At 46.6% G+C, this 142,588-nt stretch overlaps 3 protein-coding genes across 8 annotated transcripts in view; all 3 read left to right on the top strand.

Annotated features, from left to right (window-relative positions):
• FAM117A (family with sequence similarity 117 member A) overlaps positions 1-13,057 on the top strand; it is a 57,803-nt gene extending 44,746 nt beyond the window's left edge. Inside the window, exons 5-8 of the mRNA XM_048518209.1 lie at positions 305-424; positions 2,528-2,756; positions 4,111-4,231; positions 11,541-13,057. Of these exons, the coding sequence (XP_048374166.1) occupies positions 305-424; positions 2,528-2,756; positions 4,111-4,231; positions 11,541-11,874 (804 nt within the window). The 3' untranslated portion in view covers positions 11,875-13,057. The remainder of the gene's footprint in view (positions 1-304; positions 425-2,527; positions 2,757-4,110; positions 4,232-11,540) is intronic.
• Positions 13,058-15,364: 2,307 nt separating this feature from the next.
• On the top strand, positions 15,365-36,890 carry SLC35B1 (solute carrier family 35 member B1). 2 transcript variants are annotated; one of them, XM_048518033.1, is made up of 9 exons: positions 15,365-15,606; positions 18,423-18,526; positions 19,358-19,488; positions 20,224-20,254; positions 21,594-21,754; positions 24,137-24,263; positions 30,743-30,849; positions 32,572-32,725; positions 36,480-36,890. In XM_048518033.1, the coding sequence occupies exons 1-9, from the start codon at positions 15,380-15,382 to the stop codon at positions 36,530-36,532; spliced, it is 1,095 nt and encodes a 364-aa protein (XP_048373990.1). In that variant the 5' UTR covers positions 15,365-15,379; the 3' UTR covers positions 36,533-36,890. The 2 variants fall into 2 exon arrangements, with proteins under 2 accessions (XP_048373990.1, XP_048373991.1); XM_048518034.1 differs by lacking the exon at positions 30,743-30,849.
• Positions 36,891-73,161: 36,271 nt separating this feature from the next.
• Positions 73,162-130,168, top strand: LOC125444841 (speckle type BTB/POZ protein). 5 transcript variants are annotated; one of them, XM_048517563.1, is made up of 10 exons: positions 73,162-73,284; positions 109,209-109,352; positions 112,033-112,154; positions 113,230-113,381; positions 113,464-113,591; positions 118,504-118,681; positions 120,566-120,621; positions 122,073-122,195; positions 125,804-125,946; positions 128,704-130,168. In XM_048517563.1, exons 2-10 carry the CDS (start codon positions 109,275-109,277, stop codon positions 128,846-128,848), a joined length of 1,125 nt encoding a protein of 374 aa, XP_048373520.1. In that variant the 5' UTR covers positions 73,162-73,284; positions 109,209-109,274; the 3' UTR covers positions 128,849-130,168. The 5 variants fall into 5 exon arrangements, with proteins under 5 accessions (XP_048373520.1, XP_048373523.1, XP_048373518.1 ...); XM_048517566.1 differs by lacking the exon at positions 73,162-73,284 and adding an exon at positions 73,570-73,793; XM_048517561.1 differs by lacking the exon at positions 73,162-73,284 and adding an exon at positions 73,570-73,800.
• Positions 130,169-142,588: the final 12,420 nt, after the last annotated feature.

The following is a 142,588-nucleotide window of genomic DNA, read 5'->3' as shown; positions in this document are numbered from 1 at the left end:
TGTTGGCACTTTGCGATAAATAAGCGGGGTTTGGGTTGCAATTTGGGCACTCGGTCTCAAAAAGGTTCACCATCACTGCATTAGGAGATACCTGCCAGTTGTAAGAAGGGGTCTTAGCTCATTGACAAGATTACACAGTTGACTTCCAGACAGTCTCAGGTTGAACCTTGGCATCTCCAAACAGAAGACCTTACTCGACTCAGTAGACAAAATTGTCAAAGTCACATGGTTGACCCCATCCACAGGAAGGACTTGCCATTTGTACAAAAGGAATTACCACAACGTTGGATGTTGTCGTTTTTAGGTCTCCCCTCCCATGGCCTCTGCCGTTTTGTTCAGCCAGTTGAACAACAGCCTTGATGGTCTCAGTCGGGAGTTGGAGGAGGCATTTGTGAAGGAGCAAGGAGATGAGGAACTTCTCAGGGTGAGTTATGCCTGGCTTTGAAAAGCCCCTTTTAGGAGGGGCTATGGATCAATGCTGCAGCATGTACTTTGGGTCCAGCCCCCAGGGTCTCCAGTGAAAAGGGCCAGGCATTAACTGATGTAGAAGACCTCCAACCGAGATTCTGACGAGCAGCTCCAAATCAGAATAGACAGTGCTGATCTCAATAGATGGAAGGTCTGGTCTAGGTAGCTACACATGATGGGGGAAACCAGACCGTCTTCTCTGGCTTGCTCGGTTTATCCTGAAAAAGTCAATCTTCTCCTTCGCGCTAGCGGTCCCAATATAGAACATCTCCGTGATACCGAGATGTGCATGTTGCGAACTTCGACTCATGCATATTCCAATCTAGACTGCCGACAAAGGCTCATTCGGCACATGCAGAATAATGCACTTTCAAACTGCTTTCAGTGCTCTTCGAAGCTGTGCGGAATAGCAAAATCCACTTGCAAACAGTTGTGAAAGTGGTTTGAAAACGCATTATTTTGTGTGTGGGGAAGGGGCCAAAGACAGACAGAATGTGGCACACCCAGAATGCCTTTCCACACCGATTGCATCTGTATGACAAATGGTGAGGCTTTCCTACCTGCTTTTCTGTAGGAGTGTCCTCTGAAGGTGTGATACCCAAGAGCCCTTTGCAAAGCACCTGTGGGTGAGGATGATTGACAGGGAAGGGATTTCATCACCCTTCCTTTGCCCTTTGGTTTTTGATTTTCCCCAGAAGATCCACACAGCCTCCGAGCTTCTCTTATCCCTGTATGCCTCAGAAGCTTAGTGGGGATGCTGGAGGTGGCCGGGGGTTGGGGGAGGCCAGGATCTCTTGCTTTCTCTTTTCCAAAGCACATCCACCTGGTATTGCCGCAAAGGGAAAAGGGAACCGTTGCAACTCCATCAGATGTGGCTGCTGTGTAATGTTGTAGCTTGACCCGGACTCCTTCAGGACGCTGAGAGGCAGCTCCTGATCTGGGCAATCCCCAGATTGGGCGAAGAGTCGTGGGTGTTCTCTGCTTTGCACGCAGAAGGTCCCAGGCTCCGTCCCTGGCATCTCCAGCTAAAAAAAGATCGAGTGAGGAATGACGTGAAAGATCTCTCCCTGAGACCTCGGAGAAGACCTTGCCGGTCTTGGGTGAACCGATGGTCTGACTTCGTATGAAGCAGGCACTTGTGCAATTGCATCCCACACATTTCATTCAGCTGCAGCCTCCAATTCCCTGCATTGTGTCACACTTGCGGCTCTTCCTCTCTGCCCCAATGCATAGCAGCTACACGCCTATCAGATTGCCCACTTGGCAAGTTATCTTTTGCCACTGTTAGAGTCCCACGGCCTTCTCTTGGTGTGGTGGTGGTGTAGTGGTTAAGGGCAGGTGGATTCTAATCTGGAGAACCAGGTTTCATTCCTTATTCCTCCACCTGAGTGGCAGAGGTTTATCTGGTGAACCAGATCTATTTCCGCACTCCAACCAAGCCAGCTGGGTGACCTTGGGCTAGTCACAGTTCTTTGGAACTCTCTCAGCCCCTCCTACCTCCCAAGGTGTCTATTGTGAGGAGAGGAAGGAGCTTATAAGCCACCTTGAGTCTCCTTACAGGAGAGGAAGGTGGGATATAAATTCAAACTCTCCTTCGTCCTTACAGAACTTAACAAAGCCACTGAGAAACTACACAGTGGCAGAAGAAGAAGGAGGAGGAGGAGGAGTTTGCAGGAGACTCAAAGGGGCTTACAATCTCCTTTCCCTTCCCCCCTCACAACAAACACCCTGTGAGGTGGGTGGGGCTGAGAGAGCTCCTTAGAGCTGTGACTAGCCCAAGGTCACCCAGCTGGCGAGTGTGGGAGTGCACAGGCTAATCTGAATTCCCCAGATAAGCCTCCTTTCAAATAACCAGAGCTGGGAATCAAGCTTTCCGATTCCTCCAGATTAGGCCTACACTTGAACTCTTAACACCTACGCCACTAAATAAGCGTCGAAAGATATGCCTTCTTGCCCCCTTGTCATCCTTGTCGATAAACAAAGCCCCCCATTATTCCCTTTGCTTTGCTGTACGCTCTCCTGTCTGCCTCGGTGTTCAAAACTGTCTTTCCTCCTCCAGATTCTGGATGTTCCCGATGGCCACAGGGCCCCGGCCCCTCTTCCAACGGGCCCTGGCGATTCTTTGCTGCCACAGCTGGAACATAGCAGTAGCAGCTGCAGCAGCCTATCTCTTTCCCCGTCCCCTTCCACTGCTCTGGGACGGTCCCCGCACACTCCTGCGCGCACAGCTACGGAAGAGCTTCTTTCTGGAACCTTGGAAACGCCCATGCTAGGAACCAAAGCAAAAGGTAAGGGTTGCCCGTGGTCTGCTCAGAGCTTGGTCCCTCCCTCTTGAGATCCCCCCCCCTCCCACCTCACAGCTCCAAATTGCTCATAGGTTCTTGCGCCACCAAGAATCGGTCTGGAAGGCAAAAGGCATTTCAGACTAATATGGGCAGATACCCCTGCCCCTCTTTGCCCCATAAAGGTCCCTTATACATATATATATATATATATATATCGGGAAAATATATATATATATATATATATGGGGGTGTGTGTGTGTGTGTGTGTGTGTGTGTGTGTGTGTGTGTGTGTGTGTGTGTGTGTGTGTGTGTGTGTGTGTGTGTGTGTGTGTGTGTGTGTGTGTGTGTGTGTGTGTGTGTGTGTATATAGATATATATATATTTGGGGAGGGTTTAAGCTGTGTTAGGAATTAACTGTTGTTTTAATTGTATTTATGGTAATAATTTTGTGACAATTTTATGTATGATGTTTTTATGCTGTACACCGCCCTGAGCCCCTCGGGGATAGGGCGGTATATTAAATTAAGTAGTAGTAGTAGTAGTAGTAGTAGTAGTAGTAGTAGTAGTAGTAGTAGTAGTAATAATAATAATAGGTAGAAGGCAGCAGAAAGCCAACAAAATGCTTCAGAGTGGGCAAGTCTTTTTCTTAAATAGTTTTAAATTGGTAATTCAATAAGTATTTATAAGCTCTTTTTTTAAAAAAAGAAATCAAAGCTCCCTTCCAGGGGTCATCTAACTTGGGGTATCCACAGCTCTATTTCCATTTGTACTCACTGCCCAGTACTGACAGCCAGCATGGTGCAGTGGTTAAGAGCAGGTGGATTCTAATCTGGAGAACCAGGTTTGATTCCCCACTGCTCCACCTGGATGCCAGAGGCTTGTCTGGTGAACCAGATGTGTTTCCGCACTCCTGCATTCCTGCTGGGTGACCTTGGGCTAGTCACAGTTTATTCAGAACTCAGCCCCACCTGCCCCACAAGGTGTCTGTTGTGGGGAGAAGAAGAGAAAGGAGCTTGTAAGCCACCTGGAGTCTCCTTACAGGAGAGAAAGGGTGGGGTATAAATCCAAACTCGTCGTCTTCTTCTTGAAAAGGGCATGCATACGGCGGAGGCACCTTGGGTAGTGCATGGTGGGAGTTGTGCAAGTGGATGGGAAGGAAGAGAGTTATAAGTAGGGGGTGGGGTTAGGCAGAGGGGGACCCTGGGTATTTTTTTTTTAATGACCTTGCCCCCAACTGTGGTCCTACAATAGATCTCCTTTCTGGAGTCTGTCTTGCTTAGTTATGTTTCGAAGTGGGTGTATTAGTCCTAGTTGCTTTCTCAACTTAAGCTGCCAAATTCTGTTTCCCTCCTGTTAGAAAACGGCAACAGTTCTCCAGTCCTTGCTTTTGCCTTGTCTCCTCGCCCCAACCACACGTACATGTTCAAGAGGGAACCTCCGGAGGGCTGCGAAAAAATCCGTGCTTACGAGGAAGTGGCGTGAGTAGAAGGAAGGCTGAGTCTTGTAACCCCAGGTGGTCCGGGGCTGACCTGGCTAACCCTAACCCTAATACACTCCTAAGTAACTTTTCTTAGAGGCAAGACACAGTGTTGGGTCAACAATATACACAAAAGCACCACCTGCGCTGTGAATCTAATGGCAAGATAGAGCAGTAAGAGAGATCAAGAATGGAGGAATGCTTTGGGGCAGCAGAGTTGAAGGAAATTAATTTCATCTCTTGGTTGCTAATATTTCCATTTTATGTACCATCTCTTTCCAAAATCTTCAGCAGAGTTTGCTATTACTTTTTTTAGGGTTAGCCCTATTGCTAGAAATGGTTGCTATTTTTTTTTTAAGCTCCCAGAATCATGAAGGTTATTGATCAACTTAATTATTGTACTGTCAAAGGCTTTCATGGCCAGAATTAAGAACATAAGAACAAGCCAGCTGGATCAGACCAGAGTCCATCTAGTCCAGCTCTCTGCTACTCGCAGTGGCCCACCAGGTGCCTTTGGGAGCTCACGTGCAGGATGTGAAAGCGATGGCCTTCTGCGGCTGTTGCTCCCGAGCACCTGGACTGTTAAGGCATTTGCAATCTCAGATCAAAGAGGATCAAGATTGGTAGCCATAAATCGACTTCTCCTCCATAAATCTGTCCAAGCCCCTTTGAAAGCTATCCAGGTTAGTGGCCACCACCACCTCCAGTGGCAGCATATTCCAAACACCAATCACACGTTGCGTGAATAAGTGTTTCCTTTTATTAGTCCTAATTCTTCCCCCCTGTAAGGGTTTCGATGGTGTTGATGGTAAAGTAACCTTGAGTGCATTCCAAAGCTGCTTCAGGTCTGGCGCGACGCAAGTGAGCTCACTGCAGCTTTTAAACGGGACGGTAACTGGCTAAATTGAACGAGAAAAGCTGCTCTTGCATTACGCGCATTCGCCAGGATGCATTGACCTCGCGAAGGCGAGTGGAGCTGGCTGCGCTGGAGAGGGAGCCAAGGAGGCAGCAGACCAGGAAGCCCCAAGTTGGAGTCTATGCTGTTACTGGCTAATGCCGTGCCAGGGGGCTAATGCATCTCCGGGTCCTGCCACCCAAAACGCCAGCCGTGCACAGCCAGCTCATTCTGTAGCCCCCTCCCCGCAGCAACAGCTGCCTGCCCAACCTGCTCAACCTCGCGAATCACTCTGCATGGAGCTAAGAGCCGCGGGAACGGGTTACTATAGGCCCTCGATACCGCCCGCCTTTGATGGGACTGGCTTCCAAAACTTCCCTACTTTATTTTCCTTCTGCAAACTCAATGCCTACTTCTAAAGACTTCAGCGATGACGAGTACCGGTCTGAGCGCGGAAAATAATGCGGACGTCGTCCAGTCCTGGATGGGGCAGCAGCCGCATCGTTCGCGACTCTTTGGATTTGCAAGATGATGACTCTTCTCGTGACGGTGCTCCGCGATCTCTCCAAGCTTTTTCCTTAAGAGCTACGCTTTCCAAGATCCAGGTACCGAGAATGAAGCTATCCGGCATTCATCAAAACTATCCAGCAAGGCAACCACCGCTTTTGGCAGAATTTGCCCGCGGAATTTGCATGTGGCGCGGCTGCTCGACTCCTCCTGAGTGCGGCCTGAACGCATGAAATGCTTAATACTTCGGATGCTGTGGATGGCAAGCCATGCTGAAACGGTGTTTTTAATTCGTGGGTTCCTCGCCAGATTATGTGGCGATTGATCCAGTTGGGATCCCAGGAAAGGCGCCTCCTCGCTTTGAATACTGCCGCGTCGAGGCCGCTTCCACGTTTCAAAACCTGCCACTGCGCCACCAAGTCGCTTCCAGTCACTCTCTAATGGGAAACCACCTTCTGAACGCCGGCTGCCGACTGATTGTGCCTTTACCGCGGAGGGCCAGGTCATCTAGCCAGCCAACTGTCCCAAGAAACAACAAACCAACCGCTTCCGCTACACGCACTCTATCTGCCAAGCCACCACGCAGAGATTGGGGCCACCTCCAGCCGACGGGCTCTCGCCGCTGGCCTTAAAGCTGTCATCGGCTTTACCCCTCGGTGGAGGGGAAGCAGCTGTTTGCCTTTCTTCAGGCCCCATGGACATGGGTCCGGACTCCCGACGCCGTGAGCGGAAGCTGCGTAGCTCCCATTACTGTCCGCTGCTTCTGGCCAACCCCGCTAAACACACTCCCCGCCGTGACATTATAGCCTCGCCCTTGTGGATTCTGGCTGCTCCCATTACTTAACGCGCCCCAGGTGGCAGAGGAGCTAGGTCTGATCACAAATCCCCTGGCTATTTTTCCATACTATTCACCCAAATGGACGGCAGCCCTCGAACGTAAGGATCGCCCAGTTCAAAACACAACCTAAGCCTCCGGCTACCGCAATAATTGGGAGAAAATTAGTTTTATTTTAGCTTCAGTGGCCAAACACTCCATAGTTTTGGGCATGCCATGGTTATTACAGCTATACGAACCAAAGTTCATTTGGAAAGAACGGATCCTAGAATTCACCGACTCTCCTATGTGAACACATGAATTGGGAAACCCAACTTGTCCTCCTGACACACCCCTCCCTCGGTTTCATCAGCGCCATTGTTCCCGATCTCTGTTGGCATCCCACCGCACTCATGCATCTATTGCCAGAGTTTTTCAGGGAGCAAGAATGCTATCAGTTGCCAAATCTTACAGAGACACTGACTACCGCAAAATCGTTATACAACCAGGCTGAATCGCCCAAAGGTGCAGAATCTACCGCGAGCGAGTCCCAATGAGGAGAAGGAACTTCGGTTTCTTGACAAGAATTACTACAAAGGGTTCATATACGGGCGGCTACCTTCGTAATACACACACACGCTGCTCAAGCCCCGCTTTGTTTTGTAGAAAGAAAGATGGGTCTTTGACGGGTTTTGCACAGATTATCGAGGTTTACCGCAGTCTCCCCTGTCCAATAAATACCCCTTTGCCTTTGATCAAGGACCTTTTAGGATGCACTGGGCAAAGGGCCGATTTTTACCAAATTGGACTCTTTGAGGAGAAGCTTAATACAGGGTCATGAATTGCTGAAGGCTGGCGAACACTTTGACTGCATTTACCACAAAGTTTGACAGTTTGAGCACTTGATAATGCCATTCGGGTATGGTAAATCGGGCTTTTATGGCCCTTATCAACTGCTCTCCATGATTTATTGTACAAGGGAGTTGTGGTATACTTAGATGACGCTTTTAATTTATTCACAAAACCATGGAAGAGCATGAAACATTGGTTCGGGAGGTATTGAAACGCTTTGCTCGATAACTCTCTTTGCCAAACTATCATCCAAACGCTGGTTTCTTTAGCCAATTGTGACCTCCATTGACTATTTCTCTGGGTTACCGGATCCGCCTCGCAGGGTCATGAAAATGGATCCCGCTAAAATTCGACGCCGTCCTCAATGGCTCAGTCTCACCAACCGCAAAGAACTCCAATCTTTTTTTTCTTGGTTTTGCTAATTTCTATCGATTCTTTATACCTCCAATTCGGGCTGAACTGGACTCTCCTCCTCATTGACCCTTCTTCTTTACCGCGACTAAGGGGTAAAAGATCCACTGTCCGCCAAGCCCGGGGCCCTCCCCCCTTTCCTGGTCTGAAGAATGCTGTCAAACAGCCTTTCAACTTTAAAGTCTGCTTTTACCACCGGAACCCATCTTAAAACACCCTGACCCAGATCTCCGCTTTGTGGTTCACGCGGATGACTTTAGACAATTTCTCCTGGGGCAGCCCCGCAGAAGAAAAAATAAAGATGGTAGGCTGGTTCCGCGGTGCTTATTTATCTAAGAAATTCTCTGGTGCTGAACTCAACTGGACTGTAGGGATAAAGAGACTGCAGCCATCAAAGTAGCATCTCTCCACTTGGCGCCACTGGCTGGAGGGGCTAAAACACTCCCTTTCAGGTTTGGTCGGATCACAAAAAACCTGGGTCACGCTTCTTTCCACCCTTCAAGATGTCCGCAAGATGTTCCGAAACAACTCATGGCCGCAATGTATTTCCATTTCTCGCCTCTTCTTTACAGTCCATTTTTCCCCCCGAAAAAACCACTAATAAACTGGCTGACGCTGGCTTCTCGCTACTTACCCGGGAGGGGGGGGTGGAGCTGCTCCTTTACGAGTGACATTCCACGCGACTGCAGCCCCCCTCCCCAGTTGGGGCTGGCTGTCACCCTCCGATCTCAAACGCCCACCCTCCTCCACCGCCTCATTCTCCTAGTCTCTTCGCCTTTCCCAAGTGGGAACTCTCGAGGAGGCGGGCTTGCACGAGCCTCTCCAGCGGAGGGAAAGTGACCCCACCGCGCTTTGAGAGATGGAGTTTGGCGGAGGGGGAATGCTGGCACGCGCTCTCCTCCGCTAGCAGGTTCTGGAAGCTCGCCACGATGCCCGGCCGGGCTGGACATTTTGGCTTCTGAAAATCCTGACGCATTTAGCCGCTGCCAGTTCTTGGTGGCGCTGCGAATGCGCTATGACATTGAGGCGATATTAAAGGTTGCTCAGGTTTGGCAGAAGCCAAAACCATTCTCCGTGGAAAGCTCCCATGGGCTGTTGAAACCTTCTCCCCGTGGCCTCCCGCCTCTGGGGAAGTCATCTCCATGGATTTTATTACAGATTTGTCCTCGACAGTCATGGCAACACGGGTTTTTGTGGGTGGTGGTGGACTTCTATTTTCTAACAACAAGCTTCCATTTTTATCTTCGCGGTGCTTCCCCATCCCTCCTCGGCTTCCTAAGTTGGCACGGCTGTTCATTCAACGTTATGTTTATCGCCTACGCTATTCCGCTAAGGTGTGGTCTTCCCATCACCGCCCCCAATTCATTTCTAAAGTTCTGGAAGGCGCTTTGGGTTAGAAATAAATGGGGCCGCGGCGTCACTTACCATCATCGCCTTCAAAGTGACGGGTGAGACGGAGAGAAGAACTTAACAGAACCCTAGAGCAGTATTTACGCTTGTTAAGCACCAACTACCACCAGGACAATTGGTGCGATGCCTATTCCTCATTATGGAGTACTCTTATAACAATGCGTGTTCATAGCAGTACAAAAAAACCCTTTGAACATTGTGTCTGGTCAGCCTTTCCTTCCTCACAAGCAGTTGGCCACAACTAATTCCGGCGATACAGCTTTGGACTCCTCCAGAGTTTCAACAATGGATTTCTATCCCCTAGCCGAGGGTGGAAATCGGTCCAGACCGCCTTTACAACAGGCTAAGGACTCCCAAAAGCTGTACGCGATAAACACCGCCGGATTTCCTCTGGCGCGGTGGGCTTTGGGTGTATTTGTCTACTAAAAAATCCTTCAGTGAGATGTGCATAAATTTTCCAAATCCTTGGCAAAAGATTCGTGGACCTTTTCAGATTTACTAAAGTGATTAATGATGTCACTGCCCGGATTGATTTTACCTAACTCTCTTTAGTAACATTCATCCTGTCTTCCATTCCAGCTTGCTCAAGCGAGGCCTCCGGCCCATGTCGCCTGCCTGCACGGTATCTTCACTGAGAGAGGCTCCCCCACCGATTATTATTGATGGGCCACAAGCACTACGCTTAAATTGACGCTTCATCCTGACTCTCATGACCGCAGAAACGCTTGCAAATATTTAGTCTCTTGGGTGTGATATTCCTCTGGGTATAATCAATGGGTTTATTCCGAAAATATTGACGCCTCCTTATTTTCTGCTTTCCACCGCTACTTTCCGATACAAACCTGGGGAGGGGTCTTCTTTAAGGCGCGAGGCAGAGTGTAAGGGTTCTCGATGGTGTTGGATGGTAAAGTAACCTTTGGAGTGCATTCCACTGCCCGGGCGATGACCAGTTTTTCATCGACGCGGAGACCTTATCTCTGCGCGGGAGATGAGGTCTCCGTTCCCATGGGAAGCAGGAAGGGGGATGGGATGAATAGAGTTATAACCTATGCTTCTGGCGGGAAGTGTCATTCCTGCCACTGCGTGTACTTGAGCTTTCTAAGATGTCTGAATAAACGATCTTTTTCACCAAAGAGCCTTTTATTTCTGCTTCTATGGAATTCCTTACACCCCCCCAGCATTTTCAATGTATGCCCCCCTGGTTCTAGTATTGTGAGAAAGAGAGAAAAATTTCTCTCTGTCAACATTTTCTAGCCCATGCATTGCTGGGGTGTTGTGTGGTTTCCAGGCTTCTCTGAAGATGCCAGCCACAGATGCAGGCGAAACGTCAGGAGAAAATGCTACTAGAGCACGGCCATGCAGCCCGGAAACCACACAACACCCCAACTTAATTATTATTCAAAAAGCCGCATCTGCCACTATAATAAAATAAGCCATGTCCATTTGCTGGCGAAAAATTGAAGAAACCTCAAGTACCTATGTTCAGCACATGTGGTTTCTTGTGTGGTTTCTAGATCTCCCATTGTATTTCTAAAGGTAAATGTAGTTGCCTCCACAAGCAGCGGGTCATTACTGACCCATGGAGTGACATCACGTCCCAACATTTAGTAGGCAGACTGTGTTTACGCCAGTTGCGTTCCCTTGTCAGCTACACTTTACCCCCGGAAAGCTGGGTACTTGTTTTACTGACCTTGGAAGGATGGAAGGCTAAGTCAACCTTGAGCCAGCTACCTAAAACAGACTTCCATCGGGATCGAACTCGAATTGTGAGCAGAGCTTTGACTGCATTCCTGCGATTTACCGTTCTGCGCCATGTTGCTCCGTGTGTCTAGGCACCCATTAATGCCAGCCACTGTACTTCAGCCCAGTCTTCCATATGAGTGCATCTGAGGCTGAAATAAGAATGTTACACTGAACAGAACTATTCTAGTCTGGCAGTCTTTGATGCTGATAGCCCAAAGCCACATACTTTGTTTTCCACCGCTCCTTTCACTATTGAAGTACCAAACCCAGAATCCCAATGTACCTGACTCTTGCAAATGTCTTCTTCGTAGACCATAAGGACATAAGAAAGAGCCTGCTGGATCAGACCACAGTCCATCTAGTCCAGCACTCTGCTACTTGCAGTGGCCCACCAGATGCCTTTGGGAGCTCACATGCAGTATGTGAAAGCAATGGCTTTCTGCTGCTGCTGCTGCTGCTGCTGAGCACCTGGTCTGCTAAGGCATTTGCAATCTCATATCTGGGAGGATCAAGATTGGTAGCCATAGATCGATTTCTCCTCCATAAATCTGTCCAAGCCCCTTTTAAAGCTATCCAGGTTAGTGGCCATCACCACCTCCTGTAGCAGCACATTCTTCCAAGAACAGTCAGAATTCACAAGCACTCATCCCGATTTTCTTCCACTCTGTTTCTTTCCAGGCCTCTCAGCCCCGAACAGACTTTCCTGCCTTCCTGTCCTGATAAGAACAAAGTCCACTTCAACCCAACCGGCTCTGCCTTTTGCCGGTTCAGCCTGGTGAAGCCTCTGATTCCCAGTGTGGATTTCCTTTTCACAGACTTCTCTTCCTCTCCCAGCCCTGTGCCACCGGCCACCTGTTCCCGCCAGCCAACATCCAACATCCCGCTCCTCACCTTGCGGAAAGACCCGAGGGGCGACGACTTCGGTGAGGCCTCTCAGTCCCTTCCGCTGGAATCGTGGAAGCGGAACCAGGCTGAAGATGGTATTCTCTTCCACAGTTCCCTGGTTGTCTGAAGCAAAGTGGGCAGGGCAGAGACAAAATAAGTTGTCGGTCCTTCAGCGCACTTTGTCCTGTGGAGACAGAGTGCCTTGAAACTGGGAAACTGAGCACCCCCAAGGTGCATGAACGTGCCCCCCCAGCAGCCTTAAAGGCACAGATTGTCAGCGGATGCTCACTAGCCACCGTAGGTTTTCTCCCCAACTCGTGGTACTTTAAAGCACTTCCTTTCCTTTCAAGTTAGTAGCAATTTCCTTCTGCTGTTTTGATGTCCAAAGAGCACAAACTGTTATCCACCGGGTTTGTTTTCTCCTCTGGTTCCCTTGTTGGGCGCTTTCTCACATGGTTATGAATACTCCCAAGGATGTTGCATTGGCTTCACACAGACAATGGAAAACAAAAAGTTCACGTCGCCAAAAGGGGCTGATGTCTACTGCTGAGGCAGATAACCACTGAGCAAGAGTCTAGCAGGGAATTCCAGGAAACGCAAGTCCTAAAAGTCTTCTTTAATGCTCTTCTACTGCTGCTGTACACAGGTAGAAGCTGAATATGCATGTGTTCAGATTGTGTGCCTTTCTGAGGGAGCATGTTTTCAGATGGTTTTGCATTTCAGGGAGGGAGAACAGGAAGTGTTCCCTCTACGTGGTTTCCAAGTAGATCTCTGAAGAGTCTTCATGCTCAGAAACTTGGAAAACCGTGTCTAAAGTTCTCTAAAGCGCAGCTGTTTGTGGTTTTGGCGTACCTGTCTCTTCCTTCTGATTGTAACTGACCAATCCAGACTGACACTATTACTATTCTAGCCAATGAGGTTGGAAAATCTGCACAGCTTTATCCCTACTCTTCACGCACAGAAGATGAACACTCCAAAGTTCCCAAGACGTCCTGTTCCACGACTACCCACCCCACAGAAGGCCTTAAACCTTGTGATGCCTTGATTCTAAAGTGCATTGAAAATGATTTGTTGTCTTGTTGCTAATCCTCAGGATTTCATTGGAAAGGTTTCTTCAGACCTGAGGCAGAAATTATATTTTCTTTGGAAGACAGTATTTTTGCAACTACTTTTGAAGTTTTATATATTATTGTATGTATCACAGAAGCTTATGGAAGAATGTTAGCCTGAGAGGTTCATTGATATGAGTTGTTCAGTGCAGATCTTGGTGGTTTTAAACCGATTCAGAAATAAAATTTCAGGCATTTAAAGGCTTCAGTATGTTTAATGGGGGTAGAGCATAAGGACATAGATTGGTGGGATAGGAGTCAGTTCTCGTGGCTATTGTATTGATTAAAACCCTCAGTCCAACAGATACCTCTCAAAAGTGAATGAGTTACTTTGAGTGCATGACCCAGTGGTCGTTCTGTATGTGCCTGTGGTCCCTTCACTTACAAGTACAAATATCTTTACTGGCATAGAATTAAAATACACATACAGTCAGAAAGATTGATAAGATTAAAATGGTAAAAGTTATGGTTAAAACTGATGTTATAAAAAGGTAACATTAGTGATTATGTCACATCCTTATTCATAATTCATACAGGTCTTCACTCTAAACTATGTTTATGATTTAATAATTACATTTTTGATTTTTAAAATCCATAAGAAGTACTAAGCAACTAAGTTTGTAAGTTGTGGATCTCTTATCAGACAAGAGGTCAGCAAGTTGTTTCTTTTTGCTTTGAGTTGTGTTGATCTAGGCCACTGGGGCAATAAGTTTCCCCCATAAGTCCCTAAAAGCTGGAATCAAAGAGTGTATGGGAGATAGAGTCTGGCATTTCTCCCCTGCATGCACCAAGTCACATAGTCTATGGCACACAGAGGAATCTCCCAGAAAGCACAGATGACAGGGAGGAGTTCAGCGTGGCCATCATAAAGCCACACCTGCCCTTCACTTTAGCCTTGGACTAGTCCTCTGATGTGGGTTCACCTCCCTTCTGATGCCAACTTCCCCACGTCCTTCCGTTCCCAATTAGCAACACTCTGAACTCTGCCCTTCCGTTTGCTCATGGGTTTTAGGACAAAGAAATCTGACTCAACTAAGTCTAATACACTGGAAACTATACATGCCGTCTTTCAAAAAGGAGGCTGTGCCATAACTTTAATGTCAAGACATCTGAATAAGAGCAAACATTCTCGAAAGAAGCACAAAGGAAAGTACTTGGGCTGAATTTGGGAATGCAGAAGGTGCATGTGAAGGCTACATAATTCATTGTAAGTATACATGGATCAAATAGAATTAAAACGAGGTAGGTGCGGTTACAAAAAAAAGTAGGTTCAGACCAGCTCAGCTAAAATGATAAAAGGGACTATCAAGGGATTTCATTGTCTACATCTTTGCAATCAGAAAAGCGACAAGCAAAAAATTCACACTAGTGGCTATTATAGCAGACTAATTGGTTGGGTTGGAAACAGGGTGAAGGGAGAGCACAGAATTGGTGATGCCTTTAGGCCATCTTTCCTCCACATTATGCTCACAACAACCCTGTGAGATAGGTCATTTAGAAAATGTTATGCCGCCTCTTACATTGTGGGAAGCCTTAAACAGGTCTCATTATAAAGTGACTGGGTTAAAAACAGTACGAAACCTTATGGGGAAATCACCCATATGGAGCACAACATCCCTGCAAAACCCATTCTACATAAGAGCAAATTGCAGACCTCAAACAGAAACCGCTTATTGCAACTTCAAAGTGCTTCCTTTAGATAGTGTCCAGACAGCTCCCCCCCTTCTTGCTGGGGATACCAACCTCCAGGTGGCACCAGGAGATCTGCTCCAACTGATATCCAGGCTGCAGAGCTGTTTTGGAAAGTGATATTATTTGCTATTGTATCCCACTGAGGTCCCTGCCCTTCCCAGACCCCATCCCCAAATCTCCAGGTGTCTCCCAACCTGGAACTGGCAACTTTACCCCCACTCCAACCCCTGCGAGTGGCCAAGGGTTACCTGGCAAGTCTATCCAAGATGCACAGAACAGGGTGCCTGAACTGGTTCTTTCCCACGTCCCTCTCCCAAGGTCCCAACCCCAAATCTCCAGTTATTCCCTAATCCTGAGCTAGCCACCTCACTTCCTGCTCTACCAAATTCAGCCTCCCACGTGGCTCTGCCTCCCTTCTGATGCCAACCTCCCGGCGTCCTTCCGTTTCCAATTGGCAACACCCTAAACTCCGCCCCTTCGTTTGCTGCACCAGCAATAAGAGCCCGACACGAGGAGTTCCTTGGGTCCGCAGCCCCCCCAATCAGCGCGCTCCACATCTGCCAGCGTCCAATCTCGTTGCCTTTCACTCTTTCAAGCCCCGGCGGTCAAGCTGCCCTGGCAATGCCTGCAGGGGCGTTTCTTGGCAGTAAAGCGAAGCCTAACAGAGCGGGGGATGAGAGGAAATCTCCACATGCCTCTGCTTCTTACCTAACAAGGCCTGCTTGCCTTAAGGCTCAGCCTATGTTTCTGAGGGGGTGAAAAAAAATCAGGCAACTTGTTAGCCACCATCACGGAAGGGGGTCCTGCAGGGCTGAAGTCGCAGCCGCTTCTATGAGGCCCCCTTTCACCTCGCCGGCTGCGCCGCTGCGGGATGTTTGTGTGGAGCTGCCGCCGCTGAGGCTGCCGGGGCCCGAAGGGGCTCCAGGGCCGGGAATGGGGACCGGCGCCGGGGTCAACGGTGGAGGGAACGCCTTTTTACCCGAGCGGCTGCGGCTCCCCGTTTGCTGCTTGGGCGTTTTCGTGTGTTACTTCTGGTACGGCGTCCTGCAAGAGTCAATGTAAGCCGCCCTAGGAGAAAACGCTTTTCCCTCCAAGGTTCCACCTGTCTGTCCATCAGGGCTGCGCGCTGCATCCTTTGCTGAAACAGTTGCAGAGGATGACTCTTGTTGATCTATATCTAGAGGTTCCAATAACACCTTAGATGCTTGGGGGGAATAAGCTATCTAGCGAAGGGAGGTTTGCGTGTCCAGCCACACTCACTGTGATTTGAGGTTTGCATCAAATCACAGCTGACTTATGGCAACCTTGTAAGGTTTTCAAGGCAAGAGACTTTCAGCGTTGTTTGGCCATTGCCTGCTTCTGCAGTTAAACCCTGGGATTTCTAGGTGGCCTCCCGTTCAAATACTTGATACTTATCCCCCAAAAATCTTGATGGTCTCTAAAATGCCCCTGGGCTCGATTCTCATCCCTTTGCAAGATAGTTTAATAGCCAGGGTGTTGTGTGGTTTCCGGGCTGTATGGCCATGTTCTAGTAGCATTTTCTCCTGACGTTTCGCCTGCATCTGACTGGCATCTTCAGAGAATCGCCAGCCACAGGTTCAGGAGAAACATCAGGAGAAAATGCTACTAGTACACGGCCATGCAGCCCAGAAACCATACAACACCCCAGTGATTCCGGCCGTGAAAGCCTTTGACAAGTTAAATGCCCCTTTGCATGTTCTCAGGGGTCCCTTTCGTCCCCTAAATTTTTTTCCTTGAGGCACTGGTTTCTCATTCTTCAGGGAAGTTCCCTGATTACACGTTGATAAGAAATCTCTCCCCCCCCCCTTTTGTCTTTTAATCTGTGTAATGATTGGGTAACAGGTGGAAACTCCACAGGTGAATCTTGGCCCAACCTCCATTACAACTGCAAAGTGCCAAGGAATTTGCCTGTGTTGGGTGTGTCTGTTTATCATGCAGTGGTTACAGGTGTAATGATTAGGTAACAGGTGGAAACTCCACAGGTGAATCTTGGCCCAACCTCCATTGCAGCTGCATAGTGGCACAGAATTTGCCTGTGTTGGGTTTTATCATGCAATGGTTACAGGTGCAGGAGAGGGAAAGGGTTAACAATTTAGTTTCTTACCTGTATGTATGTGTCTGTGTGTACCTCTTTAATTTACGTACTCGTTGGTTTTTAAAATGTATTTGCCAGATTTTCTAGTTATTTTTAGTCTATTTATGTTGTTGTAGTGTGCCTTCTAGGAACTTGTGTGTGCGTATGTTAAATCACTTGTGATAACATCTGTGAATCTTGCAAGGTATGGGGGAAAGCTAAACTGAGATCACTGTGATTTCAGTAAGTAGTCTACCCTAACCAGTAAGGCCCAGTTAATTATAGCTTTTCCTTGGTCTGCTTTCTGCCATGTGGTCAAAAGGGCACAGTTTAAGTAAACGCTTGAGTTTTCCTTTGAGACATCCAGATTTTTTTAAGGCAGTCGTTTCCCTGTTTCATAAAAAAATGTATGTACAACTTTTCCACCAGTTTTAAAAGTTGTAAATCCAAAGGCAACTCATTGTTCTGATCAGGTTTTAAAAAAAAACAACAATTGCAATTAAGGAGAAACAGGATCTACCAGTGCAGTAATTGGGGTAGTCAGTGTGTTCATGGGTCAAGTGCCATCAAGTGCCTGCCTCTGCGTAGTGACCCCGGGATTCCTTGGTGGTCTCCCATCCAGATATTAACCATCCTGACCCTGCTTAGCCTCTGAGATCCGACAAGATCAGATTAGCCTGGACTAGTCAGGTCAAGACAGTCAACGCAATCTACATCTAACAGTGGCTACTTCTGTCACTAAGATTTGCCGTCTTCCTTCCACCACTCAAAAAACAAACGTAGCTAGCAGCAACATTTAAGTATACAAGAAGTGTTTTACTCCTGGTAAAGAAAAAGGTGGATTCCAAAAGTTGCCAGTCGGAATGACTTAAGTTTTATTTTTGTTTCTTCTCCCTTTTGGGCAGGGAGGCTTCTCTGTATGATTTGTTGGCTCTTTGATAAGACTTTTTCCCTCTCTTTGTACTCCGCATTGTCTTGCGAGGTGGCTTGGTTTGCATGGCAGCCCCGTCACAATAACACAAAAGTGGCACTTTCCAGAGTAACAACATTTATTCCAGAATGAGCTGTCATGAGTCACCGCTCACCTTTTTAGACGGATTCTACACCGAGCAGCACCCTTCTAAACCTATTGACCAGGACAGTGTAACTGTGTAAGATGCCTCTGTTGAATTCTCAGTTTAATGGCCTTGTTCTTGACCCTCTCTGTGAGTGAGTCGTCTAAATTTTCCTCTTTTGTGTGAGTGTGGGATTTATGTATCCTCCCAAGCTTTTTCACGACATAATTTTTATATTTCTGTCCTTGCACCTCAAGTTTTGACTTTGGGGGCGGGGGGAGGGTTTTCTCACCCTTCCCCATCTGCCCTCTTTCCCTCTTCAACTGGTCTGTTTTGGTCCTTGCAGAAAATGGCACAGATTTGAGAAGATTTGTTGTGTCTCCTGGGAAGAGCAAAAAATGCCTTCCATCAAGTAGTTTTGAATAATTGGTTCCCCTTTGGTGCTCAAAATTGTTGCCAATGCCTGTGGTTGCAAGAAGAAACAAGCTTCCAGTAGCTCTTGGCTGTTCCTGGAGCACTTACTAAGAAACAAAATGTACCTTGCCGTGCTGTTTTCTGCCCACCCATGAAGCTATTTTATGCTTCATTAATGATCTGCATACGAGGTATGCATCAATGGGTGTCTCTTTTTTAAATATGATATACTGCCAAGCCATGCTTGTGTTTTTAAAGCGGCTCCACTTTTCACCTCTGACTCTCCTGCCTCAATTTCTCTTTCCTGCAGAACAAGAGGCAAATATGGGGAAGGAGCGAAGCAGGAGAAGTTCCGCTACGCCTTGTCTCTGGTCTTTATTCAGTGTGTGATCAATGCCATTTTTGCCAAGCTACGTAAGTATTCCCAAAGCAACCATAAGTCAGCCCACTGTAAGTTCGTAGGTTTTCCTTTTAAAAAAACTTTTCTGGAACAACTAAGGTACGAAAACATCTGTTCCAGGGCATGTGATAGGAAGGAGCCGCTAGGGAGGAAATGGGTTGGGTCCCACAGTCTGGCAGAGGCTTTTGTGCTGAAGGAAAGTGCTGCTATTGGAGGAACTGGACTGCAGCATTTCAACCAGGAAGTGCAATCAGATATTGCTGACCTGGTAAAATGCCTGATACCGTCCGGGTCAGATTGGCAATATCCAATTTTATGAACACACTCTTCTCTTGGAAGATTCCAGATGTTAATGTTTCTGCTCCCAATAATATTGGAATTGTGTCAGGGGGATAGCAAGAGGCGCTAGAGAGGATGGTGCATGCAGCATCTCATTGGCCCTTTAAAGCTTAAAGGGGTATCATTTGTATGAGCAAACTTTGTAACTCTCTCAGCCCCACCCACCTCACAATGTTTCTGTGTGGGGAGAGGAAGGGAAAGCAATTGTAAGCTGCTTTGGTTCACCTTAAAGGAGAGAAGGGTGGGGTATAAATCCAAACTTTTCTGCTCTTGTACTTTTGCCCCTGGTATTCTAATGTGCTGGCAGGCAGCACGAAAGGTGCGCCCACATGGTCCATCTGCCATGGTTGACTTCACCTCTGTTTGAAGTTCAGATGTGTCCTGGAGGTGAGGCACATTGTCTCTCTCCCTTAGGAGCAGTCCCGGTCACGCAGTTGGTCTTAAACCCCAGGGGTCCTTAACTGATACCCTAGCCAATGTACCTGTTGTGTGTTTTTCTTCCTCAGTGATCCAGTTTTTCGAGACCGTCAAGGTGGATAGGACGCGGAACTGGCTGTATGGCGCTTGTTCTCTCTCTTACCTGGGAGCCATGGTTTCCAGCAATTCAGCCTTGCAGTTTGTCAACTATCCAACACAGGTGAAGTGGGGCAGGTTGCTGGGGAAGGGGGCAATACGGGGAGGCTGTCAGAGATGGAAGAAGCTTCTTTTAGTTTAGAGAGTTCGGCAGCCTCTTGTACTGAAAGCAATGCAGAACGTGTAGCAAGAGCAGAGCACCTTGCTCAAGTGAATTTAACCTGTGTAGAAGAAGAAGAGTTTGGATTTATATTCCCCCTTTCTCTCTTGTAAGAAGACTCAAAGGGGCTTACAATCTCCTTTCCCTCCCCCACCCCAACAAAGACCATGTGAGGCTGAGAGAGCACCGAAGAACAGTGACTAGCCCAAGGTCACCCAGCTGGCATGTGTTGGGAGTGCACAAGCTACTCGGGTTCACCAGATAAACCTCCACAGCTCAAATGGCAGAGCAGGGAATCAAACCCGGTTCTCCAGATTAGAGGTCACCTCTCCTGTCACCCAAAACATTGTGGTGTGTCATTTTCGACGAGTGTCATAGGTTCACCATCTCGGCTACAGGCCAACATAAATGAGCCAACGTCCCCTTCTTCTCTCGGGCCCCTTGAACATGCAGCCAGAGATGAGGGCACATTGCCCCCGGAGCTCATCTGGGGTGCTGTTTTTTGCTTGTTTGAGTAGAGCATATTTGTTGGCGGCCTGTTCCTTAAATTTTAGGTTTGCTGCCTGGCATGTTAGTGTAATAGGAAGATGGTACAGGCATCTTCACAAGCGAAATAATTGAAACTGTCTTCATTCACAGGTCCTTGGGAAGTCCTGTAAACCAATCCCAGGTGAGCCACCTCTTAGCTTATCATTAACATTTTGCATAGGTCCTTGACTTTGGAATGCAGGTAGCTCCTTTGTGCTTCCCAGATGCAGGAATGAATGGGTTGGAGTGTCAGAGCACTGGGGGTGAGAAATGGCATTGGTGTGACGTAGGGTAAAGGGGACAGAGTGTTAGCATACATGCTGAATGTGCTCCTGCTGATGGAGCTTTTCCTACATTCTCTTTCCTACAGCCACCCTCTGCAGTGTCCTAGAACTGATATCTCTCCCTCCTTCCATATACACATACACTTCCTGGTTTTCAAATGTGATAAGAGACAGCAATTTTGCAGTGATTCTCTGTTTATATCAGTGATGGCGAACCTTTTCGAGACCGAGTGCCCAAATTGCAACCCAAAATCCACTTATTTATCGCAGAGTGCCAACACGGCAATTTAACCTAAATACTGAGGTTTTAGCTTAGAAAAAACGGTTGGCTCTGAGGCGTGCGTTACTCGGGGGTAAGCTTGATCATAGTCGGTGGCTTTGCTTTGAAGCAACCGTCCAACTCTTCCAATGGGTGAATCACGACCCTAGGAGGGTTTACTCAGAAGCAAGCCTCATTGCCAGCAACCAAGCTTACTCCCAGGAAAAGGATCGCACTTCAGTTCTTCGCATGAAAATCAGTGGGGTTTAACAGCGCTTAACTGGGTTACCTACACTGCTTCCCCAAAACTAGGTCTTAGGTTTAATGCTAATAATCGAGCCCAGCAGCCCTCGCCAGCCTAGGGGGGGTGGGGGGGGGGCTCTGTTGTGCGTGCCCACAGAGAGGCTCTGAGTGCCACCTCTGGCACCCATTCCATAGGTTCGCCACCACTGGTTCATATCAATATAACAAATGACAACAATTGAAGTAATAACAAATCTTTCAAAGAGAGAGGGAAGACACCCAGGGCAAAACTATGCTCACTGGCATATCTTCCCCCTGCTGGCAGCAAAGAAAATTAAAGTCAGGCTTAAAGTGGCATGGCTTGCCGCGGGGAGAATGGAAATGAAAAGCGTGGCTCAGGGAAATACATCCATACAAGACATTCGCACCCGCTTCGCAGCAGACACCTGATGCATAATGGGTCATGGTGTGCCATTGCCTTCTTCTGCATAAAAGCCATGATATTCCTTGGTGGTCTCCCATCCAAGCACTAACCAGGACCAACCCTACTTACCTTCTGAGCTCTGACAAAATCAAGCTGACCTGGGCCATTAACATTAATGGTTAATGTTAATAAATAGCTAACCTTTTGTAGCTGGGATCTGAGAGCAGCGTTTTCATTTGTGTTTTTCTCACAGCTGCTTTTCTCTCCATAGTCATGCTTCTCGGGGTGACAGTTTTGAGGAAGAAATACCCGGTGTCCAAATACCTGTGTGTCTTACTGATAGTCACGGGCGTGGCTCTTTTCATGTACAAGCCGAAGAAGGGAGGCAGCGTTGTGGACGAGCATCTCTTCGGGTATGGTGAGCTCCTGCTGGTAAGCATGGACCTCTCTGAAGCATTTGTTGGCAACTGGAGGGAGGTGCCGCTGCTTGCCACGAAAGGTTTGCAAGCACACAGATAGCCTATAGCCGCTGAAAGCGCGAGGCTTACCTAACTGGGTGCTGTTTTGTTTCTTAGCGCTCGTCTCGGTGCAAGGTGCAATGGGTCACTTTGGTGGCATGACAGCATTTGCAACTGTTGCTAGTTTACAGACAGGAGGGAAGTTGGCATACGCAGGGAAGTCCAGCGTGATTTTGAGGGCTCTGTGAGATGGAGGTTGCGCCATTTGTGTGGAGCACAGCCGTCTGTAAGAGTCTCCTCCTTTGGAGGTTTTTAAACAGAGGCTGGATGGCCATCTGTCTGGAGCGCTTTGATTGGGTGTTCCTGCATTGCAGGGGGTTGGACTTGATGGCCCTTGGGGTCTCTTCCAACTCTATGAGTCTGAAGTGTGTCCTGTTTTGTAAGCCCGATGTAAATGCAGCAGACAGAAGAGTAGGAAAAAACTTAACCTCAAATTAGCAGAATTTAAGTCCCCAAAGGTCAAGAGTAAATCTTAGGGACCGCTAGTGAAGAGCATGCATGCACATGGGTGTTAAACCCACTTGCTTAGTGGGTACCAGTTTCAGCATGTTCAAAAGAGGGTTTCTCATATCTTTGGGACCGCATCTCCCCATACTGCCCACAGAGGGCGCTTCATTCCTCCGATGGAAATCTGCTGACGGTCTCTGGCCCCAAGGACATTTGGTGGGTCTCAACCAGAGCCAGGGCTTTTTCAGTCCGAGCTCCAGCCTAGTGGAACACTCTCTCAGAGGACACCAGGACCCTGTGGGATCTTACCCAATTCCACAAGGCCTGTCAGACAGAGATGTTCCACTAGACTTTTGGTTGAGGCCATCCATTGTTTCTGTACCATCTTGCTGGCCTCCCGACATCTCACCAACAAGTGTGCCATTGACCATTGAGTCCCAAATACCATCAGGTGCTTGCTGTTGTATATTTAAATTGTATGTATCTCCCCCTTCTGTTGATACCTCGTTGATACTACCTGTTGATACCTCCCCCTGCTCATCTTTATGATGATGAAGAGAAGTAGGATGGTCTTATATCTCCATACAGGTCTCGCCAGCTGCATGGCTACAATTGGCCATCAGCTATGCCAGGGGCTGATGGGGAATTGTAGTCCATAACATCTGGAGTGCCAAAGGTTCGCCACCACTGATTTAGATAATGGAGGAACTTGACTTTGGGATTATTGTCGGCTGAATGAAATGTTATATTTATTTATTTATTGTTTATTTCTAAGTTTTATATACCTCCCTACCCCCAAAGGGCTCTGAGTGGTGAACAACATAATGTTACAACATATACAATTAAAGCCCATTAAAATAAACACAGCGGTAAATATAATAAAACAGCGTCAGCAATAAAACCATTATTAAAACCCTCCCAAAGAGGGGAGAAGGAAAAATGGCTCTAAATGGATAGTAAAGGGGCCCCAAGCACAGGAGAATAAGGGGGCACTTTATCAGTGGCTGGACACTCCAAAAGCCTGGTGGAACAACTCCATCTTACAAAGGCCCCAGCGGAATCCTCACCAAGATTCCGCGAGGGCCCGGCTGGAGGAAGAGTGTTCCACTGTATGGGGCTAGGCCAAAAAAGTCCTGGCCCGAGTGGGAGGCCAGCCGCGATCATTGGAGGGGCCAGGAACCACCAGCAGATTGACCTCTGCTAAACACAGAGGCCTAGTAGGGACATATGGGGTAATGCGGTCCCGAAGGTACGAGGGTCCCAGGCCGCTTAAGGCCTTAAACGTCAGCACCCATACCTTGAAGATATTGACCACCATCTGTGAATATATTTTAGATTTTAACCCTCCAGTTTTATTATAAGGTTAATGTCAGCATGTGCTTAATATCTGGGGCCTCTCTGGGTTACTGAATCTGTCCTTTCATGTCTTCTTTCTCACTGTGCTTGCAATGTAGATAACAGTGGTATCTCTGGACCTCTCTGCAAAGGGAGGGGTAGCCAGGTGGCTCTCTATCTTTCCCTAGATCTTGGGAAGGATTCTTGCTTTCCTCTCCCCTTTTTTTTTTAAACTCTGCACGAGATGGGGCAGCGAGTGATTGCGATTAACAGAGGTAATAAAGCTATGTGCATTTGGGGGGTGGGCTGGAACTGACTTGCAAAAGCCAGAGATTCAATGTTTGTTTCAATAAAGATTTCTAATGGAGTAATTTTAGAGCCTGTAACTGAATGAACCGTAGACCTGACAGTTATATTCTGAGTGATTTCATTTGTTTATAAGCCACCCTGAGCCTGGCTGAGGTCAGGGATTGGAGGGGTATAAATGAAAAAATAAATTTCCCCCTCTTTTCAGTTGCTGTCTTTAACATTGGACGGACTGACCGGAGTGTCTCAAGACCACATGAGAGCGCACTACCAGACCGGTTCCAATCAAATGATGCTGAATGTCAATCTGTGGTCCACGTTGTTCCTAGGAGCCGGTAAGAACTTTTCTTGCAGCACGAGGAAAGGGAAATGCATCACAGACGGGTCTGGGCTCAATGACTCTGGTCCCAGCCATCCTGGGGGCTGTGGAAGGTTGCCTGCACGCCTCTGTGTCCCCAATAGCCTAGAACATGATCTTTGTGCACGTCCTGACTCATGAAATGCAGTCTATCCGAGGAAGCACATTTCTGCACTTAGCAGTGCCAAACGCAAGGGGCAGGGGAAAGACTATCCCTTTTTAATCATTATTTGTTTCACACTGTTGTTTTTAACTGTGAGACGACTCAAGCAGGACTCTGCAGAATCCCTAAAATAATTCTGAATATGTTACTCAGTTAATGGGTTTACTTGGTTAGTATATTTTTATGCTGCCTGTTCGGAGGTTGCTAACAATTAAAAACACCAGTTGTTACAAAAAAGGATAGTCTTCCCCCCACCCCTTGCTTAGTGCTGTTCTCAGTGCAAAAATGGGTCCCCTTCTGCACATGCAGAATAGTGTAGTTCCAATCCACTTTCATAATGGTTTGCAAGTGGATTTTGCTATTCCACGTGGTAAAATCCAGCTGCAAAGTGCATTGAAAGTGGATTGAAAGTGGATTGAAAGGGGAGGAGATACACTTATGCTTCGCCCTTCGCCTCCGCCGCCTATATCCCGAGAGATGCGGCAGAGAGAGACTTCCAGGCATTCCCTCCTGCTTCGAAGCCTGGTAGTTGATAAATGCCAGGTCCATTACTTAATAAGATCGCTAACGCCTCGGTGATTTTCTCGCTGAAGAGTTGATGGACCTGGCCTGCACATTAATGGTGACCTGCGTGCGAGGGCGGTGACGGTCGCCTTTGAATGCGATCACTTCAGGTTTCCTGCTTTCAGTCCACCAGCCTCAAACACAGGGTTGGAGGAGGATGCTATGTTCATCCGAGATTCCATCGCCTGGCAGGGAACTCCCTGTTCTCAAATTCTTGGATCTGAAAGTGTACCGGATTGGAGTGGCTGTCTGGGGAGAGAGGTTGCTCGCTCTTCCTGGTGTGTACCGTCGTTTAGCGCATCGGGTTTAATTTACACCGGCCTGCCACGCTGCTGGATGGCGGTAACAGCTATGCTATGCATTCCCCTCGACTTTATTGTCTTGGGGATTTCAACGTCCATGTGACCATGCTTCATGTTAAGCAGTGGACCTGGTGTCATCCATGGCTTACGCTGGGACCCTCCTAAACACCGCCTACCATGAAGCTGGCCACACCTTTGGATCTGGTCTGGGGCAGGAGTGAATATGGTCAGATCCTCTGGTTAGCAGAGTGTCATGGTCCGACCATTTTGCCCCATGAAGGCACGGTGGACCTCGGCCGCCCCAATCCGTTCCATATGCGACGTGACTTATTTTGTCCGCCAAGACTTTATGGAACCGATGCGTTCCCTGAATGCTCTGGCGGATCCTGAGCTCTTCCTCCTGGCAACTCTCGATGAGCAGGTGTCAGACTGAATTCCAGGCTTCTTCCTCGATGCCATCGAGAACATTAATTATGCATTCCGCCTCGCTCTCACGATGCATTTGAAGCCCCTTGGTATACCGAGCCGACAAGCTCCAAAACGAAACGGGAACTCAGGACGGGCTAGAGCCGAGTGTGGAGGAAGTTCACATCGGCGGTGGCGCCTAACAACTTATGCGGACGCTTATGAAAGCCTATGGAGTTGGCTTAACACGGGAGGGCTAAGAATGCCTATTTCTCGCCCTCCTCGCATCTGCTAGCTCACCGCACAATACTATTTTTTTCTCGATAGTTCGATCCTCACCTCTTTGGTGGAGGTGGGCTCCTAAATTTCAATTCGGCTATTGGCTGTGAGGCATTCCAGGAGTTTTTTTGTAGATAAAGTCGCTGGCCATCTGACCTTCCTACCACAATTGGATACAGTAAAGGAACTCGAGGCTCCTTCGCCGCCTTTGGGTCCAAGTTTGGACCGTTTTCCCTACTCTATGGTCCCATGTTTACAGGGCCCCAGCTGCTGTTAGACCTACTACTCCGTCCTCTGACCCGCGTCCCTCCTGGCTGATAAAGCCATAAGTTTGCCGGGAGGAGTTACTTAACCCCACCTGTTGAATATATAGTCAACTGCTCCCTGAGCAAGGGAGTGTTTCCGGGTGGTTGAAGGAGGCAGTGGTCCTTCCACCTTAAAAAAGACCATCTTTAGATCCCAGGATCTGGCCAATTACCGGGCCTGCCGCTTTCAATCTTGTCGCTCCTGGGAAGGTAATTCGGAGAGTGGTGTTGGAGCAGCTTCTGTGGGTTTCCTGCTGGAGGATGCATACTGGTGCTCGATCCCTTCCAGTCCGGGTTTCCATGCTGGGCATGGGACGGATGACTGTCCTCATTGCCATCACAGATATGCGTCGCCGATGTATAGATCAGGGGACGGTGTTTTCCGATAGAATTCAATTCCTACATTCGTCAGCACATTGGCCACAATTGGCCATGCTGGTAGGGGCTGATGGGAATTGTAGTTCCTGAACATCTGGAGAGCCGCAGGTTCCCTACTCCCCTGAGCTTTCAGACCAAGGGGCGGATCGGGCGCTGCTTGTGTTACTTGATCTCACAGCAGTTGATGTGGTCGACACGACCTTTGATCCACCGCCTGGCAGCCTCCTGGAGTGCGGGCATTGTCCTTCGCAATGGATTGCCTCTGCTCCTCCAGGGTCGGGTCAGCAGGGTGTGGTGCAGATGAGGCCTCCCAAAGGCTCCACTTAGTTGTGGGGTTCCCCTGAAATCTTTAATACTTTCCCTCGCCACGTATTTAATACGCCATCTACATGCTGCACCCCTTTGCTCAGCTGGTGCGGAGCTTTGGGCTGGTTTCTATTGTCACCAATTGGCGCGCGGATGACACCCAGCCTCATTCTGTTGATGGAGGGGGCCGCCTCGCCCTGCTGCAGCTCTACAGCATTGTTTTGAGAGTCGCCGCTGGTTGGTTGAGGCAGAGTAGGTTAAAACTTAATCCAACAAAGACGGAGAGGTCCTCTGGCTGGGCCGGGGAGAGACCGGGGAATTTCAGTCAGCCTATTTTGAAGGGGCTGGCAACCTCGCCGACATCCTCGCTGGCTCCGCGAGCCTGGGGTCCCGCCACTCTGCCTTTGTCAATGGAGAGCCAGGTGCCCCATGTAACCCAGGTGGTTGCCATCTTCGCCAGGCGCCGCGTAAGTTGGCTTCCTATCTCTCCCGTCCGACCTGGCTACTGTGATCCATGCGACGGTCACCTCGAGCGTAAGGTTGGATTACTGTAACTTGCTTTACGCTGGCCTTCTCGCATTGATCCGAAGTTGAAGCTGGTCCAGTAATGCAGCTGCACGCCTTCTGACAGGTGGTGATTATTCAGATCAGTATCACCCCTGTGCTATGCCGCTCGCACTGGCTCCCAGTGCGGAGTTCCGGATCGCCTTTCAAGCGTGCTGGTAATAACTCCTTTAAGGCCTTTACGCATGGGGCCCTCATACCGTACGGACCGTGATCACCCCTCATGTCCCATAGGCCATCACTAATACGCTTCAGCGGTGGCTGAACTGCTGGTGACCCTAGCCCCCCGGCTGGGCGCGACAGCGCTGGTTTCGACCTCGTGGGCTAGGGCCTTTACGGCTCTGGCCTCCTGCCTGGGTGGAATGCTCTACCTATCAGTCCGCCCTGCGACCTGGTGAGTCTCCATGGGCCTCGTGCAAAACAGAGCTATTCCACCGGCCTTTGGAGAGGTTGGCTGCGTTTTACTGCCTCCCCCCATCTGAACACATCGAATCAAACGGAGGCTGCCATTTCATTTCAAATATCTCAGTCGGCCTCCATTGCTGATTTCCCATCTGGGCCCAACTTCTGTTCCCTCCTCCCTTCCTTTCTTCTATTATTTATTTTTCCCGCTCTTTAGCCTTGGGATTGGGCCTGTTTTACTGTTTACTGTTTTACTGTTTTACTGTTTAAATTGTATATGATTGCTGCTGGATTTTAATTGTGTTAAGTTATGTTATTGGAGTTGCTGTCAGAGAACAGCCATGTTGGGAGCCGCCTCGAGCCCCTCGGGGAAGAGGCGGCCTATAAGTTTGAAATATAAATAAATAAATAAATTATTCTGCATGTGCAGAAGGGGCTCGAGTTTCCCTGCATGAAATGCATTTCGTGAGTCAGGACACATTTTTCCTTGATGGGCAAACGCGATTACCACTAGGACAGGGTAAAACCAAGCTGGGTGATGCTTGTGTTCAGCCTAAGTTCAGCTCTACCCCGCCTGTTCTAATAAGCGGAAACTGCCAAGCTAGCATCTCCCATTCCTTCTGGACTGCAGCTGCTTTTCAGTTCTTGAAACACCCATGGAGTGGTGCTGCTGCTGCCGCCGCCCACTCACAAAGCCGTTCCTGCCTGTAATCCGGTTTTGCTCAGAGGCTGGCATCAGCTGGCAACAGCCTGGCATGAATCCAGCATTCATAGCCTGTCCCACCATTTGGGGTCCCCCTTGCTCCAGCAAACGGAGGGTGGGTCTGCCCGCTTCCCCTTTTCTGCTTAATTTGCAAGAGTCAAACCCTGGTAATTTATTTGCTGCGCGCCGTTGTTAAAACGTCTCCGTTGAGGCTGCCTTAGGAGAAAGGGTTGGATAATTAATGAAAAGGAGTGGTCCCTCGCAGCCAAAGTAATTTAAAGAATGGTTTTGTTTTTTTAAAGGCTGGCAAAGCTGAATTCCACTTGAAGCTGCAAAAAAGGCTTTTCTGCCGAGAGGCGCTCTGACTTTACAAGAGAACTCCCCAGAACAGGAGTGTGTCAGAGACTCTTCCTTCCCGTGAAGTTGTAGACAAACCTCTCCACACTATAAAGCTCCCCTGGTGGATATACCCTGCTTTTCACCCCGATAGGTGCTTAAAGCAACTTGCGGTGTTATTCTGTCCTCTTTTATCCTCACATAGACCCTGTGAGGTGGGTTAGTCTGCGAGAGTGCCTGACCCAAGGTCACCCAGTAAACTTACAGGGTTGTGAGGATAGTTGAACCTGTATCTCCCAGATCCTAGTTGGACAACCTAGCTGCTAGGGTGATCTGGGCTGGGACAGGTTCTTTCTGACCGCACACAGGATGTGTGAGATAAAGCTCGCTCCTTGAACCTTCGGGTCACTTCCAACTCTATGATTCTACCAGTCTAAGAGTTCTGATAGATGACATGGTAGTGCTGGTGGAAAATGCCATCAAGTTGCACCTGACGTATGGCTACCCCATAAGGTTTTCAAGGCAAGAGACATTCAGAGGGGGTTTGCCCTTGCCCTCCTCTGTATGGTGACCCTAGGATTCTTTGGTGGCCTCCCATCCAAATACTAACCAGAACCAACCCTTCTTAGCTTCCAGGATCGTACGACATCAGGCTAGTCTGGGCTATCCCAAGTCAGGGCAATTGATGGTGTGGGTAGCAAGAAAGAAATAATTGTAAGCAGCTTCCCCTGCCAGCATGGTGTAGTGATTCCCCACTCCTCCACCTGAGTGGCAGAGGCTTATCTGGTGAACCAAAAGTGTTTCTGCACTCCTAGATTCCTGCTGAGAGTCACAGTTCTCTCAGTACTCTCTCAGCCTCACCTACCTCACAAGGTGTCTGTTGTGGGGAGAGGAAGGGAAAGGAGCTTGTAAGCCACCTTGAGTCTCCTGACAGGAGGGAAAGGCGGGGTATAAATCCAAACTCTTCTTCTTCATTCCATTCATACCTATTTGGAAATGGCTTAGGGCTCTTGTGTGTGACTGAAGCACCATGTGTGCCAGAAGGAATGTGTCGAGCACAGAGCATGCCTACCTAATGTGTGTCTTTGGCCAGGCACAAGCTAGGAGTGGAGAGGATGCTGCGTCTCCTTCTGGGCTTCCCTGGCAAATAGCCTCTAGATTAAGCTGGATTAGGACCAGTTTGCCTGGTGGAACAGGATGTGGCCAAAGGTGAAAAAAATGAGGCGAGAGAGCAGGGGGAATAGAACTATTTGGGAGCGGTTCAGGTTGCTGGAGCAGGCTGGGGCAGTTGCTAAATCGGTGAGATGGAGAGAAGAGTCTGGTCTACGCTTTGCAAGCAGGATCACGGGCAAATGAGAGGATGTCCTAGAGCTCCCTATCCCTGGGAAGTGGGGAAGAGTCACGTTCACAGGATGAAAGTTTTTAGAGGTGCTCGCTAGCAAAAAAAGCCTCCATCTTGCTCTTTCGCACATGTCTTTGAGCAGAATAGGAGCTGTAGACTGCTGATTGTAGTGGGAAGTGTTGTCAAGTTGCAGCCGATTTACAGTGACCCCAGAGGACTTCTAACACATGAGACCAGAAGAAAAAGAAGAGTTTGGATTTATATCCCATCTTTCTCTCTTCTTCAGCTTTGGTGCCTTTTTTTTGCACTTAAGTGACAAATGCAGATTTGAGGGCTTAGTGCCTGCTGGTTGCACCGAAATAGCAAAGGTTCGCAAACGCTATTTATTACTTCCTCCCGCCTTGCAGGCATCGTATTCACAGGAGAGCTTTGGGAGTTCTTGAGCTTCACAGAACGGTATCCTAACATCATATACAACATCCTTCTCTTTGGCCTTACAAGTGCTCTGGGCCAGGTGAGCAGCCTGTTAACTTTTTGAGGGTTGCGTCAACCGCATTGCCGCTGTTTTAAGCCAGCAGGGAGGTTGTGTGTGTGGAGAAAAGTAGGTTTGCATGCAGTGAATGGAAGCAGGAGATTTTGGGTCTTGGAAAACAATGCTCTGCCTACTTTTGATTTTCTCAAGACATGCAGAATAATGCACTTTCAGTCAACTTTCACAATTGTTTGCAAGTGGATTTTGCTATTCTGCACAGTAAAATTCAGCTGCAAAGTGCATTGAAAGTGCATTATTCTGCATGTGCGGAAGGGGTCCAACTTGGACCAGGAGGAAGTGGACTTAATTTGTGCTCTGGAACCATCTGCCTTGTGCCTTTTAAACATCTTAGGTAGAAACTGTCAAGAACCCGTGAAGCAGTCTTCTACAGAGTTCCACTGATGGTCCATCTGGCTTGATATTTGCTCCTCTAAGACTGGTGGAAGTCCTTTAGGATCTCAGTAACTGCTATCTGAGGCCTTTTACCTGGAGAGAGGCCAGGGATTGAACCTGGAGTCTTCTGCACACAGAGCAGATGGCTGTGACCCATCTCCTCCTTGAAGGAACATATGAAGCTGCCTTGACAAACTGCTAGTCCCTCAGACTTCATACTTTGATTCAAAGTGGCTCCCTAGGCTTCTTCAGCCCCTCCAAGCATTTGGACATATAGAACTTACAGAACTGAATTTGGAGTTTCTGCACTGAAGTGATGTTATTTCTGTAGGGACGAGTATTTCCAGATAGTTATGGGATTATACCATCAGTTTTCCAAGTTGGTCACATTGGCCATGCTGGAAGGGGCTGATGGGAATTGTAGTCCATAACATCTGGAGTGCCAAAGGTTCGCCACCACTGCTCTACCTGGAAATCTAAATTTTCCACAATTGTGGAAACGCTGGATATTTCCCTACACTGAAACAAGGGGGATGACCTTCTTTTAAAAAAAGCAGTCCTTTCTTAAATTTCATTAGTATCTTAAATAAGACAGCTTTATATGCTAACAGAAGTTCCAAAATGATTGATTTTATGTTCTTAAAGCAGCACGATTAAGGTAGGCTTGAGAAGCAAGTGCTCGAGACCGAGTTTTGTTCAAATGAAATCACAAATAGTAGAGAGAAAGATGCAAACAGCTACCTGAGCGCCTAGGGGTTTTTTTGCCCTGTGGGATGTGGGGAAAAAAACTAGAAGCTGAAAATAAAAACAGTAAATTTTGGAGCAAACCAAAGGAGATACATTATTCGGACTTGAATAAGCTTAATATTTGGACTTGAATAGGCTTAATAGAGTCACTGTCTTAAAGACAACCTGCAGATTTGGACCAGGAAAAAAACTGACCTCTTCAATTAATGTATCTTCATTGCGCACAGTATCTACACATTGTGGGGAAAAAATAATCTCATTCAAACAATATATCCTGGTGACTGTATTGTACACAGTCTGTACAAGAATGACAATTCTGTAATGCTGTTGGTTTGACCTTAACATTCTCACGCACGCTGTTTTGAGTGAGTAAAATGTTGCTGTAAAGCGTTTTACTTATTCCAAACGAGAGAATATTTCATAGGAGGATTTTGTTGCCTCCTAACATTTCCTTTGTTTCACACCTTTAGCCCCACCATCTCCAGCCCCTCCCAGAACCTTGGTGATGGAGGTGTGTTCTTTCATTGCCAGTCCTTAACTGCCTATTTCTCCTTCGTATTCCAGAGTTTCATCTTCATGACTGTGGTCTCTTTCGGACCCCTGACCTGCTCGATCGTCACCACCACCCGCAAGTTCTTCACTATCTTGGCCTCGGTCATTTTATTTGCCAATCCGATTACCAACTTGCAGTGGGTGGGCACCATCCTGGTATTCTTGGGTAGGTTTCAGAACCCCAGCTAGCCTTCCCCTGTTCATTTTGTCTTTTGGGGTTTGTGTTTCACTTCGCAGAAAGTGTCTCTTGAGAAAGAAGTCTAATAGTCATGTTAGGGCTTCTAATTGTAGGGCAGCCTGGTTAGGACCTCTCTGCACCCTTCAGTGGGAAAGAATCATAGAGAGTTGGAAGAGACCACAAGGACTATCAAGTCCAATCCCCCTGCCATGCAGGAACACACAATCAAAGCACTCCCAACATATGTTCATCCAGCCTCTGATTAAGAACCTCCAAAGGCTGAGACTCCACCACACTCCAATGCGGTGAATTCCACTGTCGAACAGCCCTGACAGTTCTCTCTAACAATCTCTGCCCACAAAACAGAACGAGCATGCCAGTTCACTATGATCAGAAAGCAAGGGACTCCCCAGGCCAAATTTAAGACACAAAACTATTCTGTGTTCCACAGAACGATGTTAGTAGGGTTGTACATTCTTCTGCCACAGAACAAAGCATTCCAGAACTTCTTTGTTGTCGAATGTTTTGCCCGGGTCTTAGTGCCTACCTAGCTCTTCCCAGCCGTTTGAAAGTTTGTATTCAATAATGCACAAAATAATGGTTTTGACCAAGGCAGTGTGTAAAAATGAATGATAACTCTCATATTCATTTGGGACTATATTCTAATGCGGAAGCATACAACTTTATCAACTGCTGCACCTCAACTGACCGAACTACCATCTTTCTGCCGGACAGAATAAAGTTGCCCCTGTTTTTGACTGTTTCATAGGCAGTCATTGCTACCTCTGATCATAAAGGGGTTAGACCCTGACTCCAATCACAGAAGCAGTAAAACCAGTCACCCGTGGACAAGTTAGAGGTTTCTGCTTCCTTGGAGGACCCTCTGGGTCTGCTGAGAAATACAACTTTGTAAATTAGTTTGGTGAGGACTGAGCATGCTTCAAGAGACGCAGAGCAGCTGTGAAGTCACTTAAACGGGGGAGAAACAGAGATTGGAGAAATTAGCATGCTCAGGTTCTAGGGAGCTTGTACAATTCTTTAGGGGGGAATTTGGGGGCATGGAAGGAGAGAATTTATCTTTCCCGTGCAATTCTTTGTGGAGACCCAGCTTGCTATCACTCTAATCGCAGTCTTGATGGCCCCCGTGCCTCTCAGCAGGGCAATGAAATGGGCCTGCCCACAGTCAAGGGTTTGTGCATACCCAAAGATACTCCTGTATCTGCAGGAAAAAACACTAGTTTTTAAATTAAATGGAAGGCAGGGGACCCAAAGCATCCAGATGAGGACTGAGGAGTGGTTGCTGTTGTTCAGGGCAATGGACGGGTGAGAAAGCAAGAAGGCAGAAAGGGGAAACTATTTTGTTTGTGTGTCCTGGGAAGAGAAGAAGGTGACTTAAGGCTGAAACAACGGTACTTTTTCCAGTGTTGTTCAAAATCTCACTCATTTAAAATCTCACGAACCCGTAAGATTGTTTCAACTGGCTCCTCCACCCAAAGGCAACAGTCCTAACAATTTATAGTATCCTCAGTTGTGGGATGGGAGGTTATGCTAGGGAATCTGCCACAAGATATACATTTCCTAATCAACTTTCCTAATCAACATAAGGCAGTGATGGCGAACCTTTTCGAGACAGAGTGCCCAAATTGCAATCCAAACCCCACTTATTTATCGTGATGCGCCAATCCGGGCAATTCTCCTTAACCTGGAATGCTGAGTAAGTTCTTTGGTTTGAAGAAAAACGTTGCCTACTTCCTCCGCCTCCTGGGCTAACTGCTAGAGCAGAGGCCAGCCGGCTCTAGCTTCCAGCAAGTCCCGGCGACAATCCGCTTCAGCGCCTCTCTAGAATTTGTCTTCCTTTCTGTTCCCCAGGCAGCAGCGCCACTCGAGCACAGGCACTTTGCAGGCCCGCCATAGTCAAGTCCTCCCATGTCGTACTCCAGTGGGCCCAGACCAGCCTAGATGTGTAGTGCGGGGGGGGGTGATTTTCTGCCCTGAAATGACAAACTCTGTGTGTGCGTGCCCACAGAGAGAGCTCCGAGTGCCACCTCTGGCACCCGTGCCATAGGTTCGCCATCACTGACCTAAGGCACAAGGAGGAAGTGATAAATTACTACCTTGCTGTCTTTACCAGTCAAGTTCCTGTGTGCTTGGCTCCGAACACTCAGCTTTCAGCTCGACCAGGCCACCGCACCCAAATGCTGGGTTGCAGAGTATCATGGCTATGTGAGTGGGCAGGGACTCATCTGTCCCTCGCATTAGGCAAACGTGTGGATTTGTCTTTAAAACCACGCTGGAAGAAACTATTGCCATTCTTCCTCTACCCCAGTTCCATTTAGGACTTTGACTTGTGTGAATCTGTGGTGTAAAGACAGTGTGATGCTTTGAGGAGCTGTGAGGACAGAGTAATTTTCTGGGGGTTTTCGGTTCAGGGGGAAAGGAAGTCTAACAGGGGCATAATAGAGGTCTATAAAACTATGCGTGAGTTAGAGAGGGCGGGCAGAGACAGCTTCCCCGCTCTCGTAATATTAGAATGCTGAGGCTCCCAGTAAAGATCATGGACCATAGGTTCAGGATGGCCAAAGGAAGTACTTCTATACTCAATTAGTGTTGAAGCAGCGAATTTACTCGGAGTAGACCACCTTGCAGGACGCAATGTAGACAAGAACTGACAGACACACAGTCACCAGTGCCGTTCTATTTATCGCTATCTACTGACAAAGTGCTTCGCCAGACCACAGGTGTTTTCAGGCACACAGCACTCTTCTGTCTGTGCTAACTATATACAAATCTGGTACCAATCAGGTGCCCTCACCTTATCAGGTTTGGTGTACAAGCCTGCGACTCAGTCCCTAATCTTCACACGCACCCGCAGAAGGAGGGTCCAGCTGTCACGGAGCCTTCGTTCGTCTAAACGCCTGTTCATAACAATTAGTGCCTGTAGTTCTGCGATTCACTCAGAATATAGTGATGGGCATAATATAGAGGCTCTTTTAAGGGCTGGTATAATAGATTCATGTGGAGGAGAGCCCATCTACTGCTCATAGCTAGGACTACTATAGAGAACCTCCACATACAGAGGCAGTGAACCTCTGAAAAGCAGTGCTTGGTGATGACATAGAGAAATGGCCTTGCCCTATGTGCCCTGTTCGTTGGCTTTTCAGGCCGCTGTGTGAACCTGGATGCTGGCTTACATGGACCATGTCATGACAGATCATGGTGATCATATCCTATCCAGCAGAGGTATGAGTCAGCAAGAAAGGAATGATCTGACAGCTAGCAAACCGGTTCTATCTAGATGCAAGTGACCTTTACAGTGATTGGTGGAACCATGTATATAAGCAACAGCAATGTACTGTGTGTTTGTTCCTTAAAGAAACAAGTGCCTGGCGAAGCACTTTGTTGGACTGCTTAATATACCTGCTTAATTTACTTTGTATATAGTATCTTGTACATAGAGCAACTCAATGGTAAAAGCCTTCTTTTGAATGAAACAGCTGTGTGGAGTTTTTCTTCATGAAGGTGGGGGTTTGCTGTACAAGACCACTTGTCTACTCTGAGTAGTACTGCTCAAGTCTGCTATCAGACCACTGGTCTGATCCCACAGGATCATTTTAAGTTCTTCGTTCAGCCTTTCTGTGGGACGATCCTGTCCTAGATTCTTCGGGACTCGAGGTGGCCTATACAATCAAATAAAATAAATAATAAATAAATAAAACTATATTTTCCTTTGGTTTCTCTGCAGGACTTGGACTGGATGCCAAATTTGGAAAGGCTTCTAAGAAAACCTCGCATTAAGAAGCCCGTCGGGTCACTCTGTCCAGAACCTACAGCATAACAAACTGTTAACTTATTGTCTTACTCCTCTTTCACCATTGTTGCAACGGACTCAGGATGAGTGCTTGGGGAAAGGGGATGCGAATGTGTGTGTTTTTTTGTTTCTTGCTTTTTAAATCCCAGACTGTTTTTTTAAAAAAAATATTTCAAAGTTGTTGGTTTAATTACAATCAAGGAGGTGATTTTCTTTTGGCCACAGGCGCTGCCTACTCTGCATCCCCTGGAATCGGAGTTGGGGTTGGAGGGTGGCAGCAACGAGAAGAAATTCTGAACAGGATGGGACGAACGCTTTAAAAGAAATAAAAAGAGGAGAATGAGAGCTGTGCCTCCGTTTCTGTATTTTTTTCTGTGTTTTGTTTTTCTCCGGGGTGGGGGGAGTGCTGTGGCTCCGTACAGACCATACCCTCCTTCTCCCCCCACGCCGCATTGACTGAATGCACAGGGAGGGGAACTGGCACGAGCTGGCGTGGTGTCGTGGTTAAGAGCAGGCTGATTCTAACCAGGAGATCCGGGTTTGATTCCCCACTCCTCCACCTGAGGGGCAGAGGCGTATCTGGTAAACCAGATGTGTTTCCGCACTCCTACATTCCCGCTGGGTGACCTTGGGCTAGTAACAGTTCTCTCTGAACTCTCTCAGCCCCACCTACCTCACAAGGTGTCTGTTGTGGGGAGAGGAAGGGAAAAGAGTTTGTAGGCCACCTTGAGTTTCCTTACACGATAGAAAGGTGAGATATAATACCACTCCTCCTCCCCCTCCTCCTCCTTGCTCCCCTGGCTCTGCACTTTGTGGAGGAAGCATCTACGCATCTGCTTCTTCCCCATGAACAGCAATGTGTGGAAAGTAGCAGTGCTGATCCCAGGAAGGAAGCCTATGCACAGACACCTCCCATGCATATAGGCCAGTGATGGAGAACCTTTTTGAGACCGAGTGCCCAAATTGCAACCCAAACCCCACTTATTTATCACAAAGTGCCAACCCAGCAATTTAACCTGAATGCTGAGGTTTTAGTTTAGAAAAAACCGGTTGGCTCTCTCTTCCTCCACCCCATCCGCTCGAGTAGGGGCCAGCCTGCTCTAGCCTCCAGCAAGTCTTGCACACACTGCTCTGTGCCGCTCTAGCATCTCTGCCTCCTCTATAGCCCCCCCCCCGAAAGCAGCAACTTCAACAATCGGAGCACAGGGACTAGGCCCACCAGCTGAGTTCCTTCCTACTCACTCGCAGCGTGTGCACGAGATGTCTCCAGTGGCCAAGGTACAGCCAACGATTTGTGTGGTGTGTGTGGGGGTGATGTAAGCATTTCCACCACCTCCACACGCTGATCGGTAGACTCTGTGCTGCCAGTGCTGCTACAGAGAGGGAGCTCCGAAAAGCCACCTCGCTTTGACTGCCATAGGAGTTCACATCACTGATATAGGCATAGTGCTCACTAGCCAGCAATTACATGGAGGTGAGAGGTTGGAGCCAACACACTTGTGCCTGCTCTCGCTCCCCATTGGGTCCTTTGTATAGGGCAGGGGTAGGGAACCTGCGGCTCTCCAGATGTTCAGGAACTACAATTCCCATCAGCCCCTACCAGCATGGCCAATTGGCCATGCTGACAGAGGCTGATGGGAATTGTAGTTCCTGAACATCTGGAGAGCCGCAGGTTCCCTACCCCTGGTATAGGGTCTGCGTACAGTGAGCCATCTTCCAGCAGGACATAGTTGGTGATTCTGTGGAATCCTGTGGGTCTGTCTTTTGAACTGGGTGCTGGGGCTTTCTGAGATTGTCTTTTCACCCAAAGAGATCATTTTGCCCCAGTGGAGCTTGAGAAATTGGACTTTATTCAGGATGCTGGAACGAATAGTCATGAACTCGCCATTGTTGTGACTTTGGAGAACTTGCAGCCTTTCAGTTTCCTATGTGGAAGAAGAAGAACAGAAGTCTGGATTTATACCCTGCTTTTCTCAATGGAAAAGAGTTCCAAAGCGGCTTACAAACTCCTTCCCTTCCTCTCCCCACAACAGATACCTTGCAAGGTAGGTGGGGCTGAGAGAGTTCAGAAAGAACTGTGAATAGTCCAAAGTCACCCCACAGGCTTCGTGCATAGGAATGGGGAAACAAATCCAGTTCACCAGATCAGAGTCCACCGCTCGTGGAGGAGTGGGGAATCAAACCTGCTTCTCCAGATTATAGTCTAATGCTTTTGACACAACACCATGCTGGAGCTATGAAGACCTTATCTTTCTGGGACCAAGAAATCCACAAGCCCTTTAGAATGCTTTGCTGTTTTAGTGTGTTGAATTTGGCCATGCTGAGGTTTTTGTACCGGTCGAGTTCTCACTAGAATGTTAACAGTGACACAGAAACAATTCAGCGGCAGGAAGGAGTTTGCATGATTGAATACTCCATTTCTAAAAAAAAAAAAATGAACCAAAAATCTAACCCAGTGATGGCAAACCTTTTTGAGACCGAGTGCCCAAATGGCAACCCAAACCCCACTATTTTATCGCAAAGTGCCAACCCGGCAATTTTTAAACTGAATGCTGAAGTTTTAGTTTAGAAAAATCCGGTTGGCTCCCTCTTCCTCCGCCCCACCCGCTTGAGCAGGGGCCCGCCTGCTCCAACCTCCAGCAAGTCCCATGTGCACCGCTCTGTGTCTCTCCAGCATCTCAGCCTCCTCTGTGGCAGCAGCCACCCGGAGCACAGGCACCAGGCCCGCCAGCCAAGACCTCCCTGCTCACTGCAGTGCGCGCAAGTCGTGCTCAGTGGCCCAGGCCAGCCTAGATGTGTGTGTGTGGGGGGGGTGATTTTCCGCCCCCCACATGACTACTCTGTGTCCACGTGCCCACAGAGAGGGCTCCGAGTGCCACCTCTGGCACCTGTGCCATAGGTTCGCCATTACTGATCTAACCCCTTCCCTGTTGACAGTGAATGAGGCTTATAATACTTCTTTCTGACGCTGTAATCACCTTGATGAAAACCATGTTTGTGGTTTAGATTTTTATGCCTTTCTGGAGCACAGATCAAGACAAGAATGGCACCGGAGGCCCCCAACTGATGGGCCATAGGTAAAGAGCAGAAGTAGAAGGAATGTTTCCTCTTGCGTCTCCTTGCTGTGTTTTCATCAAAGTGACCTGCACATTAGCTGGGGCTAAATACTCATCTGTTTCAATAATTACCAGCGAGACACTCAGGAAATTCTTCTCCACGTACCAAATCCCATACTTGCCTCCCATTGCACAAAAATAAGCAGGAGCTGCAGGGCAGGGCAAAGGAATTGCAAAAAGAGTAGTAATTTTCCGGGTATAATCACAAGGCAGTTGTGGAGGAAGATTTAAGTATGTGTCCTCCCCTCCCCCTCCCATTTTTTGCTTAGTCCTCATGAGAACAGCATGAATTTCATGCCCATAAGGAGAGCAAAACCAGAAAAGATCGTGCCAAGGAAAGCCACCAACTCTGAAACAGTGAACCCCAGATCCTGTATGTTACTTGTTTTCAGTTTTCTTCAAACAGCTTTGATTTTCAAGCCTCGGTTCGTTTTTTCTCTACATGCGACCTTCCCCTGCCTGCACAGAGAAACTGCTCATATAAAGCACGCTGTATGGGGTCAGAAGCCATTTCTGGGATCGCAGTTTGGGGCTTGGATGTCTTTGCGTAAAACTGTAACAAAGGCTCTTGTAAGGAAAGGAAAGCACGGCACTGTGCCACTTTTGAAACCTGCTTTTTAAAGCAGGGAGGGAGCAAGGTCTGCACTGAACCAGCTGCCCCAATGAACTCTACTACCCTGTTTCCCTGAATATAAGACATCCCCAGAAAATAAGACGTAGTAAAGGTTTTGCTGAAGTGCGAAATATAAGGCAACCCCGAGAGTAAGACGTAGCAAAGTTTTTGTTTGGAAGCATGCCAGACGAACAGAACACAGAAAAATAAGACATCCCCTGTAAATAAGACATTTGGGAACAAAAATTAATATAAGACACTGTCTTATTTTCAGGGAAACACGGTACCTTGCTATGTTAAACTGGATGCTGTAAATTCTGTAGCAAACATACCATGTTTAGCATTTGAGCTGAACCTTTAGTCTTTGGCTGGGTGGGACTTGTGGTGGAGTTCCGTTTCCTAGCATTGTAGAGTATTCACACCACTCACAGAATCAATTCAGCTGCCACACAGAATCATAGAGTTGGAAGAGACCCCAAGGGCCATCAAGTCCAACCCCCTGCAATGCAGGAACACATAATCAAAGCACTCCTGACAGATGGCCATCCACTCTCTCTTTGAAAACCTCCAAAGGAGACTCCACCACACTCCGAGGGAGTGCATTCCACTGTCGAACAGCCCTGACTGTCAGGAAGTTTTTCCTGATGTTTAGGCGGAAACTCTTTCCCTTCACCTTGAACTCATGACTCCTGGTCCTTGTCTCTAGAGCAGCAGAAAACAAGCTTGTTGGTGAGGGACACCAACATGACATCCCTTCAGATATCAAACATGGCTATCATGTCACCTCTTAAGCTTCTCTTCACCAAACATACCCAGCTCCCTAAGTATCCTTGTAGGACATGGATTCCAGACCTTTTACCATTTTTGTTGCCCTCTGGACCGGTTCCAGCTTGTTAATGTCCTTCTTGAATTGCAGTGCTCAGAACTGTACACAGTTTTCCAGGTGAGGTCTAACCAATGCAGAATAGAGAGGTACAATTACATGATCTAGACACTATACTATTGATACAGCCCAGAATTGCATTGGCTTTCATGGCCGCCGCATCACACTGCTGACTCATGTTCAGGTCTCTTTCACATAGATGACAAGATTCTGCTGAGTCGTGTGGATACTCATAAGAACATAAGAACAAGCCAGCTGGATCAGACCAGAGTCCATCTAGTCCAGCTCTCTGCTACTCGCAGTGGCCCACCAGGTGCCTTTGGGAGCTCACATGCAGGATGTGAACGCAATGGCCTTCTGCAGCTGTTGCTCCCGACCACCTGGACTGTTAAGGCATTTGCAATCTCAGATCAAAGAGGATCAAGATTGGTAGCCATAAATCGACTTCTCCTCCATAAATCTGTCCAAGCCCCTTTGAAAGCTATCCAGGTTAGTGGCCATCACCCCCTCCTGTGGCAGCATATTCCAAACACCAATCACACGTTGCGTGAAGAAATGTTTCCTTTTATTAGTGCTAACTCTTCCCCCCAGCATTTTCAATGTATGCCCCCTGGTTCTAGTATTGTGAGAAAGAGAGAAAAATTTCTCTCTGTCAACAATTTCTACCCCATGCATAATTTTATAGACTTCAATCATATCCCCCCTCAGACGTCTCCTCTCCAAACTAGAGAGTCCCAAGCGCTGCAGCCTCTCCTCATAAGGAAGGTGCTCCAGTCCCTCAATCATCCTCATTGCCCTTCTCTGCACTTTTTCTACTTCTTCAATATCCTTTTTGAGATGTGGCGACCAGAACTGAACACAGTACTCCAAGTGCGGTCGCACCACTGCTTTATATAAGGGCATGACAATCTTTGCAGTTTTATTCTCAATTCCTTTCCTAATTATCCCCAGCATAGAGTTTCACTTTTTCACAGCTGCCATGCATTGAGTTGACATTCCCATGGAACTATCAACTAAGACGCCCAAATCCCTTTCCTGGTCTGTGACTGATAGCACTCACCCCTGTAGCGTGTATGTGACTCGGGCCAGGTAATTAAATGACGTGTGTGGCAGGAAACTATGTTCCTATTATGTGTGATGTGTGTGCCGTTAAGTGTGATGTGTGTGCACCCCCATAAGGTTTTCAGATAAGTGAGAGGTGGTTTGCCATTGACTACCTCTGCTGTACAACCATGGGTCGCCCATCCCAATACTAGCCAGGGCTACTTCACTTCTGAGATCTGACAAGATGAAGCTAGCCTGGAACTATTAAGGTCAGGGCATGCTTACGGCTGTACAAAAATTTGGGTACACAAAATGATGCCTGGAACCTGGACTCAAATAAGCAGCAAATGGCAAAACTTTGTATATTTTTTTCATTGCAGTATTTATGATCATAGCCCGTGTGCTTGATTTTGCACTGTTTATAGAACCAGGGGGCATACATTGAAAATGCTGGGGGGAAGAATTAGGACTAATAAAAGGAAACACTTCTTCACGCAACATGTGATTGGTGTTTGGAATATGCTGCCACGGGAGGTGGTGATGGCCACTAACCTGGATAGCTTTAAAAGGGGCTTGATTTATGGAGGAGAAGTTGATCTATGGTTACCAATCTTGATCCTCCTTGATCTGAGATTGCAAATGCCTGAGCAGACCAGGTGATCGGGAGCAACAGCCGCAGAAGGCCATTGCTTTCACATCCTGCAGGTGAGCTCCCAAAGGCACCTGGTGGGCCACTGCGAGTAGCAGAATGCTGGACTAGATGGACTCTGGTCTGATCCAGCAGACTAGTTCTTATGTTCTTTTGTTTGCTCTGGCCCCTTCTGCACATGCAGAATAATGCGTTTTCGATCCACTTTCAGTGCACTTTGCAGCTGGATTTTACTGTGCAGAAAAGCAAAATCCACTTTTAAACACTTGTGAAAGTAAATTGAAAGTACATTATTCTGCATGTGCGGAAGGGGCCGTGGACCTGGATGGCTCAGGCTAGCCTGAGCTGATCTGATCTTGGAAGCTAAGCCCCGGTAGGCATGTGAAAGTCCAGGGTGGCTGGGCAGAGGCAGGCAACGGCAAACCACTGTTTGTCTCATGCTTTGAAACCCCTATTGGGTTGCCATAAGTCAATTGTGACTTGTCGGCGGCACTTTCCACCATACGATATGGCAGCAAAACAGTCCTCTATGCTGTTGGAGTAGCCTGGTGAAGAGGCCTGAACTGCTTGCAGGCAACCCAACTGCTTGACTGGTTGCAAACAGCTGTCCGTTTGCAACCAGCAAATGGCCCGTGAGCTAAGCGGACGGGTGTTCAAGCATCCCTGTCTTAAACCACTGAAGGGATCCTGTGCCGTGTATAATCACCCGCAACAGGTTGCCTCCTGGTTTATGGCGTGTGTCTGCCTCCTGCGTTTGGTTGCCTGACTCTCTTTTGGCAGCCCAAAACGAAGGCAGCCGGAGTTTGCTTTCAGCCGGCTTTGCTCCGCCGTGCCGTGGAAGGAACCCAGCTCGGCTCCCTCCTGCTCACCGCCGAAACTTGGGCCAAGGCTGACATTACAGCTCTGTTCGGAAGGAGTCCCTTTTTAATTAACTAGCAGCCCCCGAGAACGGTGGGGGGCCTGTTTCTTGGAGCCCCCTCAGGCCTTCTTCCCTGGCACTACAACAGGGAGGGGCTGTTAACATAAGGATGCCTTCGAAGTCAGAGTGCCAAGCTCTCTGCGGAGCAAACTTTCCACATGAAAGCGCGTCCCCACCAGCTGTCGCTACCCGCCTCCATCTGCTCTGTGCCTTTGGCCTCTCGCCCTTCCAGATGGGACCTTGATCTTGCCTCCTTGGTGGCTGTTGCAAGCTGACTTTCCCTTGTGCTTCCCCACCCTTTCCAATCCCTCTCCAGTTTTCCACTGGCTTTTATGTTAAGCCTTTCTGATGTCCCTGGTCTTTACCCTGAGAACGCTGTTCTCCTCCCTCGCCCAGTCCAGCTTTCCTTTTTCTAAAGGACAAGGCGAGCTTTTGAGGAGGGAATTAAACTGGGTGGCATTGCTGTAATCCCCTCCAAACCTGTTCTTATTTTCTGAAAGGTCAGCCAATGGGAAATTAGGCTCTTCTTCAGTGAAAACGCACCTCCCTCTAGGGAACGTGGTGGCCAATTTTTGGAACTGTTTCCTTCTGGAACCAGGCAAAGGAGTCGATTGATCCGAAAACAAGAGAGGGGAAGAAAGAATTTTGACGGAGGCTGTTTCAACCGGTGCCTTCCCCGTTTTCGATCCAGCCAGCGCTTAATTAAAAAGAGAGGAGTGAAAGTGGATATTTTTCAAGGGAGAGCAGTCCTCGTATAGCTGGCTGTCCCTGACGCAACTCGAAATCGGTTTTGCATCCAGACTTTGTATCTGGGGACAGCTGTGCTAGCCTAAAGTGCCCCCAGACTTCAGGTTTGCTTTGCTAGAATAAACTATTTATTATAGCATGCATCTGAGGACACAAGCTTTAACTCATGGAAGCGCATCTGGAATAGTTAAGGATTAAGGTGCGGTGTAGCGGGTCAGAGTGGGGGAGAGCCAGCGCGGTATAGTGGTTGAGGGCAGATGGATTCTAAACTGGAGAACCAGGTTTGATTCCTCCTCCACTTGAGCGGCAGAGGCTTATCTGGTGAACCAGATGTGTTTCCACACTCCCTACATTCCTGCTGAGTGACCATGGGCTAATCGCAGTTCTTCAGAACTCTCGCAGCCCCACCTGCCTCACAAGGTGTCTGTTGTGGGGAGAGGAAGGGAAACTCTGTAGTTTGGAGAGGAGACGTGTGAGGGGGGATGTGATTGAAGTCTATAAAATTATGCATGGGGTAGAAAATGTTGACAGAGAGAAATTTTTCTCTCTTTCTCACAATACTAGAACCAGGGGGCATCCATTGAAAATTCTGGCGGGAAGAATTAGGATTAATAAAAGGAAACATTTCTTCACGCAACACGTGACTGGTGTTTGGAATATGCTGCCACAGGAGGTGGTGATGGCCACTAACCTGGATAGCTTTCAAAGGGACTTGGACAGATCTATGGAGAAGTCGATCTATGGCTACCAACCTGGATCCTCCTTGATCTGAGATTGCAAATTCCTTAGCAGACCAGGTGCTCAGGAGCAGCAGCAGAAGGCCATTGCTTTCACATCCTGCAGGTGAGCTCCCAAAGGCACCTGGTGGGCCACTGCGAGTAGCAGAGTGCTGGACTAGATGGACTCTGGTCTGATCCAGCTGGCTCTTTCTTATGTTCTTATGTTCTTGTTTCCAGCGGAGAAAAGGCTTTACGCTGCTTTGGGGGTTGTTCCAGTGGACCAGCCCAGCTGCCTTCGACAATTTCCGTTCTGTCCTGAGATTCCTTCTGTCTGTAATTGCAGACTTGTCCTCCCTTGGCCTTCACGGATGGGCTTTTCAGGTCACAACCGGCACGCCAAATTGGGCCTGGAAACAAATATGCAGCCGCTGCAATAACTGAAACTCTGAAGGGGTGGCCTAGTGATGCCAACCTCCAGGTGGGGCCTGGAGATCCCTGACATTTTAGCTCTTCTCAGACTACCGAGATCGGTTCCCCTGGAATAAATGGATGCTTTGAACAATGGACTCTGTAGCATTGGCCCCACTGAGGTCTCTGTCCTCCCCCAAATTGCCAGGAGTTTCCTAAACCAGACTTGGCAACCCTACCCCCCCCCTGTCCCCGACCAGGGGGTCCTGGCCACCATAGGGTGGGCTGGCTCCTTGCCTGCTCTCTCCCCTCCTTCTGATAGTCTCAGCAGCAGTTGGAACCTGGGGTGGGGCCATTCTCGGAGGATGGTGAGGCCAGGCTTCAGTATAAGGCAGCTTCATGAGATGTTGCTGTTATGGTTCAGCCCAGCACATCTGGGGACTTCTCAGAGGAGCACTCAGATGGGGGAGAGGGCAAAGCTTTGGACCCAGAATCCCAGGTAATCCCTACAGGTGTAGAGCCTGAGCCTCCAGAAATACCTGCATGGCCTGGCTTTTTTCTCACCCTTCACACGAACTGCTACCAATGGCTACTGGATAGTACTGCAACAAACCCTGGTTGGGCCTTAACACCCATTCCTGTCACAGCAACATTTTTGGGATTTCTTTGTATATGTGCTTTCTCTTGCTCCAAAGTACACTGAGGGCTGCAGGGGGTGGGAGTCTGGGGGAGAGACAGTGTGGTATAGTGGTTAAGAGCAGGCAGATTCTAATCTGGAGAACCGGGTCTGACTCTCCACTCCTCCAAATGAGCGGCTGACACTTATCCAGTAAATTGGATTTGTTTCCTCACTCCTACACATGAAGTGTGCTGGGTGATCTTGAGCCAGTCACAGTTCTCTCGGAACTCTCTCAGCCCCATCTACCTCACAGGGTGTCTGTTGAGGGGTGAGGAAGGGAAAGGAGCTTGTAAGGCACCTTGAGTCTCCTTACAGGAGAGAAAGGTAGGATTTAAATTTTTGTTAACCGGGACGGAAGGCAGGCGGCCGTGCGCGCGCAGCCGCAGGAGCGCACTGCCTGCTGGGGCTTGCCGTTTCCCGCCCTGTGACAGGGCGGGAAACGGCAAGCTCCAGAAGGCTGTGCTCCTGCGGCCATGCGCGCGGGAGGCTGCCGCACTGCCTTGCGCCCCAGAAGGCAGTGTGGCAGCCTCCCAAAAATCGGGATAATTTAAATAACCCACGGGACGCGGGACAAGTTGTTTGAAGGAGGGACTGTCCTGCCAAAAGCGGGACGTCTGGTCACCCTGGTTTAAATCCAAACTCCTCCTCCTCTTCTACTACTACGACTACTATTGAGGATAGATCCTTTTGGCCTTCAGCCCTGACTGTATTCAGCCAGTCTCCTTGTGGTCCAAGATGCCAGTTTTTAGACTCCTCAATGTGCAAACTAGCTGAGTTTTAACCTCTTTACGCGATGTCTTGTGTATATGTACTCAGAGCTCCTGGCTTAAGTAAGGCCTGTGTAACAAAAGTGGAGGGTTTACTTCAGGAGGCTGGACAGGAGATGCCATGCCTGCTGTCGAGATGGCAGGAGCTGGTTTTATTTCTGAAAAAAAAAGCATGCTTCAGCCAAAACCCTCCGAGGACCCTTGTCAGTTCTCGGTCGTTCCAGAGACATGAGAGGACCGTGCTCATGGATACCGAACCCAACAGCCGGCTGTGATGCTTCTGGGTCAGCAGGCTCTTTCCAGGGGAAGGAGACTGCTTGATATATCTGCTCCGAAAGGTGAAGCTTCATCTGTTAGCCAACCACGATAGGGTGTCCGTGGAGGGAAGAACTTGGCAGCATTTTCGCTTCTTCCTTTCATCCTGCCCTGTCTTGGTCGGTCCCTAATGCAGCTTCATATTCTTTATAAATAAAAATTTTGGACAGAGAGAGAGTGTGTGCGTGTGTGACAGTTCTGAGGATAGCAGGGGGAGGCTGGGATAATCTCACGGGGAATGCTGGGAAATGTTGTGCTTTTCTACCCAGTGCGGGAAGTAGGAAATGTTTCTTCCTTGCCAGCACTGTGGCACAGGAAAAGCAGTCTGGGTCTCTGGTTGCCAACCTCCAGGTACACCTGGAGAGCCAGTGTGGTATAGTGGTTAAGACCAGGTGTGCTCTAATCTGGGGAACCGGGTTTGATTCCTTGCTCTGCCACTTGAGCTGTGGAGGCTTATCTGGTGAACCAGATTAGCTTTTTCACTTCAACACAGCTGAGTGACCTTGGGCTAGTCACAGTTCTTCAGAGCTCTCTCAACCCCACGTACCTCACAGGGTGTTTGTTGGGGGGGGGGGGGAAGGGAAAGGAGATTGTAAACCACTTTGAGTTTCCTACAGGAGAGAAAGGGGGGATATAAATCCAAAGTCCTCCTCCTCCTCTTCTCCTTTTCCTTCTCTAATGGAGCTCCAAATGACCGAGATTGAGTTCCCTGGAGAAAATGGCTGCTTTGGCTTCTCCCCAAACCTAGCCCCTGCCCCTAGTGGTGGGATCCAAAAAATTTAGTAACAGGTTCCCTCGCCAGCCCCCTCCCCCCCAGCAAAGGGGGCAGAGGCGTACCTAGGCAAACCTGAGCCCTGGGCAAAACCTGAGTTGGATGCCCCCCCCCAATGGGCAGCCACCCCACCACAACCCCCCCCCCCATTTTTTTTGCACCAGGTCATTTCTAAATCATCATTACATTATAGAAAATGCCCCAACTCACAAATCTGAACACAGCAATGGTGAAACACACAGGGTATTTGATAGAGACTGGTGAGATAAAAGGTACGAAAAGCTGAGAATCAATGAATTGCAGTACCTGAAAGGGATTAACCCAGTTCAGGGAGTTACATTATTAGTCGCAATTGCTATATGGAACCTTCACGTTCAAAGGCAGGATGCCTCTCGGGGAGGCGAGGGCGTGGAGATGGAAAAGCGGACCCAATTAGCAACCCCCTCTCGGCACAAACAAATAATTAGTAACCCATTCTCAGGAACTGGTGATAACCTGCAGGATCCCACCTCTGCCTGCCCCCCACACCTGTATGTCCAAAATCTCAACATATTTCCCAATCCAGAGCTGGCAACCCTATTCTCAATAAAATAGGAGGGAGTTCCCTTCAAATGGCACCATGGCAGCGGGGATGGGTGGGTGGGTGGGTGGGTTGGAATTTTGTGCCATGAAGGGCGTACTGAGATGTTAGTGATGTGGTTTGTACACAGCTCAACTGCTGTGGCTTTGCTGCTGTTACGCCGCTACTTCAACACACAGCCAGTGTTCAACTGATTGGGCATTTATCATGATCTCCCCAAGGTGTCAGAAGTGAATGTGGGCAGAAATGTGGTACGTGTGGCTTGAGAGGCTAGCTGAGCATGTCATGAAATAATTGCTGAGTCCCTGCCATCTGTTTGTACTAAAAGGCCAAAGATTGCTTTTCTCCTTGCAGAGCAGCTTGGGGGGTGGGGGTGGGGGGGCGGGGGGGGACAACAACAAGATTTTAATAGTCTTTTTATTCTGCAGCCTCCCCTTTTGCGTTCATTTTGGCCAAGCCTTCCGTGAACTCTAGGTTTCCATACCAAGGCAAAGTTGCAAATATTTTGCCACCTCTTTAGAATTCTTCTGTTGTAAAAATGCAAAAAGGAAACCACACCGGAAGACTGGCATTTTAATATTGTTTACACATCCTAAACAATATGCAATCTCAAATGCAGACCACATCCCCAAATCAGTTAATTTTTCTCACTGAAGGATCAAATATGTTTTGATACAGAGTCTAACTTTTGAGGTAATTTGAATACCCTGATACGAAGAAGAATGCATATTCTGTCTTCATTTATAGAAAAGTTTTTTTTAAGTGTACAGTCTTGGGGTTTACTATGCCAATAGCAAATGACATCGTACTGAACATGAAAGAATGCTTATAATAATCTATCCAAAATCATAAAATATCTTATGCAGTATATTTATGTAAGAGATTTTCATTACTTAACTGGGATCTATTTATATTAAATCAAATGATCTCAGCTTTGCTCCCCCCCACCCCAAGTTAACAAGGAGCAGCAGTGGCGTAGTAGGTTAAGAGCTCATGTATCTAATCTGGAGGAACCGGGTTTGATTCCCAGCTCTGTCGCCTGAGCTGTGGAGGCTTATCTGTGGAATTCAGATTAGCCTGTACACTCCCACACACGCCAGATGGGTGACCTTGTGCTAGTCACAGCTTCTCGGAGCTCTCTCAGCCCCACCTACCTCACAGGGTGTTTGTTGTGAGGGGGGAAGGGCAAGGAGATTGTAAGCCCCTTTGAGTCTCCTGCAGGAGAGAAAGGGGGGATATAAATCCAAACTCCTCCTCCTCCTGCTGCTCCTCCTCCTCCTCCTCCTCTTCTTCTTCTTCTTCTTCTTCTTCTTCTTCTTCTTCTTCTTCTTCTTCTTCTTCTTCTTCTTCTTCTTCTTCTTCTTCTTCTTCTTTATATTACTGTGGATAAAGAAGTTGAGGATTCAGTCATGAATATACCACATAAACTGGCCCTTGGGTACTTCATCATACACAACATTGGGCATTCCTTGTATTTGACTTGACCACTGGGGACCTGGGTATATTAGAAACCTGGTGGGCTAGCACATATCAACTGGATACTGTTATTCCCACTTCGAAAATCCATACAAGAGTCAGACTAGGTCATAGTACAGAAAGCATTTGCTACCTGCCAGAGGAAACAAGAGACTCCAGTAAACTGGAAATCTTTAAGAGAAAAAGTCTTAATCAAAATTATTTGCTGAGAGAAGAAGTTACCAAGTTCCTGAGGGGGAAAAGGTAATACAGTACCAGAGAAATGGTTTTATTCCCCAGCCTAGATGCCTAGGACCTTCACCACAAAGATCAGTGATACCAAGGGATGACACAGAGTAGACATACCGGTACCTTGAAACTTCATCTACATGTTATATTTTCCACAAGTCTCCTAAGATCCCAAATGTCCAGGTTTGGAATTCAGTTCTCAGGTAGGTGAAGATCGATTTGGATAGAGACTATGGTGTGTGAGGAGAGAGGACTAACCCTTCTCCCTTGCATCATTTTGTCTACCTGAAATGGCCCCAGGGATAACAGTATGCGCTTAGTAGCGTTACGCCTATGTAATGCTGCTTGTTCTACACAGTCAGGTTGCGGCAGCTTGTGGCTGCCTTTGTTCAGACCAAGAACGACATTTTCTGAGTTGACAACTGAGGTTCATTTCCACCTGAGTCATGGTCAGGTAATTAAAGTGAGGTTGTTTGTACCCTCAGAGGCATCCTTCAAATGGCCAGTACCAACTAGATTGCATCACCAGTTTTTTTGAACTGGCACAGACAGGCATCTGTTCCAAAAGTCCTTGCAATAATTTCTTGCGTTCTTAGCTGGGTTTGTGGGCATACGCAGAAGGCATATGGAGATATTGGTAGTAAGTCTCAAATAAAAATCTTGAAAATTTTCTATGTGCTGAATTGGAAGGGGATGTGATTGCTGAGAAAAAGCAGTATAATCATGCAAGAATGCCATGTAAGCCTACATGCAGATAGGTTCATATCCATATGAAAACATCCTTAACAGCTAATGGAAGGTGTCCAGAATATGCGCCTCACTGGTGGTTGCTTTGAGCATGCCTAGAATCTTTAGGGACAGAATACTATTTGCAAGGGCATTGTTTTTAATTTCAGGGGTTTTTTTGGTGGGGAAGAGTAATACTCGGCCATTTAGCCTGTAGAACCAGCCGTAGAATGTATCCTTCTTACCAGGGTGTGGCTAATAGGTACACAGGCCCACCTTCAACACAGTGTAGGAAACCCACTTCAGATTGGAGATACTGCAGTTTCGGAAGCCTGGTTTCAAGAAGAAAAAAACCAGATTTAAAAAATCCTTTTATCTCTTGTGACTGTTGCCCATGGTTAGGTATTTAAAAATGACAGGGGCTAACTTAAAGAAGGGATTAAAAAAACTTCTTTAGTCTGGGGGCTAATTCCTCCCTGTCCAGGTTGTTTGGGGGATGGTGTCCCCCACTCGTGACATCACTGCTCCCTCCCCTCAATTGGTCGGGGAGGGTCGGGCTCTTCCTAGAACTATTGTAGCCCCACATTATGAGGAAAACTGGCTATCACCCTGCAGGTAATATGGATGGGATTGATTCATTGTCCCATGGATCCTCCTGAAGAAAGCTCTGTATGTTAGCCCTTTTACCGCTTGCTGGTCCTTTAACCACCTTTCTTTCTCAGGCATCAGCGGACCAACAGCTGCGCAATATTTTTGCCATCCTTGTTTCATTCCCAGTCTTTCTATTAAGGCGTCCTTTCTCCTTGCATTTATTGGCTGGGCTTTTTTTTTAATGGTTTCTCGCCGCTTGTCATGCTAGATAGATCACCCTCCTCGCCTTCTACTGGGCCCTTCGGCCAATTATCCCTCTGTGCTTACCTACAGCGAGAAGGAAAACACACCAATAAAACCCTTTTTTTCCCGCCCTTTCTCCAGTCAGTCCCCCCTTTCTCCTTTGTAAAAGCAGATTGCCAAGATAACGATGAAGATTAATTTCTCTCCTGTAGAGGGGAGCAGATCAGAGTTGCTTAGAGAGGGCTTTGACCATTTTTATGTTTTTAGCTCTCCCAGCTCTATGGACAGCGGCTGAATTAGCAGCATCTCCGAGAAGGGGGAAATAATTTCACACACCATTACGGCTGTTGGGAAGCAGCAGGATCAACTTTTAATGAATCCTGGATCAAAAGCATCTTCAAGGCAACCAGTCACAGAAAACAAGAGAGACTCTCACCAGGGAAGGGGGGCGGGCGAAGCTTCTAATGAGAAACAAAGAACCGACTCAAAGTCACCAGGGAGTTGATTCCACACAATTGCATATTTTAAAGTATAATTCCTGCCTCTTTAAGAAATTAATTTTGACACCCCCTCCCCCCAAAAAAGAAATGGTATATACGAAGCAGCGCACAAATGGAATACAATTAAAATCTCCAGATCTCATTTAAAGGTAATAACATTTTTTAAAAAAACCCTAAATGTTGACTGAACAAGACCAGCCTCCTCAGATGCATTACAATCTCAGCTTCCCTGATTATGGGGATGGCATTGTGTAGAAATGCCGCAGCTGGAAATGTACATCCCGATAGTTTAGTGAGATGTTTCCTGAGTGAGCGCTCCTCTCGTCCCTACCTGTGGTTTAGCCAGCGCTCAAGTTTGTCAGAGAGGGGACAGAGTTAAATCCCGGGTGGGCGGGTGTGTGAGAGACAGATTCTCAGTTGCTTTTTATAAATGAGTTTACTAACTATAAGGGAGGCTTAAATGGAGACAAAATAAGAAATCCTTTCTTTCCTGTTACACATCTACGTTGCTGTAGGCTTGGTTACATCTTGCTACCTGTCTGCTGTCTCACATGATGTTGTCCACCTCATTTTTTCCAATCAGGTGTTGTGTCTGCTCAAACAAAGAAACAGAGTTAACTTTATAACTTCAGATGTACGTGCTCACTAACATGTAAGCCATGTCTATCTGACTGACCATGCTGGCAGGGGCTGGTGGGAATTGTAGTCCATAACATCTGGAGTGCCAAAGGTTCGCCATCACGGAGCTAATCAATAGATCAGGTCATAAACAGTGACTTCCGCAACTTGTTTGCATACAAACAGTCAGAGGCGTAGCATAGGGAAAATGGAGCCCAGTGCAAAATCTTTGTGCCCCATCCCCCACCCCCATGGTTGGCCACCCAGAGACGTAACTGGGCCATACTGGGCTTGGTGCACGCTCTTTGTTTTCCGTCCCAATCCTCCGCGGTGCCCTGCCCCCCAGTGGGATCATGTAGCCCCGCCCCACACATTGCGTAACCCCACCCCCTGCACATCCCTGCTGTCGGCTTCTGCTCTCCCCAGAGCCTGGGGAGGGCACGGACCCCGGGAGGGTGGAACAGAGGCATATCTAGGGAAAATGGATCCCGGAGCATAATCTGAGCCCCCCGCCCCCCTGCTCCATTTTTCCTAGATATAGTGGAGGGGGGAGAGAAATCAACCCATCTGCTGATCTCAAGGAGGCGCACCCAGGTCTACCGCTGGGCAGGCAGGAAGGGGCCCAGGTCTACTGCTTGGGAAGGCTGGAAGGGGCCCAGGTCTACTGCTTGGGAAGGCTGGAAGGGATTGGGTCAGCAAAGCTGGCACGGGCTCTGGCTCTGGAGGCACGCCCGGCCCCCGCAGCCCCAGCTGAGCAATGCTGCACTAATCAGCGGGGCCGCCGGAGCGCTCCTCGGCCCGCCTGGGGCTTTCCCCGTGCCTTCCTCACTTCCAGCAGGGCGTCGGCCCGCGCTGGGGCTCCCCTTTTGGGGAAGGGAAGCCCTGTTGCCACGAACCCCCGGGGTCGCCGGCTGCAGTCCAGCCGCTGGCAGCAGTCCGAGCACCGGCAGCAGTCTGGGCTGGGCCGAGCCCGGACAGTATGTGGCCCCATACTTCTCTGTCAGTGAAAATGGCTACGCGTGTCAGTGCTGACACGCGTGTCATAGGTTCGCCGTCACTGGCCTAGGAGGATGAAGAATCCATTTGGAAACAGGTGCCTCCATCTTAGCAGGATAGTTGCCTTGGAAATCTCCCAGCATTTTGTAATTACCCCCTTCCCCACACCTGTAGCATCCATTGCTTGATCATGTCTAATACCTGTTTCAAAATTTCACATGTCCATCAAGGATGGGAACACCTGCTGTAGGGAGAGAGTGTTGTTTGTATCTCACATTGATGGCTGTTTTGATTCCTACATATTTACAGATACATACGTAAGTTGGGTCAAGTTGGTGATCCCAGCAAGGGGCTTTCAAGGCAAGTGAGAAAAAGAAGGAGGAGCAGGAGAGTAGTAGTAGTAGTTTGGATTTATACCCCACCTTTCTCTCCCGTAAGGAGACTCAAACTCCTTTCCCTTCCTCTCCCTACAACAGACCCCTTGTGAGAGAGGTGGGGCTGAGAGAGTTCAGAGGGAACTGTAACTAGCCCAAGCAGGGATGTAGGAGTGCGGAAGCACATCTGGTTCACTAGATATGCCTCCGCCACTCAGATGGAGGAGTGGAGAATCAAACCTGGTTCTCCAGATTAGAATCTACCTGCTCTTAACCACTACACCACGCTAGCTCATCTGCCATTATCCTATCTTCAGAGTCTTTGTTGGTGGTCTTGTGTCCAAGTACCAACCTTGCTTACCTTCCGAGATCTGACCAGATCAGGTTATACACTGCCCCTTTAACCCCACATAGGAACAGAGAAAAACATGGACTATACCGAGATGGGGCTCAGTTTGACAACATGTAAAGCGACAAAAGGTAAGCCAGTGCCTCTGGGCATGCGGGAAGACCTCTTTTTTTTAATTAAGAAATTAAGCATTATGAGAATAACCAATAAGCAAATGAAATTTAGATACAAAAGAGGCTTCTGAATGTATCTAAGCGCTGCTTTTGGACACATTCCTTTTTAGATTACCTTTGGAAAACCAGTTGTGAAGATTTCCCAGTGGCATAAGGAGAGGTGAATCAAATTGAGTTTCCATTGTCTGTTTTGACTGTTGCGTAGATAAAAGTCCTATTAAGTCGTTCCAGTGTACCCGTGGTGGGGTTTTGTTTGGAATACTGTTTTGTTTGTTTTCCTAAAACAAAGATTAGCAAATAGAGTGAAATAATTAAATAACCGGGACTCTCTCTTTTTTGGTACCGTCTTGATCGTCAGGAGCTTATATGAGTTTTTAATTAGTGTTGCATTTTCAATAAGTCTATCTGTACGTGTTACCGATTCTTCTCTGGATAACGGGGAGATAATTGCGAGAATCCTGGTTTTCTCCTCCCCCCCCCCTCCACCCTTCCATTCTTTCACTAAAGAAACGGCTGATATATTTAATCATGATGTAGAAATGCTGGCAGCTTTCTTGCAGCTCTGCCTTCCTCTAATTACATTTCTAGGTTTTTAGTAAATTGAAAGGGAAAAACAGAGGAACAAAAAATAATTAAAAACTGAAGAGGAAGTGAATATTTTAAAAAGCCGCCGCTGTTAAAATCTATACACGCATCTGCTTTCAATGACATCAGTTTAGAAACTCAGAGAGACAAAAGGCTGTGGAAATGCCATCTCAAAAGAGATGTTGATGCTCACAAGGTTTTCTGCAGCTTTTTTTTGGGGGGGGGGGACCAAACTGTCATTATTCAGGTGCTCATTAAGGATTTAAACCTCATACTAGGGCACTGGAGGATTTCTGGGAGTTGCACTTGGACACCAGTTCTAAAACTTCTATAGCAGTTATGTATTGTTCATTTCCGAAGGCTGTGGGGACTGGTCGCCACTATTATTACTCAGGGACTTGTCTTTGGACACAGAAGCATTTTTAGAAAATCTGTCATGGTTAACATCTATCCTCTAGGCCTCAGAGGACCGCTTGAGGCGGATCTGAGCTAAATTACCTTGTCATGGACAGAGACCATATTTGTCTTTTTCAGCTTAATGCATCTTCACCCAGTGTAGTTCATTCAGTACTTTGCGTACCTGGACCGCTTCTGATTACTTTGTGCTAGACCAGGTGTCCCCAACCTTTTTGAGCCCGTAGGTACCTTTAGAATTCTGACAAATGGCAGTATCCACCACCACAAAATAGCCACTCTGGCTGGCAGAACCAACTACAAAATGACGTCCATGGGAGAGAGTGCAGCACATAAACAGAAAGCCTAGGTATAGAGCTCACAACAGCCAGAATGGTGTAGTGCAGTGATGGCGAACCTTTTTGAGACCGAGTGCCAAACTGCAACCCAAAACCCACTTATTTATCGCAAAGTGCCAACACGGCAATGTAATCTGAACACTAAGTTTTTAGTTTAGAAAAAATGGTTGGCTCCGAGGCATGCGTCACTCGGGAGTAAGCTTGGTGGTAGTTGTTGGCTTTGCTTTGAAGCAACCATGGAACTCTTCAAGCGGGTGAATCACGACCCTAGGAGGGTTTACTCAGAAGCAAGCCCCATTGCCAGCAACCGAGCTTATTCCCAGGTAAAGGATCATGCTTTAGTTCTTCACATGAAAATCAGTGGGGTTTAACAACGCTTAACAGGGTTACCCACACTGCTTCCCCAAAACTAGGTCTTAAGTTTAATGCTAATAATTGAGCCCAGAGGCCCAGGCCAGCCTAGATGGGGTGGGGAGCGATTCCCCCCCCCACATGACGAACTCTGTTTGCTCGTGCCCACAGAGAGGGCTCTGAGTGCCACTTCTGGCACCCGTGCCAGAGGTTCGCCATCACTGGTGTAGTGGTTGAGAGCAGTGGACTCTAATCTGGAGAACCAGGTTTGATTCCCCACTCCTACACATGACCAGCAGAGACTAATCTGGTGAACTGGATTTGTTTCCCCGCTCCTACACACGAAGCCTGCTGGGTGACCTTGGGCCAGTCACAGTTCTCTCAGACCTCTCTCAGCCCCACGTACCTCACAAGGTGTCTGTTGTGGGGAGAAGAAGACAAAGGAGTTTGTAAGCCACCTTGAGACTCCTTGCAGGACAGAAAGGCCAGGTGTAATTCTAAACTCTTCTTCTAATTTAAAAAATACACTGGAAAACAGATGTGTGAGAGAGAATGAAACCAGCACTGTGGTTGCAACATCTGCTGAAAGAAAGCTATTTTAAGCTGCCTAGCCTATCAAGTCTCCATTGGCCAATCAGAAGTCCTGCTGGATAGGAATCCCACTGGTCCTACCCCACTGACTTATAAAAACAACCACTTGGTGGGTGCCATGGCACCCACAAATACCACATTGGGGACCCCTATGTAGACTATGATTAATCACCAGGGATATCTACTTGTTAATGTGCAACATTCACAGTACTGGATTGGATCCATCCAGTTTCTCTGCTTGTGAACAATGAAGACGTCCCATTTGACCACCCAAACAGGGTTTGCTGTGAATAATAGAATCCGCATGTATGGGAGCCACGTTGGATGGGGACTGTAATAAGAAACAGAACTGCGCAAAAAAAGAAAAGAAAAGAAAAGGAGTGGATCCAACCCATAATCTTAAAAAAAAGATACTAAAATAATTTATTGAGCTAATAATATTGCCAAAGTTTGAAAACAATGGATTGGGAACAAGAAAGTTCTTAGCTTGCAATACTGAAAACACATTGTGTGTTGAATTACCTTGCCCTGAAATTCTTGGTTGATTCCTTGTTGTTGATGTTGTTGTTGTTGTTATTATTAATTATTAATTACATTTGTATACCGCCCTACCCCCAAAGGGCTCAGTTAAAATCAGGATATATGTTATGAGCATATTTCATTTTATTCCTATGTGGTAGGTGCCCAAAGATGTCAGCTTGGGTTGGTGCATGCCCAGAAGTTGATTACTTTAACACTTTATTCAGTGGTGGGATCCAAACATTTTAGTAACAGGTTCCCATGGTGGTGGGGTTCAAACTGTGGAGTTTTGCCAATGGGGCTGGGCGGGGCACAATAGGGGCGTAGCCAGGCATTCCGGGGCGGGGCATTCCTGGGCAGGGCTGTGGCAAGGACGCAGCCACTGTGCCAGCCCTTGGGCGGGAAACGAATGCACGCAGGCGCAGGCTGCCACGCACGCCGGTGCATCTCCTGCTAGACTGCTTCAAGTTCTCCGCGCTACTGCTGAGAGGAGGGGCGTAGCTAAGGCAACAATCATGTGGCAAAATCACCAATTAGTAACCCCCTCTCGGCACACACAAACCAGTGTGTGAGTAACCTACTCTCAGGAACCTGTGAGAACCTGCTGGATCCCACCTCTGACTTTATTTGGTTTCGATGAAAGGGGCATTGATGAAATTGACTGGAACTTTTAAAGTTGAGAATGTAATTTACCTAGCAAATACCCTGGCTGGATCAATTTAGCCGGTTGGGAATTTCCAAGTTAGGGGTGGGGATTGGGAAATTATGTATGCACGGGGGTAGGGCATGCTTAATGAAAATGTGACCTTTAAAAAAAAGCAAATTGTGACTCTGGGATTATTGCACAGTTTCTTAGGCAATAAACCACCTTCCTCATAATGTGGGGCTACAATACAGTTCCCAAGGGGCAATGAGGGAACATATATGTTTGAAAAGGAAAAGGTGAGCCAATTTAGACTGCTTGAGAGCTTGCGAGTGGAGGGGGGGCGGAGTAATCTTTTAAATCAAGTTTTCTTGGTGCCAAAATAGATACACAGAACTCTACCTGTCTGTGTGTCAGGCAGAACACCTGACAACAGGATCCTGGTTTCTGTCATGCTAATGGGGTTTCTCTCTTTCGGTTTCCAGCTGTCTTTGTGCTTTGCAACCTGTAGCAACGTGGACTGCGCCCAAGCGCCAGTGATAGCCCTCCCTGTGGCCGTGAGAACTAATGACTCCCACCTTCTTGCTATGTATTGCTTTTGCTTTGATGTCCCCAGGGGACGGAGGAAAGGGGGGGGGGACATCAATAAGCATAAAAAGGGCGCTTGTGAGGCCAGTTGTTATAATTGGCTTTCTCTCTATGGCCACTCTGATGTCTGTCAATAAAGACCTTTGATTGAAATCACAGTGCTCCGTTATTGGTGCAGATCCAGGGCTCCACACTGTGAAAGGTAACTTGGGCATGTGTGCAGCATCGATTTGGATCAGGGCAACAGGAGGCGAGGAAACGGGAGAGCAATACTCATCATCAGGTTGGCACAGAATCCTGTAAATTCAATGGACTCGCTTCCCAGAAAGCGTTCTTAGGAATGCGCTGCTAAACTGTCAGTCTCGGCTTGGTTTCAGTAATTAAAAACTGTGTTGCCTGCATTGGTGTTCTGAAATTTTAACCCATTGAAGTGCCTCCTCTTTCCCAACCCCACCCTCCTCAGTCTCCACCCCCAAAATCTCTAGATCCAGGCCAAGCTGGAGAGCTGATTATGGGTAGGAAGAAAGGGAAGGAAGAGAGAAAAAAGGAGGAAAACGTGAGAAGAAGAAGAGTTTGGATTTATACCCCACTTTTCTCTCCTATAAGGAGACTCAAGGTGGTTTACAAGCTCCTTTCCCTTCCTCTCCCACAACAGACCCTTGTGAGGTAAGTGGGGCTGAGAGAGTTCTGAGAGAACTGTGACTTGCCCAAGGAATGTAGGAGTGCGGAAACACATCTGGTTCACCAGATAAGCCTCTGCCACTCAGGTGGAGGAGTGGGGATTAAAACTCGGTTCGCCAGATTAGAATCCACCTGCTCTTAACCACTACACCACGCTGGCTCTCACCACGCTAGTGGGGCCCGGGAGATACAGGGAATGCTTGCTTGATTTATTTCTTATGATCCAGTGGCCACTGCAGGATCCTCTGGTTGACATGGCAAGATTTCCTGGAGGATTTTTGTTTAACTTCCCCTTTCTATCAGCTATCAGTGTCAGACTTTGGCCCTCCAGATGTTCATGGACTACGATTCCCATCAGCCCGTCAACATTATACTGTAGTCCATGAACTGTATGTAGTCATGAATCACAATCCATGAACATCTCGAGGGCCAGAATTAGATACCCCTGAGCTGGAGGATTCAAGCAGCTTACAAAAACTGTTTGGAAACTTCTATTGATGCAGAATGCTGCTACTAGATTATTGACTGGTTTATGCCAATATGATCATAATACACCTATACAGAGCAGCTTCGCTGGTTATCTATTTGTCTCCAGGCACATTGTGAGATGCAGGTTGTTACTTTTAAAGGTTTTAATTGCCTGAGACCCAAATATCGAGGGGACCGCTTGGCCCCTTATAATCAAGTGCACCAACGGAAGTAATCCGTTGGTGCAGCAGCTGTGGCATAGGAGGTTAAGAGCCCGTGTATCTAACCTGGAGGAACCGGGCTTGATTCCCAGCTCTGCCACCTGAGCTGTGGAGGCTTATCTGGGGAATTCAGATTAGCCTGTGCACTCCCACACACGCCAGCTGGGTGACCTTGGGCTAGTCACAGCTTCTCGGAGCTCTCTCAGCCCCACCTACCTCACAGGGTGTTTGTTGTGAGGGGGGAAGGGCAAGGAGATTGTAAGCCCCTTTGAGTCTCCTGCAGGAGAGAAAGGGGGGATATAAATCCAAACTCTTCTTCTTCTAATCAGGTGTCTCACTTTTGGCCGGTCCCTTGTATTTGGGAGGTCCCCTCTTCTACGGTCTGTATTTTCCTTTTCAGTGGCCATGCCCATATTTGCAGCACAATCCAGAGGGGTGGGGGTGAAAGGAGTCTTGAAGGCGGCAGGGGACCATGCTGGCATGTTTGCCCACTCCACTGGTGTCAGGGGTACCTATGCTGGCAGAGAGAGCAAACATGTTGGTGCACACCATACAGCTCTGCAGTGCCCAAATCCAGAAGGACCTGGACCCCAAAGCTAAGTCAGCATTGGAGAGCACGGTAGCACATTGGGGGGAGGGCCAGGGCATTCCTGGGGGTGGAGCCAACATTAGCCCAGGGACACCCTCCTCCCCGCAATTCCTGGCCACAGACTTACATCTCCAAAGTTTGGCATAAGTCCTTTTTCTTTCAGTTGAGCTATTTGGACAGCTAAGGGTTTTCTGTTTGTTTGTTTGTTTGTTTGTTTGTTTGTTTGTTTGTTTGTTTGTTTGTTTGTTTTGGGAGTGTTACCACGAATTGCCAGGTAACAATAAGTGATTTCAGCTCAGCAACTTAATGAGGCGCAGGAAGCCAGCGTTTCTTCAAAGCAGGAAGGATTTTATTGCAAGTGATCTCTTGGCACAGCTCAGCAGAAAAGGAACCCCACATGGCTGTGCCTCAGCTCCTTTATACATTTCCCAGTAACCCAGAAAGGGGTGTAGGGCAGTCCCACCCCCACAGTGCAAAACCCAGGAAGGGGGCGGTCTCCTTCCATCTAATACAGAGAAAATATAACACCAAAGGGGGAAAACAATCTCTTTGCACATGCTGATGAGATCAAATCCCAGAAGCAAAAGCCTGCACCTCCTTGCCTGAGGTGGTTCCTTGGGAGTGTTAGACAAAGACAAGTTTAAATGAACCAATGAATTCTTGGATCCTGAAAGTAAGGATGTGAACAGTCCAATGAGCTTCTGGATCCTGAGAGTAAAACTTCAAACAGTCCAATAGCAAAACAGGGTGACATCTTCCAAGGCTGGGTGACCCTTGGATGCTGGCAACAGATTCAATTAGCAAGTCCAAAGAGGGTCGTTGTTCTTGTCAAAAGGTCGGCTGGGCGTTGGTCTAAGCAGCCTTCCAGAGTCAACTTCCTTGTCACTTAATATCAGACCTTAACTGGCTATTGCTTCTATTCTCAGACACAAATTTCAAAAATAACATTTCTAACTTAAAAATTAGGAAAACCTTAAAGGATAAACACACATACTTATACTTATAGGCAGGACTGTACATCTACCTACTGGCAGGGCTCGCTTAAAACTAATAGAACCTTAACCTAACTGAAGAACCTTATTAAACTAACATCCTAAACTGCAGGCACATCATAAATTCAACTTAAAAGGGGCTTTTATTACATCCTAGAAAGGCATAAACAAGAGGGAAACCGTATAGCATTGGCACAATCATGCATATACATTCTTTGTGAACCTTATGAAGGCTTCTGAACCACACAAGTCTCCGTGTCCAGGCATGGAGCCAGTGTAGCTAGGCAACCTGACTTCAGGAAAATATTTTGTTTATTTTCCCATCAGTAACAGGAGCCTTCCCACTCTCTGGTGGAAGTAACTAGTTAATTGATTGGCAGCTGGTAGAAGAAGAATAAGAGTTTGGATTTATACCCCACCTTTCTCTCCTGTAAGGAGACTCAAGGTGGCCTACAAGTTCCTTTCCCTTCCCACAACAGAATCCTTGTGAGGTAGGTGGGGCTGAGAGAATTCAGAGAGAACTAGGACTGGCCCAAGGACTCCCAGCAGAAATGTAGGAGTGCGGAAACACATCTGGTTCACCAGATAAGCCTCCGCCACTCAGGTGGAGGAGTGATTTATATCTTAGAAACTGCAGTTTTAACTTTGTGCTTTTTAATGTATTTCAACTATATGTTTTAACTGCATGTTTGTTATTTTGTAACCTGATAAATTAATTACTCAAAGAGAAAGTTGAAAATGCAATGTGATCCTGTATCACTCTTGGAATATTGTAAAGATAAAAGGCTTCCATGAGGCTTGAAGTTTCAGAAAGACCCTGTGCTATTTTTAAATGCAAAAGAACTCAGAAATAAGTGGATTTCAATCTTAAATAAATGTTCCCTGGATTTAATGCTGCTCATTATAGATAAGGCTATATAAGAGGAAGAAATGTTGAACAAAGATATAGAAAGAAAACAGAACCAAGTTTAGAAGAGATGGTTCAGCCCAATCGATATAAAATCATGCTACAGGAAACAGAAAATAATTTGAAATTGTTTAATTAAAAGCTTACAGAAAATAAAACTCGTAAATTCAATACAGGTACCAGAGATTACACTCAAGAGAAGGTCTACAAATGTTGCACGGAAACATTTAAAGGTAAGAGAAGAGTTACTTGGCAAGATCAAAGGTACGTTTCTTTGACAATGGATACTACCGAGAGAGAGGCTATAGTTACAATACCGGAGGAGGAGAATAACTTGGAAAGGGCATGTATAAGTAAAAAGAAGGCTCGATAACCAGGTACGGGTGAGCAGTGAAATTGTGCCCCCCTTCCCCAGAGACTCTGTCGCCCCAGCACAGTCTCCACAGTGGGGCAGTGGAATCTGACCAAGGAGACTCAAAGGGGCTTACAAACTCCTTTCCCTTCCCCACCCGCAACAAACACCCTGTGAGGTGGGTGGGGCTGAGTGAGCTCCAAAGAACTGTGACTAGCCCAAGGTCACCCAGCTGGCATGTGTTGGAGTGCACAAGCTAATCTGGTTCACCAAATAAGCCTCCACAGCTCAAGTGGCAGAGGAGGGAATCAAACCCGGTTCTCCAGATTAGAGGTCACCTGCTCTTAACCACTACACTACGCTGGAAGGAAGGATGGAAAGAAGGAGGAGGAGGAGGAGGGAAAAAAAGGAATGAGGGAAATATAGAAAGAAAAGGGAAGAAAGAAAGAAAGAAAGAAAGAAAGAAAGAAAGAAAGAAAGAAAGAAAGAAAGAAAGAAAGAAAGAAAGAAAGAAAGAAAGAAAGAGGGAAAGAGGGAAAGAGGGAAAGAGGGAAAGAGAGAGGAGGAGAAAGAGAGGGAGGAAAGTGAGAAAGGCCCGCTCAGACTCTTTTACTCCTGTGTGGCCTCTGCAGCCCTTGCTCACTGAGGAAGGACTGTGAAAGGGTTGCTGGGGCGGTGGGGCTGAGTTCATGTAAGTGAAGAGGTGCCATTTGAGGAACCCTCCATTGCCCCAGCATGGCTTCTACAGCCCACTGAGAAGGGCTGCAGAGAGGCTGCATTGGGGCAGCAGATTCCAGGTGGGGGAATCCTCAGGAGCTCGTGAAGGGCAGCAGAGTGGGGAGGCAGCAGACACATGGCAGAGTTGGTGGGTGCCAAGGCAGTGGTGGGATCCAAAAATTTTAGTAACAGGTTCCCACAGTAGTGGGATTCAAACTGTGGCGTGGTGCCAATGGGGCTGGGCGGGGCATGACAGGGGCGTGGCCGAGCATTCCGGGGCGGGGTATTCCTGGGCGGGGCTGTGGCAAGGACGCAGCCGCTGCGCCGGTCCTTGGGCGGGAAACGAATGCACGCAGGCGCAGGCTGCCACACACGCCGGTGCACCTCCTGCTAGACTGCTTCAAGTTCTGCGCGCTACTGCTGAGAGGAGGGGCGTAACTAAGGCAAAAATCACGTAGCAAAATCACCAATTAGTAACCCCCTCTCGGCACACACAAATAATTAGTAACCTACTCTCGGGAACCTGTGAGAACCTGCTGGATCCCACCTCTGTGCCAAGGGGAAGACTGGTGTGTGGGGGGGGTGCAGGACGGAGAGGTGGCAGGAGAAAGGGGGCAGATGGCTGAATATGCCCCCCATGTGACCCGCGGCAGTGGCACCGGGGGCCTCCATCCCCTCCAATCCCCCTCACAACACCTATGTAGACAGCAATGTTTTCGTCTCCTGGCTTGGAAAAGGAGGAGAAGAACATGGTGATAATAAATATATCCTCCACAATATTGAGTGAGAAAGAACTAAGAGTTTTGAATTTGGGGTTGGGTTTTGCGCCCATATGCTAGTTATTATCCCATATCTAGTTATTATCTATATCAGACTAGAACTGACTTATTCAAATGAGACTAATTAAACTATTTTCCGTTTCATATACAGAGACAGAAAATAAATTTAAATATAAGTCAACCTTCATTCCAGCAGTCAGTGGCCCTTCCGTTTAAGTTCTTGAAAATTTAGTACTTTGGCATTTTACTTCAATGGAGAATTCAGTATGGTATATTTTGTAAGTTTCTGTGGGCACGGTGGATAGGCAAGATTGAACTATTTTAAATAAATACACTGAAATAGAATGAGACAAATCTGGACTTAGCCCACCAAACCGTAATAAATAAAGACCATATTTTATCTGTAAACCAAAGTCCATGAAAAAGCCTCCTTCTAGCTGTGATGAAAAGAAAGGATTAATTTCTCCCAAATGTCCTCTGTCATTTCCTGAATAATGCTAGCGATGGCTCCAAAGGTGCTCCAAAGGACTGGAGCTATCACTGAAAAGACCTGTGTTCTGGCTGAGGCAAATTTATTTTCTTTAGGTGTGTGTACAAAGGGAATAGATACAAAGAATGAAGTGGCTGCACATATTTTTCATGTTGAAACAGGTGGTCCTTTAGAAACCAAATGCTAATGTCAGTATATTAGGTAGAGGGTTTTTTTAAAGGTTTATTCTTCTGAATAGATTTTGGGGGGCAAATTTCTAATGCTGGAGCACTTTTAAGTATTTTCTTCACCCCTCAGAGATATAGCATCTGCCTACCATAAGTTAGTAGCAAGTCTACAGATAGGTGTGTTTACTATTACCTGCTTTGAATTCTTGAGAAACGCCAGGCTATGAATCAATATTTAAATAAAATGTGGATATCCACCACTGTTGTGAGATGTCTCTATTTAAAAAAAATTAGACAGGCCTTATTTTAAAGTATTTAAATAGATAGGAAGGGTAACATGGTAGAAAAAATAAAACACTCCTCTCTAAGCTAAGCTACATGCTGCTTCTACGTTGTGACTGATTGAGAACAAAGATGGGAAGTCACTTTTACAACTTCCTCTCAATTGTGTAGTTGCATGGAAACACAGTCTGTGGCAATATATTGATTAGCGCATGATCATATTGATTAGCCAGTGATAATCAATGGATGAGGAGCCGCATGGCATAGTGGTTAAGTGCCTGTACTGCCACTCACACGGTCAGGAGTTCGAGCCCCCTGTGGGTCAGATACCCTGGCAGCTGGCTCATGGTCAACTCAGCCATCCATCCATTCCTTGGTCGGTAAATGAGTACCTAGCACATAGCTAGGGGGTAAAGAATAGCTGGGGAAAGCAGTGAAAAACTACCCCACAAAAACAGCTTGCCTATGAAATCACTGCTTGCAGTGGTACCCCAGGGTCGGACACAACTGAAGGGGAAACTTTACCTTTAATCAATGGATCTCTATTAATGCAGGTAATTTGTTACTTGATGTGCCATTGGCTGTGCTAATGTAGCTAATATTTACTAACAAACAGCATCATTAACTCTTCCATGACTGAAGAGCTGACACTTGCATATACCAACACTTCTTCTCAAGTATCAGACACTGAAGTCACAAAGGTCCAGTCTCTTGCACAGGTTCTTGAAGTTTTGTCTGGTCAGTGGCTTGGTGAACCATCTCTTCTGAAGAACAGTACTCAGAGGCGTACACCTATAGATACATGGAGACACCCATGTCTCTGGGTGCACACCTCTGGGTCACATGGGGGGTGCCGGGTGGCTTCCCCCATGCCTGGGTACCCAGCTGCGTGGCCTGGAGGCCTCAATCCTGCCGGGGGATCACGTTGGCGTACGAGGTCAGGCCCAGTTGCTGCTAACCTCCCCATCTCTATTGGAGGCATGCGCCTGCTTGTGACCTCTGATGGGTGGGAAGTCCATGGGCCCGGCAGCAGCCGGCGCCTGGCCAGGAGCGCCTGGCAGGCTTCTGGCCCAGCTGCTGCCGCTCTCTCCCTGAGCCCCAGCCTCCATGCAGACCAGCTTTTGCCTTCCCCAGGCCCTGGGAACAGCAGGAGCCAGCTTGCAGGGAGGCTGGAAGGGGCTCAGCCCCTCCAAGCCCCGCTGCTGAGCACAAGGGCATGGGGGGCACTTGGATAAGGTGTTGTCTCCAGGCGCAATTTCCTCCCGATATGCCTCTGACAGTACTTGATAATGATGAGTCCTTCCTTCTGCATCTCTCTCACTGAAGAATACTTGACAACAATATGCTTGCTTCTTCTTTGATGCTTTCACTCTTTGATAAAGCACTGATATCATTGTTTGTCTTTAAACAATGTTACTGGCTTAGGTTTATCAATGCCAAAATCGGATGTTCTCTTGAGAACTGTTGTGTAGAATTGGGCGTGTATTCTCCTCCACTGTCTCAGCACAGAATCTTTGGTTTTCTCCCAATTGTTTTGGTGATGAGGACTACACAGTCTTTCAACTTGTTGAGCATCTGTGACTTTTCAATTAGCAGCAACAAAACAGGATATCTAGAAAAACCATTGAGAAAGGTTAGAAAATATCTAAAACCATCAATGGTTGGCATTGGTAGTGGATTGCAAATGGAAGATTAAGGCTGGAAATCTTATCATCAAACAACTTCTCATGGAGAACCAGGTTAAAGTTTGTGCTGGATTACCAAGCCCTCCCCCTCCGCCTCCATGAACCATGATGCTCAACATGCAGCTGGACATTTTCATGAAGCTGATAAAATAGAGATGTGCAGTCTAGGAAGATAATAAGGTTGGGAAACTATATTGCCTATTGCAGTGGTGGCGAACCTATGGCACGGGTGCCAGAGGTGGCACTCAGAGCCCTCTCTGTGGGCACGCGCAGAGTCAGCCCCCCCCACACACACATCTAGGCTGGTCTGGGCCGCTGGGCTCGATTATTAGCATTAAACCAAACACCTAGCTTTGGGGAAGTAGTGTAGGTAACCCTGTTAAATGCTGTTAAGCCCCACTGATTTTCATGCGAAGAACTAAAGCACGATCCTTCACCTGGGAGTAAGCTCGGTTGCTGGCAATGGGGCTTGCTCCTGAGTAAACCCTCCTAGGGTCGTGATTCACCCATTGGAAGAGTTGCACGGTTGCTTCAAAGCAAAGCCACCGACTACCACCAAGCTTACTCCTGAGTAATGCACACCTCGGAGCCAACCGTTTTTTCTAAACTAAAACCTCAGCATTCAGGTTAAATTGCCATGTTGGCACTTTGCGATAAATAAGTGGGTTTTGGGTTGCAATTTGGGCACTCGGTCTTGAAAAGGTTCGCCATCACTGGCCTATTGGATCTAGGAACACTATCTAGGACCGTGGTGGCGAACCTTTGGCACTCCAGATGTTATGGACTACAATTCCCACCAGCCCCTGCCAGCACGGTCAATTGGCCATGCTGGCAGGGGCTGATGGGAATTGTAGTCCATAACATCTGGAATGCCAAAGGTTCGCCACCAATGATCTAGGAAGATAATAAGGCTGGGAAACTATATTGACTATTGGATGTATTATACAGTCTTTACCTCATTTTGCCTCTTATTTCACAAATCAAATTGAGTGTATTTATTTATTTATTAGATTTAATATGCCACTGCTCCCTTTTGGGCTCTGGGTGGCTCACAACATCCATAAAATATACATATAAAACAATAAATAGACATTAAAAAGCATGAACTACCAAGATAGTGTTTGTGTTCCAAATCTTTCAGCATAGAAACCACCATACTGAAGGGGACCCTAATTGACGATGATGGAGTTGATATTGTTAATAGTGTTAGTGCTGGAGTTGATAGTGTTAGTGGAGAAAGCCTGCAATTTGTGAAACCATGGCTATCACACATATTGTATCACATATATTAGATTTATATTCTGTTATTTAAATGTATAATGTAGATTTATTGCATTGTTTATATTATATTGGTGGGTTTTTCCTCTTACAAAGTTGTAATCCACCTTGAGTATCAATGAGCAAGGCAGGAAAAAAAATGCAGCAAGTGAACAAATAAGTAGATAAATAACCAATGTTATGCTACAAAAGCTTCTTATTTTTAAACTCTTGACAGAGCAGTTTCAAATTGTTCTACACACTGGTCTAGCATTAGGATGCTCCTCTGAGGAATTCAGCCAGAAACAGCTTTCTGCAAGCAGCATTGTTGCATGGGAAACAAATGACCACATCCATCAATGTGGCAACACATGCTGAATGCCTTTCCCTTGTAGCGATCCCCTTGCAGCCCAATTTGTGCCCAAGGCACTATTTGTCTGTGTGTCCTGCAACATAAGCATATCCCTGCAGTTCTCTGGTTTAGCAAGACACTAAGGTTTTTCAACAGTGTGATTCAACAGTGCAGAGAAAGGCTCTGTCTATTTAAAACATCTGTACCCTGCACTCTCTGTTAAAAGGGCCCAAGCTGCCTTACAGCATCATTGTTAAAACACATTCCAATCAGAATAAAACCTCAAATAAAATGAAAAATGGAGGGGCAGGGAAGGGAAGGGACCAGTAGTAATCTATACTTTAAAGACAGCAGAAAACTCTAAGAACAGCTGCACATTCAAATTTTCCATTCCCATGTTCTTTGCAGAGTTTATGTGGAGTGCAAGAAAGCACCCCCAACATTTTCTCGGCACATGCACTTATATTCACTTATAAACTAAATCACTACTCAGCTATTCTTTGTTATGGTATAGAATCCTAGTCATATTTGACCGAAGTTCTACTGATGAAAGTAAAATGCAGTGTTTAGATCAATTAATTACATTAAGAGGAAGAAGAGTTTGGATTTATACCCCACCTTTCTCTCCTGTAAGGAGACTCAAGGTGGCTTGCAAGCTCCTTTCCCTTCCTGTCCCACAACAGACACCTTGGGAAGTAGGTGGGGCTGAGAGAGTTCTGAAGAACAGTGACGAGCCCAAGGTCACCCAGCAGGAATGTGGGAATGTGGAAATACATCTGGTTCACCAGATAACCTCTGCCACTCAGGTGGAGGAGTGGAGAATCAAACCCGGTTCTCCAGGTTAGACTCCACCTGCTCTTGACCACTACACCACTCTAGGTAAATAGGCAACAATAGCAACCTGACTAGCCCAATCACTGCAGAGCTTGGATGTTAAGAAGGATCAGCCACATATTTGGATAGGAGACCACCAAGTAGGGCTGTTGTAACAGCATTATAACCCCCGGGCAAAGCAGTGCACAGGGGCCCCAACCTACACAACCACTGTAAAACTGTAAATGGTTGATACATTCATAATGCTTGAACAACTACTACATCTCAGATTCAATCTCTAATAACATATAAATATAACCAATATCATGGCTATTAACCGTCAAGTAAATTGAAGTGACGTTAGAATTTACGCTTCTTTGTTACATACTGCATGAGAGATACTTACGCATACATGCACATGTGGTTGCAGAAGTGACTGTGATACTAAATCAGAGGGGAATGCCAATGCCCACTTGTTATAAAAATTAACATTAATATTGTTTGTTATCTTTAGTTGATTGTCTTCAGTTAAACACATGCTAACTATGCATTTTGAGTCTCCTTACAGGAGAGAAAGGTGGGGTATAAAGCCAAACTCTTCTTCCTCTTAATGTAATCAATTGATCTAAACACTGCATTTTACTTTCATCAGTAGAACTTCGGTCAAATATGACTAGGATTCTATACCATAACAAAGAATAGCTGAGTAGTGATTTAGTTTATAGTGTAGTATAAGATAATATTTATTGACAGCAACTCACAACATATATAGATTAGTATGGGGCCTCTATGGGAGCTCCCAGGCAACTGCTCAGCGCGCCAATGCAGAGGAATGTAATAGCAAACCACCTCTGCTTATCTTACCTTAAAAGCTCCATGGTCCTGGGGTCACCATGAGTAGGTTGCAACCTGGGGGCACACAATTATTATTATTACATGAGCAATTGAACTTGGCAATGTGTTTATTCAGGAGCAAGCCTTACAGTGAGGCTTAGTCTCAAGTGCTCATTATAGCCTTAGGAAATGGTAAATGTTTACACAGATTCAATACACTGGACTAAAAATAGGCCACCATCAGATAATTTTCTTTATTGATTTTTGTGGGTTGTAGTGGGTTGGCTTGTTTGAATCTATATTATTTCTGATGTGTGTATATATAGCTTACAGTTCTGTAGAGAATATGTTCAAACTCAACAAAAAGGACATATAACCCAACCAGTACAGTGCAATCCTAAACTGAGTGACATCCATCTCTAAACCCATTGAAATCACTTTGTTTGGAAGGGTTTGGAAGGATTGCTCTATACATCTGTCTCACTGGAAAAAATAAAATTAAAAGTTATTTGCTGGGGCTAGGTCACGTCTACTTTTTTTTAAAAAAAATCTACTACTAACTGGAGTGATGTGAAACTTCTAATGTGAAACTTAGAAGTTTCACAATGTGATGTGAAACTTCTAATCTACTACTAACTGGAGTGATGTGAAACTTCTGGAGTGATAAGAGTGATGTGAAACTTCTAATGTTCATGCATATGTTTTGACAATACATATGTTTCGACAACACATTCATGCATATGTGTTTTTAATCACTTGGCTTTTAATTTTGGGTTAGGGAATTCCTGTAGATTTTGGGGTCCAACGCTGCATTCCTGTACCGGAGGGGGGGGGCATGAGTAGATTTGTGCACCCCACTTTGAATGGGGCTCCCATGCTCCAACATCTGTTTGTAACTATTTACAGTGTTGGGTGCATGTTTCTTCCAAATTAGATGTAAATTGTAGATTTATTGTTGGTGTTGCAGCATCCAGCTGGTGGCTGGAGATTCCCTGGGTTTTCAGCTGAGTTCCAGGTGATAGAGAGCAGTTCACTTGGAGAAAATGGTCACTTTGGAAAATGGACTTTATGGCATTGTTCCCTGCTAAAGTCCCTCCCCTCTCTTCTCCAGACTCCACAAGCAAAATTTTGGGGTATTTTCCAACCCAGAGCTGGCAACTCTAGAATCATGAGAGTTGGAAGAGACCACAAAGGCCACCAAGTCCAACCCCCTGCCATGCAGGAACACATAATCAAAGCACTCCTGACAGATGGTTATCCAGCCTCTCTTTAAAAAACTCCAAAGAAGGAAACTCCACCACACTCTGAGGTAGTGCGTTCCAATGTTGAACAGCCCTTACTGTCAGGATGTTTTTCCTGATGTTTAGGTGGAATCTTGAACCCATTACTCCTGGTCCTAGTCTCTGAGGCAGCAGAAAACAAGCTTGCACCCTCACCAACATGACATCCCTTCGAATATCTAAACACAGCTATTATGACACCTCTTCACCTTCTCTTCATCAAACTAAACATCCCCAGCTCCCTAAGTCTCTCCTCATAGAGGGCATGGATTCCAGACCTTTTACCATTCCAGTCGCCCTCCTCTGGACCCGTTAACTAAGAGCTGCTGTTCATATTTGCAAAAGCAAGAATTTCTTTGGCCCCACAGTTTAACCTGTTTTGTAGCCCCCGCCATCTAAATTAATCCAACAGAGTCTGCAGAACATTGTTTTCCATTTTAAGACTGCAATTGCAGATTTCGCCCCCACGTCTTGAAACAACTTATTCTTTTTTGGAGCAGAGGGTGGGGAGGACTGAAGAATTCTAGAGAACTCACACATTTCCACCCTTCTTTTGCAATGCAGTTTTGTAATGTTTTGAATGGCCTTCCTAAGTAGTATTGCAGACTTTTTATTTGGGGAATTTCTGTGGCTTTGCACAGGGTGGTCAGTTGAAGTACTGCAGTCAAAGCTCTGCTCCAGATGCAAGTTCGATCCCAAAGGAAGTCAGTTTCAGGTAGCCGGCTCAAGGCTGACTCAACCTTCCAAGGTCAGCCAGATTACCCAGTTTGCTAGGAGTAGGCAACTGCAAACTGGGTAGGCAACTGCAAACCATCCCGTCAGTCTGACTGTTAAATGTCATGATGCAACATCACCCCATGGATCAATAATGACCCAGTGTTTGCACAGTGATCTACTATTACCTTGCAACTATTTGCAATGTTCAAGAAGGGTCATTTGCAAACGCTTATATTTTATCGTTTTAATATCTCAGAATAATTTCTAGCTAAGTCTTCGATGCACCTTCCCTAATTCATTTTATTGTTTATAAGAATATGTAGTCAATGCACGGAAACAGATTTCCTGAGGAAGCCTAAATCCTCATCAGTGAACAAGGCAACCAACTCTCTTCCAGAGCATCCTCCATGACGCATGCGCACCTCCCGCTTATTTCCCCTCTATTCTAAATCCACGGCTCCGTTTTTCCCGCCTTTCCTACCCATCGCTGGGGACTTTTTATGACGCACGCGCAGTGCTTCCACCACCCTGGAGCGGAGGGTGCGTCTTTGCAACGTCACGGGAGAGTCCCGGATGTGTCAGGTCAGGGCGCTATGAGGAGACCACAAGGGGATGGCCGCGGCCACCGCATATCACTATCAGGTGAGGCGGGAGGGCTGAGGGATGTAGCCTGCCATTTCGCATGGGTAGAGGAAGACTCGTATAACTCCCGCGGGCGGCAAGCTGCGTAATAATGAGCCAGAAGGCCTGACGCAGGGAGAAGGGGCGGGGCAGAGGGAAGAACCTTAGGACGAGATACACGCTTATGATTGGTCTGCCCGTTTAGAGCTAGTGCGCAGGCGTTTTCATTCTAAGCCTTTTAGAGACTGCGCAGGCGCACTGCTTTGGAAACCGTGCGCAAGGGAGGGAGGAACAGGTGAAGTCCGGGGCACGCATGCGGTTCAAAAAAGTTTTCTTGCATTCTCGCCCTGTGCGGCTGCGCAGAGCCGACGGCAACAGTCACATCCTGCAGCTTCCTGGCTTTTTCCTCAACATCCCGCCCCTTTCCTGTGGCGCATGCGCATAATGTTGCTGCAGGGGCCTTGCGGAATAATGAGCCTTCGCATCTGCGCAAGGGGGAAAGGGACTGGAGGGAGACATGCTGCCAAATAGTGAGCCGTGAGTGGTGGGGCTGCTTGGGACAAGGGGGCAGGAGGAGGGGGCCAGGCATGACGGGGGAGTGGGGAGGGGCAGGGTTTTTGAATGATCTCCACCCAGTTCACCTGCCTGGGTACCCATCTTACACCTCTATCCCGCTAGAGAACAAAGTGGTAGAAGTTACTTATTGGAGCTAACAGGTAAGAATTACTCCGCTCCCCCTCCCAAGACTTCCTTCCTGGAAGATGATGAAGATGGGTGGGAGAAGTAGGCCTGTGGTCACTATGGTAACATTGACATGATGGAGTTTTGCCTTAAAAGCATAACCGAGGCTAACAGTCTGATGGACAGAGGCTTGAGTTTGGTTTGAAAGACATGGTGGGATGGCTGGGCACCTCTGGGGCTTAGAAATAAGGCTATGGCCTCTTTCTGTCATCTGTATACTCGCAATCACTGGTGTTTGTAATGGTACATAGCATAAAAGTCAGGGGAGTGGTAGTGGAATGCCTTGTCTTGGGAGTTGAATGTTTTTGGGTTTCTTTCAACCCCTGTGGTTCTAGCAAAGTGTGTTTTAATTTTGCAATATATATCCCTTTCAATTTACATTGGAATTCTTGAAGCATCTGAGATGGGTCTAGTTAGGAATTTCAAACAGTGTCTGTAAAGATTGTGATACAGAAACAATTCCCTGTTAAGAGAGACTTGAATGGAACTCACCAAGTCTGATTTTGAGAGAGAAGAAAAATGGAAGATGTCAGTTGCTCTGCTGTTTTCCCTGCCAGATATTTAGCAATGGTCCATGCTGATGGATTGATTCAATGTATGATGGGGCTATTGCATAGGAAGGAGGATTTTTCTTAGTTGCACCTTCACTGGCAGTGAAGCACTACAGTGATGGGAAAAGATGTATCTGCTATATAATTATTGAAGGCATAGGAGCCTCTTCTGCATAGAATGTGGTAATGTATATATCTTCAAATTCAGGAGGAGATCACTCTTGTCCCTGATACATCTGTGAATGTGTACTTCTAACTTATGGTCTGTTGTGTATATGCAGATAAACCATATAACTGTACTGTCTGGTGGAAGGACTGGAAAGAATAACTGAAAATGAGAGGAAAATGGAGTTGGCTCTGACAGTTAAGAGGCTTAATATGGCTTCTGAATCCTGCTCATTCCTGAAAGTTCAGATTTACAACAATCTAAAATTGGTAAAGTAATACACTTAACAGAATACTGCTAGAAGCCCGTCTCTTACTTACCAATGACCAGTTGTCTAAACAAAATTGTGTGTTAGTTCTGAAGTGTATTGAGACTTGAACTGAAATATGTATTATGAGTGGGGGAGAAGATCTTTTAGCAGAGTGAATCCATTCTGAGTACTCTTGTAGTTAGTGCTGTGGCATAGAACAATCATAATAACTATAGGGAAAGAGGTTAGTAATTCAGGGAACTCAGGTCAATTTTGTTAATAAATGTTTCAGAAAAAATATGTATTGGAAGTTGGTGGGCAAATGAGAAGATTATGAAGGAAGCATAGGAAAGATTGGAATGGAAATGGGATGATAGTGACCTAGTGTCATGTCATATCACCCTCTCACTTATTTTGCTGTGAGGAAACTTCTAAGTGACTCTCCACTGCATCCAGTAGGTACTAGTTAGAGCGCAGGTGTCAAACTCAGGCACTCCAGGTGTTCATGGACTATGATACCCATCAGCTCATGCCAGCAGGGGCTGCTTGGAAAAAGAGAGCAAATCATGTAGGGTAAACGTGGTAGTGACTGATTAAAAGCAGGCTTGTGAGTGGTTTTTCACTTGGTTACCTGTGGTGAGTGACCAGTAGGAAAGTTTCTGTCCCTTTTCTCCTCTAGCTTAAGCAGCTGGTCATCTATCAAGCAACCAGTTTTGAGGATGTAGGATTTTCTCCTGTTGGAATCTAAGGTGGATGCCAACAGGGATGCTGCACCCTGTGACTTTCAGCAGCTACTTTAGGTGTGCCAGAAGAGGTGGGTCACTTTTCGTGCATCGTGAGAGGAACCTGCAGATGGCATGCAAAGCAGATGCAATGGGAAAAGGGTTGACTTTCAGGGAGACTTTAAATTGGGGTGGAAAGCTTTCAAAATCAAAAATGATCTTGTACTTTTCTATGGATTTTTTTCCCCCATTTCAAAGGATTAGTTTCATAAACTACTCACAATAAGATGCCATTGCCAATACAGTATTAGACAAGTCTGGCCATTTGATAGTAGTAATGAATGGCTTTCAGATAATTATCCCTGGAAATTGTGTGACGGGTTTTGCTGGCATGTAAATGGATGGTGAGGGTGAAATGGCACATATATGTCATAATCCAAATTAAGAAATCAAGTAATGACTTCATGTGGCTGGGCATGCTGGTGTATTAAAAGTCAGGGCTATAATTCTCATTCTTGAGGCTTCTCTTACCATAGTGGAATATTCATATATATATATATTGAAGATTTATACGCCTGTTTTTATTCTAAGTCAGTGCTCAAGAAAGTCTCAACTGTCTGATATGGGACTAATAAGTAATGTTATGAAGAGTGATGGTGACACTCAGATGCTCCCGTGACCTCTGTGAATGAGAGTTGAATGGTGTTGAAATACATGAGTTGACGAAAGCATCCTCAGAATACCACACACCGTTTTTTCAGTCTGCTAAAATTAGCGTGTTGAGTTTTCAGTGCCTTTGTTCTTTTCCTTAAATATAAGTCCTCTCACGGAAGTATGGGCTATGCAGTAAAAATTAAAGACAAACTTTTCTCCAATAAATTAATTTCTACTTGAAGTTTTGAATTTATTAGTTTCTTTTAAGCCACACTTGGTCCGCCCTAACCAACAAAATATTTTAGTCCAAGTCTTAGTTGCTCTTTGTACATAAAGTGTAATCAAGTTGCTGCCGACGTTCAGCAACTCCAGTAGGGTTTTCAAGGCATGTGATTAAGCAGAGGTAGTTTGCTATTGGCTTCCTCAGTTAATTGCTATTGGAGCATAAACGTAATGCAGGATACACTTAAAGTTTGTTTACTAGATATATCAAAATAAACACGCTAAACTGGTCCTTGCATTCTTTGCTGAATAACTTTCTGGAAAAATTTTCAGTTCTGATATTTCTGGGAACACTGTATCATTGCTGATGGAACCAGATGCGCAAGACCAGTGGTATATGTCCAAACTCCTCGGGCAGCCCCATGCAGGGCTATGTCAGTATCTTTAGATGGCTGATAGTTGCATTTGTAATGGTCTACAAATGAGGCAATATTCAAGGCTTTTAATGCCAGTGTGTTGTAGTGATTAAGTCCAGGTACACTCTAATCTAGAAAACTGGGTTTGATTCCCCACTTGAGCTGTGGAGGCTTATCTGGTGAACTAGATTAGCTTGTGCACTCCAACACATGCCAGCTGGGCGACCTTGAGCTAGTCACAGTTCTTTGGCACTCTGTCAGCCCCCACCCCCCACCCCCCACTCACAGGGTGTTGTTGGAGGGGGAGGAAGAGAAAGAAGATTGTAAGCCCCCTTGAAAGGGGGGATATAAATCTAAACTCTTCGTCTCTTCTAAAAGGTTGTTGTGTTTCAGAACTATACTTTATACGCTTTTCTGTCATCTGCCTATCATTGTTGGAATAAACATAGTGTATGCCCTTAGATCACCATGCTCCAAGTCAGGCATGCCTGTATGTGCATTCTTGCTGTTAGAGTGGTGCTTAGTGCAGACAGAGGGTAGAACGGATCACACTTGCACAAATGCATTAGCAGAATGAGCTAATTAGAAAGTGTGTTGATTATTATAGCTTGATGTGAATGCAGCAAAATAAGATCCACCCACATGAGGCTGTAGCATTCTTGGCCTGTCCTCTGTTGTCTGGGTCAGATAATGTCTTCTTTCATGGCAGGTCAAATGCACAAGCTATCCTTTGACATATGACATGAGAGTACATGTGTGTGGGAGGGTAACTGGTACATATCTGATGGGCCACAGGTTGGCATTATAAGGTCCACCCTTTCTGCTACTCTCAGCTTCACTTGCAGGCATCTTTGGATTTCATTGATGGCATATGCTTCTGCTCCCTGGTTTTAAGCAACATTAGTTTACCATTCCACTGTTTAAATTATAACCAAATAGCTTTCTGTTTCCAGGTTTTCCTTTTTCCTTGGGGCCAGTTTGACCTGGGGATGCTGTAGGCCCTGGTGGTTCTCCCTCTGCTGCTTGGGGAGACCAGCGTGCACATTTGCTTTCACCTGACACAGCCAAATTTACTTCCATCCCAGCGTGGAGAACCGGGTTTGATTCCCCACTCCTCCACCTGAGTGGTAGAGGCTTATCTGGTGAACCAGATGTGTTTCCGCACTCCTACATTCCTGCTGGGTGACCTTGGGCCAGTCACAGTTCTCTCTGAACTCTCTCAGCCCCAGCTACCTCACCAGGTGTTTGTTGTGGGGAGAGGAAGGGAAAGGTGCTTCTAAGCCACCTTGAGTCTCCTTACAGGAGAGAAAGGTGCGTTGTAAATTCAAACTTTTTTTTTCTTCTTCCCGGACATGAGGCTTCACTTTAGGGAGGCTTGCCGCTTACTCATTCCTCTGGGTGACTGTTTCAAGGTTGGAAGTGCCTGACAACCGCAAGCCCCCCTAAGCAAGACACCGTACCCACTTTTCAGAAACATGTGGGCAGGTGCTGTATTGGGGAGCAGTGCTGGCATGTCACAGAGGCATTGACTATCAGTATCCTAGGGATGGCCCATGAGAAGAAGCTGTGTAACATTCAGTTTCCTTCTAAAACTAGGTGGGGAAACGTATAGGGGGAGTTTGAAATGCCTGGCTACGTCATTTTGTTTTGCAAGGGGAAATATTTTTGTTGGCTCAGCCCTCTTATTGCCTTGAAGTTAAACAGGATAGCTTTATTGTTCTCCCAGATCTGAATTTTTACATGTAGGTTGATAGATGGAAAGAGACTCAAAGGATGGGGAGATGTATGGTAGAAATAATCTGGATGCTGAGTTTGTGGTCTCATTAGCTGGTTAATTGTTCACTCATAATACCACCAATGAATTGTATGTTTGAGGATATGATGTGAAATTGAGCACCATGTGGCTGGCCCTCTGTGGAATGTTTATGGGTCCCTGAGGTGGTTCTTGGAATGTTGGCACTCAGAGTTTTCAGCTAAGTTTTAAAAGATGTTATACTGCTGGATGTAACTTCTGGAAGTACAAAGGTGACAAACGTTTAAGGGTGAGAAAAGTGGAGGCCAATTCAGAAAGAAGTCTGAAGTGTTCTTTTTAACTCTGAATTTTCCCATCCTGAGTTCTTCCACCTCGCATTCCTCCGAGCTGTCTGTACTTTGAGTATAACAATTCCGATAAGAGGAATTCTAAAACGTTGCATAATCTTGTCCTTCTGAATTTAAGAACATAAGAAAGAGACCTACTGGATCAGACCAGTGTTTTGCCTAATCCAGCATTCTGTTTCACACAGCTGCCCAACTGTTGTCCTGGAAGGACACATAACTCACAAGTTGTTCTGTGTTGGTCCTGCACTAGAGCTTCACTGGCTTTTCCTTCCTTGTTCTTTATTTCCTACCGAGCACCAGTAGCCCTGGAAGTTCACGCTTTTCTGCTGCTGTGCTCTCTTAATTCTTGTCTCTGTTCGCATATAGACTGAAATGGGCGGTCAGGGACTCAAATTCCACACAACGAGCCTGACTGTATATAACTCCTGCTTTGAGAAGGCCTAAACTTTGAATAGGTTTTAGAAAGCTGGCTGAAGGAGCAGCAGTGGCGTAGGAGGTTAAGAGCTCATGTATCTAATCTGGAGGAACCGGGTTTGATTCCCAGCTCTGCCGCCTGAGCTGTGGAGGCTTATCTGGGGAATTCAGATTAGCTTGTGCACTCCCACACACACCAGCTGGGTGACCTTGGGCTAGTCACAGTTCTTCGGAGCTCTCTCAGCTCCACCTACCTCACAGGGTGTTTGTTGTGAGGGGGGAAGGGCAAGGAGATTGTAAGCCCCTTTGAGTCTCCTGCAGGAGAGAAACGGGGGATATAAATCCAAACTCTCTTCTTCTGAGGTTTGTAAAATGAGTACCCGGCTGGCTGGGGGGAAAGTGTAGACGACTAGGAAGGCAGTGACAAACCACCCCACAAACACTGTCTAGTCAGTGTGATTTGACATCATCCCATGGGTCAGTAATGAGCTAGTATTTGCACATAGGAATGGTTATATAGCTCTGTTCCAGTGACATGCAAATCTGCAAACCACCGTTTGGAGAGAGGGTGGGAAGTGTAGAAGAATGCTGCTGAAGGCAAGAGTCAGGTGAACATCAACCTGTTTTGTCAAGAGCAGTGTTCATAATAATAATTGTCATTCATTTAGCTTCTTTAGAGTGTTGTAGGCACTTCATATACATCTATAATCCTTAGCCGCACCCCTAGGGCTTTCGTGTTTTATCATGTCCATATGATGCATAGTCACGGAGGATAGACTGAGGATACATAATGTAATGGAGGAAAAGTGAAGCAGTGTTCAGCTTTAGACGGGCCTGCATGGGACCATGCCTGGGAGCCCGAGATAAGTTTCTTGAAATAGTATCAAAGTCAGGCATTAATAAATTGCATGCAAGCTATTGGGCCTTGACCCACTTTCCCTGGGTTTGGGAGCCACTCTAAAAACGTGGGAGCCACGTGTATCAGCCTTCTATATTTTGATAACCGTACTTTCTAATTATTACTATCACAAAACCTACACTCTTCACTGTTGCTTGTAATTTTTAAAAAGCTATACAAAGAGTTTTGTAGCTAAATCATTAGCCAGCGTGGTGTGGTGGTTAAGAGCAGGCGGATTCTAATCGGGAGAGCCGGGTTTGATTCCCCACTCCTCCACCTGAGTGGCAGAGCCTTATCTGGTGAACCAGATGTGTTTCCGCACGCCTACTGGGTGATCTTGGGCTAGTCACAGTTCTTTGGAACTCCCTTAGCCCCACTTACCTCACCAGGTGTTTGTTGTGGGGAGAGGAAGGGAAAGGAGCTTGTAAGCCACATTGAGTCTTCTTACAGGAGAGAAAGGTGGGATATAAATCCAAACTCTTCTATAATTCTTTAAAACTAGTGCTCAGTGCAGATGAAGTTGGAAGCCCCTGTGGTAAATGTACTTCTCTGTATTTGTAATCTCTAACTTTTTAAATTAAAGGACTTTTAGGTACGAATAAACTTTAAATCCACGAAAGGTTTTGTAGTGTATATTAAATATGTGGTCACCCTGGTTGTCATCTCAACAAAAAGCTAACGTCTGTCCCTCACATGAATAAGCTTTGTACGTCTACTGAGAATCACCAAGAATCTCTCAAAATAAATGATGAGAATACTAGGTGTCATGATCAAAATTCTGGGCTCCATGGCACCCTGGTATCTGGGATTTGTTGAACCCTTCTCTAGAACTAAAATGTCCTTGCTAAGGAAAGCTAATACTTTGGGGGTACCAGAAGGTCCATGCAAAGATCCGGTTATGCAAGTAGGAATGGGTTGAGTGTCTTTGTTTATTTGTAGGTTTTGTTGAGTAAATCCAATATTTTCTGGGTTTTGGAAACTTCTGGTGAACTCTCTGTGGCAGTTACTTGCCCCGTGGAAAATATTTATTTTTTGATCTTGATTTTGCATGCTGCATTTGTCCAGTAACATGGCAAGCCTGGACAGAAATCCATTGGAGTGGTCAAAGCAGAAGCTTTTCACAGAACAAGACAAAAACATCCTGGTGTTCTAGCAGTGACATCTGTCTCAACTCATACTTGTTTCATCCTGGGTAGAAAGCTGTTTGCAAAGCGTGTATGCTGAATTTCTGTTCTCCTTTTGTTCTGTATTTAGGTACTTCCAGCATGAAAGAGTTTCCACAAGTTTGGTTTCAGCAGTTTCCAATTTAGTGTGGCGAGAGTCCAGCATGTACTACTTGATTGTTTGGGTGCATGGCTCGCCCTGTTCTAAGGGCTGAACTAGTTGCTGCAATATTGCAAAATATAAAATGAGTTTTGTGCTCTGAAAGCTCGCTTTCTACACTAGAGCCAAGTTCCCCAAGCTCTTGGCAATGATTCTACTGTAAATAACTGTCTCATGTCTTAAGTTGGCCCTCCCCAGTTACATTCCTTCCTGCCGCAATGTAGAAAGTGATAAAAGCCGATTTAGTTATCGCTTAATTGTACTGATAATCCACAATGAGAGCTATGATAATATTTCTTTCTTGGGAAGCCAAAGTGGATAGTCCCTTGGTAAGTACCAGTTAGCAGTCAGCCGGAACAAATGCACTTTAATTTAGATTAACTTATTCAACTGCCAGGGCTTAAATGCAGGTAATGGCACTTAAAATAAAACCCAGACATAAAATAAAGTCACCTCTCATCCAGCCAGCTGTTTTCTCCTTGCTGGCCTTTCTTTCCACTGTATTTGCTTTTCCTCCAATCACTTTCGAATTCTCTCAATTTCAACTTTCACTGGGATAAAATACATCCACTGGAAACATCAACCTGCAAATAAAATAACCAACATCATAAATAAAAACTGTTGAAGAGATAGAAAAAGTGCAGAGAAGGGCAACGAGGATGATTGAGGGATTGGAGCACTCTCCTTATGAGGAGAGGCTGCAGTGTTTGGGACTCTTTAGTTTGGAGAGGAGACCTGAGCGGGGATATGATTGAAGTCTATAAAATTATGCATGGGGTAGAAAAACATTTCTTCATGCAACACATGATCAGTGTTTGGAATATGCTGCCACAGGAGGTGGTGATGGCCACTAACCTGGATAGCTTTCAAAGGGGCTTGGACAGATTTATGAAGGATAAGTCGATCTATGGCTACCAATCTTGATCCTCCTTGATCTGAGACTGCAAATGCCTTAGGGGACCAGGTGCTTGGGAGCAGCAGCAGCAGAAGGCCATTGCTTTCACAGTCTGCATGTGAGCTCCCAAAAGCATCTGGTGGGCCACTTTGAGTAGCAGAGGACTGGACTAGATGGACTGTGGTGTGATCCAGCAGGCTCTTTCTCATGTTCTTACGCTAATGCCCAATACTGTTTGTTTGTTTATTATTTCATTTCAATCTGGCCCTTCTCCCCATGGAGATCCAAAGCAGCTACCATTTGCTCTCTCTTACATTTTATCCTGGCAACAACTCTGTGAGGTAGGTTAGGCTAAGATCTCCCAGAGAGTTTCTGTGGTCAAATGGAGATTCACAACTGATTCACAAATGTGCCATTTCAGTCCCTTCACCACACTGGCTCTCAATATAATAGAAAGAGTTGCATCACAAGAAGGACTCCACAAATAATAATGCCCTCTTGAAAACAATAATGCCCCGAAGTTGCCCAATAAGTTGCCCAATAAGAAACCATCTCAGTCTGTCTTCTTACAGAGTCCCAAATGCCTTCCTGCACAAAAAATACCTTCCTTGCCTTGAATGCAGTGTGAATGCAGCTGTTGAAAATGCTTGCAAAGGAACAGCAGTGGATTGCACCTTACTTTGTGGGTGTGAAAGGGTGGTATAGAAAGTCAGCATTATTGAGCGGAGCTGCAACCCTGGTGCCTTATGGGAGAGGAAGTCCTTTGGATCCAGGGAGTTCAGGCCAGGATGTACTTTAAAGATAAGCCCCACTTTAAATCAGACCCAGAAACAAATTGGTAATTAATCCCATGATTGCAAAATGGGGTTCATATGCTCCTGGGGACTAGTTTTTCTGTTGCATTGTTGTACCAACTGAAATTGATCTTGTCTATCTTCTAAGGAGCTTGGGATGCTATATTCTTAAGTCTTCCTGCCTCCTCCAGGAGCAGCAGTGGTGAAGTGGTTAAGAGCAAGTGTGCTCTAATCTGGAGAACTGGGTTTGATTCCCCGCTCTGCCGCTTGAGCTGTGGAGGCTTATCTGGGGAAGTAGATTAGCTTGTGCGCTCCAGCACACGCCAGCTGGGTGACTTTGGGCTAGTCACAGTTTGTTGGCACTCTCTCAGCCCCACCTACCTCACAGGATGTTTGTTTGGGGGGGGGGGAGGGAAAGGAGAGTCTCCTAGAAGAGAGAAAGGGGGGTTATAAATCCAAACTCTTCTTGTCCTCGCAACCATTCTGTGAGGTAGCTCAGTTCAGCAAGCTCCATGACTGAGAGGAGATTTGACCCCAGATTTAATCAATCCTAGTCTGGCACGCTAACCACTGTCCTGTGTAGTCTGTGTGTGTGCCCTGCACCCTCGTCGTTCTTCTTCCCATAGTTCTTCATGTGCTTGCAAAGCTTCTGCCATTTCCTTCTTTCAGTCTTCTGTTTCCTTCCCCTTCATCCACTTCTGTAGCAAAATCTTTTTCAACAAGTTGAGCCTTGCCTTAATTTGCTCTCTCCGTTGCCCTCCTGAATCTCCTCCCTTGCCACACTCTTTATCTGTCTGATTTCTCCTTTCCGCCTCTGCCTTGTCTAATATAATAGATTGTAAGCTCTTTTGTCGAGGACTGTGTTCCATATACTACTGAGCCACTAGAGTCTGAATAAGTGTGTAGTAGTAGTAATGGGTTATAGCTTCTCTGCATTCACTACAGATAGACAAGTGGCAGTTCTTCCCCTATTCATTTTGTAGGATGCGGACGGCGTGCAAATTATCTCCTTCCACCACCTTTTTCTTCTACCCCTTCCCTTATAGGCGGGACCCGTGTTTTGTCTTTGTTTACTTACAGCATCTGCCACCACAGTTGTAGATCAAACTTTATGTAGATCTGAGAGGCAAGTTCACCATTCAAAATGAGTTTTAATAACAATAACCTTTATTAGGCATTGAGAGAATAAAAGAAAGAAAACAAGCATTGGCAGGTCAGATTATTCTATGCATGGAAAACCATTGCAGAATAAATTGTTCTAAAATATCTGTTAGAAGTTTGGCTACAGAGGTTACAATCAAAGGAGAAGAGTTGTGTAATAAAAATATGACCTTCCCAACTGCTGTATATTCATTGAACTTTACAGGGAACAAAGGAAAGAGCCTACTCCTGGGCCCCATGTTTAGAGCATTAGAGCTGGCCTGAGCCCTTTTGGGGGGATGGGCGGCCTAGAAATCTAAAATAAATAAATAAATTAAAAAATACCCATCAGGCTACATGCCTGACAGCGTCCTGCACCTTCAAACTTGGGAGTACTTAAAGGGCTTGCAAAGAATATCAACTTTTGATGGCTGCATTGCCAACCTGTGCCTTTATTCATGGCAGAACAAAGGTTTGAATCCAAAATAGGTTAAGAGTTTGTGCCTTCCCGCTGCGTACCTTTCTCATATCGTTCCTCAGGGTCCTCTTATTCCCGAGAACCGGCATTTCATGGAGATCGGTGGGCTGCAGAAGGAAAGGAGAGGCAGGAAAGGCCCGTCCTGCCATTGGACAGTCTAGGGCTCATTCCGCACATGCAGAATAATGCACTTTCAAACTGCTTTCAGTGCTCTTTGAAGCTGTGCAGAATACCAAAATCCACTTGCAAACAGTTGTGAAAGTGGTTTGAAAACGCATTATTCTGCGTGTGCGGAAGGGACCTAGGCTGGATCCAACCCATGTTGCAGTTGGCAAAGCAGCCAGTGAGCGGAGTGGAGGGCGTTCTTTCATTCACTGCTTTTGCAACTCGTCTCTGCCCTCAGCTGTCCAGACCTCTTTTCTCCAGTCAGCATTCCAGGAAATGGGTGTCAGCAGAAAACAAATTTCTGAATCTGGAAGTTCTCTTTCTTCATTTGCTTGGCTAAATTGCATAATCTGCCCTTTGATGTAAATGTCAGCAAGTAACTTGCTGGAAGAATACTCGGGCGAGGGAGCGTGGGGTGGCTAAAGTCGCCATCAGTTATCATAGGGAATTGTTGAACTGTGAATTTAAATTGTTATTGGGTTGTTTTTACTGTTATTTATTATTATTATTATTATTACACCGCCCTGAGCCCTTCGAGGGAGGGCGGTCTAAAAATGGAAACAAATAAATAAAGCAAGCAAGCCCCATTTTCTGCTCCTGTAAATGGCCAAGGCGTGTTGCTCTAGACACTCTACATCCTCCTTTCTTTCATACTTGGCAAGAAATACACGATGTAGCTTCTTGTGGAATGAAAGTTTCTGACTTGCTGCAACTTTCACCCCCCCCCCCCCCGCACCCTGCCTCCTGTGGTTCAGTGGATCTGTGGGAACAGTGTGGGCTGAACTCAGTTTGCTTGTGAGAGGGTGGAATTGGTGAAAATTACTGCTTCCTTTTCCGCTGATGGAAGTGTCTTCTATCAGCGAAAAACATACTTAAGATCCAAACATGTATTGCTAGAAAAACGTATATATATTGAAAAACAGTACAAAAAAGTAACTTGTCTAAAAGTAGTGTTTCCAGAGAGACTGACAACTTTTGAAGGGGCAGCACTGAATCACAGCCAGCTTGAAGGATCCATGTGCTGCTGTTGAGGTAACTGTTTTATAACCTCACACGTTTCCCCCAGACCTGTAACCTCAGTAACTTAACTCCAGTGACTGAGCGTATTACCATTGAAAAGCTAGAAACAAAAGGCATTGCCCCATTTTCTTTTAGCTGTGACCCAACAGCTGTCGGGACGCGGGCGTGAACCTGCAGTTCTCTACATATCACGGCCTGCTGTTTTATTAAACGAGGAGCGGCAGAGTTCTTTGTATGCAGAGTTCCTGCCAAGCTCTGTCTTGGGGCCTGTGTTTAATTAAGGACTTCATAACCACTTTGGTGCCAGAGCGATGCATCGCTCATGACAACGGAGCATTTGTTTCTTGTGCACCGTTGATTGTCATCTCCTGGTGGGCTGGAGCTTGTCCTGCTATGCATCTTCAAATTGTCTCCTCCCCTCTCTGGGTTCTATTTGTTTGGGGTTTTTTTGCTTTATAATACTGGAATCTTTTCTCTTTAAATATGGTCTGGAAGTAATTGTGGGGTGTTTTTCTAAAGGATCCATATCTAATGGTGAATATTAAATGTAGCAGCATTGTGGAAATTGACGTTATCCTTATGAAGATCGGTCGGCTTATGAGAAGCATACTTTTTTTTCATGAGATGTTCTGTGTCATCAGAGAGGTGAAAAAAGCATGTTTAGATATTTGAAGGGGTGTCATGTTGGTGAGGGAGCAAGCTTGTTTTCTGCAGCTCCAGAGACTAGGACCAGGAGTCATGGGTTCAAGGGGAAGGAAAAGAGATTCCACCTAAACAGCAGGAAAAACAGTGTGCAACGAAAAGGATCAGGGAAAATGCATGAAATATAGAATTATGACATTGCACACCAGTGCTGCATGAATATCATTCAAATGTATTTTTAACTGTACTCACAAGTAACCATGCATAAACATATATAAATCCAGTTCCCCCCTCTGACATGTTGCTGGAGGGAGATAGTGAATGCTGAGGACCATCATGGTGTGTGTGTGCGGGAGGGGAGGAGGTTTAGTAGTAATGGGGAAGGGCGAGGAGACTTGCCAATTCAGCCTGGGTCCAACGCAACAGGGAGCTGGAGATGTTTAGTTTGGTGAAGAGAAGATTAAGAGGTGACGTAATCACCATGTTTAGATATTTGAAGGGATGTCATGTTGGCGAGGGAGCAAGCTTGTTTTCTGCTGCTCCAGACTAGGACCAGGAGTAATGGGTTCAAGGTGAAGAGATTCCACCTAAACATCAGAAAAAACTTCCTGACAACAAGGGCTGTTCAACAGTGGAATGCACTGCCTCGGAGCATGGAGGAGTCTCCTCCTTTGGAGATTTTTAAAGAGGGGCTAGATGTCCATCTGTGGGGAGTGCTTTGATTGCGTGTTCCTGCGTTTCAGGGGGTTGGCCTTGATGGCCCTGGGGGTCTCTTCCAACTCTATGATTGTTTGATTTTAAAATATACACACCTTTCGTCCAAGCATCTCAAGGCCCCATTTCTAATAATCAGTGTTAAAAAGCCTCAAATTCTGAATGCAATTTAGGAAGGATGTTGGCTGACCGCTGTTGCCTTCCACGTGTTAGTTTTGTTTCTCCCCCCCCCCCCTTCATGACTAACGTTGCTTTCACTATCCCCTCTCTTTAAGTATGGCAGACTGCACAAGTATGAACTAACCACCAGTGCTCCATAGCAGTGAAAACATGAGACCCAGTGTGGTGTAGTGGTTTAGAGCGGCAGACTCTGCTCTGGAGAATCAGGTTCGATGGCCCACTCCTCCGCATGAAATCTGCAGGGCGACCTTGAGCTATATACTGTTCAGCGTTAAGAATGAATTGTGGTCTGCATTCTCCAGCGGAAGTGGGAAACAAAATGGGAGACTCAACTTTACAAACCAGCAAGTCTTGCTAATAGCCATCTGGGGCAATATAAATGATCTTTTTTCCAAAATTCTGTGTTTGATACTGCAGGCAATAATGATTTTGACGAAAGCAGCGCTTAAATGCAATTCTCAAAAGCTGAAAGAGAATCGGGGAAGGGTTTGGCAGGCACTAGGACCTGGGGGAGCGTTCCTCCACAGCAAAGGTCCAGAAAGATGTGGTGGTTTGATACACATATCTCCTTGGATCTTTCTGTTGAACAAAGTATAGTCACAGTTCTCTTACAACTCTCTCAGCCCCATCTACCTCACAGGGCATCTGTTGTGGGAAGGGGACGCGATTGTAAGCTGCTTTGAAGGAGGAGGAGGTGGAGCTTGGATTTATACCCCACCTTTCTATCCTCTAAGGAAGGTGGCTTACAACTCCTTTCCCTTTCTCTCCCCACAATGGACATTTTGTGAGGTAGGTGGGACTGAGAGAGTTCTGAGAGAACTGTGACTAGCCCAAGGTCACCCAGCAGGAATGTAGGAGTGCGGAAACACATCTGGTTCACCAGATAAGCCTCCCCCACTCAGGTGGAGGAGTGGGGAATCGAACCCAATTCTCCAGATCAGAATCCACCTGCTCTTAACCACTGCTCCACGCTGGCTCTCCTTAGAAATAGAGAAAAGCAGGTTATAAAAACCAACCGTCCTTCTGCTGGATTCTGTGGTAGTTACTTTCATAGAGAGAGGCAAGGATATATCTAGGTATTGTTTTACTTACATGCATGCATACACACTTCTGTGTTTTAGTGGAGGTGTTTGTGTGTTCTTCTAAGGTGGCAGGAGCTTTCTGCTGAAGGGCATGACTTAGGTAATGTTAAAAGAAAGCATTAGCAGCAATTTTCCCTTCTGGCCTGGTGAATAACCCTTCTTACGAATGGCCCGGTGGTCTTTCCAGCCTGTTGTTTTCCTCTGCCTTCTTTTTCCAGTTTGATGCACAGACTCCTTACCCTTTTTTATCTGGGCACCTCATTCCCCTAATTACATGCTGAGCCTCTTCCTTCTGCTTTACTCGTTCTATTGTCTGTTTCCCATTAGTGCCTTTGCACCTTCTCATTATCCATAAACTACGCCGTCTCTCATTTCTTTCCCCCTCCAAGTCCACTAATACCTATTCTATTTTCCTAGGGGTTTCATATGAAGGGTAGTTTCTTTGTCTTTAGAATAGGCACATCACAAATCCTCTTCTCTCTGAGTGACTTTGGCCCGGCCATCCGTATGGACCAGCTACCGGAGGTTTGCTTAGATATTTTGTTCGTATTTCAGAAGCTTGGTCCCTCAGAGGAGATTTAAACTGGAAATAGTACCTAATCAATTAAAGTTATGTTCCAGATGGTAATGGTTTCTGCTGACTTCTTCTCCGCTGTTTGAGTTATAAGGTTTGCCATATCTTGGGGGGGGGGGGGGGAGGCTTCTGTTGGGATACAGAATGATGTATTCGTAGCCAAGATGCAGGGGTGGTCATAGAGAAGGCATGTAAAAATTATGAGGAATGAATCGCCTTGTGGTGACCGTTACACATCGAAAACGAGTGGAAAGCAAATCTATTCAAGCTTGAATTATGGCAAGCAACCAGGGCGAAGGAAATTGCACAGCCAGCTGCTAATTATCCCTTTAGCAATGTTTGGGGTACATCTAGTCATATTGAGAGGCATTGACTCTACCAGCTTGACATTGCAGTGAGATGTTGTGGAAGGTAAGCGAAGGTACACAGACTTTGGCTTAGTGTCATGCAGTGGCTTTACCATCAGCACCTGTGGCCACTTTGGCATCTGGGGAGAAGATCCAAATAGATCCATATATTTAGACAACTTGAGACATCTGTTTTGAGAACTTGCTTTCCTCCTTCCTAGTGTGTGCATGATAGAGCCAGAGGGGAGATATCTGTTTGTCCAATCCATCCACTGAAGAAGAAGAGTTTGGATTTATACCCCACCTTTCTCTCCTGTAAGGAGACTCAAGGGGACTTACAAGCTCCTTTTCCCTTTCTCTCCCCACAATAGACATTTTGTGAGGTAGGTGGGACTGAGAGAGTTCTGAGAGAATTGAGACTAGCCCAAGGTCCCCCAGCAGGAACGTAGGAGGGCGGAAACGCATCTGGTTCACCAGATAACCCTCTGCCACTCAGGCGGAGGAATGGGGAATCAAATCCGGCTCTCCAGATTAGAATCCACCTGCTCTTAACCACTACACCACGCTGGAAGGATTTTGTAAGCCACTTTGAGAATCTTTACAGTAGAGTAAAGCTGGGTATAAAATCCTATTTTTTTTCTGGTTCTGGGTTTCAGAAAGGCCACTTGACATGGTACAGGTTTTTATAGCTGTGGCTGTTGGAATGAGTCTTTTCTCCTCTGAAGGACTGGAGACTGAAGGACTCTTTAGTGCGGTAGTCTGGTGGCTCTGGAAAGAGCTTCTGGAAAAATTTCAGCACCTCTTTGTTGACATTCAGGAAACAATGTAAGGCCCATCTGTTCAGGCAGGCCTTAAAGATATGAGCCATAGTAGCACATCAGCGGTGTCTGCATTAATGGAATTACATTTCTGATTTTAGTTACGCTTGCAGGCAGTCTCGAATGGTTAAAGGGGAAGGATAAATCTTCTTAAATGAATTGGAATCCGCACTTGAAAGAACATGCCGTTGCTTGTGAGAAATGAGACTGTTTTCGCCCCATATCATCCAGATTGACAACCAATCCCTGAGAGTGATTCAGCGGAGTGTGTATTGTCAAAGACTTAGTTTAAGCAAAATGGAAAGTTTCTATTGGTCCAAAGCAAAACCCAAAAACAAAAGCTATGTAATACCATTGTGGCAGGGGTGGGGGAGTCAAAACAGCGCAAAACTGTGCAAGCTTTCAGGATCAGTAGAACTCTTCATCAGGATGTTAAAGGGGAAGGAGGTGTCTCAGGTCAAGATTTTGTCTTGTCAGCCTTTTACACGGGATGATACTGAGAACAGGGCGCTTCAAGTATGGCCTAACATTCTTTTTCCTGGTTTTTAACATTCAATCTAATCTACATAGCAAACGTGTAGATAAAATTGCCTTCTCAAGCAGTTAAAAGGAAGTAGAGCCAGTGTGGTGTAGCGGTTAAGAGCAGGTGGATTCTAATCTGGATAACCGGCGTTGATTCCCAGTTTAGTTACGGGAATCAGAACCAGATGTGTTTCCGCAGTCCTGCATTCTTGCTGGGTGACCTTGGGCTACTCACAGTTTGTTGAGAACTCTCTCAGCCCCACCTGTCTCACAAGGTGTCTGTTGTGGGGAGAGAAAGGGAAAGGAGCTTGTAAGCCACCTTGAGCCTCCTTACAGGAGAGAGAGATGGGGTATAAATCCAAACTTTTCTTCTTCTCCTTAGCCATGCTGACAGAGGCGTAGCGTGGCAAAATGGTGCCCCCACACCTCATGGTAACTATGCATCCCCTTCCCACGCCCCGTGCTGGCTGCGCACCCCCTTCTGGGCGCCCCCACACCTCACGCCCAGTGGTGGCTATGCCTTCCCCTGAGGCCACTTATCAGAAGTGTGGGGGTGATTTTCCAACCCCCCCACGTGACTCACCAGGAGCGCCTGGGGCATTTGTCCCCAGATGTCCCCATTATAGCTAAGTGACTGCGTGCTGACAGTATGCTCTCTGGGCACAACCAGAGAGCACCGGATGGAACTTGGGGAAATGCCAGGGTCGAGGGCAGGCATTTGATGGGCAGTTAGCCTTAAATGTTCATGTCCCAGTAACAACAGAAGACCAGGCAGCAAGGTGGCCTGTTCACCTGGAGAGCCGCAGGAGTTAGCAAGGAGATGCCCAGGTCCCCTGTGCAAAGCCACCGCACCTTACCTTCTGTCCGAATTCTGCTTTCTCTGTCAGATATAAACCAACAACAGCCTTTGTCCCGGGAGACAGCTGAAGTCGACTCGCAGTCTAACACTGAGTAATCTACACTTTGGCGCACAACTGTTCACAACCGCCAGGCTTGTTTTCTGAGCAATTAAAGCAAAGTGCCCTCCGCGAAAGCCTGAAGAGGACAGCTCAGTGGGTGCAGTTGCCCTTCTGATTGGGTCTTAGCCTTAAAGCTCCTGCCTCGCGGGTGTCTGTCTTAACGTGAAGAGCTCTCACAGTAAGACCCGTCTCATCAGCACAGGGGGAAGGAGGAACATTTAAAAAGTCAATTATGCTGGGTCTAGAACGGCCTGGAATCTAGTTCTGTCTTATTTTCCTTTCCTGTTCTGTGATGATCCTTCACAGCACCGTTCTCTGAGGCACAATCATGCCCCCCCCCACCCCCCACCTCCCTTTTAGCGAAATGGGAAGGGGGAGATCCTCTGCACATCAATCATAAGAGGGATGCAAGGCTTCAATGGTTAAGTTGACCAACTGTGAATCGAGGACCGAATCGAGGATTCCGGGAGAACTGGGAAATGTATTTTTTATATTACTCCTAAAAATAAGATCAAGGAGGGAGATTTAATTTTATACGCGTGACGAATATTATGGTTTTTTTAAAAGTGGGGGGAAATTGTGTGAATGTGTAAAAAGATTAAAATTTGATTTTATGACATGCTGCTTGCAAGAACTGTGACTCAAAACTAATGATAATGACCATGTATTGCTCATTCTGTATCGATGTCTTTGATTAGTAGAATTCGCTTGAGATTTCGTGGAACGTTGTTGATATAAATATATTAGCTCTCTAGTTCTTAGAATCATACGATGGAAAAGGTCATCTGTTTCTTTGACTGTCCCATTTTTTGTTTTTGCTTCTCTTTTATTTTCTGTTATTAATGAAAAAATTAAAAAGGACAGATGCTGGGGTAGGGTATGCGTATGAAGGAGCTGTGTACTGACTGAGACGTAGCCTTGGTCCACAAACTTCAGGATTATTTACTATGATGGGCAGAGACTGTGCAGGGCTGTATACCAGTCTGGTATACAGAATGTTTCACTCACTCTTTCAGTCCTCCTTTTACATCCAGTGTCATCTAACAGTTATTTTCTGTGCTAGTTCCAAGCTTCTGATATACTGAACAAGAATTAAGCTTTTATACTCAATGCATATGACCATAGGCCATTGCAATATAAAAACAGAATGTGTGTGTGTATCTGCATACATAGAAAGGGGAAGAATTGCCTGTGAAACATATATTTTCATATATATAGCCACTAAACTCTTAGAGAAAAAAATATATTTGTCAAAAAAACTTCATAACAAACGTGTGATAAAATTGCTTTCCCAAGCAGTTAAAAGGAAGTCGAGCCAGCGCGGTATAGTGGTTAAGAGCTGGTGGAGTCTAATCGGGAGAACTGGGTTTGATTCCCTACTCCTCCACCTGAGTGGCAGAGGCTTATCTGGTGAACCAGATGTGTTTCTGCACTCCTACATTCCTGCTGGGTGACCTTGGGCTAGTCACAGTTCTTAAGCGCTCTCTCAGTCCCACCTACCTCACAAGGTGTCTGTTGTGGGGAGAGGAAGGGAAAGGAGCTTGTCAGCCACGTTGAGTCTCCTTACAGGAGAGAAAGGTGGGGTACAAATCCAAACTCTTCTTCTTCTGCCTTCTTTACTTGCATATCTAGCCCTAATATTTTTTTTCTTTGCAATAAGAGCAGAGAGTGATACTTCATGTCTAATGTGAGGGTCAGTGTCCAATAGAAGCCATCCTATTTTCTCTAAGTCTGTATAACCATTGCAGTCGGTTAATACCTTATCCAGGAATTTAGATCTAGGTTCTATATAGAGAGTACAATACAAGACATGGTGGGTTAATTGCTCAGGGGACAACTCTCCATGAGTGCAGAAGCACAGGGCTACTGGGCTATGAGTGTAGCAATAGTCTGAAAATGAAGGGCTGTGTAGGCCATTCTACAATTGGATGCAGTAATATTGGTCAGTTATAGGACTCTGTTAGGGTCTTTTTGCATCAGGTTGTACCAAGGTGAAAATTTAGATTGAGATATTAGTCTGTCTTCGGACGCATCACAAGTACTAAAAACCAGAAATAGGAAGTTTCAGTTTACCGTCGGATAGGGAATACCGAGAAGGAATATTATTAAGATAGATCTCTAGCTTGTTGTTTCTTAACATAGCTTCAATAGCTATGGTGGCTAAAGGGGCAAAGGAGGGCAAAGGAAACCCGAATTCTAGTCACCACTCATCCAGGAAGTTCCTTAGGTTACCTTGAGTCAGTTGCTATTTCCAGCCTAGGCCTACCTCACAGGGTTACTGTGAGTCAGATGAGAACCCATTTACCTTGTCCTGAGCTCCCTGGAGGAAAGGCAAGATTTAAAAAAAGGCAATAAATACATTTATTTGCTTTCCTCTGTTGTCAGCTCACATTTGGCTAGTAATTTATTCAGTTTTTCTATCTTCTTGTGGGCGAAACCGTTTCGTTTTTTTAAAGGCCGCATTGCCTTTGATACCCTCTCTGACTGTGCTGTTTAACCATACTGGAATCCTTCTGGTATTGTTTGTGCTTCTTTCCCCTATGGGATACATGTCATTTTGAGCCTTGATTAGTGTGGCTTCAAATAACCTCCGAGCTTTTTGGCAGTTATTTAGATTTTTTAATTATACTTCTCAGCTGCCTTTTATCTTTTGCCCTCTTGTCAATTCCATGACTTTGTTCCGTAACACAATCATTTATTGTCTTTGTTATGATACCGAACTACTTTTATCTTGCTTGTGAGAGCAGTTGGAAGTTGCTTCTTTGGTATGGCTTTGTTCTTTTAATCTCTGGATCATCATTGGACTCTGTCGGTGGGCAATATTCCTCATGTGTTCCTCATACAGTATTTCCTGGTTTCTGTCTATAATAGGCCCCCTTCTGTGTGTTTGTGTGTGTGAAGTTTTGTCAAATCACTTCTGACCAGAGTAGATAAATATCAATATTTTTTAAAAAGAATTTCATTAAAATTTTAATGTAATTCAGATTTTTAAAAATAAAGTGCTTTTTGAGAAAAAAATCTATTTAAAATACATTGTTGAAGGCTTTCGCGGCCGGATTCAACTGGTTGTTGTGAGTTTTCTGGACTGTGTGGCCGTGGTCTAGAAGATCTTGTTCCTACCGTTTCGCCTGCATCCGTGGCTGGCATCTTCAGAGGTGTGTCACAGAGAGAAGTGTGTTACACAGATGCAGAAGTGTGCCAGCCACAGATGCAGGCGAAACGTTAGGAACAAGATCTACCAGACCACGGCCACACAGCCCAGAAAGCTCACAGCCACCAGTATTTAAAAGGTAGTTTAAATAGTTTTCTGTTTAAGATGCATTGTAGTCCAGAGGTCACTCATTAATTACGTACCATTTTTTCCTAAATGAATTTCATCAATCCATTCACAATTTCCTGCTCTTCTAGAGGTTTCTGTAAGATTATTTTGGGCAGCTTTCCTATCTGGAAGATACTACCATGTTTCCCCAAATATAAGACAGTGTCTTTTATTAATTTTTGCTCCCAAAGATGCGCTATGTCTTATTTTCAGGGGATGTCTTATTTTTCTGTGTTCTGTTCGTCGGGCATGCTTCCAAACAAAAACTTTGCTACGTCTTACTTTCGGGGGATGCCTTATGTTTCGCACTTCAGCAAAACCTCATCTATGTCTTATTTTTAGGGGATGTCTTATATTCGGGGAAACAGGGTATCTTGGATGCCTGGTTTTGCAGTTCTCAAAACTGTGAATCTGCGTCTGCAGAGGTAACTTGCCTCTTCACCTGCCCTTAACCACTACACCAGAAGAGTGTTGCTGGATCAGCCCACCGTTCAGTCTACTGTCTGGCACAGTGACCAACCAATTACTCTGGATGGCCATCAATAGTGCCTTGTGTCCAGGGCCTTTCCCCAATGTTGCCTCCTAACCCTGGCATTCAGAGGTCTCCTTCCTCCAAAGCAGCGGTTCTCAACCTGTGGGTTGCGAGTCCCCTCTGGGGGTCGAATGACCCTTTCACAGGGGTAATCTAAGACCATCAGAAAACACATATTTCTGATGGTCTTAGGAACCAAGACCCAAATAATTTTATGGTTGGGGGTCACCACAACATGAGGAACTGTATTAAAGGGTCGTGGCATTAGGAAGGTTGAGAACCACTGCTCCAAAGGTTCCCTTTAGTCACCATGGCCAGTAGCCAATGATGGATCTCGCCTCCGTTAATTTGGCCAATTGCCTTTTAGAAGAAGAAGCCAACTGCGCTTGCGGTGGTCTCTACGATCGTTTCCTGGTCGCTCTCCTCACAGGCGTAGTTGCACCAGACTCTTCCTGCTACATGTGGAGGCTCACATTTCTGAACGCTGTTAAAAAGAAAAAAGAATCTCACAAGTGGCAAAACAGCCCTGCAGGCAAAGCAGGGGGGGCTGACTCCGCTGTTGTGTAGTTAAAAAACAAACAAACAATAATTTGCATGGCACTCTTTATGCGGGGGAACATTCAAATCTGGAATCCACCCTTCAGTGGGAAGGGTTGCAATCCACTCGGCCTCAGGACTCTGCCTCTTCATCTCGGCCTCATTTTCATGCCTGTCGGGAGCAGACCCCCCATGAGCAACCAGCCTTCCTGCAGGGGCAGCGGGAACACTTCTTTCATTCAGCTGCAGCTGGAACGCTTGTTTTCTGCTGCTGTTGACGTGTCAGATCTTGGGTAGTACGGTTTTATCCTTTTATTGCTGCAAGCCACCTTGTTCTCGTTATTAAACAGTGGAATACAAATATCCTACTGTGAAATTCTGAGCAAAAGTTACACCCTTCTAAGTCCCTTGAAGTCGGTGTGCTTTGAAGGGTGTAACTTGGCTTACGACTGTGCTGCCAGTCACCTTTTAAGAAAATCAAGACGCCCTTTCTCTTGTACCAGTATCAACATTTACAATAGCCCAGATGATCAGGCATATGGAGCCGGCGTGGTGTAGTGGTTAAGAGCAGGTGGATTCTAATCTGGAGAACCGGGTTTGATTCCCCATTCCTCCAACTGAGTGGCGGAGGCTTATCTGGTGAACCAGATGTGTTTCCACCCTCCTACATTCCTGCTGAGTGACCTTGGGCTAGTCACAGTTCTCTCTGGACTTTCTCAGCCCCACCTACCTCACAAGGTGTCTGTTGTGGGGAGAGGAAGGGAAAGGAGCTTGTAAGTCTGCTTAATGGACAGAAAGGTGGGGTATAAATCCAGACTCTTCTTCTTCCAGTATCAAAATTTATAACAGCTCAGGTGATCCGGCAAATGGAGTTTTTCTAGTCCTGTCCTCAAATGTAAGGCATTTTCAGAAGTTGGCATTTTAGTGCAGGGGGGGAAAGGGTTAAACATGGACCAAGTTAGGCCAGGGTGCCAGATTTCTGGATGCCAGCCCCACACATTTAGGATGTGGTTAACGAGGCTCTTGGGAATTCTTTGAGCTCTGTTGTCTTTTAGCCTGAAGCAGGAGACTGTGGAGGTAAAGAAGGGAAGTGAACCAGCAGTGAAGAATTTAGCAGAGAGCAACTGTGACATGGTTAAGGCATAAGTGGGGGATGCGATCTGTGTTCAGAGCTGGGGGCCATGTTGGAAGTATGAGCAGGTGGCCAGTTGCCAGTTTTCCAGAGGAAGCAAAAACAAACACATGAAGCAAACAGGAAAACAGAGAATAATGCAAAGCTGGACAGTGGTTTTCTTGGGCTGGGGGGGAATCCCAGTTGCCTGGATCTCTAGAACCTAGAGGTGCCTCTGTGTGTATAAAATACCACCAAGTCACAGCCAAAGGAGTATTCAAGGCCGGTGGTTAAGCAAAGATGGTTTGCCATTTCCTTCCTCTGCAAAGTCTTCTTTGGTGGTCTGCCATCTAAGTACTGACCTGGTTAACTTCTGGAATCTGATGAGATTGGGGTATACTACACCGATCCCCTCGCTGGCTGGTGCCTAAGATGTGGGGATTTGTTTTTCTCAGCCTTTCTTACTGATGTGCAGGTAACATCCGTTATGCCTTCTGAAGAGACACAGTGGGCCCCTTGCAACGGAAGAAGAGTTTGAATTTATATCTTTCTTTGCTCAACCGTATGGAGTCTCAAAGCAAATGCCTTCCTTTCCTCTTCCCACAAAAAATGTTCTGATATCATTGGGCATTGGGAAGAAGAGAATAAGAGTTTGGACTTATACCCCACCTGTAAGGAGACTCAAGGTGGCTTACAAGCGCCTTTCCCTTCCTCTCCCCACAACAGACACGTTATGAGAGAAGTGGGGCTGAGAGAGTTCTCAGAGAACAGTGACTGCCCCATGGTCATCTAGCAGGCTTGGTGTGTAGGAGTGGGGAATCAAACCCGGTTCTCCAGATTATAGTCTACCACTCTTAACCACTACACCGCACACTACACCGCTGCTTGTGTACAGTTATGGAAGCCTGTCTCGTCCTTTGAATTTTTAAAATCTTGCCTCTTTCATTGCAGCTTCTTCTTAAAACAATAGCAGCAGTCCTGCCAGTCTGCACAGGAGCTGTAGTTTCAGGGTTTTCCCCCCTCACTTTTAGAGTTTGGATTTTTATGTGTGTGCTCAAGGCTTCATCTTAGCTGTTCCATGTCAAGGAGACCTTTCTAATAGTTCGATTATGCTTGCTCACTGAGCTTCCGTGATCCAGATTTTCAGGTGGTGTAGATTGGGACATCAGCAGTGGGAGAAATAGAAAGGTACAAAAGTCAGCTATTAATGGTGTGGGCCTTAGGTAGAGGAATTAATGGTGTGGGCCTTAGATAGAGGAATGAGAACCACAGGGCGCGTGAGACGGGAATGCAGAGGTCTGACAAGAAAGAAACAGCCTTTAGCCTCTGGCATTCGGGTTTAACATGTACCTGTGTCCCCTTCTCCTGTATTTGAGGTTTTTCCAGACTTCTTTGCAGTTGTCAGATCTAGAAATATATTTTAAGAATAAGGGGGGCGGGGATTATTTTGCTTCAAACACTAAACACTGCTGAGATGGATGGAGCTCAATTTCCCCATTCTTTTTCTCCTTCCTCGTCTTGAAAAGCGTTGAAAGTTATCCCCTGCCTTTGCTTTCAGAGGGCCTGCTGGTGATTCCCTTTGGAATATAATTTTGTTCCATGTTCCCCATGCTTTAAAAAAAAGAGAGAGAATTTAAGTGGGGCTTTAAATTTGTTTTTTATTTGTGCTTTTGTGCGTAGCGCCGTCTGCTTCAAAGAGCAGAGTGTGTGAGTTGCACAGTAGAAACGTTGTTCTCTGAAGGACGAAATTGTGACTGCCCAAAACACACAGCATGCTTTTTGTGAAAGGCAAGCCTGCTGTTTTACCTTGTAAATTACCCACATAAACAGTGTGTATGTACGTGCTGGGTATCTGGGGCATACTTCATGGAAATCAGCCTCACAGCCTCCCTCCAAACAGGCCTTTTGGTCTTTGAGAGCAGGCTGAAACCAACACAAAATTGCCAAGTGTGCTAGTGGAAGAGATGCCGAGACTCAATTCCCTCTAGAGCACCCGGCCATCTCCTCTACTGTAGCCTGGGAATTTGTGTTGACATGTTGTTTGAGTGTTCTCTATTGATACTACTGAAGGGTTCTCTAATGTCATGCAAAGCTAACCATGCTACACCTCCATAAATGTTACCCAGAGGAATTCCTGAGACTTGTGGTAAAATTTGTGTGAGCCTCTTGACATTCGGTCTTCGTTCCAGCCGGGGCTTAACCCCAGAGCCTGTTTTCAGTTCTATACTTAGACCGTTGGCTTTTGAGGCTGGGTTCAGGAAGGGCCTTCTGATAGAAGAAGGCAAAGCAAGTCCCTTCTGGGAATTCCCCTGGGACTTCCAGCGCTTGTTCTATTGCACACACACAAAACATAGAAAGATAGTCATCGTAACATTCTGACCCCATTAGGCACATCTCAGAATAAGCAGTGCTTTTAAATTGTTAATATATTTATTATGGAGCACCACCTCAGTTCTGGAATCTGATTTAGGAGCCAGAACTTGATTTCAGAATCTCCTGCACTCTATGGTTGTAACCCTGGTACGCTGACAGCCAGCGTGGTGTAGTGGTTAAGAGCAGGTGCACTCTAATCTGGAGAATGGGGTTTGATTCCCTGCTCTGCCACTTGAGCTGTGGAGGCTTATCTGGGGAACTAGGTTAGTTTGTGGACTCCAACACATGCCAGCTGGTGACCGTGGGCTAGTCACAGCTCTTTGGAGCTGTCTCAGCCCCACCCACTTCACAGGGTGTTTGTTTTGAGGTGGGAAGGGAAAGGATTTTGTAAGCCCCTTTGCGTCTCCTTGCAGGAGAGAAAGGGGGGATATAAATCCAACTCTTCTCCTCCTCCCCCCCCTCCCCCGCCCCCCAGTGCTGATAAAATTAGTACTGGTGTCCAGAAGTGTTTCCTGGCCCTGAATGAAGTAATGTTCTTTTTCTGGTACTTTAGAAGTCTGGCAGGACAGGAAGGAGGGTCTAAGAAGGGTCTAAGAAGGACTTTGCGGGCACTGCTATATTATGTATTAACTTGCTGCATTTTAACTATGTTATTAGTGACTAATTGATATTCGATTTTATGTTTATTTGTATCTGAATTTTATGTTGTCCACCGCCCAGAGCTTTTGGGGGGTTGGGCGGTATATAAGTTTGAAAAATAAATAAATAAATAAATAAAATAAAGATACCTCTGAACTTGCACAGAGGATTTTGTAAGCCCTCGCTTTGTGAGAGAAAGGGGGGGATATATCCAACTCTTTCTCCCTCCTCTTAACACCCCCCAGTGCTGAAGTGTACTAGTACTGGTGTCCAGAAGTGTTTCCTTGGCCCTGAATGAAGTAATGCTCTTTCTTGGCAACTTTAGAAGTCTGGCAGGACAGGAAGGAGGGTCTAAGAAGGGTCTAAGAAGGACTTTGCGGGCACTGCTATATTATGTATTAACTTGCTGCATTTTAACTATGTTATTAGTGACTAATTGATATTCGATTTTATGTTTATTTGTATCTGAATTTTATGTTGTCCACCGCCCAGAGCTTTTTGGGGGTTGGGCGGTATATAAGTTTGAAAAATAAATAAATAAATAAATAAAATAAAGATACCTCTGAACTTGCACAGAGGATTTTGTAAGCCCCTTTGCGTCTCCTTGCAGGAGAGAAAGGGGGGATATAAATCCAACTCTTCTCCTCCTCCCCCCCCCACCCCCCAGTGCTGATAAAATTAGTACTGGTGTCCAGAAGTGTTTCCTGGCCCTGAATGAAGTAATGTTCTTTTTCTGGTACTTTAGAAGTCTGGCAGGACAGGAAGGAGGGTCTAAGAAGGGTCTAAGAAGGACTTTGCGGGCACTGCTATATTATGTATTAACTTGCTGCATTTTAACTATGTTATTAGTGACTAATTGATATTCGATTTTATGTTTATTTGTATCTGAATTTTATGTTGTCCACCGCCCAGAGCTCTTTGGGGGTTGGGCGGTATATACGTTTGAAAAATAAATAAATAAATAAAATAAAGGTACCTCTGAACTTGCACAGAGTTCCCTTCTACCAGTAGTGAGTCTCAGCAACCTTCCGTGGATCTAGAAGTGTCAGAAGGGCATGCTAAAGGTTGCAAAGTTGACGCTCTTCACCACAGGAGGAATCAAGTTAATGGCTCATGCCAAGTGGTAATTTGACGCCCTGGCCCGGCAGTGTGTGAAATCTGCTTTTCATAAGAGAGAAGCCTGGCAGGTAATCTCTCTGTGCCAGGCTAATCTCGAGATCTGCTGTGCTCCTGAAAGCTTTGTTGCCTCGTGAAAAATCTATTTAATTTTCTCCTGGCGATTCAGAACCGCATTGATAATTCTCTTATCAGCTTGCTGTAAGCCAGACTTGTATGGCTTGTGCATATTTGTCTGCTTGCGGGGCGTGGATTTAACATTTTCTACACTTGTTACTTCTAATCCACTCCTCCCCCCCCCCCCCCTTGCACATCACTGAGAGAAAATCTCTTATTTCCAATTTCCTTTGGCAGGGGGTAAGGTGCGAGTTAGAGGTTGGGGCAAAAGGAACTGATAAGGCTTGGAGGCGCGAGGCGAGTGTTTTTCCTTTTATCTTCAGGACACAATGAAAATTTACCTCACTGTTCCTCAACTACTTATCTTCTCAGGCCGGGTTCCCGTCTGCAGGAAGGAGGGTAGGATTGGGGTAAGGGTGTTGGGCCGAAGGAAAAGCAGTTGCTACTTCCTTGAAGGAAACACGATCTGATGAGAGGATATGGGGAGAAAAGCTGAACAGCTGGTGATGGAGAGCTGGATTCCAGTCTTCAGTCTGGCCACGAGTTGCTTTCCTTCCTTGGGACTCAAAAGCATCGCCCTCCTCTTAGGCATAACTTCTGATTCCGTTGGGAATAGGTGCTCCATATCATAGGGCTGTTGCAAAGGTGAGCACGATACACTTTTGCAGAGCCAGCGTGGTGTAGTGGTTAAGAGCGGGTGCACTCTAATCTGGAGAAGCAAGTTTGATTCTCCGCTCTGCCACTTGAGCTGTGGAGACTTATCTGGTGAATCAAATTAGCTTGTGCACTCCAACACATGCCTGCTGGGTGACCTTGGGCTAGTCCCAGTTCTTCGGAGCTCTCTCTGCCCCACCCACCTCATATGGTGTTTGTTGTGGGGGGTGGGGAAGGGAAAGGAGATTGTAAGCCCCTTTGAGTCTCCTATAGGAGAGAAAGAAGGAATATAAATCCAAACTCCTCTTCTTCTCTTTGCTGATCTCTCGGTTCTTGCAGCTGTGTGTCGACCCTGTAAGGTTTTCAAGACAAGAGTTGTTTGAAGCTGGTTTGCCATTGTCTGCCTCCACATTACCTTGGTATTGCTGGGAGGTTTCCTATCCAAATACTAGCCAGGGTCAGGGATGAGAGCGTGTGACTGGCCCGAGGTCACCCAGCAAGCTTCCATGGCACAAATAGGGATTCGAACTTGGGTTTCCCAAGTCCTAGTCCGACACCTTAACCACTACGCTATGCTGGCTCTCACTTGGCAATACAGAGCTATCAGTTGGCTACTCTGAAGGGAAGGCTGCTCACAGACTACCCGGGGGCACTTCCAATGGATAGCTACCTGGTGAAATAGCTCTGAATCTTCTTATCCCAGGGAGCTAGTTATATCAGACATCCTGACCTGGTACTGGACTTCTTTCTTGGATTCTGAGCCTTGATGACATTCTCTATTTCAGCTTTTCATCTGTGTCCAATAAGGACTGGACATTTTAATAGCAACGGACTCAATGTTCTCTATGTGGCCGTGCAGACACAGTATTGGTGCCATGCAATTCCAGCGGCTGCTGGCAGGGGGAGCTGCTGCAGTCGACTCAGTTCCATGCGGCAGTAGGAAACTTCTGCACAGTTCCCTACCGTGGTTAGTGGGACTATTGGTAGTGGTTGTTCTTGGGGAACCAATTGCCTTGTCCTCCGTGGACTGTGTTGAGGCCTTAGCTGTTACTGATAATTGCTTCCATTAGCTAATCTTGACTTGAACGAGCAATGGTACAATTTTGATAATTATTTTATTCTGCTTCCCTTGTTGAAACCGTTCCTTTCTCCCCAAAACAGCTGCATTGTTCTCCTGTCCTTGAAACATCCCTATGAGGTTAGTTAGTCTGGGAGTGTGTGCAAGACTGACGTTTGTGACCAGTGGTGGGATCTGTTTATACTATTCATACTGTGACAGGACAGAGGCTGTGAACAAAGCACCAAGAAAGCTCATATCTGGCAGTTTGCAGCTAGTGGCAAATTACAGGGGAATAATGACATTTGTCCAACCCGTTCTCAGGTTGCTATTCTCTCTTCGTTCTCTGTGCCAAGGTGGTGGCATAAATATGCCTGAAGACTTCCCATGGGGGAGATATATATATCAGGCCTGATATCGTTAAACATTATAAAAGGCTATATAAATTCTCTTCCTATTGCCTTTTCAAAACGAGCTTATTCCGCAGAGTAAAGGTTCCGCGGAGGGCTGCATTCATTCTTTTGTCATCCTTTAAGATGGTGAAAAATAATAAAGAGGAACAAATATCTCATAACCTGATGGCCATACATCTGTGTTTGTTAAAAGAGGTGGTGTCAATTTTTCCACTTGCCACGGATAAAGAATGTGTTTATATCTCAGGAGTCGGGCGAGCTAGCTAGCCTCTGAAAATTGTATCAGGAAAGGTAATGGGAACTTGAAACTCGTGTCACTTTGACGAGATTGGTTTGGCTTTTCTTTCCTTTTTTTCAGTTTGCTTTCCAAAATTGACGTGTGGTTTTTTTTTTGTCTGCAGCACTGTGAGAACATCTGTTTCTTTCCCTTTGCTTATCTCTCACACCTCTGCTGTTAGTAGCAGGGTTTTTATTTTCGTTTTTTGCCAGGCTGGCGGAATGCACATATTTTCCAACAGCTGCTGGCAGTCAAGTGTGTTAAGGAGTCGCTGGGGATGGGAAGCGAGTGTGTCATTCACTGGGTCTCACAGGGCTATGCCTGTTTTGCTGTGTGTATCTTTGCACGGCAGGCAATGCATTGCTCTTCGAGTGTGGTCAGATAAGGCTGGCTGTAGGCGAGTCTAACAAGTTACAGCATACTAAGCTGGGGCTTGACAAATCCCAGGAGGCAGGTCGCTGAGGCAGCTAGATGTTTTATTGTAGCACCTAATATTTTCAGCAGTTTCCTTTGTACTGCCTCTCAGTGATGCTCGGAACTTCAAAGCTTATCATTTTACGTCAGAGTCTGTTTTGTTGCATGACATGAAAATGCATGTGCATTAACAGAGAAGAAGAAGAGTTTGGATTTATATCCCCCCCTTTCTTTCCTGTAAGGAGACTCAAAGGGCTTTATAATCTCCTTTCCCTCCCCCACCCCACAACAAACACCCTGTTAGGTTGGTGGGGCTGAGAGAGCTCCCAAGAACTGTGACTAGCCTAAGGTCACCCAGCTGGCGTGTGTTGGAGTGCACAGGCTAATCTGGTTCCCCAGATAAGCCTCCACAGCTCAAGTGGCAGAGCGGGAATCAAACCCGGTTCTCCAGATTAGAGTGCAGCTGCTCTTAACCACCACACTGCTGCTCTCTTGTCACTGCTGGTTTGTATTTATTTTGTCACACTTCTATCCTGCCCTATCTGGAAAGACTCAGTGTGGGTTTCAACAATTAGACACAATAAATCTAAAGCTTTCACATTAAAATTATAAACGCCTAAACCATGTTAAAACAGTAGATTAATAAGTAATGTATAAAAAATAGATAGTGTCTTTAACGAGAATCAATGCTAATTTTATACCTTTTGCTAATTTTATACCTTTTGCTAATTTTATACCTTTTTGCTGTATGCTGATTTTATACCTTTCGGTGATGGTAGATACCTTGATTTCTTAACCATTTGCTTTATGCGCTGGCTCCAATATTCAGTTATATGGAACTTTTTAATGCAGTTATGCAATTGAAGAGGCTAGGGTAGGGTTAGAGGATAGCTTTTTGTTGTAACAATGACAACCTGGGTTATACTTATATATATTTCTGTAGTACAAAATTTTAGCCATAGGCTTAATAAATTTACAGGAAACTGTAAAGGGGTTATGATTAGTCTTCATGGTACCAATAATTAGAAGAAAATATGGCTATTTAATATACCAAATTCTGAAAGCTAAAAAATAACTCCTAAAGTTTTGAGCTGGCTCCTGAAGACACGGAAAATTTGTCACAGCCTGTACTTGGAAAGGAACCTTTTATAAGTTAGGCCGATTCTCTCTGGACATATGCATGCCCGTGTTGCAGGATAAAGCTTTGAGGAGACGATCTAAGGACTGCTATTTTATGTGTTGGTGTGCATGTGCGCCATCAAGTCACTGCTGACTTACGGCAACCCCAAAGGGTTTTGAAGGAAAGAGACATTCAGAGGCGGTTTGCTATTAGCTACCTCCAGGAAGGCAGAGAACAAGCTTGCTCCCTCACCAACATGACATCCCTTCAAATATTTAAACATAGTTGTCATGTCCCGTCCCCCCCCCCCCTTTTCTATACTATGTGGAACTCCGTCTCCACAACAGTGACTGAAGGGCTGCAGCTTCATTGATTGAGTGTTTAAACATTTCATCCATCCAATTTTTGTGTGCCGAACATCGAAATATTTCAGACAAAACATAAGGCTTATAAAATACAAATGTATGTATACTCTATTTAAAACAAATATAATATATAAATACATTAAACTCATGGAAACACTCAAAACAGGTTAGAGTCTGTGAGGGAAGGTGTCAATCTCTCTGGGAGGGATTTCCAAAGTTTTAGTTCCCCAACAAAAAAGGCTTTTTCCTGAGGTTGTCACCCCTCTAGCCAGTGGTGGGATCCGAAAATTTTAGTAACAGGTTCCCATGGTGGTGGGATTCAAACAGTGGTGTAGTGCCAATGGGGCTGGGCGGGGCACAACGGGGGTGTGGCTGGGCATTCCAGGGGCGGGGCATTAATAATCTGTTACTGTAAAAAACTCTTACTGTAAAAAAAAAGTTCCTAATTTCCAGCTGGTATCTTTCTGTCCATAATTTAAGCTCATTATAGCAAGTCCTATCGTCTACTGCCAACAGAAACAACTGCTTCTCCTCTAGTTGACTGCCTGTCAAATACTCAGTACTTTCAAATACTTTATTTTTTTTCTAGAAATCAAAAGAAGGATACTTTCCTTAAACAAGGAATTTTACCATATCTCTAAAACATGTTTTTAAAACAGCCCAACAGGGAGAATTATCCCATTTTCTACCTTCGCTAACCAGCCACATAGGAAACAACAGGACTTTATGATTTTTGGACCTAATGGAATTTCTAATGGAAAAGCAGACCCAATTAGTAACCCCCTCTCGGCACACACAAATAATTAGTGACCCACTCTCGGGAACTGGTGAGAACCTGCTGGATCCCACCTCTTCCTCTAGCCTCAGATGGTAGTGAGCATCTGACACAGGGCTGCTGAGGTTGACCAGAGGAAGGGGTCAGTTATGTTCATATCAGAATGGAGAGGTCTTACGTTATGCTTTTATAGGGCTTTAAAAGTCAGTAGCAGCACCTTAAATTGGGCCTGGAAACCAATTGGGAGCCAGGGTAGATAGATGGAAAGAGTAGAGTGGTATGGTCTCTATTGCCCAATCCAGCCCACTTTCTGACCACAGCATTCTGTACCAACTGTAGTGTCACAATGGTCCTCAGGGGCTGCCCCACCCAGAGTGCATTGCAGTAATCTAATCGAGATGTTGCTTTCAGAGAACTTGGAAGATGAGTCGGCTGTGCTGCCATCATCGGTGAGGAGTTGGGCAAGTTGGACAACCTCCCTGACACTTACGCAAGACCGCAGTTTTCAGGGTTTCACATCAGTCAAGTGTGTGTGCCTTTCCTTTGGTCTGTCATCTCAAACTTGCTAGAGAAAATTCAGTGGTAGCATCTTCGGGGCAGGGTCCTGGGGCATTTGTAGTAGTGCTTTTGCAAAAGGGTGTGAGCAAAAGCAAATCTTTGTTGCCGCTGCTGGACAACGGTGGCGATCCACAGTCTTCCTGAAATGCCAAGCAGGTTGGAGTGCGGGCTTAAGTCAATAATAGGGTGGGCTGTTTGCTGATGGGGAAAAAAAAGACTTTCTCAAACTATCAGCTAATCATCAAATGTTTTTAAAGCCTCCACGCTTATTAGAACAGCGAAAAACTTTGCTTCCGATACGAGCAGTTCCATGCTAATTACAAAGACAGATTTGCTAACTTGCGAAACAATGCCATTTTTTAAAAGATTGTAATGAATGTTAGCAAGATTAGATAAGGCTTCTATAAATGGGAACGATTCACTGAGCAGTTCTTTTTGGCTTTGATCCTGGAAAAGCAGCCACAGTCTGTAGCTACAATTTAAGGTAATGACAAACAAAATAGCAATGAGTGCTAAAAACAAACGAAGTAGCAATAGCAAAACAAAATAACAAAGAGAGCTTAAAAAAAACGCCCCAAACTTTCAAAACAAACAAAATAGCAGTGAGTACTAAATAACATCCAAGCCCTCCTAAATGCTCCAGTTTTGTATATAAAAGTATGTACTGGGTTGTTCTTCCCATTGGCAGCTGGTGGTCAGGAGGAAGAGCTTGCCCAGATGGCTAGCCAGCCCTGCTCAATTGCCTGCTCATGTGAGGCCAGAAACCACCATTTTGGAAGAAGGCGGGCTGGCACCTTCGTACCGGCTTGATCACAGCTAGTCTGTCGACCGGTAAACCAAACCGAGAACCACAGGATTGCATCCGAGGCTCTTGGGTTTCTTTTGCAACACAGCCTCATACTTTACTTGCTACCGCTGACAGTCTGGAAAGCTTTCTGGCTGCAAGATTGGACCGGAGTCTCCGTGAAAGCTTGCGTTTGAAAAACACACCCAGACTTGCAGTGTGATCTACAGTTCTCTATCTACCACCCCCAGCCAATTCCTGTATGATTATCATCTCCCCCATCCCATGATTTACTTCTGTAGTTCCCTCCCCGAAATGTGCCTGTCCAGGTGCATGTTTCCCATCCAGCCCTGTTCCTTCTTGTTTACATGGTCACGCACTCTGAAAGAGTCGCATCTGCCCTCGGATGGCATGATTTGAGAGCCCGTTTTTTGGTAAAGTTGCAGCTCTTGTTTGGCCTCCAGCCCTGTCTCCCCGTGAGCGGCCTTTGCAGATCCTTCTCTCTCATCCTCAGTTCCCCTCTGTAACAGGGTGTTGTGGACAGTGGAGCTCTACACCGGTGGTGGGGATGGGCGCTACTCTAGATGGCGGAAAAAAAATCCCTGCTCCCCCCTGCCATCTCCCTTAATTAAATATGCGGGAGAAGTCAGCAGAAGGAGGATGTAGGTTGATGGATGGGGCTGCAGAAATCTTAGATGTCTTAACAACTTGATGCAGGCTCCCAGGAATTGGAAATGCTTTCTCAGTGCTTGTGACAGACAGCCTGGTCTTGCCAGGACTTCATTAGGAGTAATACGGTTAACCTAGCATAAAAACATGCCAAATGAAGTATCTGCTGCAGACGGGGGAATAGAGAGGAGCAGGTGATGAAGCTGTGCAAAGCAAAATGCTGCAAAACTGAAACTGTTCGGATTTTTGCAGTGTGGGCAGGACTGCGGTTCCCGTTTTTTTGTAAAAAAAACAACCCTTCTGCTTTCTTTTCGTTCTGGTCCATCAGGGTGAAGATTGTGGATGCCGATTTTTTTAACTAACCTGTGGATCCTGTTTGACCTCCAAACTGGCAATGTCAAGGGTACCGAGTCCACCTCCCCCGGCAGAAATGTCAAGTGGACCTGTTGCGGAGAGCTGGTGTTACACTCAAGTAAGTCTGTGACTTGAGATCCTTTTTGGATTCGTCTTGTCCAGGGGGTCTACAACCTGTAGCTCTCCAGATGTTCATGGACTACAATTCCCATGCAATTGGCCATGCTGGCAGGGGCTGATGGGATTTGTAGTCCATGAACATCTAGAGAGCTACAGGTTGCCGACCCCTGGTTCTTGTCAAAGAGCAAAGAATACTTAGTATTTTTTAAGAGTTTTTATTAAGGAATATAGTCTGATATATACAATAAAAATAAGATTTACAATTGTCTCACTGTGTTTCTTGCAGAGAAAATTATTAGCACTTGACCATCACAAAACCCATTAAATCATATTCTAATCACTTCATCAAGTATATAATATCCTTCTTTAAATAGAAAGTAACTAATCCTTCAGCTTTGTGAGACATACAAAAGTTTTCATGATTACAAGACTGTAAAGGAGAAACTGCGCATATGAGAGAAAGGTAAGGAAGAAGGAAGAGAGAGCGAAGACTAGAAGGGAAAGTCAGAAAATAGACGAAAAAGAAAGGAAAAAAATAATAAAGGAACAGGTAAATAGAAAGAAGAAGAAAAGAAAAGGAAAGAATACTTAGTAAATGGCTTTTGTACAATCAGTTTGTCTCCTATCTGAATGCCGTTGGTTCTAAGCATGTCCTTCAGAGCCGTATGTTCAGCAGTCATTTGATTTATTGTCGAAGGCTTTCACGGCCGGAATCACTGGGGTGCTGTGTGGTTTCCGGGCTGTATGGCCGTGTTCTAGCAGCATTCTCTCCTGACGTTTCGCCTGCATCTGTGGCTGGCCTCTTCAGAGGATCTGATAGAATCCGATAGATCCTCTGAAGATGCCAGCCACAGATGCAGGCGAAACGTCAGGAGAGAATGCTGCTAGAACACGGCCATACAGCCCGGAAACCACACAGCACCCCAGTCATTTGATTACTAAATCTATCAAGATGGAATCCTGCCGGTTTTGTCTATTAGATGTGGAAGTACAAGGTCCCAGCCCTTAGCTGGTTGTCCTGCCACGATTCAATAAACAAAAGTGCTAGGAGCAGAGAAAAACCTGAACAAATAGAAATATACACCATGCTTAGCAAACTTCGATATACCGAAGTGCAAACATTTGATAATGTGAAAACATGAAAAATATGAAAATATCATTAATTCATACACCACAATCATACTTACAAACTCTCATACAGTCGATACCTCTCTTTGTCCGGGAGAACCAGATAAAACATTATCTGATGCTTACTTAATTCCTCTCTGTAACAATAAGCTTAAGTACTATGCTTCATAATACCTCAAACTAGACTTACTGCAATTAGATATGCCGTGAGAGAGGTATCAACTATATGAGAGTTTGTAGGTATGAATGTGGTGTATGAATGAATGATATTTTCATATTTTGATGCAATATTTTTAATGTTTTCACATTATTAAATGTTTGCACTTTGGAATATCGAGGTTTGCTAAGTGGGGTGTGTATTTTTGTTTATTCAAATGCTCTGCCATGATTTCCAGGGACCAACCTATGAAATTCTGCTTGGGGCCTCCTACCTGACCAATTCCTGAACCTCTGCAATGTGTATGATGTCCTTGCAAGCTTTCTGGAAAATTTGTGAGCTGGTAGCTGTATCCCAGTGTATAAAATGCAACATATTACAACTTGGGGTTTTATTTTTGTAAGCCGGCCCGTCCTTGGAATGGGTAGCACCTCAGCTCTATTTAAAGCAGGCTCCGAATGCCTTTGGATTTGAACAAAAGTATTAAGTAAATCTGAACCCACTGGCAGTTTAAGACCTCCCCTGTTTATCAGATGGAATCTTTCCGTGAACTTTGATCCCTTTCAGTTAGCTTTCCGCTTTCTCTTGCTCATCCTGGGAGACCTAATTATTCCCGTAACTGTGCAAGATCTGCAAGCTTTACAGCAAGCCGTGCTGCAAAGCATGACAATAGATTCCCAGGTATTCTCTTCCCCTCCTCAAGTAAATAGAGCATTTTCATAGCGACAGTCAACTCTCCATTGGACTTGTTTCAGAGCCCATGTGTCATGGGCAGAGGCGTAGGGGCAGCAAATGGGGCCTGGGTCCTGCCCCCCCCCCCCCGTAGCCCCCCACTTACCTTAGTTCAGCCAGCTGCAAAGAGCAGCAGGTTGAAAAAGCAGCCTGGCTGGGTCTGTCAGGCTGCTCCGGACTTCTGCTGAGCCTGGGGAAGGGTGGGTGGGCCCCCTGCCCCCCCCAACCTTAGTTCAACCAGGCTTCTCCAGGCTTCTGCCGGGCCTGGGGGGTGGGTGGGTGGGGGGAGGGGAGGGTGGGGAGGGGAGGGCGCGATTCCCCCCCTGTGATGCTAATGGTGCGCTCCTGGGGCAGGGCACCCCCCCTGTCCCATGGTAGCTACACGACTGGTCAAGGGCCAAAATGTTAATCTCTACATGAGATCAGTGGGGTGTCTGTGGCAGATTCGAGCTGCCTCCTGCCAAATCCTCAGGGAATACTTTTTCATGTTACTAGAGGAGGATGCACCACCAATAGCATAACTGTTCCTGAGCCCCTGATACAAATGAAAAGTAGCCTCTCAGATGTGGGAATGCTGGCGGTGTTCTTTCGTTCAAACATCATGTTCTTTGTGACTGTGCATCTGAACTGCTGGTTATTGTTTTCAACCTTTCCTTCTAAGATTAAAGTGGTCAAATTCTCCTACATGTGGACCATCAACAACTTCAGTTTTTGCCGGGAGGAAATGGGCGAGGTCATCAAAAGTTCAACCTTTTCGTCGGGAGCGAACGATAAATTGAAATGGTAGGTAAGGACTATTAACCAACATTCAGCTGCAGTGTGCAGTGGGGAATAGGAGGACGAAGCATGTGGTGTTAAATTTGGGGTTAAAATCCAGGCTTGGCTATAGATTTAGCGGGAAGAGTTTGGATTTATATCCCACCTTTTTCTCCTGTAAGAAGACTCAAGGTGGTTTACAAACCCCTTTCCCTTCCTCTCCCCACAACAGACACCTTGTGAGGTAGGTGGGGCTGAGAGAGTTCACTGTGACTAGCCCAAGTCACCCAGCAGGAAAGTTGGAGTGCGTAAACACATCTGGTTCACCAGATAAGCCTCTGTCCCTCAGGTGGAGGAATCAAACCCGGTTCTCCAGATTAGAACCCACCTGCTGTTAACCACTACACCACGCTGCCTCTGACTGGTTGATTCATCCTAAGGATGATTAATGACAAGAACTGCTCAGTTTTCAATGAAGCAGAAGATCTCATTTGATCGGCATGCTTTAGGACCACATAACGCGGCTAAGAAATTTTCCAGGATATATTGGAAGGGGTAGCAAAACACCATCTCATCTCAATGGCCTGCAGCAATACAGGGCCTTTGACCCAGCAATCCAGACCACAGGCACCCGGCAAGAACAGATGGATCAAACAAGTGGAGATAGCCACATTTGCAGAGGAATGAATGAAATCACGGGTCAGTGGTCAGCCTGGGCTGTCAGAAAGTTCTGTCCTGAATCCCAAAATGTGTGATCAGTTATAAGTATGCAGAAAGCCTGCCCGTCAAAAGACCGCAGCAAAGGGCAGATCCATTCTGTATCTCTTCTGGGGCATTAGGGACAATTCAAACTAATGTGCAGAAGTGGGAATTGTGGAGGAGAGAGACAAAAAAGAATCAAACTCCACAATCCTTTTCTTTTTGGTACCTGTGTGGGATACCCATGTGTATCTACTGTGCAGGGTTGCATTTATCTATTGTCTTCTGCCCCCCAGGTACAATAGGCCTGTATATGAAGACTTGACTTTTAGTAGCTGCTAGGATTTGCTAGCTTGCTGTAAGGTGGGATAGAGAAGATGAAGTGTGTTTTGCTCTCTTGCAGGTGTTTGCGTGTGAACCCAAAGGGCTTGGACGAAGAGAGTAAAGATTACCTTTCACTCTACCTGTTGTTGGTCAGCTGTCCGAAGAGCGAAGTCCGAGCGAAATTCAAGTTCTCCATCTTGAATGCGAAAGGGGAGGAAACAAAAGCGATGGGTACGCAGAGCTGGTGTTTGGTGTACTTTGTGTTTTGTGTTGGCTCATTGAAAATAAATTCAACTACCCTGTGTGTTTTCAGAGAGCCAGAGAGCTTATCGGTTTGTGCAAGGCAAAGACTGGGGATTCAAGAAGTTTATTAGGAGAGATTTTCTCTTGGATGAGGCCAACGGACTACTTCCAGACGACAAGCTCACTCTCTTCTGCGAGGTAAGGAGGGAAGTGTTGTGAGTCGTTCTTTCGTCTACAAAAGCTAGACTGGGAAACAAAATGCATGTTTGTAAACAACCTTGGAGTTTTTCCTCCCAAGAGACTTACCATCTCAGCTCCTGCTATAAATTCAGTCCTTTGTTCATCTTATATTATATTGCATTCTTTATCCTGCCTTTCTCCCAAGATCTCAGGGTCCAGTATATGTGGATGTCCCCTCCGCCATTTTATCTGCACAACCACATTGGGAAGGTTTGGCAGAATGGCTGGGCTAAGTTTTCCTAGTGAGCTTTGCATAGGGGTAGAGACTTGAACCCAAGTCTGCCAAATTCTAGTCAGGCACACTAACCACTCTTATCACTCTGACTTTCTTTTGTTGTTAAATTGTCTCTTTCTTGCTATTGGACTGGATCCACACTAAATTTCCCATCATCAGAAGAGAACTTTCCTGTTTCTACCCTTCTGCTGACCTCCATAACATGTTGTTGGAGGGGGATAGTGAATGCTGAGGACCATCATGGCGTGTGTGTGTGTGGGGGGCGGGGGGGGGGGGAGGTTTAGTAGTAATGGGGAAGGATGAAGGGACTTGCCAATTCAGCCTGGGTCCAACCCAACAGGGAGCTGGGGATGTTCAGTTTGGTAAGAGAAGGTTAAGAGGTGACATAATTACCATGTTAATTTGAAGGGATGTCATGTTGGTGAGGGAGCAAGCTTGTTTTCTGCTGCTCCAGAAACAAGGGCCAGGAATAATGGGTTCAAGGTGAAGGAAAAGAGATTCCACCTAAATATGAGGAAAAACTTCTTGTCAGGGATTATTCGACAGTGGAATGCACTACGTCGGAGTGTGGTGGAGTCTCCTTCTTTGGAGGTTTTTAAAGGGAGGCTGGATGGCCATCTGTCAGGAGTGCTTTGATTATGTGTTCCTGCATTGCAGGGGGTGGACTTGATGGCCCTTGGGGTACGCAGGCAAAATTTGTTCCCTTTGCCTGTGTTCATAGTCAGAAAGAAAGTTGATTAGTTACCCTGGGGTTTTTTGTTGTGTACCTTCCCATACTTCTCCCAAGAGGGTCTGTGGTTGTCTCACTTGCATGATCTGCCTAGAGCAGTGGTGGCAAACCTATGGCACTCCAGATGTTCATGAACTACAATTCCCATCAACCCCTGCCATCATGGCCAAGTGGTCATTCTGGCAGGGGCTGATGGGAATTGTAGTCCATGAACATCTGGAGTGCCATAGGTTCGCAACCACAGGCCTAGAGTTTATTGCTTTAAGTAGTCCCCCCCGCACCCCCCCCCCCATATGCACTTTTTGGTGGCATACTGTGAGCTATAATGCCCAGGCTGGCCAATGATCGGGTCTGCCCAGCTTTTGCTGAACTGATTAAGGTATTCTTCCTGTATCCCCCTCGAAACAGAAGGGGTCTTCATAGACATTTGTTGGCGGGGGAAGAATAAATCTGGGACTGCTCAAGATGCCCAGAGATGTGCAGAGAGGTGACAGACTTGCACCAGCTTTTGCTGATGCCAAGAGATTTTCCTCTCATTTGGGTAGGTGTGCCATATGCTCAGCTAACTATTCTGTGGGCAATTGCTTTCGTTTAGCAGGAGTAGATGGTATATTGTAGCTGTGTTTGGATTTTTTGCTCTGCAGATGTTCACTAAGGGCTCTGTAATATTCGATGAACTGAAAGACTGTTGTGGGGATTACCATTTCCTTTCAAACTTTGAATACCATGGAGGAACAGTGTTGTATGCTGGCCTCTTTCCAGAGAGCCAACATGGTATAGTGGTTAAGAGCAGGTGCACTCTAATCTGGAGAACAGGGTTTGATTCCCTGCTCCACCACATGAGCTGAGGAGGCTTATCTGGTGAACCAGATTAGCTTGTGGAAGCCAACACATGCCAGCTGGGTGACCTTGGGCTAGTCACAGTTCTTCAGAGCTCTCTCAGTCCACCCTTTTTTTGGGGGGGGGGGAGAGGGAAAGGAGATTGTAAGCCCCTTTGAGTCTCCTTACAGGAGAGAAAAGGGGGGGGGGTGGAGAATATAAATCCAAACTCTTCTTCTTCTTCTTCTCTTCTTCATGGGACTGCCTGCAATAACTATGTTGGATTTCCCTACGGCATCTGTTTCCAGGGTGGATGTATCTGCTGTCTGGTCTCTTGGAATGCTGCGGTTGCACATCAATATCAGACACAGATTCCTGAGAATCTGTATGTTTAATACAAAGGCAGGGTTTTGTTTTGAGCTCTTAACAGCAGCGAAGGTACGGACCGTGATCCCGCTCTTGTTTAAACACATGCTTAATTTTTCTGTTGAAATAACCAAGACAAGAGTACTTAACGTCAGCTGAGTCATGCTGCAAGCTTTTAGATAAATAGATATGAGCAACGGCTGGCACAGTGCCCAAATAACCAGTGGCTTGCTGAGTGAGCAGCACACACTTGCAGAGAAAAGCATCAAGAGAGGATGTTGAACCCCATTTTGTGCTGGATGGTGTATAGGGATAGCGGAGGAGCATGCCTCTGCAATTGGTTGCCTTCTGGGAAAGATCTTTTTTTTCTGTAAGGATTACATGACGGGAAGCCGGTTAGAGCCTTCTAACCAAGAAGGGTAGAACTGTCACGCTTAGTAGCACCTGTACGTTTGTAACTAGCAAGATGATGGCGTTTGCAATAGATTGAGGCCCCTTCCGCACATGCAGAATAATGCATTTTCAATGCTCTTCCAATGCACTTTGCAGCTGGATTTTACTGGGTGGAATAGCAAAGTCCACTTGCAAACAATTGTGAAAGTGGATTGGAAGTGCATTATTCTGCATGTGCGGAAGGGGACAGAGTTCTCCTTCCTGCCCTGCATGCAAGTTTCTGGTGGAATTGGAGTGATGGACTAGTGGTGTGGCCACATATGTAGAGTATTTGTCACCTTTGATTCTTCTCCTGCTTTCTTCCTTTTGACCAACTCGTTCTTCCACCCCTTGAGAGCCAGAGTTGCCTCTCCTGGTGGTAGAAAGGGGGGCATTAAGTTGCAAATGACTCATGGCGACCCAGTAGGGTTTTCAAGGCAAGAGTTTGCCATGGCTTCCCTCTGCGTAGCAACCTGGACTTCTTTGGTGGTCTCCCATCCAACTAACTTTGGCCCCTTCCGCACATGCAGAAGAATGCACTTTCAGTCCACTTTCACAATTGTTTGCAAGTGGATTTTGCAATTCTGCCCAGTAAAATCCAGCTGCAAAGTGCATTGAAAGTGGATTGAAAGTGCATCATTCTGCATGTGCGGAAGGGGCCCAGGACTGACCTGCTTTGCTTCCAAGATCTGATGAGATTGGGCTAGCCTGGGCCATCCCAGTTGGCCCTCTTAGGTTTGCTTTGGGCAGTTTTAGGTTAGTTTCAAGGCCTTTTCGGCTTCTGAATAGGTTTTATGTATGACAGTTATTTCACGCTTTTTCCTAATGAATAGTCCTTGGAGCAACATGGAATTGCCACGCCATTCATGTTCTTCTGGATAAAAGGCACCCTACTGAATAGCCCTTTCCAGCACTTTGGAAAGTTTTGGTCTTAAAAGAGGCTTGATTTAACTATGTGAAATCCTACACCAGCTAAACTGGATCTTTGTTTTGGTTTTGCTGGTGCTTAGATGTTGTCCACAAGTAGGCTTAGATAAGGTGTGTATTGGTTCTGGTGGAACACAAAGGGCCATTGTAGTGTGTTAGCCTACCAAAGTGTGCAGTCCCGTAGGGAGGGGCTATGTAATGCCCTACCTGAAAAGAGGACTTTACCAAACATCCACACCTGAGCAAAAGCTGGGTAATCAAGGAATTGGATTCCCTGGTGTGTACACCATGGCAGACACCACTTAATAAATGTCCACTGACTACCCACTGTGAGGTTTCTGCCCTCTCCTGGGATTTGTGGCTTCATAAACGTGTTCGTCTCATCACAGGCTACGTGGCATTCAACGAGTACTCTTTCTGTGGTGCCTCTGCAGTTTGCATGTGGCGCACACTGGACGCCTGGGTTGCGTTGGCTGATCTGTTGGGGTGGATGGGCCCTTCGTTGGAGGCGGACCATGTAGAGGTCCGCAGGTTTGGGTGGAATATAGACATCCACATGGGAAGAACCTGTTTCTCTGCCCCTGCTCTGCTGTATTTTAGGTCTGATTTAAGATGACCCACCCCCCGTGTTACGTTGTGTGCTCCCACTGTTGTGTGTGTGTGTGTGTGTGTGTGTGTACATGTCTTTAGGGATAGCTGTGAGGTACTGGAGATGTGTGATGCCCCTTCGTAAGCTCTCCTTGCCTGGCATCATCATGCTTAAATCAGTCCCAAAAACATGCAGGGGGAAAAACCGGCTCTACTCCCTGCTCTACTCCCTGCGAAGGTCTGTGGAGGTTGTTTGGATTGCTGTTGTTAGTTTTTGTTTTGTTGCCTTTCCTGCAGCTTCTCTCCTAGGCATCCCCCCAGGTGGAACAACCTGCCTGAGGAAATCAGGAAAGCCTTGTCTCTTCTATCGTTCTACAGCATGTGCAAAACAGAAATGTTCGAGAGGGCGTTTTTCTAACGTGTTCAGAATTGCAATATAACGGGGCAGTCCAGGAGGGTCCGTTCCTAATGGAATGAGAGGGTAGTTTTTCGTGTTGTCTCGCTTTGGCCGCATTGCCTCGCCCTTTCACAGTCTGCTCTCGGCGTTCTTTTTTTTCGGCGTGTAATGCCTTCTGACGGCTTCCTGAGCGCCATCCTCTAATTTCCTGCAGTTCTAGTCCTGTTTGCATTGCTTGTTGGGTAATCTTGTTCCGTCAGAGTGAATGGTTTTCTACGCTTTGTTCTCCACCTTGTGTCCCAGGGAGAAAGGCGGGCTACAAGTGAACTAAGTAAATGAAAAAGAGAGATGCTGACCCCTCTCTGCTTCCTCGCAGGTGAGTGTAGTGCAGGACTCTGTCAATATCTCCGGCCAAAACTCCATGAACATGGTGAAGGTGCCCGAATGCCGCTTGGCGGATGAGTTGGGAGGCCTCTGGGAAAACTCTCGCTTCACAGACTGCTGCCTGTGTGTGGCAGGCCAGGAGTTCCAGGCTCACAAAGCCATACTAGCAGGTCGGTATCGACACGGGCAGAAGATTGTCTGGATGACGGACGGACGGATCAGTGGCGAGGCCCAAGTGCCTCGGTGCATCTTTTGCAGGCGGCCTCTTAGTTCAGCAAAGGGCTCCGGATACACCTTGGCAGAACGGGGCTTGGGAGGGTTTGTGTGTCCGGGGCTCCAGCCTCCGGACTTCCCCAACTGCCCAAGCAATCCCACCCCAAGCCAGTTACCTGCAGGGCCAGGCAAGCCACAGCAGTCCAAGGAGGGGGGAGAGCCAGGCAGCAGCTATAGCAGTGTAGTGGTTAAGAGCAAGTATACTCTAATCTGGAGAACCGGGTTTGATTCCCCACTCCTCCACCTGAGTAGTGGAGGCTTTTCTGGTGAACCAGATGTGGTTCCACACTCCTGCATTCCTGCTGGGTGACCTTGGGCTAGTCACAGAACTCTCTCAGCCCCACCTACCTCACCAGGTGTCTGTTGTGGGGAGAGGAAGGGAAAGGAGCTTGTAAGCCCCTTTGAGTCTCCTTACAGGAGAGAGGGGGGTGGGGGATATAAATCCAGCTCTTCTCCTCCTCCTCCTCCTCCTCCCCCTGGCCAGGACCAGCAAAGGCAGAGCTTGACTCAGAGCTCTGGCCAATAGGAAGGCAACCCAGCGTCAGCAGCCCTTTCCTCCCAGGACCCAAGGAGCAGAGGGAGGGCCAGCAGAGCTTTAAAAGAAGAGACCCAGGAAGGGCCTGCTTAAAGGGGTAGGCTCGGGGAAGGGCTAGAGAGGAGAAGAAAACTGTGAAAGCCTCAGGGAGCCAGAGGGTCAGGCAGGAGAAGGCCAGCCAACCACTAGCAGCGGCTCACTGGGGCACTACCCATGTTGGGAATATCTGAGGCCGGAAGAGGGTCCCTGGAGTTACGGGAGCCCCGTGGCTGAGGCAACTAGGAGCCCAAATTGCGACTGTGTGGAGGAGGCCCTTCAGAACTGAGCCTCCGGAAACATTGCACAAACAGTTATGAGTACACACACACAAAAAGAGTCAAACAAATTTAAAACTGCTTCATCAGGAGCTTTCTAAGTCTTTAATATGGACACTATACATTGTATAATTTTGCAGAAGTGTAGGCTACCAGATTCAGTCTTCTGTGAAATGTAGCTTTCTTTGTTGTTGTTGTTTTAACGGCCAGCTTCTAGGTCTGACTGTGGAGGTATATTGGAACCAATAAAGACAATGCCTGATGACAGAAGCTAGAAAAGAGGCTAAGAGCCCCATCCAAAGGGGGGGGGGGGGGCGAATTTGCGAAATCTGCACCAGATTTGCCCTCCCCTGGCACTGGGACGTGGTGCTGACCGCTGTGCCAGCGTTTCTGCACTACCTCCATCGGTGCAGTGGAAGGGGGCATCCAGGGGCGTGGCTGGGGGAGTGGCTTCCTTCCGGCCATTGACCGCCATATGTCAGCGGTGGTCTGTTGAGACGTAAGTCACTGAAAATGGTGGCTTCAGTCTGAACAGTCTAGTAGAGGCTTCTGCAGCTTCCCCCTGTTGCCGGGAAGCCCCTGTAGGAGCAGAGGGGAAGTGCAGCTGCAGCACACAGGCCAAGCGCCTGGCTGGAGGATGGGGCAGTGAGGTTTCTAGTTGTGTTGTGTGCAGGGTGTGCAAATGGTAGGCTTATGCTATGTATGTATGGAAGGTGTCAATTCACTTTCTCTCTGGAACACCCTTTTGGCTTAGTTTTAGCTTGTCCATTTTATGCTGGAGAGCATATTATATTTGTAGGTACAGACTGTATGTCTCAAATAATTCTCTGGTGAGGAGGGTGTTACCATTTTATCTTTTAATTGCATCTCTGTGTTTCTTTCCCCACCCCATCTCCCCTCTCCCAATTCCCCCACCCCACTCCTGACCACAGCACGATCTCCGGTTTTCAGTGCTATGTTTGAACACGAGATGGAGGAAAGTAAAAAGGTAAGCAGGTGTTGTAAAGGGGGCTTTCTGCTCATCAGGTGCTTGAAGAGGTGAAACGAGGCTTGTTTGACCGAACAGATGACTCTTAAAAGTCTTGCAAGCTTCTGACTTCCACCCACAAATGTCTTCATTGGGAGCAGAAATAGAATATATTTTTGTTGTGTATCCAGGCAGATGAAGCAGTTTTCTCTGGGAACACAAAAAGAAGAGACTGCAGCTCTGTGACTGCAGGTCAGACAGTTAGATCTTGACTAGAGGAACGTCTGGAGAAATGACACAGCCCCTGAAAACATAATATTGCTGCAGTGGGGGCTTGTGGCTTTCTTGTTTTGTACTTCATGAAGCCAGAGCTAAGAAGAGAAGAAGAGTTATGTTGGATCAGACCAAAGGTCCAGCATCCTGTTTCACGCAGTGGCCAAACAATTGCTCTAGAAACGCAGAGAGTACTGTATAAGCATTCCCTTGATGTTACCTGTAGAACTCAGTTTCAGAGGATTATGACGTCTGAGTAGAATGGTTCCATTTTGTCGTCTTGGCTACTAGCCACCGATGGAGAGCCAACATGATGTGTTTAAGAGCGGTGGACTCTAATCTGGACAGCCAAGTTCGATTCCCCACTCTTCCATTGAGTGATGGACTCTAATTTGTAAACTGGATTTGTTTACCTGCTCCTGCACATGAAGCCGGCTGGGTGACCTTGGGCTAGTCACAGTTCTCTCTGAACCCTCTCAGCCCCACCTGCCTCCCAAGGGGCCTGCTGTGCGTAGGGGAGGGGAAGTTCTTTGTAAGCTGCTTTGAGATTCTGTAAAGGTAGAGAAAAACAGGGTACAAAAACCAGCTCTTTCTTTTTCTCCACGAACCCGCTGAGTTCCCCTTTAAAGCCGCCTGTGCTTGTGACCATTACTATGGCAGCCAATTTCACAGTTTAATTACTTGTTGAATAAAGATCCATAGAGCACAGGATGCCCATTTCACAATCCAAAACTTGGTTTAGCTGTCACACTTTCTAGTTGGTGTCTTTGGTTCAATAGATGAAGGCTCAGCGTGACAGCGAGAGAGAAGCATCAAAGGGATACGCTAACCTGCCCAAAGGCAGTAACTGGGCAGGAACCTACCCATTAAAAAAGCTGATGATTGATTGGAAAGGCACTCTCGAGGGAGTTAGGAGAGACGGTGTGCTAGCATTTCACAGGTGCGCTATTTAAGAGGATGGTTGTGTACAGTAAGCACCCGTTTCTTCTGCGACTCAGGTGGCACAAAAGCAAGTTTAAAAGACAGAAGATTCAATGCATCCCTTGTAGCCGGGAAGGGTTGGTGAAGCTGAAAGTGTTTGTGCCTTCTAATTCTTTAATCTTTGACTTCCTAAAAGAGTTCTCTAGGGCTGAAGAGGGGCAGTTAGGTCTGTTTGAACATCAGAAGGATAACCATATGTTTCCCTCCCTCTGGCGCAGAACCGAGTAGAAATCAATGACGTGGAGCCGGAAGTTTTTAAAGAAATGATGTGCTTCATTTACACGGGGAAGGCATCCAACCTTGACAAAATGGCGGACGATTTGCTTGCAGCTGCTGACAAGGTAAGTGGGGTGCTTGGCAGATCAGCCAGTGGGTTTTTAATGTCCTCGTATTTCAGAAGGACTTGGGAACCAGCCTGGAAACTTTCAGAGGACAGATTGTAATCCACATTTTTGCATATCGTACGAGACAGCTCGGCTTGGCTTTGCCCCTTGTCATGTACGTTTCAACCCTTGTGGCGTTTGTCAGGACTCCTCTCAAGAGGCTTTCCCAACAACGTTCTCCCCGGCTATGTTGCTTGAGAAGTACACTTTCCCACATACAGAATGATGTCAATCCACTTTCAGTGCACTTTAACCATTGTTTGCAAGTGGATTTTGCTATTTCGTGCAGTAAAATCCGGCTGCAAAGTGCATTGGCAGTGGATTCAAAGTGTATTATTCTGCATGTGTGAAAATATCCTTGGAAAGGAAGCACCCCCTTCCCCCTCTATTCCAGGGAAATAGTTTGCAAGAATTGCAGCTTCTTGAAGAATTGCATACTGCTTCCTTACCTGGAGGCTCTAAGAATTCTGACGAGTCCTCATTTCTGAAAGAAGTGGCTGTTGGCTCTTGGAAGCATCACATCACATACACACACAAATCCTTGCCTTGCTTTATAAGCATAATGGTGCCTCTCTCTACTGAGGTAAAAGGCTGCCTTATTGAAAGGCCTAGTGGGTGATCTCGGCCCCTCCCCGGATGAACTTCCTCTCAGGTAACTGCAGGATGGGCGGAGGATAAGCATGGGTGGGGTGTCAGTTCTTTGCAGCTCTATCATTTTGGTTCCTCTGTGTTTGGTTCCTGAGCACACCTCTGAATTCAGAACTTTCCTTTTGGGTTGGCTGGGCAAATAAAGCAGGACTGAACAGGGTACAGCGGAAAAATGGAGTCCCGAGAGCTAGAAATAATTTTTCCAGCCCTGACCAAAGGTAACAGCTGGATGAACAGTTTGAAAAAGTCCTATGCAGTGAAGGTGAATTTCTGGTGGGCCACTGCACTGGACGATCTCTGTATTTGCTAGAAAGGATTTGTCACCACGCAAATGGGTAATATTTCTCTACACCTTCTTCTAATGCAGTATGCCCGCCTGCCATTCATTCATTATATGCCATGTGGGTATAGGCAAAAGCTCGTAAGAACCTCTGTTTCTAATGGGTGGTTAAGGAGGAATTTCTCTCAAATGCCCAGCTGTTGAAGGAGGATTTTGTTGTTTGGGCTTTGTGGCTTTTTATACAGCTCTTTCTTCCCTAAACATCCCCGGGTGTCTTTTTTAAAAACAGAAAGCGAAACCTTTTATGGTAGCACACCAAACCTCTTAATATCGGCCCCAGAGGCCTTAGAACAGCTTGTTCTGTCTTTCGGCCGTCTCTTGGGGAAAATACGCAATTATACTATAAACAAAGCACAGCACATACCCTACTAAGCCCTGGAGGCCTGCCACTGGGCTGTTGGTAAAGGATGCGATTAGAGGGCTGGGCGTTTTTCGGCTACACTGCTGTTGAGGAGGATGGGGGGGACGAGGATGCGGTTGTACCCAAAAAGACCCGAAGATCTTTTTGGTCCAGCTACGTTTATTGGTTTTGTGCGTTGTCTTGGCTGAACCCTCCCAAGTTTCCACAAAAAGAATACACGAGTAGGGACCAGCTACAAACACAGTCACTTCATTACCCTGCACGATTCCTCATGAGGGTATCCTGAACCAAACCTCTGCACCATCAAGGTCATTATTGCCTTCTCTGACCAGCAGTGGTGCTCGAGGGCAGAGGTTCCAACTCTGGCGCTTCAGATGTTTACGGACTACAATTCCCATCAGCCCCTGCTGGCATGGCATTGGCCAGCCCCACAGCCTTTCCTTTCCCACTCCACTTCTCCTGTTCTGGTTCATTCCTTCACTTACAGTTCTTTTCTACCCTGTGCTCCCTCCCGCACATTTCACCTGTTGTGTCTTTCTAATCATTCTTCTTCCAGCGTGGTGTTGTGGTTAAAAGCAGCGGACTCTAATCTGGGGAACCAGGTTTGATTCCCCACTCCTCCCTGTGGACGACAGATTCTAATCTCGAGAACCCGGTTTGATTCCCCATGCCTCCTTATGAGTGGCAGACTCTAATCTGGAGAATTGGATGGATTTCCCCAATCCTCCACCTGAACGGCAGACTCTTATCTGAAGAATTGGGTTTGATTCCCCATTCCTCCACATGAAGCCTGCGGGGTGACCTTGGGCTAGTCCCAGTTCTCTCAGAGCCCCCTCAGTCCCACCTACTTCACAAGTTGTCTGTTGCGGGGAGAATAATGATTTATTCTATTTTACAGGCTACCCTTCCTCATGCAGACTCTGGGCGGTGTGTACATCAGTTATCAGTTAATAACAATGTCAATAAAAACACTTTATCCAAATGCCAGTGCCATGAATTCTAATGTGAGCTCCACATTCATACTTATTTAAGGAGAAAATGGAAGGAGAAAGGTAGGGACAGGGCGAGGGAAAGAGAAAGGGAGGCCGGTTAGAATGGAGACTGTTGTCCTCAACCATAAGTCTGATGAAACAGCTCCGTCTTACAGGCCGTGCATAAGTGTTAAAAGTCCCGCAGGGCCCAGGTTTCTCTTGACGGAGCATTCCACTGGGCTGGGGCCAGAGCAGAAAAGGCTTTGGCCCTGGGTGAGGCCAGACAGACAGCTTTTGGGGCCAGGGACCACCAGGAAGTTGTCTCTTGCTGAGCATAAACCTCTTTGGGGAACATGTTGGGAAGCAACTCAGGAGGATTAACAACTTGCTTATATGAGGCGAATGCTTGCTTGTGTGATTCAAGCTGGGCACCGCTTTTGAATGCTTTTTAGCTAAACCAACGAGGGACGCAGGGAGAGCATGAGTGTTTTCAGAGCTGGAAGGACTGGGAGGCTTTTTGTGTTTGTTTTTCAGAATGCTCAACGCTTGTGCGTGGAATTCCAGCACAGGGCCAGATTATACGCCGTGCTCTCCCCTCACTCAGGGTTTGATGTAGGCGTTTTGGATTTTGTCCTTCAACCGTTTGTCCTGTACAATTGGAAATGCATTTTTGCTGTGCATATATTACCTGGCCGTCCTGATTACAGCGATTGCTGGACAGCTTGAACAATTAAGAAGAAGAGTTTGGATTTATACCCCCCCCCTTTCTCTCCTGTAAGGAGACTCAAAGGGGCTTACAAACTCCTTTCCCTCCCCCCGCCACAACAAACACTCTTTGAGGTGGGTGGGGCTGAGAGAGCTCCAATGAGCTGTGACTTGCCCAAGGTCACCCAGCTGGCATGTGTTGGAGTGCACAAGCTAATCTAGTTCACCAGATAAGCCTTCAAAGCTCAAGTGGCGAAGCGGGGATGTGGGAGTGCAGAAACACATCTGGTTCACCAGAGAAGCCTCTGCCACGTAGGCAGAGTGCACCTGCTCTTAAGCACTACACCACTGAACAGCAGCTCGATAGATAAAAGATGGGGAGGGGAAGTACACTCGTTAAAAGGTGTGAAATCCAAATTGATGATCTAGCAACCGCTTGGCTGCAAGAGAGCCAACCTCATTAGCCCAGCCTGTTTGTCACTCCCCCCCCCCCTCGTCCATTCACTCTCAGCCCAGTGTCTCTCTCTGTATGTTCTTGCAGTATGCGTTGGAGCGTTTGAAGGTGATGTGCGAGGATGCTCTGTGTAGCAACCTGTCTGTGGAAAACGCAGCAGAAATCCTCATCCTGGCCGATCTACACAGCGCCGACCAGCTAAAAACTCAGGCAGTTGACTTTATCAACTAGTAAGTAAGGTTTCTTTTTCCCTTTGCGTTTGGCCTCAAAGAAGAAGAAGTCTGGAAAGGCGAGCCCCTCGGGAGCAACGTCTCCCTCCCTCCCCCCCATTATCGCATCTCACTTCTTCTAAGTTTCATTTTATTTGTTTTATTTCTGCTGTACCGTGGCCGCAGGGTGGCTAACAAGTGGGGATAAAACCCCGTTGAAACATACAAAGTTAAAATCAGAATAAAAACATAGTTAGAACAGTACATAAAATCCATTTTAAACCCATTAAGAATCCACCCTCCTGTGGCTGACATCAGTGAGAGGCTCCCGGGGCGGGGTGTCAACCACCAAAGGCCTGGGTAAACAGCAAGGTTTCCACCAAATCTAAAATCATATAATGTAGTAAACCATATCATGTTGGCGCCTGGCAAATTTCTAAAGGGAGGCTGTTCCAAAATTTAGGGCCCACTTTGGAGAAAGCCCTCTGCCATGCCCCCCCCCCGCACTTTAACTGCAGAAGGGATCACCAGGAGACCCCCCCCCCCCGCTTGATCTTTAGGTAGGTGGGGCTTTGGGTAGGTAGGGTCATATTTCAATAGCAAGTCACTGCCCCCAAAGCTGCCCCTTCCTATTTTCGATGCATCTCTGTGCATCCTCACTGGGGCAACAGCAGCATTGAAAGAAATTGTTTGGAATATGCTGCCACAGGAGGTGGTGATGGCCACTAACCTGGATAGCTTTAAAAAGGGCTTGGACAGATTTATGGAGGAGAAGTCGATCTATGGCTACCAATCTTGATCCTCCTTGATCTCAGATTGCAAATGCCTTAGCAGACCAGGTGCTCAGGAGCAGCAGCAGCAGAAGGCCATTGCTTTCACATCCTGCACGTGAGCTCCCAAAGGCACCTGGTGGGCCACTGTGGGTAGCAGAGTGCTGGACTAGATGGACTCTGGTCTGATCCAGCAGGCTAGTTCTTATGTTCTTAACGAAATGCAAATGCATTTGTTTTCCTGTTGAGCAGCAGTCGAGTCCGTCCAAAACCTTCTCTGCTCCTCATGCTTGGGCACTTTGGTTGCTGTTCCTCTCTTCTTGCCTTCATGTCGAAGAGACGGCGCTGTCACATATTCCATCACAGGGGGCGTGGAGCAGTTTGCATAGTTTATTTGTTTATCAGTGTACTGTTTGCAGCCCATTTTTCTCACCGAGCTCCAGGTGGGTTGCACAGTGTGAGTCGGAGCAATCGGTAAGATTGGACATCTGATAAACCATGTGGAGTAGAATTTCAATTACAGAAATCTGAAGCCAGCGTAGAATATTGACGTGATTGAGAATGCAGATGCGGCGTAGAAAAATGGTACTGCGTTAGTAGGAAGTGATACATTGTCAGCCAGCTGACACATACGGCAAGCCAATCTTATGCCCTGTATACAGTGGGAGAGTCACAGTCCCTTTTCTTTTTGATACGCTCTTTTCTGTCCCATTCTGTTTTAGTATAGCCTTATTGCCATTGTAGAAAAGCCCTCCTGAATCATTCTGTTGGCCATAGCAGGTGGAATGACTTCTCATTTTCCCTCGCAGTCATCTGAAAAGAAATGAGCTGGTGGCAGAGCTACAATGAGGGTGGGGGTGTGTGCACGCCGAACACTGGGCGCACGCCTGGGGGCCCCAAAAAATCACCCCCATGCCCCGCCCCCCCACAGCATCCCCTTGCAATACCCCCCACCCCCCTTCCCACACTTACCTTAGTTCCTCTCCTTTTCCTAGAACTTTTTCAGGCTGAAAAAAAGGCCTCTTCACAGTACAGGCTAAAAACGGCCTGAGGAACTACAGTTCCCAGGAGACCTTGGGGCTCACAAGGTCTCTTGGGAAGTATAGGTCCCATCAGGCCGTTTAAAAGCCTGAACTGCGAATAGGCCTTTTTTTTCAGCGTGAAAAAGTTCTAGAAAAAGGAAAGGAACTAAGATAAGTGTGGGAAGGGGGGGCACCATGGGGGGCATTGGGGGTGGTGGAAAATATAGACTGCATCGGGCGCAGTTTGACCCAGCTACGCCTCTGGCTGGTGGTGTTGAATGCAGGTGTCGAACAAGAGTACAGTACGAATACTACACCCTCTCTCTCAGCACTGATTGGGGGAGCCTTCCTTTTCCCCCCTCACAATCTCCTTTCCCTCCCCCCCCCTTCACAACAAACACCCTGTGAGTTGGGTGAGGCTGAGAGAGCTCCTAAAAGCTGCGACTTGTCCAAGGTCACCCAGTTGGCATGTGTTGGAGTGCACAGGCTAATCTGAATTCCCCAGATAAGTCTCCACAGCCCAAGCGGCAGAGCGGGGAATCAAACCCGGTTCCTCCAGATTAGACTGCACCTGCTCTTAACCTCTATGCCACAGTGCCCCGTTAAACTAAGAATCAAGGCTGGATTGGAAGTTACATTTCCCCAAGAATGTGTAAGAAAAGCGCCACTGGATCCTACTAGGGGGCAATCTAGTTTGGCACCCTGTATCACACAATAGCCAACAAAAAAGGCAGGTGGCCAAGACCTTGATATCACCTCCAGTTCTGTCCAGCCCACCATTCACACGCAAAGGGAGCCTCTGGCCCTTCCACATGCTCTTAATTCCAGTCTTGTGAATTACTGAGGAGGAACTGAAATGAGGTGTAAAAGTTGAACCCCCAAAGCAGGGATGTAGCAGGAAGTCTACTAACATCTTCCTTTGTGATACTCAGCTTCTTCCTGTCTTCCAGTTTGCTGACCTTGGCTCTCTCGTTGATATTTTCCAGCCACGCTTCAGATGTCATGGAGACTTCGGGCTGGAAGTCCATGGTGGTCTCTCACCCTCACTTGGTGGCAGAGGCGTACCGTTCACTGGCCTCCGCGCAGTGCCCCTTTCTGGGACCGCCCCGCAAGCGGCTGAAGCAGTCCTAAGCCTCGAACCTCCATCGCACAACCCCGCGTGTGTGTGTTTGTGGTTTATTTTTTTTAAAAGAATGGAAATAGCTACAGAAGCAGTTGTTTCTCCAACCTTGACGACCAGGTAGACAATGCAACCTGTGGAGCTTTTTACTCTGTTGTGGGGAGGGTGGGACGGGGGGCGGGGTCAACAGACTGCTCTGGGACGTGCGGACTTTTAAAACGAGAAGAAAAAGAAAACAGCACCAAGTAAACTTGGGGACAAGTGGGGGAGGGGTGGACCGGGGAAAGGGGGCTGTTCAACCTAATATATCCCTGTTGCTGCATTGTCTGTGTGTTTCCCTTTGACTTGGCTGAGTAAAGAACTCGAGGGGGTCGGCCAGGCGCCGCCCTGAGACAACAGATCCAAACGACGATACGGGATTTTAAGGAGAAAAAACAAAAACAAAAAACAAACCCAAGACAACAAGACGCCTCTGCATTTGACAGCAATGGAACAAGAACCAGGGCATGCCTGGAGCAGAGACGACGACGCTCCCTTTGTTTTGGAAACGATTGCATTAGAGAAGGGCGGCCGATGCCCTGCACTACGAAGCCCACAAACGGGAGCGTCCCGGGGATTTTCTGCCGAGAGACTTTTGAGACAGAGAGACTTGCTCACTGTGCTGAAATTCCTGCGTTGGCCACGCAGCTGCGAGGCGACTAGTCTCTCCCGGTAGCACTTGTCTACGCGAATTGCAGGGAGAAAAGAGAAAAATTCTCTCAGCAAATAAAAGGCTACTTAGTGGTGAAGAGGGGGACTGCGTGAGGCCTTGCTGCCCGGAAGACGTAAACGGGACGGAGGCAGCCGCTAGTGGCATTTAGGAACTGTTGCAATTTATCCTTGACTTGGATTCGGCTATCCAAGAGCAATGGTTACCTGTTTAGATATCGTGGGAATTTTGTTCTTCTGGTATCTCTCCCCCCCCCCCCCCCCCCTCCCCGCTTTAGTTTTGTTTCTTCTTTATTTCCTGTGATTTCCTTCATACCCCTCTGAATTTTTTTTGTTTCTTTTAAAAAAGAAAGAAATTTTATCGTTCAGGAACACTGTGTCAAAGGGTTTTTTTTTTCCCCCTTTTTGTTCCGAGTTGGTAAAATGATTCTTATTGAGTGTTTGTGTTGAGTTTGCTGGTGTGTAGAAGGCCTGGACCTGTTCTGTTCTGAAACCAGTTCTCTTTTTCAGGAATGAAGTTCCAAAGTAGCTGGTAAACTTTCTCCCTTCCCCCCTTTTCTTTCTCTCTCTCTCTCTCTCTCTCTCTCTTTTTTTTAGAAATATATTTACTCTTTTGTACTGTGTGTTCTGTCTCGTTGTCTTCATCGCTTCACTCTTTTTAAAAACCTCTTTCCCAATTTAAGATCAGGTTCTGCATTTGCATTTTTATGGCCATTGAGGTGATGTTTTTGAAGGTCGGGGATCACAGCAGCTGTCACTGAGATACTTCATTTCAGTAGAAGCTGGTTGTAAGGGTGAGTCTCCCTGGGGTTATCGAGGAGGGAGCGGGAATCTACTATAGCGTGGCGTAGTGGTTAAGAGCAAGTGGATTCTAATCTGGAGAACTGGGTTTGATTCCCCCCTCCTTCACCTAAGTGGCGGAGCCTTATCTGGTGAACCAGCTGCGTTTCCACACTCCTACATTTCTGTTGGGTGACCTTGGGCTAGTCACAGTTCTCTCAGACCTCTCTCAGCAGCATCACCTACCTCACAAGGTGTCTGTTGTGGGGAGAGGAAGGGAAAGGAGTTTGTAAGCCACCTTGAGTCTCCTTACAGGAGAGAAAAGGGGGATATTAATCCAAAACTCTTCTTCTTATAAATTTTAGTCCCCCCCCCTTCTGCTAAATATAACGTGCAAAGCGACATACAAGGAACAATTTGCTATATTGTGCCGTACATGTAAATACGCAGCATCAGTAGAAAATCTGTGAACAACAGCATAGATATCTGCCAGCCAGTAAGACATAAGAGCAAACTAACAGAATCTAGAGCTGTAAAAACAACATCCCAATTTTCGAGTTTCGGAAGAGTGCTGAAGAAGGGGACAAAAATCTCATAAGGCAAAGAATTCAATTTCTTCAGTGCAGCAGACGGGAGGGCCGGTCCTGCTCATGATAATATGAGTTTGTAAACCAGGATCGCCATCAAACGATCCGCAGCCCTAAGCAGGTTCACGTGGCCGGTCTTGATTTCTCCCTCTTCCTTCTGCATAAATTGCTTGCCCGGGAGGCCGAGGGCCAGAACACCACTCATTTGTCTCTATTTGCCTGCAGAAAAGAGCTCTGGGCGATTCGTCTCCCCTGGAGCACCTTCACTTTAGCCTCAAAAGTTTTATTCTCGGTATAAGCTTTTGCGTGCATGCCCACTTCTTCAGATAGGCTTTTTCATACGCACGCGAAAGCTTATACCAAGAATAAAACTGTATTGGTCTTAAAGCTGCCCCTGGGATTTTCCCCCCCTGCTTCAGGTTGACACAGCTACTCACTGGAATTCAGCTGAAAACATCAGGTGAAGTTCTGCGAAAGAAGAGCCTAGTATGGAAAGGGGGAGCCTATACCAATATGAGAAGATGAATAGTCTTGTCTCAGTTTTCCATGAGTCGAGTGAAACGTTTCGCTAACGGGATAAGAAATGTATCGCTGAAGACTTTCACAGCCGGAATCAACTGGCTGTTGTGGGTTTTCCAGGCTGTGTTGTTCTGAACTAGTAGTTTTTGCTCTTAACCGTTTGCCCTCATCTGTGACAGGCAACTTTAGAAGTACGATGTGGTGTCACAGAGGGAAAACAAGAAGCCGAGTTTGGATTTATATCCCACCTTCCTCTCCTGTAAGGAGACTCAAGGTGGCTAACAAGCTCCTTTCCCTTCCTCTCCCCACAACAGCCACCCTGAGAGGTAGGTGGGGCTGAGAGAGTTCAGAAAGAACAGCGACTAGCTCAAGAAATGTAGGAGTGAGGAATTTGGTTCACCAGGTAAGCCTCTGCCACTCAGGTGGAGCAGTGGGGAATCAAACCCGGTTCTCCAGGTTAGAATCCTACTGCTGTTAACCACTGCACCACACCAGCTCATTGATTCATGCCTCTGAAGATGCCAGCTGGTGACGTGGGCAAACCGCTAGGAGCAGAAACTACCAGACCACAGCAACGCAGCCCGGGAAACCCACACAGCCGAATGAGAACTCTCTCAAGAGAGCCCCAGTTTTCATGTTCCTTTTGCTCACTGCTCCAGGGGATCAGAGGCCCTCTTTCTTTTATTCCGCTTGGGTTTTCCAAGGTCAGCATTTCGTTCTTTCCTTGCATATGTTTCCATTCCAGAAATGGCTTCAGAGCTCCTGGCTGCCTTTGTAAAATGTTGGGGGGTTGTGTGGAGGACAGGAAAGAGAGGGTTTAAAAAGCCCAGATCTTCTGATTCAGATCAACAGATCCCATCTTCACAGGACTGTTAAACACCAAAGTCACGCAACACCCTTTTTTAAAGGACCAACTCAGAATCCTTGCCAGTGTTGTCTACGTTGCCTTAAGCAGCCCAATAGGGAGCCTCAGCAATCAATGGCCCATTTCACCTCGACTGGCACCAGCCATCTCGAAAGTCAGAGCAAGGTCCTTTCCAGAGGTCTTTTTAGCGGGACGTCCTGAAAATTGAACAAGCACACCAACGTGTACTGCGGTATTGATTAATGAAGGGTTCCCTTGTAAATGGAGCTGTCACCCACAGGAGAATGGGGCGGGAGGGCGGCGGGGGGGGGGGGATTAATGCTGGCTTGAATTTGTTCCCTCGGTGTTCAGGCTACACAATGTGCTTGCTGTCAAATCCAATAATAGGAGCCCCGGCTTGTTTTCTTTTGAAGGACTGCGTTGCCTCTTTGCGAGAGCAGGCTTAGAAAGCACGACCGCAGGTCAATTGGGCAAAATGTGTTGCGCTCGTTTTATTTGTGTTCACCCTTGAGGAAGGGGCGTTTGTTAGCAGGCGACGGCTGGCCGCTTCCGCATTCATGAAAATTAGAACCAGGTTGGTTAGAATGTCATCGTGCTGCTAGCAGTGATGGCGTTTTTCTTTATTTGTTTCAGTTTACATCCCGCCCTCCCCCGTAGGGCTCAGGGCGGCAAACAACAGCAGCATAAACAGCAAAACATCAATAATCATAACATCACAAATAATCATAGCATCACAGTAGTATATCAACACACCGGTGTCAAACTCGTGGCCCTCCAGTTATGGACTACAGTTCCCATCAACCCCTGCCAGCATGATGGTGGCAGGGGATGATGGGAACCGTAGTCCATAACATCTAGAGCACAGGTGTCAAACTCACGGCCCTCCAGATGTTATGGACTATGATTCCCATCATCCCCTGCCAGCATGATGATGGCAGGGGATGATGGGAACTGTAGTCCATAACATCTGGAGGGCCGCGAGTTTGACACCTATGATCTAGATGGCCGCGAGTTTGACCCCTATGCATCGCAGTACACATCTGGCATGATGGTATGGTGCGTTCCTAAAGCATCTGATCGCACGCTGGGCACTTTTCCCTGCCAGAGGTTTACAGGCAAGCAGAACAAGTCAAGGTAGGGAATAAGAAGAGGGGGAAATAATTAAAATTGTATAAAAGCTGTTGCTCGGGTACATTTAAAGCTCCCTTGCGCTGAATCAGTCCATTGATCTCTCAAGGTATGTTTTGTCTCCTGTGGCTGGGAGGAGAGGTTGGATAGAGATCTTTCACATCTTCCTTTCCCTTTTAAACCAGTGTGGCGTAGTGGTTAAGAGCAGGTGCACTCTAATCTGGAGGAACCGGGTTTGATTCCCCGCTCTGCCACTTGAGCTTTGGAGGCTTATCTGGTGAACCAGATTAATTTGTGCACTCCCAACACCTGCCAGCTGGGTGACCTTGGGCTAATCACAGTTCTTCGGAGCTGTCTCAGCCCCACCCACCCCACATGGTGTTGGTTGTGGGGGGCGGGAGGGAAAGGAGATTATAAGCCTCTTTGAGTCTCCTTCACTAGAGAAAGGGGGAATATGAGTCCAAATCCAAATCCTTCTTTTGGATCCAACCCTATGGGTTAAATTAAAACAAATCTTTTGCGCATTTAGGAATAAATTGTGGAGGCTTATCTGGTGAAACAGATTCGTTTGTGCACTCCAACACATGCCAGCTGGGTGACCTTGGGCTAGTCACAGTTCTTCAGAGCTCTCTTGGCCTCACCCATCTTACAGGGTGTTTGTGTTGTGTGTGTGTTTGAGGAGGAGACTGTAATCCCCTTTTAGTCTACTTACAGGAGAGAAGAGGGGGGTATAAATCTAAACTCTTCCTCTTTGGACAGGCTGCGTCAGATATTGAAAGAATGCCCATCTGTTGATGGTCCAACTCCAAAAACAGTGTTTCCCTTTGAATTGCTACACTAGGAAAACAAGCCCTAGTATAGGACCGATGGCCATGAGTTGGACCAGGGGCAGTAACATCTGAGGCTAACCAGCTAGCTTGTCTTTCTGACTTTTGAGACTAATTGTAGAATTCTGTGAGAATTCCGCCAGAGCTATTGTACTGGACCTCAGCCTCCAAGTATTGTGAACTTAAGAACATAAGAACTAGCCTGCTGGATCAGACCAGAGTCCATCTAGTCCAGCATTCTGCTACTCGCAGTGGCCCACCAGGTGCCTTTGGGAGCTCATGTGCAGGATGTGAAAGCAATGGCCTGCTGCTGCTGCTCCTGAGCACCTGGTCTGCTAAGGCATTTGCAATCTGAGATCAAGGAGGATCAAGATTGGTAGCCATAGACCGACTTCTCCTCCATCAATCTGTCCAAGCCCCTTTTAAAGCTATCCAGGTTAGTGGCCATTACCACCTCCTGTGGCAGCATATTCCAAACACCAATCACACGTTGTGTGAAGAAGTGTTTCCTTTTATTAGTCCTAATTCTTCCCCCCAGCATTTTCAATGAATGCCCCCCTGGTTCTAGTATTGTGAGAAAGAGAGAAAAATTTCTCTCTGGCATGTTTACTGGACTGAGCCTGGGATTTTCAAGAGGCCCAGCAGAACCTGTCTTCTGCATGCCACAACTTTTCCTGTTCCTGATTGCAAGGTCTATTTTTATCACACCTGCCCCGTGGATAGCTCAGGGTGGTACCGGTATTCATGGTTCGCCCATTTCCATCTTCATCTTCAAAACAACCCTGCGAGGAAAGTCAGGCTGGGCAATTGACCCCAAGTCACCCAACGAGCTTCATGAGATTTGAACCCAGGCCTTGCTTCTTTAAAACGACAACTTCAGAAGCCAGGATGGCCGTCAGAAACAGGGAAGGCCTCCGAGAAGAAAGGGGGGTTTGAGAAGTGCAGCAGCCTGCCGCAGATGAGAAAGCAAAAAAAAAATAATAATCCAGCTTCGGAGAAGGGAACGGAGATAAATGAGCAAGTGAAGGAGAGGTTTGTTTCTTAACAGCACCCTGATGGATTATCTCCGCCCATGTCAACGTGCCTGAGCATCCGTAATTGATGAACAAGATGCCTGCGGAGCTGCCTCGTCTTAGGTAAGGGTGGCAGAGATTGAGAGGAGAAGGAGAAGAAGTTTGGATTTATATCCCCTCTTTCCTGTAAGGAAACTCAAAGGGGCTTACAATCTCCTTCCCCTTCCCCCTCCCCCTTCATAACAAACACCCTGTGAGGTGGGTTGGGCTGAGACAGCTTCGAAGAATTGACTAACCCAAGGTCACCCAGCTGGCATGTGTTGGAGTGAACAAGCTAATCTGGTTCCCCGGATAAGCCTCCAAAGCTCAAGTGGCAGATTGGGGAATCAAACCTGGTTCCTCCAGATTAGAGTGCACCTGCTCTTAACCACTATGCCACTACTGCTCTTAAATGTGAGAGAGTTGATCACAAAGCAGGAAGGTGCTGAGCCTGAGGGGTAACAGTAGGGAATGCGGGCTTTGACCCAAGGAAGCTGTGGTACAAATCCTCTCCGCTATGAACTCCCTGGATGGCCACTAGAAAACAGTTTGTCTTAAACCACGTTTTTATCTGGCACTTCTTCCAAGCAGCTCAGGCCAACGTACTTGGTTCTCTTATCCTCATGACAGTCCAGTGAGGTAGGCCTTAACTAGGCAAGAGTGATTGGGCCAGTGGGTTTCATAGCAATGTTGGGAGCTGATTAACATGTTTTATTTCTTTATAAATAAGCTAAAGTCCTGCTCACTGAGCCTCAGGGGCTTGTTTCTCTTTCCTTCGCAGTTTCCAAGCGGCGTGTTCTCTGCTTGAATTTTATAGGGCAGATAATATAAAGCCTATATATAGCAATTAGCTTAAAAACTGAACCTCCGAAGTTGCAGTTAGTATCTCTGTCTTAAAAAAAACTTAACTGGACACAAACACCACACTTCAGGCTTCTGTGGTGTAGTGGTTAAGAGCTGTGGACTCTAATCTGGAAAACTGAATTTGTTTCCCTGCTCCTCCACGTGAAGCCTGCTGGGTGCCCTTGGGCCAGCCACAGTTCTCTCAGAACTCTGTCAACCCCACCTACCTTACAAGGTGTCTGTTGTGGAAAGGGGAACGAGGGAGTTTGTAAGGTGTTTTGAAGGAAGAGGAGACTCAAAGGGGCTTACAATCTCCTTTCCCTTTTCCCTTCACAACAAACACCCTGTGAGGTAGGTGGGGCTGAGAGAGCTCCGAAAAGCTGTGACTAGCCCAAGGTCACCCAGCTGGCGTGTGTGGGAGTGCACAGGCTAATCTGAATTCCCCAGATAAGCCTCCACAGCTCAAGCGGCAGAGCGGGGAATCAAACCCGGTTCCTCCAGATTAGAATGCACTTGCTCTTAACCTCCTACGCCACTGCTGCTCCATGAGACTCATGGTTAAGAAAAGCGGGGTATAAATCCAAAACTCTTCATCTGGCTGTTTTCTGAGGCAGAGGAGACCTTTTACTCCAATTTCCCCCAGCAGTCCTTATGCTGATATTCATCCGGCCCAAAGCGTGAATGTGAATCTCTATTTGGGATTTGCCCCTCTGTTCTTTTTTGCAGCGCAACCCTTGCGGAAGGTGCAGATAAGTCAAGTCTCCAGGTCTAAATGATATGTTGAGTTGGAAGGGAGGGGAGAGTTGTTTTGTTTCACACAAAGGTTTCGTTGTGTCATCTGCGTCTCTAGGTGCGGGCAAGGAGGCTGGCTTAATTATCCTGAGGAAGAAGCCGCGTTGTTTACCGAAAGGGTTGCAGCAACTTGTCAAAGATTTTGTCCCCGTTGGGTTTGTGGGAGCAGCTTTATAACTGCTCAGGGAGTCTCTTGTCTCAGCTTCTGCTTGCAGGATGCAGACAGGATTGCAAAAAGTTAAACGGACGTTGACATCAGCGGCTCTGCTTTTTCCTTCAGGGAGGTGCCTTGACTGGAAAGCAAGGCCGGTTTTGGCAATCTCCTTCCCTGGAGAAACGAAGGCACACAGGCTGGAGTGGTAATCTGTTCTGTGGCTTCCCCTCTTCCCTTAGAGGACAGAGTAGACCCAGAATTGGGAGTCCTCAGTGGTTTCATGGCATTCCCCTGAGTAAACGGATATTTTAGGTTTAGAGCATTCTTTTCAAGGATTGACAAGGGGAAATCAGAGCACAAAGATTTATATCGCAAACATGTCTTGAGCGTATGGCCTATGAGCAGAGCTTCGTGCACTCAAAAGCTTCCTGTTCTGGGGCAAGGGGTTTTAACTGCACAAGAATCCTGTGATGTTTTATTTATTTATTTTTATTTATTCTTTCGATTTATAAACTGCCCCATCCCCTAGGGGCGCTGGGCGGTATACAACATTCACACACACAATTAATTAAAATCAATAACAGACAATATAATACTAAAATACGTTAAAATCTACTTAAAACAGCGGTTAATATCACAGTGACAGGCGCCCTATAATCCAATTCATTAAGATCGCCCCAACAAAAAGAAGAGGGAGGGGCCAGGCTCCTCTCTAGGAGGATGGTAAGGTGGTAAAGTGCATAAGATGGTAGGTGCAAAAAAAACAAGGAGGAGGGGGCCACTCCAGCGACTGGACACTCCAAAGGCCCGGCGGAACAACTCGGTCTTACAGGCCCTGCAGGAACTTCCACCAAGGTCCATGCAGGGCCCGGACCAGTTGGAGGGAGAGTGTTCCACTGGCAGGCGGGGCCAGGAGCACGCTGAACACTTGATGAGGCCGAGTAGGGGCATATGGGAGTATCTGGTCTCTCTCAGGATACTTTAGGGTCCCCAGGCCACGTAAGGCCTTGAAGGTCAAAACCCACACCTTGAAGATGATTCGGAATTCCACTGGGAGCCAATGCAGCTGGCGCAACACAGGTTGAATGTGATCACAGAAGGCGCCCCCTGTGAGCAGACGCGGCGCTGCATGTTGGACCAGTTTCAGTTTCCGAATCAGACGCAAGGGAAGGCCCGCGTAGAGAGAGTTACAATAGTCAAGCCTGGAGGTTTGAAGAATAGGTGATGTCATTCAGACTTTGCAGCTAAGCAGGGGATTGAAGTTGGGTCTCTAGCTTCAGAAGCATAAAACCCCAATTAAAACAGCAATAAAATCCTGAATAGTGTAGGTTTGGGGTGGCTGGCCAAGGGCAGGGTGAGCCAAGCATCGCCTCCCGACTTTATTTTCTTTGTAGAAGCAAGTCTTTATTGGCATAAAGAGCAATAAAATAAATACAGCAATAGTAAAAACTGATAAAAAAACCCATCGATACACGAAACAGGAAATAAAATGTCGAGTAAAAAGAAATCTAGCGTTTAATAATAGAAAGTCTGAGAAAGTCTGCCACTATCTTACAGAAAGAAGGATCAAGTAGTGTAATTTCAGTAAATCAGGGAGATCAAGTGAGTGTACAGGAGTTAGATTCACATACTTGGATCTGCTTCCCTTGAATCTGGGACAGTGTAATAATTGGTGGGCCAAAGATTCAACTGAGCCAGCATTACATGGGCCCAATCTATTAGACTTTTCTTGCTTGTTAAATATGCCTTGTAGCAAGGCAGAGGGCATAACATTAAACATTAACGAGCATTATGGCTGTCTTTTGAACATCCCATGCCATGCAGCTACTCGGGATCAGTGAAGGCTTTTGGGTGTGGGTGGATTTGGAATAGCATCAGAGATTGGGGAAGGGACTGCCAATCAAACTAGGCGCTGAGTAAAGAAGAAGAGAAGAAGAGTTTGGATTTATATCCCCCCCTTTCTCTCCTGTAAGGAGACTCAAAGGGGTTTACAATCTCCTTTCCCTCCCCCACCCCACAACAAACACCCTGTGAGGTGGGTGGGGCTGGGAGAGCTCAGAAGAACTGTGACTAATTTAAGGTCACCCAGCTGGCATGTGTTGGAGTGCACAGGCTAATCTAGTTTCCCAGATAAGCCTCCACAGCTCAAGTGGCAGAGCGGGGAATCAAACCTGGTTCTCCAGATTAGAGTGCACCTGCTCTTAACCACCATGCCACTGCTACTATCGAAGAAGTGCTTTTTACTTGAATCCCTGTTGTATGTCTGGTCACGTACCCGTGACCTTGCACACGTTGGGCACATGGTGTGGCTATTGGGCAAACAAGATCCTTGTTTGCACCTATCATCGGCCTAATTAAAAAGAAACTATCGTATCATCAGCCTAATTAGGAAGAAACCGAAGCTCTGCCCTTAAGTTAAAATTTGAGGTTGTTTTAACCAATTTCTCACATGCCCTTAATAAACTAGCCTCTATATTTAATCTTCCATATCAGAATGGTACAAATAAAACCTGCCAGGAGGAATACAACAATATAATACCCCCAACTCAACAGTGCAATAATGATCAGAACCCCCCACCCCTTCAAAAAAAAAGTATGAAGGAAATCCAGGGAACAAGGGCCTGGAAATGTGTCAACACAACAGAGAAGGAAGCTCCAGAAAATAAAGGGAAGTGTGTGTATGTGTTTGGGGGGGGGGGGGATCAATGCAAAAACCTGAAAGAGTCCCCCTCCCCCAGACCCTGAAGCCCAGAGAGAAACACAAAGAAAAAAATGGCTCAGGAGTGAGAAAACACACACACACACAAATCCAAATGAAATATGTGTGAAAAACCCAGAGCCACTTACACAATAAGCTCACCCCCCTAAGTCCCACTAAAATTGCTTTTAAGGACATAGCAGGGAAACTAAAAGCACTCAAACTCAAGGCAATTTAAGGCCCTTTAGGCATTGTAGGGCCCTGAGGACTCCCCCCCCCCCCCACTCACACCAACCTACCAACAGGCCAAAGAATTAATGTGCAACAGGCACGCTTCACAAAAAGTTCAATAAACCAAATCATTGAAAAATTAAAATATTTCAAACCATCTGACGTCTTCTCCAGGCGACAGGCAGGCAACAGGCATCCAATGCAGACAGGTAGTATTCAAAGCCCCAGAAACTCAGGGTGTTAAGATGAGCGTTGCACTGAACTCTCTCAAACCTCAGTCTGGAACGGGGTCTGCTGGAACCAGGCCTATTTATGCTCTTTGGCCATGCACAGGAACGTTGGAAAGAAATCCATCCCAAAAACGTCTTCTGTGATTGGCCAAAGAGCAGTATTGTCCTGAACATGAAGTCCCATTGGCCACTCTAACTTTCTGCCCCCTTCTTGCAGTCCACAGTAAGTCTGTAGCAGACTTGCAAAACTTCATTGCAAAGTGCATTGTAGCCAAGCTGCGCTGAGGTCTCCTATTTGTCCCTTCAAGTTGTCTCTCCTTCCTCCTGCTGCACTGGAAACCACCCACAGGGCAAGGAAGGGGCAACAAGGGCAACAACAATTCTGAAGCAATCAAACAACACAGAGGGCAGTTTTACCAACCCAGCCTGGAAGCCTACTAGAGCACTAGCCAAAGGAAATGATTTGGGGGCAGAGTTAAAATTTAAAGCCAAATCAACAGCCTCATGATTGGACTTTAATTTTTTAGGACTTTAAAAAAATATATCCTCTGAACAGACCATGGGACCTGGGAAAAGCCCCCCCATCTGAAATGCTTTCTGTTTTGTTTTGCTTTCAGCTTTTATGCTTCATCTGCTTCGTACCCACTTTCTCGGTTCAGTTTTTATCCAGATGTTCAGCCCTAGATCTCAGCATCAAACACTTTGTTCCTTCCTTCTTTTTTTTGTTCTCTGAAGCGACTGTCTTCAAAAGCAGTCTGTGTAGATGGGCCAAGCATTATTTTTCCACCAATAGCCAACAAGGGTCCCAGGAGGTTTATGCGATGTGCCGGTAGCATCTGCGCTTTCTGATATCCGCCAACGATACATTGCTCTATCACGGTGGTGGCGAACCAATTGGCCATGCTGGCAGGGGCCGATGGGCATTGTAGTCCATGAACATCTGGAGTGCCATAGGTTCGCCACCCACAGCTCTTATCAGATCTAATGTGGTGTAGCCATATAGAACCTCAGCTCCAAAGAGCCGGGTTCAAATCCTCCTCCTGCTATAAAGTTTTAGGCCAGTGACCCTTTCTCTTGGCCAAACCTACCTCACAAAGTTATTGAGAATATAATATGAACACCGAGAAACCCTTGTATACCTTTGGAAGAATGGCAGGATGGATCTGTGGATGGACCAAAGCCTTGCGTGAAAGACAAGCTGTTTAAAACACTCTGAACCTTTCTTGTTAGTATCTCTGGTATTCATATGTTTCACTACTTTGGAAGTTCAAAGGTATGTGCCTTTGGACACTCCTTTCTGGCTTTTTCTGTATGTCCAAAATGTGAATGAGTATCTGATGCTATGGAGAGTGATTTGTACCTGGTTCCACTTAATCTGCTCGTTGGTGGGAGGAAAGGTTGTTTTACCATTGTTGTTTTCCTGGGTGTTCACAGACATCACTTTACCTGAAAAATAAGGAAGTATTATTACTGGAGAAGATAATAATGCTAGTAAATTTTGAAGACAGCAGGAAAAGAGGAAGCCCCTTAACATGAGATTAATTGACCATGAAGACAGCCACGGTCTTCAGTTTGCAAGGTTTGAACACGGCTGAGAGCCAGCATGGTGTAGTGGTTAAGAGCAGGTGCACTCTAATCTGGAGAACCAGGTTTGATTCCCTGCTCTGCAACTTGAGCTGTGGAGGCTTATCTGGGGAACCGGATTAGCTTGTGCACTCCCAACACATGCCAGCTGGGTGACCTTGGGCTAGTCACAGTTCTTCGGAGCTCTCAGCCCCATCCACCTCACAGGGTATTTGTTATTGGGGGGGGGGGAGGAGATTGTAAGCCCCTTTGAGTCTCCTTATAGGGGAGAAAGGGGCGGGGATATACATTCAAACTCTCCTCCTCCTCCTCCTCCTCCTCCTCCTCCTCCTCCTCCTCCTCTTCTTCTTCTTCTTCTTCTACTTCTTCTTCTTCTTCTTCTTCTTCACCACCACAATAGGATGTTCTTCACCACCACTTAACAGTCACATTATTATTATCTCAATTGGATAGGGGGAGCCCAAGAGAGCTTTGCGATGGCAAAAAATGAGATTTTGAACTGGTCTCTGCCACTCTAGCAGAGCTGTCAGTTGTTTCTTATTTCACATTACCCCATTTGTAGAGGGCATAATGTCGTTGCTCCCTTCTTGAGGGGTGTGTTGAGTTGTTAGCCTGCCCTCTCCCTGAAGGCCCAAGGTGAGTAAGTATTTCCAAATGTGTTTTGAACCATTAAAAGATTTTCTGAATTGGCCCCTTGTAGATAGGGTGACAGCATTCAGCTCGAATAAACCTGCAAAGCCAAACGTTTTTGCT

The sequence above is a fragment of the Sphaerodactylus townsendi genome, linkage group LG15 (genome assembly GCF_021028975.2).
Source record: "Sphaerodactylus townsendi isolate TG3544 linkage group LG15, MPM_Stown_v2.3, whole genome shotgun sequence".
Taxonomy (NCBI): domain Eukaryota; kingdom Metazoa; phylum Chordata; class Lepidosauria; order Squamata; family Sphaerodactylidae; genus Sphaerodactylus; species Sphaerodactylus townsendi.
This window is presented reverse-complemented; position numbering and strand designations above follow the sequence as displayed.

Coding starts and splice junctions, on each gene's coding strand:
- SLC35B1 (XM_048518033.1), top strand. CDS start 15,380: ATGAGGCCCCCTTTCACCTCGCCGGCTGCGCCGCTGCGGGATGTTTGT. Junction 18,527..19,357: donor TGCCATTTTTGCCAAGCTAC/GTAAGTATTCCC, acceptor TTTCTTCCTCAG/TGATCCAGTTTTTCGAGACC. Junction 24,264..30,742: donor CACGTTGTTCCTAGGAGCCG/GTAAGAACTTTT, acceptor CCCGCCTTGCAG/GCATCGTATTCACAGGAGAG.
- LOC125444841 (XM_048517563.1), top strand. CDS start 109,275: ATGTCAAGGGTACCGAGTCCACCTCCCCCGGCAGAAATGTCAAGTGGA. Junction 113,382..113,463: donor GGAGGAAACAAAAGCGATGG/GTACGCAGAGCT, acceptor GTGTGTTTTCAG/AGAGCCAGAGAGCTTATCGG. Junction 122,196..125,803: donor TGCTTGCAGCTGCTGACAAG/GTAAGTGGGGTG, acceptor ATGTTCTTGCAG/TATGCGTTGGAGCGTTTGAA.